At 39.2% G+C, this 134,303-nt stretch overlaps 2 protein-coding genes across 6 annotated transcripts in view; one reads left to right on the forward strand and one right to left on the reverse strand.

Moving 5' to 3' along the window:
* The first annotated feature begins 62,362 nt into the window (after window positions 1-62,362).
* LOC122555318 (zinc finger protein 654-like) lies at window positions 62,363-118,948 on the forward strand. Its single transcript, XM_043701188.1, has 9 exons — window positions 62,363-62,531; window positions 81,212-81,357; window positions 89,482-89,563; window positions 89,741-89,876; window positions 97,332-97,534; window positions 100,404-100,540; window positions 106,074-106,215; window positions 109,116-111,570; window positions 114,598-118,948. The coding sequence occupies exons 1-8, from the start codon at window positions 62,406-62,408 to the stop codon at window positions 111,567-111,569; spliced, it is 3,426 nt and encodes a 1,141-aa protein (XP_043557123.1). The 5' UTR covers window positions 62,363-62,405; the 3' UTR covers window position 111,570; window positions 114,598-118,948.
* A 9,491-nt stretch (window positions 118,949-128,439) lies between these two features.
* Window positions 128,440-134,303, reverse strand: part of zgc:152951 (uncharacterized protein LOC569013 homolog) — a 74,896-nt gene continuing 69,032 nt past the window's right edge. For all 5 annotated transcript variants that reach the window (XM_043701190.1, XM_043701193.1, XM_043701189.1 and 2 more), the window contains 2 exons: window positions 132,946-133,089; window positions 128,440-129,053 (listed from right to left, as the gene is read on the reverse strand). In XM_043701190.1, coding sequence (XP_043557125.1) covers window positions 128,925-129,053; window positions 132,946-133,089 — 273 coding nt within the window. In that variant the 3' untranslated portion in view covers window positions 128,440-128,924. The remainder of the gene's footprint in view (window positions 129,054-132,945; window positions 133,090-134,303) is intronic.

Consider the following 134,303-nt stretch of genomic DNA (forward strand, 5'->3'; position numbering starts at 1 on the left):
AGTGTAATATGGACATCCCTTCAACACATCCTGCAGTTGACTAAATAAAACTATTGTTATTTTTAGGGATTGACCATTTTATCTCAGGTGATTCATGAGTGGATAGTTTGGATTTGGATTTAAATATTAAAGTACAAGTGTGAAATTTCATACAAAGAAATTAATCTTTGAAAACTTCCCATTTACCTGATTCTCTGTCCATTTGTCCAGCTTTAGCATAATGTTTTGTGTGTTGTCAATGACACAATATTTCTACCTGATAAACATATGCACTTTTTACAAGACAAGGAACGAAGGAAGAAGTTACTTATCTTTGGGAAATGTACATTTCATAATATCTGGAGTTTTTGACATGTCATTGCTTTGTGCTTTCCTGTAATAAACATTACCTCACATTTGTATCTGTTGACTCAATTTAATGCAAGTGACACACATCTGTATAATATAGATGTATCTAAATCTCCAAATCTCAGCACTTTCCAAATAAGTGATGCTGATTTTAGTGGATAAACTGCTTTCCTAATGTTGCTGTTTTGAAAAAAAGTGTACAATCATGCTATTTTAAATAATCCTTTTTTTATTCTTTTATGGAAGATGAGTATTTTTGGCTAAACCAGCATTTATTCCCAATTCCTAATTTGGTTCAGGAATGTGCTGGTGAGCCCAAACTCTGCCGAATGATAGCATCAGGTATACAAAGAGGAGCTGCAAATATTAAAGTTATGAAATTCGTTCTGAAATTACAGAAGTGTCCAGTCACAAAAAAGGCATAATTACATAGGTTGAAATTAATTATGTTTTACAAGGAAGCCAAATAACCAGTTGGTCAAAATGATAACATTGACGAAAGCAAAATAAATTGTACATGTTTACGAGTCTATTAATTATAGTTTCAGAACATAAGACAGGGCAATCCATTTGGTCCATGGAGGCCATTGTTATATTCTGTTAACATAACAGATTTCCCACAACCCCCAAGCTTTTTTTTGCCTTTTCTTAATATCACTAAACATATTTATTTCCCAAATAATTGTCTCTCTTCTTGTGAGCATGTGGCCTCAGCTTCTTAAAGCTCTTAGTTTGATTCTGATTTGTCCCAAAATATCTATTATTTTGAACGATTTTAGTTGCTGAAGTGCACGCTTTCAAATCATATTAAATAAACAGAATGTAGCTATATAGCTAGGTCCCTATGTAGCTATGTAGCTCGAAGGGCAGAATGGCCTACTCCTGCACCTATTGTCTATTGCATCACTCAGTAATTAACCAAAGCATGCATATTAAAATATGTTTAATTGCCATGTTCAACTCATGATGCCATTTTTTGAAATTGGATAAATCTATTTGTCGATTTTTTTTGACATTAAAAATGTTAGCACTGAATTTTAAATGTGATTCAATGAATGTTGCATAACAACTTGTGAGACTTCTCTTAGATCATCTCCAGAGTGACTTTAATCAACCTGTTCAGTAATACACACCTCTGGAGTAGGTAGGAATTGAACCGAGGGACACCACCACTGTGCTACAAGTCATCTCCTGATGACTGAAAACCTAACTTGGGTCAGAACTGTGGTTAAATCATGTTTCCTGCAGACTGTTCTTGCTGCACTATTGAAACAAGGAAAGTTTATCACATAAATTTAAAATAGACAAAACAACAGGACTATAAATTGTGAGTATAAAATTCATATTAAAATAGAATAAGGTGCAATTTGGAAGGTAACAAATATTTGGCAAGATAATTATGAGGGAAAATAGCTCTTTAGTCCATCTTAATTCATCAAAATAGTATTGGCAGTGGTTCCTTAAAAACTCACCTGCCTTGGTAAGCAGATTTATTTTACCATGGTCATGAAAGCCATACCATTAGTGGAAAACTCTCTAATTTCCTGCCCAGAACCTCTTAACCTGTCCTTCCTCCTTTAGACGTTCTGAAATCCTACTTCTTTGACCAGTCGCCACATGTGGCTTGGGCACAATTTAGCATGGCCAATCAACCTAACCTGCATATTTTTGGATTGTGGGAGGAAACTAGAGATTCTAGAGGAAACCCACACAGACACAGGGAAAAGGTGCAAACTCCATACAGGTAGTCACCCGAGGCTGGAATCAGGTTCCTAGGTCCCTAGTGCTAATCAGTGTTGCTTTTTATGATTGAGCACTGTATCACGCTGAACAAAATGATCATTATATTTCAATGAACATCTACCCCCCAGAGTAGGTTGGTTCACCCTTTTCCTCCATTAAAAACACAGAAATGGGCAAGTTGGTGCTGGCTTAGGGTCTGGTTTGATATTATTAAATTGTTGTATCCCATCTGATCCAAACAAAATATATTTAATATTAACTCTGTTTCTCTTCCCACGGATGCCTCACGCATGCGTGTCTAATTGATTATTTTGTCAACATGGCAATTTTAACTATTGGAAAACAGTTCTGCCCACATATGTACCTATATAAAAAAATACATAGCTCTCTCCAAGAAAGTTACAATTCCTGTTAAGTGATGTGAATCTGACATAACAGAAATTGTAGCACAGACAGTAAATGCATCACAAGGTTAATACTGTCTCTGGCACAAACATTATATGCAGCAGGATATAAAGATCTTCAATCACATAGAAAAAGATTAAAGGCTTCTGTTTGCATTGTGAAAGCATAGATAGCCAGCCGCAGAGTGAATGTACTGTTTCCAATCTTCACTGTCAACTCATTTGAATAATTATTCATAACTGCTCGTGCAGCTTTGGCCTTGTGGAGGTAGCGAGTCTAATGAGAGAAAAAGAAAAAACAGCTTGCCAGTCTAAATTACAGGAACACCTACATATAAAGGAAAGCAGCTGCAGAGTGGACAAATATTGTTTCAGTATTTGTATAAATTCAAAATTAATTTTACATTTTTGTGAAGGTGAGGGGTCGGGATGCAAGCAGCAAGAGGAGTTTCATCAATAAATGTAGTTAATGAAAATCAAAGGTAAACACACGAAAACAGACTCCATGGACAAGTGACAGAGCAGAATATTAATGACCAAATCGACATGAGGTAGATTTGCAGACATACCGCAGTCAATTACTTGGCAGTTTAGGTCTGCCACCTTCACAGGACAATATTCCTGTGAACCATGTCAGACCTGCATGTATGATCTGCTGGACCTGGAAACTGTGAACCTATTCATCATTGGCATGTACTTCACATACAATTAAAGGTCGTATGCCACAAGGTTTTGCATGTCAACCTGTACCAGTAGTTGTGTGGGTGTTGTTCCTTGCAGCTTGTAATGTCATAGAGAGGATAGATACCTTTCTGATCCAATTAGGAGAATGTTAGTGAATAAACAATATGATGTTTATTGCATTTCTGCAACTATTTTTATATTACATGAATATCACACACATTATTGTCAAGTTCCAAGAGTACCAGGCGGTTGAATCATTAAACAGCAGGAGCTTTATTATGGGGATATTTACTCTACAGATAGCAAGGTTACACTAAGCTGTATCTCATGCAAAATGGCCAATGACATTACCATTACATCATATGATCAGGCTCTTAAAGTGATAGTCCACCAAACTTACCAAATACAGTCAGTTCTGCTGTGACATGTGTTTCTTCAATGCAAATTGGTTTTAATGCAATAGAAGAATTTAGACCATTCTTTGTAGAATGTGAACTTTCACGCAGACACAGGGAGAATTCCTGGGTCTCTGGATGAACTCAGCTATGACTCAGCTGCTTATGCTACCAGCTTCCAGGTATCAGTGAAACTGTCGCTCCAATGTCCACCTCTATTCTTACCAGTTTGCTATTCATTAAAGGAGTGACCCAGTATTGGCTGGTGTCTCCACCAATGGCCACTATATTTAATACCAATCCTTCTTCAGACTGAGAGTCTGGGTGTTTCTCATGCCCTTTTTGTATCATGTAGATTTTTTTCCTTGCTCTTTGGTTTCTGTATTTGTGCTGTATGTTGTTCATGTTTCTTCATCAAACATGTCTGTTCAGTGTATCCTTTTTTTTGCTGCAGTTTCTGCATACAGTTTTACTTTGCCAGCAGTTTGTTGCTATGTGATCTATTTCTCCACACTAACAACAGTTTTGAGTCTGTGTTGGTGTTTGTCTCTCAGCTGCCATTTTGTGAACTCTCAAGCTCAAGCTTAGCTGTTGAGCTTAATTGGCTACTAGTTCCATCGAGACTGCTGTTTCCAGTGCTTTCTTTAAGTCTAGGTTCCTGTCCATCAGTAATCTCTTCTGAATTGCTTCACATCATAAAATAGAGTTTGTCTCTAAAAGCACAATTAACCCTGGTGGTGCCATATTCAAGAGTGGATTAGTGGTGCTGGAAGAGCACAGCAGTTCAGGCAGCATCCAAGGAGCAGTGAAATCGACGTATTGGGCAAAAGCCCTTCATCCTGATGTGCTCTTCCAGCACCACGAATCCAGAATCTGGTTTCCAGCATCTGCAGTCATTGTTTTTACCTCACATTCAAGAGTGGCAGACCTGTAATTTAACAGTACTGTGTAAGGTCACATTTGTTCTTCAAGAGTGACTTGACCATTTTGAATGAATGTTCAGCCTCCACAGTAGATAATGGATAATGCAAACTTCCATCAAAAGGAAACAAATGCATTCTGACACATTCCCGAAATTTGGTGAGGGATTTAGAGGGCATTGAAAGACTTCTTTGTTCTGGGACGTAGATGGCATGAGGCTGACCAGTGACAGTTATATTCTCAATGTTCCTGGAGATTCCAGGAGCTGACCAACCTGTGGTCCAGATCTTGGTGATTCCCAATTCTTGTTGCTGTTTCCCAAAGATGTTTTCTTGAAGTAAATCTGGGATGATCGATCATTCGTCATCCATGATGATAAAATGATTCCTGAGTTTGAAATATGTTTTCCATGGTCAAACCACTGGACACTTATTGGTGGGTGGTGGCACATTCTTGATGTTTCCTTATGTTTTTAATGAATCTGGCTAAGCCAATTGTGACTTGCTAGTCATTGTGCTGCTGTGGACCATGTGTGGTTTGATTTCTTGCACAAAGCCTACATCACGATTGGTAAGGTTGTGAAGTGACACTCAGGAGAGCACACATGCTATCACCTTCAGTTTCCCCCTCTGTTGACTTTTTTTAAATGAATCTCAAGAGGTGAAGTCAAAATCATTGTACCTGTGGAGACTTTCTCCAAGGTCCTTCAGAGAGATTAAAGATTTGTGATCTTTTTCAATGACTATTGAAAATCTCTCACCAGCTTAAGCAGCTAAGACAGCTGCCTCCCCACTCACAGAACACTGTATTTCTGTATCGAAAAATGCTCTTGAAGCATAACAGACTGCACTCCCACTCCATCTGTTTGCTACTGGAACCACACTGCTCCAAAACTGGTAGCTGCAATATCAGCTGTTCTTGTCAATAGTAAGGAAATATTTTCATGCACTAAGCCTGCTGTAGACGTGAGCATTTCTTTAATCTTCAGAAAGGCATTCTCTTGATAATGATATACCACCCCATACTTGTGATTCTTAAGGAGTTGCCTCCAGGGTTTTGTAATAGCTGCAAGATTATGGGGTTTTTTTTAAGTGAAATTAGCTCCACGGAGGCTGGTATCCCATCCACAAGTCACCCTTTATTTACACATAAAGAGTCCCCAACACTGATCCAGCTCCCTCAGAGCCAGGGCTCCCTGTTTGGACCAGATTAACAGCCACAATTAGGAAACTTATATTCTATATAGTCCACATGGCTGACCTCATTACAGTCACTGCAGAAGGCTTTTAGTTTGAGTTTTCTTAGTTTACAACAGTGATCTCTGGTCAGTAATCTCACTAATCTGCAGTTCAATGCAAACATCCCACTGCTACTCACCATACCACTGCTCACTACTGTGTGCATATGTGGGTCTCCTTGCGTGGTAATATGGATAAGGATAGCCACATTTCTGGTCTAACTAGAAGGTTTTTATTGAGTAAACAATATGGTGTTTGAGTATTGCTAAAAAGGCACATTTTGTTGAAGCTTTTTGTCTTGCGTGCAACAAGACAATTGACAACAAACACCAATGTAGGAGGCGCATAAAATTTTTAATGCATGAAAGGACAATGCTGATTGGTTGTTTGGCTCATGAACTCTGATTGGTAAAGGCATGGCCATTATGAATGAACCAGTTAGATGATGACTACCAGTTAACCGCCTAGATCCTTGATGGGATCTAATGGCAATATTGACTATATATCAGTTATTGTCACCTCTGTTGGTAGTTTGGTATCACTTTACTCATCCATTTCAGAAGGCAGTTAAGACTCACAATAAATTTTCTAACTGAAAATGATAACAGTAAACCCCCATGTATTTTTGTTCCCAACAATGTAATCGTTTTAAAGTTATTGTTGCTGATAATAGCTTTTTATTCCAGAATTATTTAATTAATCAAATTTAATTTCTCCATTGCTTTGGTGAGATTTGAACTCATGTCTCCAGACCAGGCCTCCGGAATAATGCAACCACTCTGCTACCATTACGGAGTGTCTAAATTTATTGATAAAATGCATTCTGTTGTTGGTACTGAGCCTTCAATCAGGGGTTGCCAATCTTTCAATATTATCTTGGAATGACCAGGGATTGAAGCAATTTCTCCAGGACACTGCTGGGTGAAACCCTGGAAAAGAATCAAAAGGATACCGAGAATGTTTGGTTTTGTCAGCGGAATATCATATATGCTTTGGTATCAAGTTAGTACCCAATGTTTCTTTTTATTCATTTCTGGGATAAGGGTATTGCTGTCTAGCCCAGCATTTGTTGCCCATTCCTAATTCCCAGAGGGCAGGTAAGAGGCTAAGAGTCAAGCACATTTCTGTCTTTCTGTAGAATGGGCCAAGTAAAGTTGGCTGATTTCCTTCCCTACAGTGGGATTAGTGAACCAGAGCTTTGTGTTAACAAAACTCAAACCTGCCTCACAGCGCCAGAGACCCAGGTTTGATTCAAGCATCGGGCGACTGTCTGTGTGGAGTTTGCACATTTTTCCCATGTCTGTGTGGGTTTCCTCCAGGTGCTCCGGTTTCCTCCCACAATACAAAGATGTGCAGGTCAGGTGAATTGGCCATGCTAAATTGCCCATAGTTTTAGATGCATTAGTCAGAGGGAAATGGGTCTGGGTGGGTTACTCTTTGGAGGATCGGTGTGGACTTGTTGGGCCGAAGGGCCTGTTTCCATACTGTAAGGAATCTAATCTAATCCAATTGTAGTTATGTGGATGCCATAAGACGAGTTTTTTTTTAAATTCCAGATTCTTTTATTGAGTTTAAATTTAACCATTTGTCATGGTGCGATTCAAACTCATGTTTCCAGAATATTAGTCTAGGATACTGGATTACTAGTGCAGTAACATCACCACTATACCATCACCTCCACTTTTGACCAAAGTGTTGCTGTGATAATTTTGAAGAGACAGTGGAAGGTGGAGAGTTGTGGATTAAAGGTGATCAGAAGATTTTTTTAAGGGAATCTGAGGCTGACAAAACACTGACAGAGTCTGTCCACGATGATTACTCCTGGATACCTCCACCAGTCCACGTCGTGAGGTTGGTACAAAGACCTGGTTGCTCGAACAATATTCTCATGATGGCCAGGTTGTGGAGAATGGAGCAAACTCCCACATGCCCAGTTGAGTGCTGGAGGTTTTGCCTTATTAGTTTTATCTTAAATGTCATTTAGTTCATGCAGATAGTGGATATTAACTATGGATTAATGCATGCCTATAATTAGTTATGATTGAAATTGTGATAATTGAGTTTGAATCTGTCAGCATATAAATAAATGTTTCCGGAATTTTGCAACTATTGGCTCCAGTTATATTCTTCACCAACTGGCATTTTGTACCCTAGCATATGGAAAGTCTCGGCAGTGAAATGTTTTCTTCTAGTGGCTTTCAATTCTCACACTTTGATAAGAGTTTCAGAGAAAGAAAGAGAACAAAGATGTTACTCCTCAGGCAAGTTATCTCAGACTCTCTGACTGTGTTCAATTTCAGTAGTTTTATTACATCCATAAACTGAGTCATTTGAACTCACTTTGAAAGTATTGTAGACTGGATGTCTCCATTAAGACATCCTATTCCTTGCAAATGCAATTTTGTTGCTGTTGTAGTCAACATTGTCCGCTTTGCAAAGTTTTCTTTCAAAAATGTTCACATATATAATTATGTCCAATCAATTATATTACAAACTAATCATTCAGATAACACATTCTCATAACAATGTTTAAGAGAAAGCAATAAAAATACTGGCAAAGTCCAAACTGGCTGGTTACGGGCCCAAATCAGTATTCGATACTGACTGTTCACTCCTTATTCTTCCAAGATTTTATCCATCCACAATATGACAAAGACATGGGAAGCAGCAGGAAGATATCGGAAACTGTGTCTCCACCTTTCCTGTTGTCTCCCAGATTCCATATCACCAAAACGATTGCTGCCACAGAAACAAGTATTGTAGCTGAGGCAAAAGCAATGAGTTGCTTCCAGTAACTATCTTCTGCCCCCGTTGATCCCAAATAATCAGGTCAGTGGTAGGTTGATGCCTTTAATGTTAATTGACCACTTAATGGCCTTGTTGGGTTGGGAATATGCTCCATAGGCTCAAACTTATTTGCCCCACTGTAGTGAAAAGGGAGCAGGTTTCTTAGCCATGTCAAGCTACCTGATTATCTGCTGATTCCACTGATTGGCCCATTACATCTAGGCAAAGGAACATCACTGGCCACCCGGGTGTTTTCCTGTCTTCCTGGTGGTGGAATTTGAATAAAGATTCGTGCACTTTGTGTCTTTCACTGTGACTCAGACCTGCACACACACACCAAAAAGAAAAAAAAAAGGAAAAGGAACATCCTATCCATTAGTTCAGTATTACCTTACATAAAAACCTCATGTGAAGATTTTGTAGATGGTGCACAAGAAACTTTCAAGAATGGTTCCTGAGATGAGGGATTACAGTTGCATTGATGGACAGAAGAGCTAAGATTATGTTTGGTAGTGTAGAAGATAATCTCACCTTGTAGCTAATCAGGCAACATACTGATAAACCTCTTCTGCATCCTCTCCAAAACCTTTGCATTACCAGAACTGTGGACAGTATTCAAAATGTGGCCTGACCAAAGTCTTATACAGTTGCATCAGAACTTCCCAATTTTTATACTCAATGCTGATGAAGGGAAGCATACCATTTATCTTTTTCAACACCTTATCCAATTGTGTTGCCAATTTCAGGGAGATATGGACTTATACCGCAAGATCCCAATCAATGCTCAACGCTCCTAATGTACTTCATATTTTTGTTTTGTATTTGACCTTCCAAAATGCATCACCTCACACTTGTCCAGATTAAATTTGATCTGTCATTTCTCTGTCTAACTTTCTAGCTGATCTATATCCTGCTGCATCCTTTGATATGCTTCCTTACTATCCACAAATCCATCAATTTTTTGTGTGGTCTGCTAACATACTAATCAGACCACCAACATTTTCATCCCAGCACTGATTCTTGTGGAACACCACTGGTTACAGACCTCCAGTCAGAAAAAAAACATCACTCCACAACTGCTCTCTGACTTCTAAAGCCAATTTTGTATCCAACTTGTCAACTTACCGTGAAGTCGATGAGACTTGATCTTCTGGATCAGCCTACCATGAGAAACCTTGTCAAATGGTTTAAGAAAGTCAAGGTAGCTAATGTCCACTGCCCTACCCTCATCTGTTACCATCATCACTTCCTCAAAATATTCAGTCAAGTTTGTCAGACAAAGTCAGGCTGTCTATTCCTAATAAATCCAATACTGTGACCAGTGGCGTGCCACAAGGATCGGTGCTGGGTCCTCTACTTTTTGCCATTTACATAAATGATTTGGATGCGAGCATAAGAGGCACAGTTAGTAAGTTTGCAGATGACACCAAAATTGGAGGTGCAGTGGACAGTGAAGAGGGTTACCACAGATTACAGCAGGATCTTGATCAGATGGGCCAATGGGCTAAGAAGTGGCAGATGGAGTTTAATTCAGATAAATGCAAGGTGCTGCACTTTGGGAAAGCAAATCTTAGTAGGACTTATACACTTAATGGAGCAGCCTACCATGAGAAACCTGAAGAAGGGCTTATGCCCGAAACGTCGATTCTCCTGTTCCCTGGATGCTGCCTGACCTGCTGCCCTTTTCCAGCAACACATTTTCAGCTCTGATCTCCAGCATCTGCAGACCTCACTTTCTCCTTATACACTTGATGGTAAGGTCCGAGGGAGTGTTGCTGAACAAAGAGAACTTGGAGTGCAGGTTCATAGCTCCTTGAAAGTGGAGTCACAGGTAGATAGGATAGTGAAGATGGCATTTGGTATGCTTTCTTTCATTGGTCACAGTATTGACTACAGGAATTGAGAGGTCATGTTGCAGCTGTACAGGACATTAGTTAGGCCACTGTTGGAATATTGTGTGCAATTCTGGTCTCCTTTCTATCGGAAAGATGTTGTGAAACTGCAAAGTGTTTTCCCTGGGGTTGGGGAGTCCAGAACTAGAGGACAAAGGTTTAGGGTGAGAGGGGAAAAATATAAAAGAGACCTAAGGGGCAACTTTTTCACACAGAGTGGTACGGGTATGGAATGAACTGCCAGAGGATGTGGTGGACGCTGGTATAATTGCAACATTTAAGAGGCATTTGGATGGATATATGAATAGGAAGGGTTTGGAGGTATATGGGCTGGGTGCTGGCAGGTGGGACTAGATTGGGTTGGGATATCTGGTTGGCATGGAGGGGTTGGACCAAAGGGTCTGTTTCCATGCTGTACATCTCTATGTCTCTGTGACTCTATGACAAGGGAATCGTGTCCCTAAGAATCATCTTAAATAATTTCCCTCCCACTGATGTAACACTCACCAGCCTGTAATTTCTTGGATAATCCCTGTTGCCTTTACTGAAGAAAAGAACCACACTGACTATTCTCCAGTCTCCTGGGAGCTCATCTGTGGCTAAAGGGGATACAAAGATTTCTGTCAAGACCTCAGCAATCTCCTCCCTTGCCTCCTTCAGTATTCTTCAGGACCTGGGGTCTTATCTACCCGAATGTTTTTTTAAAAAGACCCAACACTGCCTCCTTCTTAATGTTGACATGGCTTAGAGTATCAACAAACCCTCTCTAAACCATCATCCATGTCTTTCTCCTTGGTGAATATTGATATGAAGTACTCATTAAGGATATCATTCACATTCTTCACACATAAATTCCCTCCTTTGTTCTTGAGTGGACTTATCCTTTCCCTATTCCCCGCTCAGTTCTAATGTTCATATAGAATATCTTGAGATTTTTCTTAATCCTACTTGTGAAGAACAATTCATGGTCACTTCTAGCCCCCCAATTCCTTTTTTTTTTAAGTTCTTACCTGCTTTCTTTCCACTCCTCACAGACCTTGTTTGATTTCTGTTTTCTAAACCTTACATATGCTTCCTTTTTCTTTTTCACTAAACTTACAACATCTCTCATTATGCAAGGTTCCCAAATCTTGCCATCCTTAGCTTCCATCCTCACAGGAATATGCTGGTCCTGAACGCTGGTTAATTGGTTTTTAAAAGACCCTCACATTTCAGATGTAGATTTATCTTCAAACAGCAGCCCCCAATGCAATTTTTGCAGTTCCTGCCTGATACTCTTATAATTAGCCTTCCCCCAATTTAACATTTTCACTCTTATCCTTTTCCATTGCCATCTTAAAACTAGTGGAATTATGATCATTGTTCCCAAAATGTTCCTCTACTGAAAATTCGATCACCTCGCCAGCCGCATTCCCCAAAATAAGGTCATTCCCTAGTTGGACTATCTATATATTGTTTCAAGAATCCCTCCTCAATACACTTAACACATTCTACTCTGTCTAAGCCCCAGGCACTAAGTGAGTCCCAGTTAATATTGGGGAAATTAAAATTGCCCACTACCATAATCCTGTTATTTTTATATCGTTCCATGATCTGCTTACATATCTGTTCCTTTGGCTATTGGGAGGCCTATAGTATAACCCCATCATAGCGATGCAACTAAGTGGGCAGCACAGTGGTTAGCACAGCTGCCTCACAGCGCCAGAGACCCAGGTTCAATTCCTCCCTCAGGCAACTGTCTGTGTGGAATTTTCACATTTGCCCCTTGTCTACAAGGGTTTCCTCTGGGTGCTCCGGTTTCCTCCCACAGTCCAAAAATGTGCAGATTAGGTGAATTGGCCATGCTAAATTGCCTGTAGTGTTAGATGAAGGGGTAAATGTAGGGGAATGAGTCTGGGTGGGTTGCGCTTCGGCAGGTCAATGTGGACTTGTTGGGTCAAAGGGCCTGTATTCACTCTGTAAGGAATCTAATCTAAGTTCTACCCTTGTGACCTCAGTGGATGAGCCCTCCAAAATGTCCACTCTTAGTACAACTATGACATTCTCCTTAATTATTAATGCAACTCCCCACCCTTTTACACCTCTCTCTATCATACTTGAACTATCTAAATTCTGGAACATTGAGCTACAAGTCCTGTCTTTCTGTTAACCAGAACATAAGGCTGCTCTCTCATTATAGAAGGATGATTAGTAGTAGTTTAATCTGAGGGTCAATGTAGCTCAGAGGGAGGTCGAGAATTTCAGTCCTTCATGGGAACCTCAACTGGTCCATGAATTGAACCCAGGCTGTTGGCATTTTCTGTATTACCAACTAGCCATCCAGTCAACCTGAGCTTATGATCCGCTCTGAAGGAAGGAGATCTTTCATAAAGGCTGTGGAGGGAAATTGATTTTCAGTGGTTTATGGATCAATAATCAGAAAGCACAGATGTAAGGTGATTGGCAAAAAAATCAGAGAGGAGATAAGAGGAACCCTTTTCAAGCAATGAGCTGTAAAGTTCAGAATTTACTGGCAAACACAGTGGAGGGCATATATCAGTAGTAACCCTTAAAAGGGTAATGGTTAAATACAGGAAGAGAAAAAATTATAGAGATTTTGGAAGAGTAGCAGTATGTGAATGACTGAAATGCACTTCAAAGGACCCAGAGTCAGAGATGCTAAATGGCCTTCTGCTGAGCTGTGCTGTTTTATGCTTCAATGATTAGTTGGTTGGTAGAGCAGAACTTGAGTATTGCTGATAAGAAGACCATTTTTATTGAAGCTTTTTAGTTTGCACTCATCATGAAAATTCAGTTGTCTCCTTAAATTGATAGTTTTGCAAATTATCCTGATGAGTGCAAGACAAAAAGCTTTGACAATATGTGTCTTTTTACAGCAACACTCAAGCTTCTATGATTCAATAGTATTTCGCTGGAAAAGGTAACAAAAATGATTACTGTTCATTATAACCATTTTCTCATTTGTAAGGGAGTATAGGAATGTAACTGTGGGTCCATTTATGGTATGATGTTTTGAATTGCAATCAGTGTTGTGAATAATTTTCTCACTGACTCATATTAGCATATAATTTCAAGTCCTTTAATACCTCACCATAAAAACAGACAAGCCTTAGAAGAAGAGATTTATTTCTCTCTTGAAGAAAGGAGAAATGAATATGTCAAAAGAAATTTATAACCCATTAGCAAAGTCAGATCAAAAAAGGGATTTGAAATGTTCATGTTGAAGAGTGTTGTTGGATTACTAACTCTGTCTTTCATTTATGCAAATGATCATGAAATATTTTCTGAGCAATTACTAAGCAAGTTAAAATACAAGAAATTTTGCTGTTAGCTTCCTCTCAAATGATAGCACTTGCCTCTGCACCAGAAGGTTATATGTTAAATTCTTGTACAAATTATTTTATGAATGACTTTGGCTGGACTGAAGGATAGTTGCATTGTTGGAAATGCCAATGGCAGATGACAAGTTAAAGTGAAGCTTGATATTCCCTTTTCACTGGCCACAAAAGATCTCACAGCTCAAGCCAGCAGGAGACTCCTTCCAATGTTCTGGGGCAGTGTTTATCCTCCAAATATCATCATTAGAACATCTTATGATTTCATTTATTCCATCACTGTTTGTATGGCTTTGCAACATTGCTGTGTTTGCCTATTGTGTTAAAGTTATAACTCATTAAAAAAAACTAGCTGGAATGAAATTTGACACATACTTCTGAAGCCATAAAAACTGCTGTAAAGATACAAATTATCTTTTCTGTTTCTTTTTGGTTCTTAGTTCAATTACTCGACACACAAAATTTAGTCAACATGCTTCCACCGCTAATCAGAATGCTGCTTTTATTGTACAGAAACTAATTCTGCTACTTCACTGAGCAGGTTTATTGTAGGGAAGGACTATCTTCAACATTGCAAATGAAACAACATGCCATCAGAGGTGGCAGTGACACAATTCTTCCATGTATGTCAGATTTGTAGCAAATAGAATTCATTTGTGGTCAGGGAGTCTTAAAAGCTGCATTTTTACTGATGACTGTAGAGACAAATCTCTGAGAGGCATGTTCTGCTACAGCTGAAAAATGAAGTGGTTATCAGATTTAATTGTGGGTTGGTACTTTCAAAGTGTCAGTGCCAGTTGCTAAGCTACTGTAGTTACTGAGCGGCATGGTGGCATGCACTAGCCCACTTAATCCCCTCCTGTAATATTCTTCTTTGAACGGTGCCTGTTTTCCTGGTGGACCAGAAATTATACCCCCACAATGTTCAGTGAGAAAACTATTCACAACTGTGATTGCAAATGAACACAACAGACTGTATCATAAATGCACCCACAGTTACATTCCTAAACTCCATTGTGAATAGGAAGATATTAATAATATACATTTCCTTTTGTCATTCATCAATGTTTTCCAAATGCAAAAATGATGTTTAAAGCCATCCTACCAGGTATGAACGCATGCTTGAACTGGAGCTTTGAACATCACTCCAATTTTTTGGCTTTGGTATTTCACCACACGGAAACTTCTTGGATATCCAGTTGTCCTCTATCCTGTGAACATGCCCAAGTCAAAGGTGTCACTTCTCCCTCATAGGCGCAAACATGCTTTGGAGATTTGTTTTGGGAGGACTCCACTTTCATAATTCTGTCATTCCATGAAATTTCTAGAATGTATCACAAACAGTAAAGATGGAAGTTGTCAAGATCCCTTTCAAAAAAATCTGTAGGTCATCCACATTGACACAGCCATAGGACAAGGTGCTGCACAAACCTCAAACAAGTACCTTTGACCCAAGAGTTAGACTTGTGTTTTTCCGTGCATGCTTCATAAATCAAACATAGGAGGGCACTGCTTTGCCTATGCATATATGGAGTTGTGCAGATGGTCTGTCTGCAGGATCTGAAGTTGCAGAAATTACTAACCACTCCAGTGGGGTGTTATTCAGAGTTATAAAGTGCAGGGATATGATATCCTGTCCACCAACCATTTTGTTCTTGTTGATTATGTTAAGTTACTGGCATGGGACTGCATGGCCTAAAAGGCCCAGAGATAACAATGATGAAATTGAAGAAACTCTATAGTCAGAAGGTGCAGAATAAGTTGGATGACTTAAAAAAAGACACAAGTTTGTGCTAAAATAAATTCAAGATCAGCTGATTGTCTTTGTAGATGTCATAATCTAGTTGATATAATTCAATCATAGCATCATGAGGCAGCACGGTGGCTCAATGGTTAGCACTGCTGCTTCACAGCGCCAGGGACCCGGATTCAATTCCTGCCTTGGAAACTGTCTGTGTGGAGTTTGCACATTCTTCCCCCGGTCTGTGTGGGTTTCCCCTGGGTGTTCCTGTTTCGTCCCACAGGCGAATTGGCCATGCTAAGTTGCCCGTAGTGTTAGGTGGATTAGTCAGGGGTAAATATAGGGGGGGTGGATTTCTCTTCGGAGGGTCGGTGTAGACTTGTTGGGCCGAAAGGCCTGTTTCCACACTGTAGGTAATCTAATCACTGTTCAACCTATGTTTCCTGATTCATTGTCTTCCACTACGGCCAAATACTTGACTCTGGGGCATCTGCTCTCTTAGATAATATTCACTTTGAATCATGTTCATTCTTTGTTCTGTCTGCTTCCTGCCTGCTCCACTGTGATATGTATTTCAATACATGACCACTATTCCCTTGCTGTTGAGCAGAATACGCTCAGCTCCTTTCATTAATTGTGATGATAATTGTAAATTTTCCTCCTTGTAAGACTCAAGAATCCAGGGGCTATTGCTGAAGTAAGTTACTCACTAAATTTGATTATGCATCCTCATCCATCTCCATAACAAGCAAAACCTAGGTATTTACCTGTTAATGTCCAGAAATCCAATCTCAGAAAGATAAGAATGATCAGAGTAACACAAGTGTGAATACTTTATTAGGACTTTATATCATTTAATCGCTGAGATATATAAATATATTACTAGTTCAATAGATAACTAAAAGATAAGCAGATTTATTTCAAAACTAGACACAAATTTAAAGTTCCAATTGATAATTGTCCATCCATTTTCTTCTGATCATTGTACTAATGGAATGTGGAGAAGACAGTTTCTATTACATTAATTATCAGGTGATCTGCCTTAAATTAGCCAAAACTCATTCCTCCTATAGGAAACTACTTCCTTCAGACGGTCTCCTAGATACAATTTGTTCCTTCATCAGTTGCTTGTCCTTATTACATTTTCCAGACTTGCAGATTATTTAGCATTTTTCATTACATTTTATTCATCTTCACACTTACGAAAATAATGATCAAAGGAAGCAGTTTTGGTTGCTACTGATACTGTTTCATTACCAACTAACTCATTAAAAATGTATGACATTTAAAGAAAAATCTTTGAATTAATTTCAGGATCAGCAATAGTCATGTTACAGTAATCATTTAAAATGTGGGTGAGCTGAGCAGACCACATTGCAAGTTTCTCCACCTACAGCAATCTGACTATGCTGTACAAACTGTCCAATAGTAGGCATGATAAATTGATTGATTTACCTTCCTTAATCGGCAACTTTATAACTTGGAGTTTTCCAACATGTTGGCATTGAAAGCACAAATTTTGATCAGTTGTTTCATCAGCCAAGATTGACTGCCAACAATATGGTGGGTGGGCTGAGTTTAATCAGAGTCTCAGGCCAGTAGCAGACCAATTATATGAAGGGGAGTTTTGTGGGTGATTGCAGTGTTCAGAACAATTTGCAACACTTCAGTTATTGAAGCAGTCTGTGTGCACATGCCTCAATACCGGAACAACTTCTTACCAATAAGTGAGAAGTAGCATTTCTGTCACACCAAGTGTCCATCTCAAACAAAAGAGAAATCTAACCATTTTCCTTTACATAACACAGCATTACCATTACTGAATTCCCCCAACATTCTGGATATCACCTTGCACAGTCCAGACTTACTGTATCGTGTACCATGTACACAATGCACTGTAAGGACTTAGCAAGGTGTCTTTGACAACACCTTTGCAACCTGCCTACAAGAACAGATGGCTGAAGAACACCTTGGAGAACACCTTCTCCAAGTTCCTCTCTTAGTCATATATCATCCTCTCTTGGAAGTATATAACTTCTCCTTCACTGTAATTAGGTTGATTCCTGGACTATTCTCTGAAACAGTACTCTGGTGTATCCATGTAACATGGATTGCAGCGGTTCAAAAGGGAGTCCATTATGACCTTTAAAGGGCAATTGGGATGACCTTGACAGGGATACTCACATCTGCTGAACAAATCTTTAAAAATTACAGAGCTTGGTATTTATGACACAGTGTAAAGAAGTTGAAGACAGACAGAGAGATTGCTAACGCCAGAGATAGATTAAATTTGACAGAAACTCATAATAACCTTTTTGTTCCAATTCTCACTCGGCAGGCAGGCAAATTGATTATCTGGCCTCTGAGCAAGCAGTGTGAGGCCACGTAGAAAGAGTTTTGTGGGGAAAGATTTCAGGCAAAATGGAAGAATGAATGCTGGCAGTTGGGGCTAGGAGGGTGAGAGAAGAAAGAATAGCTTATCAAATAGGAGAAATTGAACACAAGAGGAGCGGTAAGTGTACAAAGGCGGAGAGTTTAGATTAGATTCCCTACAGTGTGGAAACAGGCCCTTCGGCCCAACAAGTCCACATCGACCCTTCGAAGAGTAACCCACCCAGACCCATTTCCCTCTGCCCCAAACACTATGGGCAATTTAGCAAGGCCAATTCACCTGGCCGGCACATCTTTGGACTATGGGAGGAAACCGAAGCACCCAGAGGAAACCCAGCAGACATGGGGAGAATGTGCAAACTCCAGACAGACAGTCGCCCAAGGCTGGAATCGAACCTGGATGCTGTGAGACAGCAGTGCTAACCACTGAGCCACTGTGCCGTCCAATTGGGAGATTGCTCATCCTGGTCAGGTAGAATGGGAAGTTGCATTTGGTGCAAAAGGACATGGGAGTGGCTATATGCTTCTGCATCATAAGGACTGTGCTGGAAAAAGCATTTGCCTTATGGCACCTAGAAACTCACTTCTATCTTTTAGTATCAGGTTTCCCAATACCTGGGAAACACACACAGCAAATTTTATGTCAGCCCAATTTGCACTTTCAGACCCTTAACTTTAGGCCATCTCCCCAATGGAACACTGATACCATAATAATTAACAAAAGCAGTGAATGCATACCTAGTGGATTGGGGGCTTTGTGTTATATACTTAATGTTAAATTCACTCCCTTCACCCCCCATTTTTTCCTGTTTGTTATAGGGAGATGGTATTGACAACACATTATTTGATATTATAGATGATCTTGAAGGAAGGGGGGTAAGGTAGAGGGGATGGTAATTTGGTTTTGTTTGGATAAAGATAGCTCAAAATGAAGTTAGCTGAGACAAAATAGCTGAAAGATTGTGCTCAAGATTGACAATGTGAAGCAGATAGTGATTGCTTACGATGATTTCTTTATTACCCGGCTTCTAAAATTCTTGTCATGAAAGTTTAATAACGTTGGGAAGTTATTTAGTTCAAAGATCACAAAACAGAGAATGAACAATCAGGCAAAGTGCAGTTATCAGCCCATTCAATCGATGTAGAATGGAGTATATAGGTCCTGAAATAGGAACAAAGTGAAACCATGGCATTGAGAGATAGAGAGTGTTTCAATGTGAAGTAATATCCTTTACAGTTTATAAAATAAACAGCTTGTTAATTTATTCCCATCACTGTTTCCTGAAATCACAACTCTGATAGGTCATTGGCAGTTTGCAGAAGGGCAAATGTGTTTACTTTTTCAGTTTGAAGAAAGATTTATTCCATTTACATATGTGGCAGATTGCCAGTGCCTGTAAGTGTAAAGAATGACTTCTCTTCAGTCCTCGACAATGAACACAAAGCTACAAAATCATTTTTAAATGATTACCATTACTATAACATTCCAATTAGAGCCAAATTAAGGACAATTTTTATGCAGCTAATTTGTGAAAACTAGGAACTAAATCAAGAGCATCCAATTTCATCTTATTTGCAAACCTAATAGAGGAATCATTTCAGTCGACTCTTAACTCAGTCCGAAGTTCTGGAAATAAAACTTGAAAATGTGCTACAAAGAAATTAATATAAATTTAAATTTTAAAGTCTGACCTTTGATGGCAAAGCTTTTTTACATGAAGATGTTGTCTTCATATCATTATTGAATAGAATTATTAATTTAATATTAATATCATCTTAGGAAAACCCCAAATAACAGGACTGTGGTTCTGGATGTTATCCAGCCAAGGATGAGGACGCCTCTGTCAGCCTTTTTCCTGTATATTTAGCAAGTTGAGAGTCAGGAATCTATCCCTTAAACTTCAAGTTAGCTTCAAGTTGGCTATTTTTAATAAAAACTGACAAATCAGAGTCAAGGAACTACAAGTCTATTGACCTAATGTCTGTTAGTCAGGGAGATACTAGAAGAATCACAAGAGATGCAATTTATGATCACGTGATCATTTGAAACACCACATTAGGAATTGTCTTCAATCTCACAGCCAAAGATCTGAATTTTCACTTTCAAATTGGGTACACAGTCTTCAGAAATTTCGGCAACTCTCCAAACTCACCTGACTTGACCTGACCCAGGAAAACCGTCACAAAGCTAATTTTCATTCTGTTGATTGGTCGGGGGGGGGGGGGGGGGGGGGTGGTTTGGGTTGTGAGGTGAGGTGAGGTGAGGTGAGGTGAGGTGAGGTGAGGTGAGGGGCTGGTCAGTGCAAACCAGAGCGGATCCTTCTTCCACTGGACACAGAGTAGATGCAGCCGCAGGGGCTGCCTGATGTCAAGCCAGGCTGTTTAAAATGCTCACCGCAGCACTTTGGGACTATGTCCAATTTATAGTAGAAACAATAAGGCATTCTAGACCTCACCCATCATAGATCTTCTCCACATAAGCACTCTATATGCCCATCCATGCCAACCCATCCCACCTCACGCCCTTTAATATGGCCACATATTCCATTCTGCATAAATGCCAATCTATGCTAACCCATGACTCTAATTCATCCCCATTGCTTTTTATAGCCCCAGTGCCAACTTGGTGCTAACTCATGCCAATCCATGACTTCCCAACAATTATCTTTTGCCCTTACACACTCCATGCAAATCCACTCAGCATCCTCCATAGACAGACTTCACGAGATGTAGAGATGAAATCAAATAAAGTTCTAAGTATCTATTGCAGACTTCACTCTATTCAGAAAACACATAATTGATAAAGTATAATACAAAATTGAGAGCAAAGTCGATATTAGATGCTGCTTCTTGGCATATTGGGTGGCATAGTTGCTTAGTGGTTAGCATTGCTGCCTCACAGCCACTAGGCATCTGGATTTGATTCCACCCTCGGGTGACTGTCTGTGTGGAATTTGCATGTTCTCTCTGTGTCTATGTGGGTTTCCTCCGGGTGCTCCAGTTTCCTCCCAAAGTCCAAAGATGTGCAAGTTAGGTGGATTGATCATGTTAAATTTGGGGGTTGATCTTGGTGGAATGCTCTTCAGAGGGTTGGTGTGGACTGGATGGGCTGAATGGCCTGCTTCTACAGAAGGTAGGTCACTGAAAGTGAAATGTTAATTCTGATTTCTCTCCACAGCTGCTGTCAGATCTGCTAGGTTTTTCCAGCAATTTCTGTTTTTGCCAATGACGCTTTTCCTTGCTGAAAATTTTGTCTGTTTATAAATTCAACTGAGTGCTCGCTAGTTAGCATTGTTGTGAATTATACACATGATGAAAGCGATGATTCTAACTTGCAGCTTCATTGCTGATGTGAGTGAGATTAATCAGGGCTTTGGACTTTGCTTCAAATTTAAGTTGATTAGTTTCATTATTCTTTCCGAGCACAGTTGGAGATGGATTAAAAATAATCACAGGGAAGAATTTAAAAAACTGCAGATTGTCTGTGGAAGACATTTTCACAAGAATAAAATTCATGGGATGAAAAATGGCATTTGCCAAATTAAATCCATTTCATCTTTTGTTGTATTTGTTCCATATTGGATTCTACTGGAGCAGAATCTGACCATTACTGGTAAGGTGGAGAGTGGTAAGATGGAGGGTAAAAATGATATGTTTGGTTAGCCCGTGGCAAGAGAGCACCAGCATTGGCTATCTCTCTGGCAGTCACAAAAAGCCAATTAATGTCAATTATTCTCTGCTTGAAGTCAGATGTTGGTTGATGGGTCCCATGCTATGTGTGTAATATCAGTAGGCCATAGGCTTGCAAAGGTTTTTTTATTTAAACCTCCATTCCCAACCCACTACTCCCATATCATCAACCGGGACCACAGCAAAAAAACCCAGTACTAAGGGAAGTAGTTATGATTGTTGCAAGCTCATCATCTGACACCAAGGACATTGCTACAGGAATTCCTCAGTGTCATGTTCTCTACTCAAGCTGCCTCATCAATGAGCTTTGTACGGTGGGTCAGTGGTTAGCATTGCTGACTCACTGCACCTCACATGATAACTCAACAAGGTGGATTAGCACCACATCCTATAGAAACTGAGCAAGGGTCACTTGGCCCAAAAAATTAACTGTGCTTTCTCTCCACAAAACTGCCAGACGTCCTGAGATTTTGCCAGCAATTTCTGCTTTTGAATTAATAGCATAGATGGAAATAAATTGGTTTAATCAAAAGACATTATAGATATGTGTTTGTAGCATGAGCAAGCTTAGGAACTATATTAATACTAAATGTTGGAAAGGGAACATTTAAAGAGGTGTGAGGATTGGGGAGTGGTGGTGGGGTTAGTAGGTATTAGGTAGCCTGACAATGAATGATCTGATAAAGGCAATGACCAAAACAATCATAGCTTAGAAAACCACGAAGTGAATTAATTTGGGTGGAGCTCATAAACAACAAGGACCCACCAGCAAACAATAATGTGTGTATTTTATAGGTCCACTAACAATGGAATAAATATCAAAAAGTTGGGCTTGCATGCAATAAGGGCAATGTATAAATAATGGGAATTTTAATTTGTGCAAAGTTTGGGCAAACCAAATTTTCATTCTTACTGTGCAGGCAGTGTTCATGAAATATGATTTCCTGGATCAGTAAATCAATGAACTAATTAGGAAGTAGTCTATTATAGATCGAGTCTTGTGCAGAGAGAAATGGCAAATTAATAATGTCTGAGGAGGAGTGATTGCAAAATATGTATTCAGCTTGAGAGCGATTTCGATTAAGTCCAAAATTTGGCTTTAAAACCTGAAACAATCATGAAACGGTTTTGAATACAGATGAGAGGTATCGTTCCACTAAGCAGTTCAGTAAGATCCAAACCCACACCATCATGGTCAAATCAGCTATTTATTGGGGTATTGCATGGGTTAGGGAAGAAGTTAAAAAGAAAGTAAGATGCAAAGAGAAAATATGAGATGAAACTGATAGCTGACAAAAGATCTTTCAATAAGTCATCTGTAGTATAGATACATATTAGGGAGACAATGGAAAGAGAATTTGAGGCTAATGAATCAAAAAGGGGATTTACACATGGACGCAGAAGTACTTGAGGTACCAAGTGGTTAATTTACATCTATCTTTATTAAATGTGAATGTCATTGTGAAAGAGAAAGTAGTTGAGGCATTGATAAATTAATAGTTGATAAAAGAGAGCATTATAAAGGGCTGAAATGTTAACTTTATATCATCTCTCCACAGATGCTGCTTGATGTGTTGAATGTTTTAAGTATTTTCTCTACTTATCTCAGATTACCAGCAACCACAAGGTCTTATAAAGGATGGGTGTATTTTAAGTTGGCAAGTTCATCAGGACCAAATCAGAACTAAGAAAGTTAAGAGAAATAAGGATGGAAACTGCAGAGCTACTGGCCAGCAACCTTGAATCCTCCTCTGTCACAGGATGGTGTCAGAGGACTAAACATTTGTGAATGCTCATGTAGCAACTGGAGTGAGGGCCAGGTGGATCTCACTGACTATGAGATCTTTGATCGGGGTTGTTAATCTGGGCCGATCACAGAGTCCTGGCTGACAGATATAAACAGGAAGTTCAAAGATTCTCCTCAATCTAGGGACTGGCTCTGAGTTGGCTGATCAGAGTCCATGTATGATGCACATGTGAATAAAGGGTTTCTTGGTGATGGGATACTGGCCTTTGTGCAGTTATTTCAGTTATGATCATGTTCAAAATAGGGTGTAAAGATAAACTCAGCAACTGCAGATCAGTTATTTTTCTTTCAGTGGTGAGAGAGTTTTTAGCAAAAATAAAGCATAACAAAATGAACAGTCTTTTAGTCAAATGCAAATTAATTAACCAGCAGGCATTTGTTAAGAGCAAATTGGGTTAAACTAAATTGTTTGAAACGTTTGATACTTTAACTGAAAGGGTTGTTGAAGACAATGCACTTCATTTGGTCCACATGAGCCTCAAAACACGTCTGATAAAATGTCACATAACAGGTTCGTCAACAACATTGAAGTCCTTGGAATGAAGGGTATAGTAGCAGCTTAGATATGAAGTTGGCAGAGTGACAGGTTGAAACTTTATTGCTGGAACAGCACAGCAGGTCAGGCAACATCCAGGGAACAGGAGATTCGACGTTTCGGGCACAGGCCCTTCTTCAGGAATGAGCAGAGAGTGTTCAGCAGGAGAAGATAAAAGGTAGGGAGGAGGGACATGGAGGAGGGGCGTTGGAAATGTGATAGGTGGAAAGAGGTCAAGGTGAGGGTGATAGGTCGAAGTAGGATGGAATGAGTCCAATGACCTGCATATCCTCGGTGGAGTGGGAGGGGGAGTTGAAATGCTGTGCTACAGGGTGGTTGTGGACAGGAAAGAGCAAGCAGTGGAAAACAGTTATTCTGCAGCCTGAAGGAAGATTAATTGTGGTGGACACCAGAGATAAGTATGAGCTTCCGTGCTTTCCTTGATTTATATTAATGACTTAGACTTGAGTTGACAGGACATGATTTCAAACATGCTGACGACACAACTTAGGAAATATTATGAATTGTGAACAGGACAATGATATGCATAGGCTGATGGACATGACATGAAATTTAATGCAGTGTGAAGTATTACATTTTGATAGGAACTATAAAGGAAGACAATGCATAATAAAGGATACAATTCCAAAATGGTTGTGGGATCTGAGAGATGCAGGATAATATTTGCACAAATCAGGTTAAAGACATGTCAAGTAAGGCATATAGAATCCTAAGTTGTATAAACAGAGGCATACATACAAAAGCAATGAGGTTATGATGATTCTTTACAATACAGTGATTGGACTTAACTTGATTATAACATCCAATTCTGGGCACCAATAACTTGCTGCAAAATTTCACTCCTAAACAAGTTAAAGGTTATTTTGATACAAAGCAAAAGTTCTAATTATAACGCATGTACAAAGATTAAAAGTAGGGAAGGGTAAATTATATTTAGAAATTGGAAAAAAATAGATTGTTGCAGATCTGTTGCATCATGAAGTTTGTCTTTTTTGAAATGAAGAGGTTCAAACTTTAAAATCATATTCAGCAGCCGCGATGGCTTATATAGTTTATTAGTCAGTATTTATCTTTATAGGTGGACTCAGCAGGCCACAAGGTTTTGGGGGTCAGAGAGAGAGAGAGAGAGAGAGACACAATTTCCAGTTGTGGTACTTGCAAATTACATAAACACTTTCAACAGAACAATGTTGTTTTCTAAGTACTTTTCTGTTTGTGTTCCCTTGGCCAAAATCTCTCTCTAATGATTTCTGTCAGAGTATTTTCTGGAGTTACTGCACTTAAATAACAGTTCTCAGCCAAATTCATACAGTTCAAAACCTAAAATGGCTGATTGTTTCAAATAATACAGAGATGTTAATCATGCTGGAACCCTTACTTGTTGCCATTATCAAAAAAAACTATGCATTTCTGCCCATTTTAAAGATTAAATTGAAATCCCTGCATATAGTGGTTCTTCGATCAGTTCTAGAGATAATGGAGGCTGAACAAACACAGAAAGATACCTAGCTGTCTGTCCATATGCCACCATTTTGAAAAAATGACATTTCACATCAATTTAAAAGTTTAGGTCTAAGAAGAGTTGTTCTTGAAAGATATAATGTCACCATTGTCCTTGATAACAGAAAAGTTTGAGAAGAGATTTGATAGAGGTCTTCAAAATCATGCGAGTTTGGATAGAGTCAAGAGGGAGAAACTGTTCCCATTGACAGGACAGTCAGAACTAGGGGACAAAGATTTCAGGTGATTGGGAAAAAGAGACAGCAGTGATATCAGGGAAAACTTCATATAGCAAGTGAAGAGGATCCGGAATGCACTTGCTGAGAGTAAAGGGGAAGAGATTCGATCACAGCTTTCAAAAGGAAACTGGCTAATAATCTGAGGAAAAATAACCAGGATTACGCAGTAGAGATAGGGGAATGGGAAAACTGAACAGCTCTTATAGAAAATCATGACTGACCTCTTTCTGTGCTGTAACTGTTCTATAACTTGCTGATTCTATCAGCAAGTACTTGGGATTTAGAACACAGAAATGAGTGTGAGCTGGAATGTGCATGGTGTTTTTTGCTGACAAATCAATACCATTTGGCAGCATTGTTGGAAAAAGATTGCAGAAACTAAAATGCAAATGATGTACATTCCTACCACTTGTGTTTGAGCTTCTTGAATCCTGAGGAACATCAAACATCTTCTAGTCTCAAGAAGTCAGTCCTCAACCACAAACCAATGGTGACATGAGGGTGACAAAGAAGCTTTTCCTCATTGTGTCCAATCAAAGAGGATCAACGTATTGTGTTCAGAATTGGATTTGCACAGGCAACAGTGATTGAATTAATCCATCATGACTAACCTTCAGCTTCAGCTAAACAAACCTTGTCAAGGTCTGCCTCACAGACTGATGCTACAAGTACTTTAAATTCAGTTTAAATGAGTTCAAATTCAGTCAATTGGCCTGCTCTTGGTACATGAGACCTGTGACCTGCAGACGATTGAATCCACTGAGAGGCCTGTTTGCCAGCTGCAGCTGTTATTGGCAGAGATTTGCAGTTTAATTTATTTCAATGTAGTAATGTAGAAACGACATTGGCCATGTCCCAGTCAATAATTAATTCCAGTTAATGATGTTTACTAATTGGAGATTTTCATTTGCATAGATGATAAGGAAATTTGGGCACAACGTGGCCTTGGCAAACTTGAGAAAATATCCAGCGCATTCTGGTTTAATTTTACTGTTACATCTCTGGCAGAAGATCCAGACCTTCTTTACGTTGGCAGGTCAAATATATTTAGTTATTCACTGAAAACAAATAAAATTATTTCACTGTTTTATTGTAGCTATACCAAATGTCAAGAGTTGATAAAAGAAGTCTTTGTTACCAGCAGTAACATTAATAATGTAACAGCTCAATTCTGTCCCAACAAGATAGGTTACATGGGTCTTGTTCTCCAGAGCAGAGTTGTCAGCAACAGAACAACCTAAACGTGGAAGAGAATATTTGCTTAAGAGGAAAGCATCCTCCTGTACAGCTATTGCTCCAACTCAATTAACCCCTTCAGTTTTCTCCCCTCTCTAGAGTGGAGTGCAGAAAGAGGGCCATCAGGTTTGCACAGATCCTCCGAAAAGCATCCCAACCAGATCCAGCTCCCCCAGACAATCCTCACAATCCCGCCTAATCTGCACATCCCAGGATTAGTGTCCTGGGATTGTGCTCGACAATTTAGCACAACCAATTCACCTAACCAGCACATCTTTGGACTGTGGGAGTAAACCCTCGCAGACACAGAGGGAATGTGCAAACTCCACACAGACAGTCGCCCGAGGCTGGAATCAAATCTGGGTCCCTGGCGCTCTGAGGCAGCAGTGCTAACCAGCAAGCCACTGCATCATCCTTGTTGTTTCCCTCTCCCCTTCACTTACATGAAGGTGATTGGATAATTTCAAGAATATACTTCTATATATACATATGCAGTCACTAAAGCATTTTGGTTCTGTACAGTCTAAGCATATCAAGAACAAACAAATGTTGGAGTTGACTCTCTCAACAGTTCAAAAAGCTCCAAGCTATTTCTTATTTGATACTATTTATACATGCTTAAAGCACCAGGAGGGTCTGATAACTGAATGGACCTCACATTATATTTTGGCCAAAAGACCTTAGACTGTCATCTTTCCCCACTGTGCCTTGGCAGCAACTGCCTCAAGCTTTAGTGCATCCCTCAGCTCATGGTCCTGGATTTTGGAATGTGCCAGTCTGCAACACTTGATCGAGGTCAACTCCTTTTTTTCTGGCAGACCAACATGTTTCAGGCAGACCAAAGAACGATTTTTATTCTTTGCTCCTGATGGTGCTCCACGCGCAATCAAAGTTTGTCTCTGTGTGCATCCCGAGGAACAGACCGTAGAGCACAGAGTCCCACGTCATATAACTGCTCGGGACAAACCTTGACAAAAACCACTGCATCTCTCTCGAGAAGGCACATTTCAGAAGGAGATGTATGACAGTCTCTACTTTGCCGGGACAGGGAGTAAAGACATTTACATTATTATTGCACTAACCTAATATCCACTAATCAGGACTGTTACATTTTTCTCACTACCAAACACCTTGTAGATATTTAAACTAACAACATTCTGGAAGGTAACAGAGCCATCTACTGGTTCACAGGAGATCTCAATAAGAAACTAAGACACTTAAAATTGATTAAAATGTAGCACTCACTATCAAGTGGAATAGTTCAGGTGAAAAGCATCACTGAGTACAGGAGAAAGCTGGATAAGTACAGTAAAGACATCAATTTTTTTTTAAATACCATGAAGATGGAGTTAAATGAAGTAGGATGGGAGGAAGGTCAACTAGGAGAAAGTGAGGACTGCAGATGCTAGAGTACCAGAGTTGAAAAATGTGGTGCTGGAATAACACAGCAGGCCAGGCAGCATCCGAGGAGCAGGAGAATCAACGTTTTGGGCATAAGCCCTTCTTCCGTCGAACCTCCTGTTCCTCGGATGCTGCCTGGCCTGCTGCGTTTTTCTAGTACCACATTTTTCAACTCTAGGGTGGGAGGAAGCCTGTCTGGAGCATTAATGGGATGGTGTTGTTAACATGTCTGGAGTTATTTAGATGAAAAAACATGCACATACATTGCCTCATAAAAGTCCAGATCCTATTACTCGTATCACGCTCCTCAGCCATTCTATAGAGTCACCCTTAGGACAACTGGGACTCTGAATAAGCAGCACTATCAAAGCTGGGTGTATGTCATGTTGATAGAGGTAGTCTACACTGTACATCAAACAATCACATAAACTGCATTTGCAAAGGAAAATGTCATTATTTTTCCTGTGGCAAATGCAATTCAACTGGAGAGAATGAATGCCTTTTATTGAGTGCTATGTGATCTGCCGTATATGGTGTGACCTTTGTCTCCACCAAGTATTTACACCTGATAAGAAAACACTTACATTAGCTCATGTAACATTAAAATGAAACATGACAACAAGATACGGAAGGATTTAACAAATGTTTATTACTGCTGATATCTACATACATTACAGTTTGGGTTAGTTGGGTGTCTGGCCAAGTGCAAAGTTATTCAATTACAAACTGAAGAACACTTGTCCCAGTGAGTCGTTCTTCATGTGGCCCTGGTTAAGATGGGAAATGAAACCTTTATGCCCTCAGTTCACAGGCTACAATAAAGTGATGATAACATGAGCATGTCCCTTAAAGCTGTACTATACTGTACCATACTGCATTACACTAGCTGTGAGATATATAACAACAAGCTCCCTTCGAGAGTAAGGTGTCATTTTTGATAACCACGTGGTGGTAGTTCTTTGCAGCATCTAAATGGCTCATGTGCAAAGTAATGCTTTGCATTAGATCAAGGTTTATGTGATACATGGTGGCTGAAACATTAATATGAAGGTCAGTGCTTATCACTGTCATTGAATGATGTTGTTTTGTAGCCCATTTTCTGGAAAAAGGTGGACAATTGGGTCTTAGGAGATCAGGATTAACTTCTTTATCCATGACACCTGACTACCCCAAGCAACTGCCTTGAGTTACAAATTTGAAGAACAGTTTACATTACTGATGATAATTTTCAAAGAACCTTCCAGAAAGGCCTTGGGAATCATAAAGGAGTAACTGGTTAGAAGACAGAAGGGACAGTGGGGATGTAATAAACAAATAATGGCTATAGTAAACAATACCAAGTTAGGATAATGTGGAGGAGCCGGTGTTGGACTTGGGTGGACAAAGTTCAAAATCACACAACACCAGGTTATAGCTTTCGGAGTGCTGCTCCTTCATCAGGTAGCTGCGGAGTGGGATCATAAGACACAGAATTTATACCAAAAGATTACAGTGTCATGCAACTGGTTAGGATAAGATTAAGTGATCCCTGTCTGGCTGAATGAAGTTAAGTACTTAGGATTCAACACATTTGTTTATTGTATCATTATTCACTGACAAGGTTGGAGCTTGCAAATGTGACTAAAGACGTAACCTTAATAATTCTTCAATCAATGTCTACAACAGCTTAATATAAAAATAAAATATTATGCTCGCCAGAAATCTGAAATAAAAATATATACCAGTTCTGAAGAAGTCGTACTGGGCTGGAAATGTTAACTCTGTTACTAACTCCACAGATACTACCAGACACACTGAGTTTCTCCAGCATCTCCCCTTTTCATTTCCTAAAACCGATTATCTGGGCATGATCCCACAGCTGTTTGAGATTTGCTGTGAGCACGCTGGCTGCTGTATTTCTTATACCACAACTGTGACCACACTCAACTGTACTTTATTGTTTATATGGTGCTTTGGGGTGTTCTGAAGTTGTGAAAGGTATTATAAATATACCTTCATTCCTTATACTTTTCTTCCTCCATTCCTTTCCCTTCATTCCCGTCTTCATTTCTCCCTTCCACAAAGACTAACTCCACCTACAAAAGAATTCTGCTATTTAGTTTTGACACAATGCAAAAGGAGCATTCAATAGGTTAATAGGTGAGTACAGCGCCTACAAGAGAAAGAAAGTGAACCTCATGCCTGGCCCTTGCAACACTAACATTTTTATTCAGTTCTGTGAATGTCTTGTAGATGAGCGCCCTCAAATGGCAGAAGATTCAAATGCATCGAAGTTACTGATAAAATATAAAAATTCTAACTTGTTGAAAGAGTTAGTTTCGTTATAAATCTGGTCATGCTTTTGCATCTAATGGTTACAGGAACATTGGGAGTTCTGTTCTAGGAAAAAGGTGCATCTTACCATTTCATTGTTTGGTACCTCTTATTTCTTGATCGTCTCTCTTTCTCTCGCTCATACCGAACAACCCAGATTATTGCTACCTTTGCTTCTGGAGTATGATTCACCTTCTCTCAGCCTAGTATAAATATGTCCCTATTTCTCCCTTTTTTTTAGCTTTGACAAAGGGTCAGTTACACTCGAAACATCAGCTCTTTTCTCTCCTTACAGATGATGCCAGACCTGCTGAAATTTTCCAGCATTTTCTCTTTTGGTTTCAGATTCCAGCATCTGCAGTAATTTGCTTTTACAGTACTCTCAATACTGGGTTGCACTGAATGACGGAGCAAGACTGTGGACTTAAATGGTTTACACTTGTTGCTACATTCCTGACCACCTGTTAATTAACTGATTAACTTTACAGTAAATGCTAGATAGCAACTCACCATACTTAGTATGGAGGCATCAAACATTTAAGTGAATTCAGGGTTGGGAGTTCAGTCAGAGTTTCTTCCAGTTTGCCAGTTATTCATCATCTGAATGTGAGGAGATATTTGAAATGACTAGCTTCCTGCACTAACATTTCCCTGAACATATTTTGACATATGGAGTTTCTTGTCTTGACTTAATTCCTCCGCAAAATCTGTAGTCTGCTGGCTCAACTCACACCTGACACTGCTGCGATCCGCTTGACTCAAAAACCAATTTTTGGCCAAACTGTCCTACTTGGCAGTTAAGGTCTGAACAAAACATATCATCTAAGTTAAAGAATTATAAGCAAGTAGTAAAGTTTTGAGAATTGCAGCTGTTACATAGGCTATACAGTGACCATCTTGAAATTATAATGTTGGTTTGATATATGAAGTGAAAATTTCAAAATAGTTATTCTGAACCTTAGTATATCTAGAAGAAAAAAAATCAGAGGGAATAAGCAGTTTCAGATAATTTTGTAATTTTGAGAACATTAACTGTTCAATAAAGAATTAATTCTTTTCTCTCTGTTAGCTTTACTACATTCAGTAAGCTTAATGTGTTTGTGAATAAAATTTCTAGCAAGTGTAATTTTATGCATAAATACTTAACAAGCTCACATTACATTCCTGGGTCCAATGTTTAGCTCATAACCAGAACTTGTCAGCAGTTGATAAACACACTTATCTCAGCAGCACACTCTGTCTGGCTCACTACGTTGATGAGAATACAAGACAAAAAGGAGAATTACCAAAGCATGTGTATTCTTCAGCAGACAGTCTGCTCTCTCTGCTCTGTGCATGTGAGACTTAGTCTGTGTACCAATGCCAAGAAGCTCAATTACTTTCACTTGAACTGTCTTCAGAAACTTCTAAAAATCAGATGGCAGGATAAAATATCAGACTCTGAGGCGTGTGCCCAAGAAGGCTTGCCAAGCCTTCACACTATATTGGAGCAGTCACAACTGTGTTAGACTGGTTATGTAGCCAGGATGCCGACAAGTCTTTTACTGAAGCAAATCTTTGATGGACAGCTTGAATCTGGAGTGTGCACTCATCTTGGTCAAATGAAATACCACAAGGGCAATATGAAGGTTAAACTAAAGTGTTTCGATATTGATCTTGAAATCTGGGAGAAATCATTCAGGGTCTCTCTGCTGGAACAACCAAATCATAAAATGTCACAATTTCCTTCAAAAACAAACACATATGAGAAGCATAGAGAAAGTATGAGGGGAATAAATCTGGATACACCATCTCTTCTGAAACTGAATCATGTGTACTACCTTGTCCTATTTCCAGCAGAACCTTTTAGATGTACACTGGGTCTTTGCAGTACACATTAGAACCTCACCGAATATCTTGGATTTTATTTTCTTATTCATTTGTAAGATTTGTACATTGCTGGAAAAGGCAGCAATTGTTGCCCTTCCAAACTAGCCTTGAACTAAGTGGTTTGCCAAACCATTTCAGAGGACAGCTAAGAATCAACCACATTGCTGTGCTCTGGAGTCATGTGGAGGCCAGGCCAGCTGAGAATAGCAGAATTCAATCCTTAAAGAATGCAATCATCTTCATGTTGAAGGATGAACAAGAATAAATATAAATCCATTTATTTCAAGCACACTTGAGAGCTAAATAAATCAATCCATGGGAATATATCAGCAACTTTAGTTAGAAATCTCTGATAGGAGCAAGTCGATGCTGATACTTCTTTTGGGGTTCGGAGTGTGAAGTGGCCCTGATAGCTGGGGAGAGGACTGAGGAAGACTGAGCATTGATGAGGGCAGAATGGTCGATGTGATCTATGTGGACTTCAGTAAGGCGCTTGACAAGGTTCCCCATGGGAGACTGGTGAGCAAGGTTAGATCTCATTGAATACAGAGAGAACTAGCCATTTGGATACAGACCTGGCTCAAAGGTAGAAGACAGAGGATGGTAATGGAGGGTTGTTTTATAGAGTGGAGGCCTGTGACCAGTGGAGTGCCACAACAATCAGTGCTGGGTCCACTACTTTTCATCATTTATATAAATGATTTTGGATGTGAACAAAGGAGGTATAGTTAATAAGTTTGCAGATGACACCAAGATTAGAGGTATAGTGGACAGCGAAGAAGGTTACCTCAGATTACAACGGGATCTTGATCAGATGGATCAATGGGCTGAGAAGCGGCAGATGGAGTTTAATTTATATAAATGTGAGGTGCTGCATTTTGGGAAAGCAAATCTTAGCAGGACTTATTCACTTAATGGTAAGGTCCTTGGGATTGTTGCTGAACAAATAGACTTTGGAGAGCAGGTTCATAGCTCCTTGAAAGTAGAGTGGCAAGTAGATAGGATAGTGAAGAAGTCCTTTGGTATGCTTTCCTTTATTGGTCAGAGTATTGAGTACAGGAGTTGAGAGAAATAAGGTCATGTTGCAGCTGTACAGGACATTGGTAAGCCACTTTTGGAATATTGCATGCAATTCTGGTCTCCTTCCTATTGAAAGGATGTTGCGAAACTTGAAAGGGTCAGAAAAGATTTAGAAAGATGTTGCCAGGGTTGGAGGATTTGAGCTACAGGGAGAGGCTGAACTGGCTGGGGCTGTTGTCCCTGGAGCGTCAGAGGCTGAGGGGTGACCTTATTGAGGTTTATAAAATCACGAGACGCGTGGATAGGGCAAAGAGACAAAGTCTTTTCCCCAGGGTATGGGAGTCTAGAACTAGAGGGCATGAGTTTTGGGTGAGAGGGGAAAGATTTAAAAGGCACCTAGGGGGCAACTTTTAATGCAAAGGATGGTGCGTGTATGGAACGAGCTGCCAGAGGAAGTGGTGGAGGCTAGTACAATTGAAAGGCATCTGGATGCGTAATATAAATAGGAAGGGCTTAGAGGGACAAGGGACAAGTACTGGCAGATGGGATTAGATTAAGTTAGGATATCTGGTTGGCATGGATGAGTTAGACCGAAGGATCTGTTTCCATGCTGTACAGCTCTATGACTCTAATCACAGCTATCAACATGTTAATGTACTGGTAAAAACTCTAACTCCCTTCTAAATACACAAACAGACTATTGGTTTTATGATTGGAGGGAGAAAGCTGAGAACATCAGTTCCATAGAATTAATCCATAGGGTTCGCTGAGATGATTCACTTGCATGCCAGGACCTCCTTTCCTTCAATCTATTTCCTCCTTGTTCATGTCACTTCTTTACAAAAGGCAATTGGTACACTAACTGCAAAATCTATTAGTTACTGGTTAAAGGCAACAGCTTATCGCAACAAATGGGAGAAAATAACTGGCTTTCTTTAAAATGCAGGGAACTTTAACGTAGAGAGAGAAACTTCCAGTGGTCTGAAGGCTTCACACTGTATCGTTCAGACACACAAGCTGTTCAGCCAACCAGGAACCAATTGAGAGAGTTGTCATCAGGCTGGCAAACTTTCATATCCATGACTGGTCATAACTGCACAAACCAACAGCTACTTCTTTCCAGTCAAATTTCACTCTGTATACACCATTCCACTGCCATGCCACATTTTAAACCCTTCTCCCTTGATTGTAAAGTAACACTGGAAACACAACTTGCAATGAGCTTCAATAACTTATTTTTACTCGTGCAGCAGTTTCTTCCATGATTCTTGACATTAAAACAATCTTGTTATCATTTCAATCCACAATCAAAAATACAGAAAATATATACATATTATGGCTTTGATGCAGGACATCAGGTCAGAAGGTTTAGGGTACCTTGGATCCAGAAGAATAGTATTTGGTACAGTTAGGCTAGGACATTGGTAACTGATAAGAGTAACAAAAAGAGAGAATAAGTACAATCTGTTGTGGCCACTTGTATGTATTTATATACCAGAATAAGTTGGTTTTAGTTTGATGTTGACTTCCCAGGTGCTGCACCTTGTTTTTGTCTATCCTACAAAGATATTACATTTGGTGATGAGGTGAAATTGTGGATATCCTCAGCTGAACAACTTTGAGCTGGTAAACCTCCAGGAAGGCAGTGGAGGATTTGGGAAGTTTTCTTTTTACTGAGTTTCTAATTTGGACTTCATAGAAGTGCTGATTACACAAGGACAGTCACAGGTAGATAGGATAGTGAAGAAGGCGTTTGGTATACTTTCCTTTATTGGCTAGAGTATTGAGTACAGGAGTTGGGCGGTCATGTTGCAGCTGTACAGGACATTGATTAGGCCACTGTTGGAATATTGCATGCAATTCTGGTCTCCTTCCTATTGGAAAGATGTTGTGAAACTTGGAAGGGTTCAGAAAAGATTTACAAGGATGTTGCCAGGATTGGAGGATTTGAGCTATAGGGAGAGGCTGAATAGGCTGGGGCTGTTTTCACCGGAGCATCGAAGGCTGAGTGGTGTCCTCATTGATGTTTATATAATCATGAGGGGCATGGATAGGATAAATAGACAAAGTCTTATCCCTGGGGTCGGGGAATCCAGAATTAGAGGGCATAGATTTAGGGTGAAAGGGGAAAGATATAAAAGAGACCTCATAGAGGTTTATAAAATCACAAGGGGCATGGATAGGATAAATAGACAAAGTCTTTTCCTGGAGTGGGAGAGTCCAGAACTAGTGGGCACAGGTTTAAGGTGAGAGGGGAAAGATACAAAAGGGACGTAAGGGACAGCTTTTTCATGCAGAGGGTGATGCATGTATGGAATGAGCTGCCAGAGGAAGTGGTGGACTCTGGTATAATTGCAGCATTCAAAAGGTGTCTGAATGGGTATATGAATAGGAAGGGTTTAGAGGGATAAGGGCCGGGTGTTGGCAGGTGGGACTAGATTAGGTTGGGATATCTGGTTGGCATGGACGAGTTGGACCAAAGGGTCTGTTTCCATGCTGTACATCTTTATAGCTCTATGACTCTAAGTGAGTCGACTAACCTTAAAAGATGTTTGCTTTGACATATATTATTGTGAAACTGGGAGAATACAATTTTGATCAAAATTCAGCATGTGGGAGTGGTTCAATATTATTGACTCCAAATGAAATCCGGGATGTTCCTGATAACATGGCCGTCAATAACACAGTGATGGAAGTGAAAACAGCAATATTTCTGATCAAAGCAGACCCAGAAGTGTATGAAACACAGAAGAATTTGCTTTCTCCTGCTAAGCGAAAAGACACGTCACTGTCAGGTATTTAAGTGTGAGCGACATTGCAGTCTCAAACCATGGGAGATTGTGGAATACTATCAGTTGGTGACAATAGATCTATTGCCCAGTCAGAATATTGGAAAGTTTCTCATGGTTTTGAAAAAGGATGTCCATCCAATTTTATTTTGTAGTATTTGAAGAGAGATCATTAAAAGATAGATTTGTGTGTGATTTGATTCACAGTAAGTTGCTAGCATTGCTAAAGTTCATCGTCAGCTGAGCCTGGCAAGCAACAATAATCATGAATATGGTGGCATATGTCTTGGAGTATTCAGAATTAATAACCGCTGCTTAGGTCAACCATTAATGAATAAATTTAATTCTGAATTAAATTCTGTATATTCTGTGTTAAGCAGGCATAGGCATATTTAGAGGTTTATCAAAGAGCAGGGAGCAGTTATGTCAACAAAGTTAGAAGTCTGTTTTGTTTACTCGTGTTTTGTCATGACAACATACCATAACACCAGATTATCTGCAGACAAATTGAATTTTTAATTTCAACATGAGCTTTAATTTTAAATAGAACACATAGAGCCAAATAAAAACTGGTAATACAAATTCTGAGCAATACAATTTAGTCTTACAGTCATAGAGTCATATAGTGTCCGGAAAATTTGTGTGGATTAACCGCAGCCGCAAAGGAGACCCTAGAATGCCAGTAGATGTCTTGGAAGCTTCAAAGAGAGAGATTCTTTGAAGACAGACAGGGAATCTAATTACCACCTTTCAGCAGGAAACTATCTCCTGTGTGTTGTATACTCTAAATAGGGGATATAAGTTGAAAGATATGTTTGTGTTTTTTCCCTTTCAGGAATATATGAAAACTGAAAAAATCAACTGTGGGCTGTGTATGTTAGTACTCTAGTATGTTTTGAAGATCACAGCTTGAGGACGCCCATTAAATACACCTGCACTGCAGGTAGATGGGAGAAGACATTCTCTCATTCTGAATGCTGCAAGCTAGCCACCACCAAAAGGAAACTAGGCATAAGAAATCCAGCTAACCTGAAAATCCAAAATCTTAACATTGGTCCTCAACTACCAATACCAGTGTGGTAGCATTATTCAATTCAGTGGCTGCAATATCCCATTATCTATTCTTCATGGATCTCAGAGATTGATCCGTATATATTTTTACATTATTTTAAGACTCACCTCTCACTTCTAATCTATGAGAATGTGAATTGTATTATCATTTCTGCCCATGTTTCATAATGAACAGACTCACCCTTTTAACTCGAGAAAGCTTCATTAAATTTGTTCCTTTTAAAGTGCAAGTTTATTTGGTTTGGGAGAAAGCCATCAACAAGAAAACATATCCTTTTTTAGTCTGACATTTTTATGACTAATCCGGGGGGAATGCAGATGAATAAAAAATGGGTGCCAGTTCACGCAGCCTCGCCCAGGAGCTTGACAATTTAGAGTATCTTATCTGGAAGGGGTATCATGTCTGAAGCTGAAATAACGTGAGGGACCTTGTCTCGGGATAGGGCATCATATGAAGGTTTTGATGAAGGTTTACAATCTGCACTTGAATAATTTGGGAGAAGGGGTTTTTTTTGCCATGTTAGTGCATTATCAAAAAGCTGGAGAGGTTAAAAAAAGCAGGTAACAGAGAGTTAGGTTTTCAGTTCGTTTCAGCGAAATACACTGAATTAGGGAGAAAATATTTAGTGACTGCGTAGAAACATGCTGATAGGAAATTAATTACAGCTGGCACAGCCTGAGTCAGAGCAAAGGGACCTAATATGAAGATAGTGGTAAATCTTGAGTAAGAACCTTATTGAGGTAAAAGGATAATGTGCTTCAAATCCTTTTCTGATGTCTTTAGCAAAATCTTTTCAAGCTTTCATTTTATATAGTTCATGATTTTTTTTCTTATTTAATAATTCTTTGTGTTAAAAATACGCTCTTCAGTTACTCCATTGTCTTTTCAAGTTAAGATATAAGGAGCCTGTTTTTTCTCTGGAACTAAACCTGCCCAGTATGAACACCAGCTGGAATCTTATCAAAGTAGCGGCTCTTGCAGTATCAAAACTCCTTGAATTTAAGAAGAATCTGTGAATTCTTAAAGAGGTGAGAATTTTGGAACTACTGGGTATAGAAACAGATATTTCTGTGAAATATATTACATGGGTTGGAATTTCAAAATGGCTTTGACTGTTGCTAAGATTGTTCTAGGAATAGAAGGTATAATAGTGGAAAAGTAAAATTATTTTACTAAGAGGAACTTAAGAGAGTGAGCAGATAAATTGAGGGTAGGCATCGAAGCAAAATGGTCCTGAAGGTGATGTGACTAAAGTGGTCACCCATCATTTGGAATTTAAAGGAGAGAAACGTGGAAGTGATGCGTCACTGCCTGAATTAGTTAAAATTACCATAGAATTTTTGTTTTTAAACATTGAGTTGGAGTAAAAGAGAAGAAAGGAGAAAAGGAGGCAAATTAGACAAAAAAAAATGGAATGAGAAGAGAATAAAAAAGGGAAATTGAAATACGAAGACTTGAATGGCAAATGAGAAGAATGAAGAAAAGAAAAAGCTATGTGATAGGAAATGGAATTGTAAAATGTTTGGACTCCAGAGCAAGAGAAAAATAAAACCCAGGCAACATAACTTGGCTAGACAAAAGCTTAGAATAAAGCAAGAAAGAAGAAATAACAGTTTAGTGGATGATTCCGATTCCAATGAGAAATGTGGTCTGAACACAAATTTTGTTTAGACTCTAAATTTACAGAGGATGGAGTTGAAAAATATTTCACATCATTTGGAAAGATAATTAAAACGTTGGCATGGCCATTTGGATCTGAATGCTACAGAGTTCCTGATAAGTACAGCTATGAAATTGTACACCAGTTTATCAGAAGGCCATTCAGATAGACTGTGTGGAGTTTGCACATTCTCCCCGTGTATGTGTGGGTTTCTTCCGGGTGCTCCGGTTTCCTCCCACAGTCCAAAGATGTGCAGGTTAGGTGAATTGACCACGCTAAATTGCCCGTAGTGTTAGGTGAAGGGGTAATTGTAGGGGAATGGATCTGGGTGGGTTGCGCTTTGGCAGGTTGGTGTGGACTTGTTGGGCTGAAGGGCCTGTTTCCACACTGTAAATAATCTAATCTAATATTAGAACAAATCCTAATTAGGTATTTGTAGAATTTGCAAGAAGAAAACAAATGCTGTTGGATCAGTGTTTTGATCATTGGAGGTAAAGAAACAAAATTGAGAATATGATACAATTCAAAATTATGGAAGAATTCTGATATAGTATTCTGGCACCTATTAAGACTAGTCTAGATGAGTATCAAGTATAAAGATCTTAGAAGCAGCAGCTTTGGCTGATGTTTATGATAACGCATGATGTGAAGCTGCTGGTGTTGGATTGGGGTGGCCCAAAGTTAAAATTCACACAATACCAGGTTATAGACCAATAGGTTTATTTGGAAGCATTAGCTTTGGGAGCACTGCTCCTTTATCAGGTAGCTTTGATAACTTCGACATACAGTATTTGTACGGAGATGTTTACATGGAATAAACAAAGAAATTGGAGGAATAGAAAATACGGTGTTGTTAGTTTAAGGGAACAAATGGTAGGATACCAAAAAGGAAATATGCGGGAATCTAAATGTAAAGGAAATAATATGTTGTCATGATAATAAGACTGGACAATCAAAAGTCAATTCTGGAAGTTAAATAAAGGCCTGATTCCAGTATTAAGAGTGTCTAAGGAATCCTCCAAAAAGGTTGCACCAGGAAAGGAATTTGGTATTAAACCAAACTAGGAAGAGGGAAGTGGCTCAGGATAGTCAAGTGAGTTCTTTCCTGATTATTGCTGAAGTAAATCAGACTTCTGGAAGTTCTGGATATTGATCTGAAAGGGATAGGGATTAGTATACTTCTCCAAAAAAATAAATACTCATTCTTGGAAGGTTTGAAGATTCTGTATATAAAGAAGTATTCCTTTACATTTCTAATCAAGGAGGTAAATCAATAATGATACAAAGAGACACTCGAGCAAGTCATTCGCTAATGCTGGCTTGGGATAAAATTTAGTTTCCAGCAGGATTTGTGAAGGGTATACACAAAGCGTTAGAAACTAGTTCTGTTATTTAGGTTCAGGACTGATTGACTCTCTTCAAGCTTTATTTCCTTTTTTTTCCATATTCTTAACTTATTTAACATGGTGTTGTTTCATGGCATCAAATGAAAGCTTTTCACTGTATTTTATTGGATTTTTATTGTAAAATACGCATGACAATAAAATCAAAATCAAAGCAAAGAGTTAGGGAGACAATGACTTAGCAAGTGGGAAAGTTGTTAGTTGGAGTAGTGCAACAATTCCTACATAAGGATTTGGTTTTACCTTGGGGAATGACCAGTCTGGTTTCAAAATATTAGCCTCACTTAAAGTGTTGAAAACACTGAGTAGAACACAAGGACATTCTGGATTGTTTCCTGTATTACGACTAGGTCTCAAGACCTTTGAATTGGATGGGAAAATCTACACAAAAGGAAGCTGATGTGAAAATTCAGTTATCTGAAACTATTCTGGATAACTTAAATAAAAAGGATAATGAGGATGACAGTTTAGCTCATCTTCTTTAATAGAGAATTAACAGGTGGATGCTGAGTTGAGAAAACTGTATCATCAGCCTGTGCAGAAATTGATTTAGAATCATGCCTGAGTGTATTTATTTATGAGGCAAAGTATGAATGAGGACATAGATTACCTCAGTTGCCAGATGAAGATGATTAGACAGCAGTCCATTAGGTAATAGTTTCACCTGGTTATGAGTGGCTGACGAGAGTTCACTTAGACATTAGGAAAACGCTGGCTAAAATAACAAAACATTTTTACTGACTGGCGTTGCATAAAAACATGATTAAATTTTGCTTGACATAAAATTTGAGTTAGTTAGTAGGGAAAAACTCAATGGTGAAATAAACCTGTAACCTAAATTCTAATACTAGCTTTTGAAAAATCATTTAACTGAATCTTAAACAATTGTGTAGGACCATGATCTGAAAACAGAAATGGGAATCAGTATCTCTTAACAATTAAAGAAAATCCCAAAGGATTTCTTGAGGCAGAACCTTTGTGTAAATTTATGGCAAAATTGGTACTGGAAAGGTTAGTCCAGTTACACATTTAAATTAATGTTGGCTGTACAATATTTTGAAGTCGATATACAGTATATAACAACTCTGCAGATTGTTACTTGTATGTACCATAATCCATTAACTCTCCTACAAAGTTTCACACCAAGAGTTTGAAACTGTTTTGTTGAATGACTGTTGTTATGAACCAGATCAAACTGCCTCAAAATCTATTAAGAAAGTAACCTAGACCCCAACTTTTCCTTATTTTTAAAGGCATGTGGAAGGCATTGTGCTTTGGATACAATTTGCTTGGTCAAAAGAAAGAATTGGAATAACTTAACTCTATTGGAAAATTTAAAGATTATTTAACTATTAAACAGCAACTGTTCAAATATAGTAACATCCCATAAATGCACCCTTGCAAAGGCAAGTTCAGTGAAATAAATTGTCTCACATGCAATTCTCTAGCCCAGGGAGAAAGAACATCAAGAGAAAAGAGAAAACTTACTCTTCAGAGTGTTGGTGTGGACTTGTTGGGCCAAAGGGCTTGTTTCTACACTGTAGTGAATCTAATCAGAAAACTTTGTGAGAGAGAGAGAGAGAGAGAGAGATAACATGCATTTTACTATAACAGGAAGAGATATTTAGGAGTTTCCAGACCCCCATAGTTACTCAAAGTTATGGGCGGCACAGTGGCTCAGTGATTAACACTGCTGCCTCACAGCAACAGGGACCCAGGTTCAATTCCAGCCTCGGGTGACTGTCTGTGTGGAGTTTGCACATTCTCCCCGTGTCTGCGTGGGTTTCCTCCGGGTGCTCCGGTTTCCTTCCAAAGTCCAAAGATGTGCAGGTCAGGTGAATTGACCATGCTAAATTGCCCATAGTGTTAGGTGCATTAGTCAGAGGGAAATGGGTCTGGGTGGGTTACTCTTCAGAGGGTCGGTGTCGGCCTTGGGCCTGTTTCCACACTGTAGGGAATCTAATCGAATCTAAAACCCTGATTCTGTGGGAGCTTGACCCCATCCAGTCATGTGGCTTCTATTGTTCCAACTTTAAAAAAGAAAAGGCTACACAGGCTATTTACTTCATTGGCTTAGACCAGTCGGTCTCAACTGTTCTTCATTTTAAAAAAAGGTCAAAATACATCTCTTAAAGCTATAGCAGCATCCTAATGATAAAATGAGAGGTTCACTGGAGTTTAATGTAACAACTATACAATTTTAAAATCATTCACGCAGTACTAAGAAACAATGTTATAGTAGATACTTTATCAAGAGCAAATGTGGAGGAACACAAATGCTACAATTAAAACAAACTTGTACAGAATGTGTTTTTATGACAAGTTCTTGTGTAAATATATTCTTATTGCTAGAATAAAATCTACATTGGTAAGATAGAAATAGTTTGGAGGGGATTGTCTTGGAAAAATAAAAATACCTCTTAAAGATACTTTTCATTTTTTTTGCAGGAGAATATTAAGAACAGTGTATAATTTTAAGTTTCAATTATCTATTGTATGTGATGCACCCTGTATGTTGAGGAAGAGAAGATATGATGAGTAACTTTTAGCATTTAATTTAGGAATTTGGGGTTGTGGTGGTTAGAAGTCTGTTTTGTTCACGTGTATTTTTATTAGGGTTTACAACCATATCTTGAAGAGTGAAAGTGTATTTTAGCAGTTTAACTGTTAAAAAACAACTTTAACAATATTTTAAAAAGGGTAGAGAGGTATAATAAAAAGTGCTGTTGGCTGGACAGAGTGGACCAATGACACAATAAAATAGAATGATCCATAAAGTTAGTCAGACTGTGTGAACGTAGGCAAAGTAGATGGGCAGCTAAGTTTCAGAACCTCTTGTGAGTTTCATCTGAAGTTAAGAGTAATTATAGAACATAGAACAGTACAGTACAGTACGGACCCTTCGGCTCTTGATGTTGTGCCAACCTTTTATCTTAGATCAAATTAACCTACATACCCTTCAATTTACAATCATCCATGTGCCTATTCAAGAGTTGCTTGAATATCCCTAATGTATGTGACTCTACTACCACCACTGGCAGTGCATTACACACACCCATCACTCTCTGTGTAATGAACGAACCTCTGACATTTCCCCTAAATCTTCCTCTAATCTCCTTAAAATTATGTCCCCTTGTAATAGCCATTTCTGCCCTGGGAAAAAGTCTTTGACTATTCACTCTATCTTTATCATTATCTCTATCATTATCTTGTACACCTCTATCAAGCCAGCTCTCACCCTTCTTCGCTCCAATGGGAAAAGCCCTAGCTCCCTCAACCTTCCTTGATAAGACATACCCTCCAATCCAGGCAGCATCCTGGTAAATTATGGAATTATTTGCAGTTTGTTGTCAGGGTCTTAAGGCATGACACTGGTTGGAGAAAAATCATATGGTAACTGCACATAGATTAACTGTAAAGAACAAATTGCAGCTGTCCCAAACTAAATCTAAACGAGAAACCTTAATATAGAGCTAGTGGCAATTCTTCACTGACGGCTTAGGTGTTTGCAACGATCTTGTAGGAGTCAATGGATGATAGTTTGAATTTTTTTCTGATGCTTGTGATGAAATCGTTCCAATCTCCCTTTTGGGCTTGTATATTGTTGTTAATTTCATTTCTTGTTTAATTAATGTTTTGTTCTTTTTGCAGTAAGTGCATTAGTAGCCTCGGGTGAATGTATTCAGTAGCTGACCTCCAGGATTAAACAATCAAAGGTTGGGTTAAACAGGCCTGATTTCATTTTGGTATATATCTTGACTGATATTAACATCAACTGGAATCATAATACACATGACATTGTCTATTTGTGAACACAAAGTACCAAATCTACAAGGACAATCGAGTTGACAAGGCATTTGGAGAAAGATATATGGAGAAAACACTGGCATGGTTACTGCAGCTAGTTTCAAAGACAGCAGCAGGTCGATGAGAGTTCAGTTGGGGTCCACACAATAAAAAGCACAAAAGTGTCCAAGTTTTTGACATTGGGTCACTAGTCAATATGGTTCTTAAACGTTTTACTGTCAAATATTGAGTGAGCACTCATTGGAAAAATCATGCGTAGAACATAGGATCAAAAAACATAGAAGATGGGAGCATCAGTAGGCATTTAACCCCTCAAGCCTGCTTCACAACTCATCGTGATCAAGGCTGATCATCAAGCTCCATAACCTTATTTCACGGGAATAAACTGGGTAAAACACACTAACAGTGCTCAGTGGCTCAGTGGTTAGCACTGGTGCCTCACAGCGCCAGAGACATGGGTTCAATTTCAGCCTTGGATGACTGTCTGTGGAGTTTGCACATTCTTCCAATGTCTGCACAGGTTTCATCCAGATGATCCGGTTTCCTCCCACATTCTAAAGATGTGCAGGTTGGGTGAATTGGCCATACTAAATTGCTCATAGTGTTCAGGGATGTATGGTTTAGGTACATTAGTCAGGGGTACGTGTAGAGTAATTAGAGTAGGGGAATGGGTCTGGGTAGGTTATTACTTAGCGGGTCAGTGTGGACTTATTGGGCCCAATGGCCTGTTTCCACATTGTAGGGATCCTAAATTTTAAAAAAAGTATCATCCTGTTCTGGATGGAGCAGCAGAATGCATAGCACAATTTTGTTATGAAGGTGTAGAGGTGTATTGTATCTTTAAGAGAGTTGAAAAGCTCAAGTTGACACAGCACAAAGTGTTCTGAACAAAGTAACAATGCAACATTAGGTCAAACAGCTAGCAGTATCTTGGTTGCTATTAGACAAAAACAAATTTCAAATTCGGCAAATCAATTTAAATTATGCCCTAAGATACCAAACTCCAAACTAGTTTGAATTTAGTATTTTGATAATATTAAAACCAATGAAACAATCCAATGTTTTGGGGAATAAATATCAGACATTTTGAACAGTAAGCCAAAGCAGCAAAAAGAACTATCAAAAGACCAACAGATGTAGGCTGCTAGTAAGACCTCTCTGAGAGGTACCTGATTGGTGAAAGAGTTTGCACAGAAAAAACACCATATTAACCAGGAAAGAGAATCTACAAAGGAAAACTTACAGAGGACACTCGGCAAAGCTGACTGGCTTTGAAAAGTGATTTTTTTTTTGTAAATCGTAATCGGGATTTTTATCAGGTCAGTATTGTAGAGGGTGAAGCAAAAGATAGGTTTAAGGGAAAGGAGTTGTAAATAATTGTTAGTTAATATTCTCTGTTAGACTTTTAAAAAAAAGGTTGTTAACATTTACTTTAATGAGTGGCTTTTGGGATAGTTCTTCGCCTCTTGAATTTTAACAGATTACAGCACAAAGGTGAATCTTTTCTGTGTTGCTGGCTTAAATTAGCAGAGGGGTTTACCCCATGTTGTAACAGTTTGGGGGCTCGTTCGGGATTTGAACAGTTTGGGTCTCGTGTGGTTTGAACAGGTTTGGACTGATCCAGTCTGAGATTTGGATAGATTTTAATAGAGCTGGGGTACGAGAAAGCCCAGTAAATTTAAACACTTGCAGGTTAGTCTCATAGATTTTTAAATAAAACGTAGATGAGACCATTTGTTTAATTTCGATGACTTGTGGTTGATTAAATTGAAAATGAGAGAAATGGCTCTTAAAATTGCTAACGAGGTTCTGGGATTTGAAGATGATTCTCAAATTTGCCAAGAAAGCTTAGAAGGAAAGAATAAGGCCATACGCCTGGAATTAGCAAAGAAGTTAGATTTAGGTTTAACCAAGGACTAATGTAAAGCTGAAATTGTAAGAGAATTACTCAAACACTTAAGTTGTGTTAGAGAAACAGACAAGTGCAGTAGAGGTAGAAAAATTTAATTACAATTGATGAAAATAGTGTTAGAAGACAAACAAAGGGAGAGAGAAAGAGAAAGAGAGAGAGGAGAAAGAGAGAGAGAGAGAGAAGAGGGAAATAGAAAGAGAGAGAAAATGGAGAGAGGAAAAAGAGAGAGAGAGAAAGAGAGAAAAGGTTCTTAGCTGAGCAGAGAAAAGAAAGAGAGAGAGAGTAAGAAAGAAAGGAAGAGAGGTTGAGAAGTTGTGATTTAGTCAGCAAAGTCAAGGTAACAGGATGGAAATCAAAAGAGAATGTAGTGATATATATATAAATGTGTCAAGACTCTGCCACATTTTGAAGAGAAAGATATTGAAGCCTTCTTTATTTCATTTGGAAAATTTGCTTGGCAGATGGAATAGTCCAAGGATTTATGGCTAATGCTCGTTCAGACTAAACTGGTAGACAGAACTAGTGAGGTATTTGCTGTGCTGTCAGATGAGGGGTCAAGAGATTATGAAGAGGTCAAATAGGGTATGTTAAGTGCTTATGAATTGGTACCAGAGGCATATAGACAGGGGTTGAGAAACACAAAGAAGGAACCAGGTCAGATTTATGTTGAGTTGGAAAGAATTAAACTTGGTCATTTTGATCGTTGGGTGCATGCTTTAAAGATAGATAGGACCTTTGAGGCTCTAAGAGAGATTATTCTCCTGGAGGAGTTTAAAAACTCACTTCCAGAGATGGTAAGAAATCATGTGGAGAAACAGAAAGTTCAGAAAGTGAGAAGGGCAGCAGAATTAGCAGATGATAGTGCAAAAGAAAGCTTCTAGCCAGAATTTCATCTTGTGAGGAATAGAAGTTGGGAGAAAGGGAGATCCTTCACTACGAAACCAAGAGAATAGAACACTGGTAAGGTTTTGCCACAGGTTAAAGAAGTTCAAGAGGGTGGATAGGAGGTGAAAGGCCTCAGGTGTTTTCACTGTAATGGACTGGGACACAAAAAATTATAATGCTGGTGGTTTCAGAAGGGCACTGGGAAAATGTGTTTTCACTACCGAGAAGTAGGTTAAGGAAAGGTGCTGTGGGCAAAGATGTGGTAAAAGAAGCTAAGCCAGTGGCAATAGTGAAGGTAGTAAAGGAAACCCCAAGAAGAGCTGAGGAGCTGAAGGAATGTGCACAGCCTAAACAGGGGCTGGGTATGGAGTTAGTACCTGATCTCTGTAAAGAATTTGCCTCTGTGGGTAAAGTTTACTCAGAAAGAACAGAGGGAGAAGGACAAGAAGTTATAATTTTGAAAGATACAGGACGTAACTAGTCGCTGATAGTGAGAGATGAGTGAATTTGCACTCTTTCTGATCTGTTACCTGAGAGTGTAGCAATTTGTGGGATAGATGGATAGAAATTTAGCGTTCCCCAATATAAGATCAAGTCAGAGTGCCAACTCAAGACTGGGGACATAATAGTGGGAGTGATTGACAGAGTGTCAGTTCCAGGAATCCAATTTGCTCTTGGGAATGATTTAGCAGGACCCAAGGTGGGAGTGATACCTCTTGTTATGGAGAAGCCCAAGGAAGACCAAGAAACTGAAGAGTTAAAAAAGAAATATCCTGGTATTTTGTCAACTATGTGGTAACCAGATCCTGCTATCATAAGTTATAGCATGAAGCAAAAACTAAAAGAAAGATGAAGGAGTTGAGGTTCAGTTAGTGAATAAGCTGTTTGACATAATGATGCAGGAAAAACCTGAACAGGCAGAGGGTCAGACAGAAGTGTTTACTCCTGAAAGGCTAAGGGACTTGCAACAGCAAGATAAGGTGATTAAAGATATGTATGTGGATGCATACCCTGAAAAGGAGGCAGAGAATATTCCAGAAGGTTATTACCTGAAAGATGGAATCCAAAGATGGAAATGGAGACCACGGCAGGTTAGTGCAGGGGAGAAATGGGCTGAAGTGCACCAGACTGTGTTGCCGGTAGCATACAGACATGAACTACCTGTAGGAGGTACAAAAGATGCAGGCTAAGGTACAAAAACATTTTTATTGGCCTGTAACGTACAAGGATGTGGTTAACTTTTGCCGTAAGTGTCTACATGTCAAATGGTAGGTAAGCCACATGCAGTAATAAAACCAGCACCTTTGTTGCCAATTCCCACATTTGAAGAACCTTTCACACAGGTTATAATTGATTGTATAGGTCCCCTCCCGTGAGCTAAAAGTGGGAACCAGTATTTGTTAACCATAATGGAAGTATCTACCAGATTTCCAGAGGCAATTCCATTATGGAGTATCAAGGCAAAAAGGTGGTAGAGGAGTTAGTAGCTTTCTTCACACAGTATGGACTACCCAGAGAGATTCAATTGGAGCAAGGGTCAAAGTTTACTGCTAGGTTGTTTAAGGAGGTTGTGGATAGCTTAGGTATACTGCACTTTAAATCCAATGTGTATCATCCTGAATTCCAGGGAGCTTTCAAAAGGTGGCATCAGACCTTGAAGACCATGTTGAGAGCATACTGTCAGGATTGCTCAAATGATTGGGATAAAGACATCCCATTCGTATTGTTTACCATTAGAGGTGCCCCAAACAAACCTATTCACTTCACTCCCTTCGAGTTAGTATTCGGGCATGAACTGAGAGGCCCTTTGAAATCAATTAAAGAAAAATTGACAGGACCAAAGTCAAAGATCTCACACTTCGATTATATATTGGAGAAGCTGAGGGAGAGACTAAATCGAGTAGGTGACTTAGCTAAACAGCACCTAAAGAGGACACAGTGTAGAATGAATCCAGTGGCAGATAAAAGCTCTGAGATTTGGACATTTTCCCAGGGGAATAACGTGTTAGTACAGTTACCAGTGATAGGAGATCATTCAAAGCCAGGTTAAGTGGTCCCTATCAAATTGAGAAAAAGTTGAGTCAGGTGAACCGTCTAGTAAAGATGCCAGATAGAAAAAAACAATATCGGATATGTCATGTGAGCATGTTGAATCCGTATTATACTAGAGAGAAAGAGCTGGAGAAACTGGTGTTAGTTACTGCCCTGCAGGGTGAGGAATCAAATCCAGATGATGTGGATTTTGATGTGTCTCAAAATAGATTAGAAAATGAAGACGTTCTTGAGGAGGGGATACATTAGTAAGCTGTCTTATGCCCGAAACGTCGATTCTCCTGTTCGCTGGATGCTGCCTGACCTGCTGCGCTTTTCCAGCAACACATTTTCAGCTCTGATCTCCAGCATCTGCAGACCTCACTTTCTCCTCCTAGTAAGCTGTCTGCCTTATGAGCATTGAATGCAGTTGAAAAGTTTATTACTGCAGTATAAAGACATACGTAGGGATCAGATGAGGAGGACTAATGCTATTATATATGAAGTAGACATAGGGAATGCTGCTCTGATAAAACAACACCTCTATCGGCTTCATCCTTTCAAAACCAGACAGGTCCAGATGGAGGTGGAGGCCATGCTCGATAAGGACATCATCGAACTGAGCCAGAGCGAGTGGAGTTCGCTGATCATCTTAGTTCCCAAACCAGATGGGACTCAACGATTCTGCGTGGATTATCAGTAGGTCAACGTCGTTACAAATCAGACTTATATCTAATTCCTAGTTTGAAGGACTGTATCGAGAGAATCAGACAAGCCAATTAAATCACCACATTGGACTTACTGCGTGGTTACTGGCAAGTACCTTTATCAGAGATGGTGAAAGAAATTTCTGCGTTTCTAACCCCAAATGGGCTATATCAGTTTAAAGTGATGCCCTTTGGAATGAAGAGTGCACCCCCGCATTCCAAAGACTCATGAACAGAGTTGTGGCTGGGTTAACAAACTGTGCAGTCTATTTGGACGATGTAGTGATTTTTAGTAAGTCCTGGAAAGATCACATGGTACAGTTGGCAGAGCTCTTTGAATGACTATGAGAAGCCAAATTGGTAATAAACTTAAACAAAACTGAATTTGTGAAACCAAGGGTGACGTTCTTGGGACATAACATTGGTCATGGAAGGTTGACCCCACGGAACACAAAGATGATGGCCATCGAGGAATTTCCACGACCAACCTCAAAGAACGAGGTGCTTCGATTCTTAGGACTCAGCGGATTCTATCGGAAGTTTGTTCCAAACTTCAGTAGTGTAGTGACACCGTAAACTGATCTATTGAAGAAGAACACAAAGTTTCGGTGGACAGAACAATCCCAGGAGGCATTCGACCATTTGAAAGCAATATTAACCACCAAACTAGCTTTATCTACACCAAACTTTTCAAAACCTTTTAAAGTTGCCATCAATGCTAGTGGTGTAGGAATTGGAGCTGTACTGCTACAGGAAGATGAGGATGGGATTGAACTGTCAGTTGGTTACTTTTCGAAGAAACTCCACATCCACCAGAGGAAATACTCCACGATTGAAAAAGAACTATTGGGTTTGGTACAGGCCTTACAACATTTTAATGTGTATGTCATGAACAATGTGTCGGAGATGGTTGTGTACACGGATCACAATCCTCTTACATTCTTAGAACACTTTAAAGACAAGAATATGAGACTATTTCATTATGTTACATTTTTCTAATTTACATATCGTACATGTTATGGATGGTAAGGATGTAATCACGGATGCGTTATCGCAGATTTAACTGATAAAGTATCGATAAAATACATCTATTCAATGTTATAGATAGGTGGGAGGAAGTTAATATGAACTTAGATTAAAGTTATCAGTATGTTTTGGTAATGTATTTCAAGAAGAGAAAAAAATGAAGCCTTTTTTTCATTATGATGGTTCATGTTTTCTTAAGGGGGGAGGTGTTATGAAGCTGTAGAGGTGTACTGTAACTTTAAGAGAGTTGAAAAGTTAGCAGGACAACCTGACACAGGACAAAGTGTTCTGAACAAAGTAACAATGTAACATTTGTTCGAACAGCTAGCAGTAACTGGATTGCTATGTGTTACGACACAGGGTAAAATCTCCTGCTTAATTTGAAACCAACAACACAGAAAAGATTTATCCCATGCAGTAATCAGTAAAAGTTCAAGTGGCCAAGAACTATGTAAAGTAAAAATTAACAACTTTTTTTCTTAAGGTATAACAGAGAATAATTAACTAACCACTATTTACAATTTCTTTCTCGAAACTATCAGTTACCTTCCCTTCTATAAATACTAGTCTGATAAAACTGTCAATTAAGATTTACAAAACAACACTTCTTATCTCAAAACCAGGTAGCTGTAGGTTCTTGTCTTCGGATCTTCCTATGTCTTCTTTTGTCCTTGTTAGGAATTTCTGTGTCACAAGTTACTGATCGAAAAGGTACTTTTAAGAGAGATATTTTTTCAATCAGTCTGATACATGCTAGGACTTAGCAGTTCTCCTCTCAACTGTCCAATTTTCTTTGGTCTTATACTCCCCTCACTCCCCAAAACATTGGATTGTCATTGGCTTTTAAGATTGTCAATATACTCAATTCAAACTGGATTGGAGTTTGATATTTTTGGGGTATAATTTAAACTGATTGGCTGAATTCAAATTTGTTTTTGTCTCCAGGCAACGAACTAATCAAGTTATTCTACCCAGTGTTACATTGTTGCCTTAGTGAGAATACTTGGTGCTGTGTCTGGAGTTCTGCTGCTTTTAACTTTCTTAAAGGTACACCCACATCTTCATAACACTATGAGACAAAAATAGACTTCAAATTCGGCCAATCAGTTTAAATTATGCCCCAAGATACAAAACTCCAATCAAGTTTGAATTTAGTACTTTGATAGCATTAAAACCAATGAAACAATCAGATGTTTTTGTGTATAAATATCACTTATTTTGAACAGTTAGCCTGATTGGCAAAGAGAACTGCCAAAAGACTAAAAGATGTAGGCTGCTAGTAAGAGGTCTCTGAGAGGTACCTGCCTGGAGAAGGAGTTTGCACAGAAAAAAACATCTAAACCAACCTGGAGAGAGAATCTACAGAGGAAAACCTACAGAGGACACTCGGCAAAGCCGACTGGTATTCAAACGTGATTTTGTTTTTGTAAATTGTAATCAGGATTTTTATCAGACCAGTATTTACAGGGTGAGGTAAAAGATAGGTTTAAGAGAAATGAGTTGTAAATAGTTGTTAGTTAATATTCTCTGTTGGACATTAAAAATTTTTTAATTTTTACTTTAATTAGTGACTTTTGGGATAGCTCTTTGCCTCTTGAATTTTAACAGATTACAGCACGGGGTGAATCTTTTCTGAGTTGCTGGTTTAAATTAGCAGAAGGGTTTACCTGTGTTGTAACAATTTATTTAACATGTTTTTATTAAGTAAATGCAAGATGCAAACTGGAAGAAATGTCAGTCTCATTGAATCACAGCCTGGCAATTTTTTTGTTTATCAGCTACCTCATAGTTCTATCGGAAGAATGCGAGCAGAATTGTTGCTTAGAATTCAGCCTAGAATAAAGCTTTCATTGCCCCTTTTAACACAGTCAGCCGAAGAAAAGCAGCTCATACAGGAAGAGAGTCATGACAAGGATACTGTGAGAGAAAGAAGTCTCAAGTTGAACCAGAAGGTTAAGGGGAATGAAGGTTATCATTGTGGTTGAAACACATAACGGGGAGAGTGGTAAAAATATGTGAACCCATGCACATATTTATTGAAGCTGTTTTGTACTGGAAAAATTACATTTGTACTTCGAGGTCATTGTTTTAACTTCAGAGGTTCATGAAGAAGAGATTTAGAAAAAAAATCAAATAATTTTGATTAATTGGATTATTGGGATATTGGTAAAGTATCAATGATTATATGATCATAGGATCATATAATCATGTGGAAGAGCAGTGCCACTTTCCCACACTTGGCTCATAGCCTTGAATATTATGACCCTTCAAATACTCATCCAAGTGCTTTTTAAAAGTTGTGAGGTTTCCTGCCTTAACTATCACCCCAACTGTGCATTCCAGACCCCCACCACATTCTGCCTGAAATTACCTTTGCTCAAAGCCCCTCTAAACCTCCTAATCTTTCATTTTTAAATTATACCTCCTTGTAATTAATCCTTTGACTAAACGATATCTAGTTTCTATTCATCCTGCCCTTCATTATCTTGTACACTTCTGTCACTTCCTCTGCTTCCAAAGAAAACATGATGTGGAGGTGCCAGTGTTGGACTGAGGTGGGCAAGATCAGAAGTCACATGACAGCAGATTATAGTCCAACAGGTTTATTTGAAATCACAAACTTTTGAGGAGCTGTTCCTTCATTAAGTGACCGGACATTCAACTGATGAAGGGGGAGTGCTCCAAAGGCTTGTGTTTTCAAATAAACCTATTGGACTATAACCTGCTGTCGTGTGACTTATGGCCAAAGAAATCAATCTGAGCTTATCTAGCCTCTCTTCATGTCTGAAATGCTCTTTCCCAGGCAATATCATGGTGAATCTCCTTTACACTTGCTCAAATGCAATCACATCCTTCCGATAGTGTAATAGCCAGAACCGAACATCGTACTCCAGCAGTGGCTTAACCAAGTCCAACATAACTTCCCTGTACTTATTATCTATGCCATGACTGAGTTCATACAAATTGTGCCTGAAACCAGGTCGGATCCGAGTATAGTCAGACAGAAATGTCTGATTAAGGGGAAAATTCAATTGAAAAACAGGGGAAAATTTAGTACTTGTTGGAGAAAACATTTTACTTTCAGACTAAAATGTGTCAATGTTCTTCCTAAGTTCTGAAATCCTGAGTCAGGAAAATTGGTGTGATCTTAGAAATAGGAAATCAGTGCTTCAGTTAGATATGATAATAAATGGAAAATGAGACATGTATATAACTTGTGTGGAATTTTTAACATTGCATCACATATTTGTTAAAAAGGGAGGAGAGCAATAGTACCAATTGTTGTACATATTAGAATAAACTGTTTTTAGTTAATTATTGTATTCACATGTGCTGCACTTTGTTTTAGGTTTTTTTTCTGCAGAGCAAGGTCAGGACAGAGGTGGCCAAAAGACTCCTTGTGTGGGCGAAGAAAGCACTTTTACTCCTTCTGGAACACACTAGGTTTTCACAAACATATCTCTGGGAATATTTACCTTGGCATCTTCTGATCATTTGCCTCCTCCCACTACAATTTGTTAGTCTTGTTTCCACCATGTAAGCCCTGGCTCAATTATATTGGCATCAGGATCACACCATTTTACTAATGCCTTCATCCGGTTGCAACTTCTGACTTTAAGATAAGTCTCTCACATTTGCAGTATGTGGATCAGCCAGTTTGAAGGTCTAAGAAAGTGAATGGAGCTGGGCAGAAACAATGTGACATCAGGTCGGTAAAATGATTAGATTTAATCTGAGTAAGTGGGGATTAAAACGAAGACCAAAAGACCACTGGGTAAACACAGAAAAAAGGTTATTTACCAGATGAAGAGACGTGAAGAGTGTGTGAGTGCGGCAAAATTATTTTAAAGAAGATTTCAATCAATCCGATAGAAATTGGGAACAGTCAAGTGGCTTAGAACCAGAATAAATAAATATAATGCATGACTCCATGATGACTCACTGACTAAGTAAAGCAGCAGTGCTAATCTTGATGTGGTATTCATGTGATGCAGTTGACGTGCATGAATATAAGAGAGCTCCACAGTAAGTGATCGTAGACATTTGACGTACACTGAGACCTACATTTGCTGGAAACCAAATTCGTAAAAAAAGTAAGTTCAAAAGTTTGGAATCATTTATTGGATGGGGATGTTTGAATACAGTGCTGGACATGTGTATCCTGAGTATCAGTCCCCTCAACTGAAACAATTACAACCCCAAATAACCAAAGTTGATACTTTAATTTCTTATTCCACATACTTTTCTTTAAAGAAAAGAGAGGCAAATGAAGCTTACACTTCCACCACCTTTTCTGCACTGTCCCCCACTTACCTCCATCCGCCACCTCTGTTTCTGGTTTCTCCTTTATCTTCTCGTGGCCTTCAGTTTTACAGATGGGTCCTGAGTTCCACACAAACACAGAGGGTGGAATCTCCGAAGGCCTGGGGGCTATGGCAAGAACTGTGGCAGAATCAGGCAAGAGGTCTGGTGAGAGTTATCTCATTGTTCGGAGCATTTTGCTGCATCTGTTATGCACTTGCCATGCAGGAAAGATGTGTTTCTTGCTTGGCAGCAGCCACTTGCTGTTAAGGTGGATGATTGCTTGTTAAATACCTCACGAACACTGCAACTCATTTCTTTAATATTTCACTTCCTAACTTACCAAACATGCTGAGCAAGCTAGGCATCAGGAATTCTCAACATGAAAGTCAGAATGGGCACTTGGCAACTTCAGCTTGCTACTTTTCCAAAGGACTTCCATGTTGGAAAATGGGCAAAAACAATCTCAGGACAAACTCATGGGAACCAGAACCTCACACCCCACATCCTTGGACATTGGCAGTTCACATGTGCTAGCCTCTAAGAACCTTCATGGACATCTCTGATCTACTTATAGTACACTTCTGGTCTTCAATGCTGTACCTCAGGGTGCACTGGTAACTATAATTGTAATGCACTATATGCTCAGGGACACACAGTCAGCTCATGAAGAGGCTAAACTGCCTCTCTGTGATCTTTGTTTGCTGTCTTGGCTTCACTTACTTTAAGTTTACCTAGATGCTCGCCACATCCATGCCTTGCGCTGCCTTTTCATGTCTTGTCCCTCAGCCGAAGATACCAGGCTCATATTACTTTTATCTTTCTGTTTAGCACAGACACAAAGCAAGGAGGTTGGTCGTGGTTGGCAGCAATACTCAGTGCAGACAAAGAGGGCAGCTTTGAGTAAGACGGTCCAGGCATCGTAAGTCAAGGGTAGCCTTCAATTCCAGAGACTAGATACTCAAACACAGTCAGCCACTTGGGGCATTTAGAATCAGGGTGCACTCCATATAAAGAGTGAGGTACTGAATGTCAGGCAACTCACCACACATTTTAACTTTTTAAGCTTTTTTTGTAGACTGTTTTCTTCCTGGAATAAGCAGAAACATGTATTAAATGCAATGCTGTTTCAGCCAATATTGATCGTGGTAGTGAGCGAGCATGATTAGGAAGTGGGTACAGTCACAATGATAGGATCAATGTGAAAGAAGATTGTGGCTTATATTGGCAGTGTTGTGCATTCCTCCAGATGGCTAAGACTGCATGACTTGGATGGAAACTTAGACAGGCTGGAATGGTCTGGGGTCGTATCCCCCATTGTTAAACCTGAGGTTAGTAGATGTTTTGCACCCAGCTGCATCTACAGAATCATGCCCATTAAGAGGAGAACAAATTTCTTTTTTGTGCCATTTCACGGCAATTGTCAGGGGGTGTGGAGGGTACCTCTGGACCTCTGTACATCTAGGTGCACAAGAGGCTTTTAAAGATGGTATGGAGTCAAGGGATACCAGTGTTTTGGATAGATTTCTACCAAATAATGAATGGCATATAGTAAGCGGAATCAGACATGAGAAAGCTCAACGGGGAGGTGAAGGGGGTATGGCAGGTAGTTAATGAGGTGGGTTTGTAAGATATGGCACAAAATCTTGCTAGGCTTTGTGGCATGATTTTCTTCAAAAAATGCAATGAAACTCAGACTTAACCAGAAAAATGTAAGATTCAGCCCTGAATATGATGATCATTTCTTTTCCATTTGTTTCAGGTGATCTCACTTTAAAAAATTGCTTTCAAGTAAAAGAAAGAACATATTGTCTAAATTTCAGACCAAATTCAAAATGAACAGTACACCTCCCTGTTGATTCTCTGTGATTAGGAGAGTACTGCTTTCAGTGGAGATACTGTTCAGATCTGTTATGACACACCTCTGGAGCAGGTGGGACTTAAACTTGGGTCTCTGGTTCAGAGGTGGGGCACTACCAATGCATCACAAGAAACCCCTGCTTTCTGTGGACCCTTTCTCCCATCACCAAGAGATGTTTGTGTGGGCTGTGAGAGCCCAGTTTGAACAGTTTTGCTCTTCCAGATACACATCTGACAAACGTAACTTTATCTAGGATTTCTGTCTCTTCATGCAGGTTTGGGCTTCATAGTGAATTTCACAAGCCCTGACAGATGTTGGAGGAGGGTGCATGTGAATGCAGGCTGATTAACAAGCCTATCTTGGTACTCCATCATAACAGCACACCTCTCAATAATGCTTTTAAATAACGCAAAACTTCATCCATCAGCTTCTCACACTGATTCTTATGTATCCCCATCTGCCCCCCACGTCACCCATGACACCTCATAACCCTCAAATCATCCATCTCATCGATACTCACACCATTCAGCTTCAATGTCACTCAGTCTAACCCATGCTCCCCTCAGATCTTCCATACCACCCATGCCCTTCTGCCATGCCATGCTGCATCCACGCTTTCCAATCATCTTCAATTACTACTCGGCCAGTACACAGTATGTGCAGAGACGTCAAAAAGCAGGCAGTATCAAAGGAGATATTTTAAAGTCATTGGGAAAATGTTAAACCTTTAACAATCTAATACAATTCTTATTTCATCATTAATACTGGAAAGAACAACATCTCTGTAAAAAAAATCAATCCATTCAGCATGTGTTAGATTTGTAAGTAAATGAGAAATCATATCAAATGCATGTTCCATTATTACAGCCCCTTGACAATGTCAGTTATACTTGGATCAATAGAATCATATGCTAACCTGAAGCCTTGCAACTTTTTAAATCCATCCAAGCATTCAAAGTGGCTGCAACTATCACAATAAAAGCTTTTAACTTCATTGAAGAAACTGACAGCTTAGACTGATGTCTCAATTCCACTTCACAGCAGAGTGCCTGTCAATATGTCAGCAGAAACTGACCCGACTTTTGAAAAAGATTTACTGCGGTATGGCATTTTTGACAATTTCAGTAAAAACTGTAATGTATGACAATTATTACAAAGCATTGGTCAATTAAGTGTCAACTTTTTTATAGGATAAAGCTTTGCAATGATGAGTTATTGCAATGAAAGCACAGCTATATCATATTACAGTTTCTAATTGTAGCATCTGAAATATTAAGCTAAAAATCACACAACACCAGGTTAAAATCCAATAGGTTTAATTGGAAGTACTAGCTTTTGGAGCACTGCTCCTTCACTAAAGCAGTGCACACTTGTGTCTCAGAATATTCCTGATCCCTCAGCAGGCTTCACCCAGTGATCAGATACTCTTCAAGGTGATGCATTGTTTTACTGTCTCCAAAACCCCCAACATACAGTGTATCAGAGAAAGTAACATTTTCTTGTGATTTTCACATGGGGTTTCCGATCGCATAACAGTTCTGTATGGAGATTACACCAAATGCCCTCTGTACCAAAAAGCCACTAGTAAAGGGTGTAGCATCTGAAAAGAAGAGGAATTTTTCTACCAGCAAAATAATCTGACTTCAGTACTTTGCGACCCAATGTACACTTCAATTGGGATAATCTGGTCCCATGTTGTTATGGATATGTCAGTATGTTAACATTTTAATATCGTGTTTCTCAGGAAACGCTGTTGACATCTGCCTCGATGATACGTTAGACCCCTAAAGTACTGTGGGTATTTTTGACTTGTAATTCCAATTTGTTTTTCTTAGTAGAGGATTGATGCATCCAAAATGTTTGCAGATGTATATTAAGTGGCTGGCTAGAGACGGACAGAGAGAGATAGAATAATGGGATGTAACATCTAAAGTATCTTGTAGTCCAATTTTGTAAATACCGTGCAAGAACTGTAACAAACACAACATTGGACAAACAGGCAGAAAACTAGCCACCAGGATACATGAACATCAACTAGCCACAAAACGACATGACCCTCTCTCACTAGTATCCTTACATACAGATAAAGAAGGACACCACTTCGACTGGGACAAAACATCCATCATCGGACAAGCCAAACAGACACACGCACAAGAATTCCTAGAAGCATGGCATTCCAACCGGAACTCTATCAACAAACACATCGAGTTAGACCCCATCTACCACCCCCTGAGAAAAAGAACAGGAAAAGACATCACCACGGGAAATGACATCACCAACCCAAAGAAACCCAAACATATAAATAGAAAGCAGGAATCATCAACAGTGCTTCACCTGGAGGCCCACTGAAGATGTTACCTAGCAGGGTGACGAAACATCTGGAAATGATCCTTCCAGCTCAGCGAGCAAACCTACATCTAGAACCTCAACCTGAGCTACAAATCTTCTCAAAACTCGCTAAAAATGACAGTTCAACTACCAATATCAGCACTATGACATCATCCACTGCAACAGCCACAAAGTTCAACTATCTACTTTTCGCAAATGATTCAGATTATTTCTGTATTTTTTTACTTTTATGCTTTGGACTCATCTCTTATGTGTAATCTGTGTGTATTGATGTTGCATGGCTAATTCTTCTTGCATTTAGTAATTGATAAATTTTGTTAACTCAAGAAAACCTGGTTAATTTGGCTATTTTAAAACTTGAGCCTTTTTGAGTCTGGAAGGAAGATATCCAGCAGGAAAGTGATTACTTTTGAATTAACCTATTGAAACTAACTGAGGGAGTGGATAAATATTTAAGAAGAGCCTGTTCAGCCTCCCTCTCCTGCGAGTTAAAAGTTTATGGCATCCGAACCACAACTGTAATAATTTGGAGAACCTCATCCAGGATCTGGTCATAACACATCAATTCCCGGTTTCAACCCTTACTTTTGTTGTGTACCTGCTTGACTGAATTACTGCTTGACAGCAGCTGATAGCTGAAAAATGTGTTGCTGGAAAAGCGCAGCAGGTCAGGCAGCATCCAAGGAGTAGGAGAATCGACGTTTTGGGCATAAGCCCTTCTCTACTGTATCAGGAGGGAGAAAGTGAGGGCTGCAGATGCTGGAGATTAGGGTCAAGAGTGTGGTGCTGGAAAAGCACAGCAGGTTAGGAAGCATCCAAGGAACAGGAGAATCAATGTTTTGGGCTTTAGCCCTTCATCAGGAGGATTAATGGCTTATGCCTGAAACATCAATTTTCCAGTTCCTCAGATGCTGCCTGACCTGCTGTGCTTTTCCAGCACCACACTCTTGATCCCGATCTACTGTACCATTCATGTATAAAAGACTTGACTTCAAGGATGAAAAGAACTTTAGAAAAAGAAGGAAAACTTTCACTGGTAGATAAACAAACAGATAGATATAGAACTAGAAAGAACCAATAAGCTCAGCTGGTCTGTCACTGTGGAGTGAGAAATAGAGTTGTCTCTTCAGGTGCAACTGATTCTGAAAAGAGTCATTTTGGATTTGAAACATTAATCTGCGGGGCTTTTCTGTTTTTGCTAACTTTGCTTCTGTCTCCACAGATGCTGCCAAACTTGTTGAGTTTCCCCAACGCTTGCTACTACTTCAGATTTCCAACAATTGCAGTATTTCGCTTTTATTCAAGAAGTAAAATGACAAGAGTGAGTGTTGGAACTCCATTCTTTACAAATATCCAAGGTATGATTTTGTTGTAAAATTTTACAAAGGTCTTAGGATAAGGGGTAGCGAACATAAAATAGAGTTAAGGAGAAACTACTTCTCCCAAAAGTATGTGAATCCATGGGATTCCCTCACCCAAGGTGTGGTGGATGCTGGGAGAATGAGTAAATTTAAGGAGGAGTTAGATAGATTTTTAATTGATAACGCATTGAAGGGTTATGGGGAGAAGGCAGGGAAATAGGGGTAAGGAGTATATCAGCATGATCAAATGACAGAGCAGACTCGATTAGCCAAATGGTCTGATTCTGCCCTGATATCTTCTGAACTTATATAAGACAGTGGAGGAGGCTGGCCAAATTACAACATTTAAAAGGCATCTGGATGGTTATATAAATAGGAAGGGTTTAGAATAATATGGGCCAACTGATGGCAAATGCAACTAGATTTAGCTTTTATTAATAGAGGGATCGAGTTCCAGAACCATGAGGTTATGCTGCAGCCGTACAAAACCCTGGTGCGGCCACACTTAGAGTATTGTGTACAGTTCTGGTCACCGCATTATAAGAAGGATATGGAAGCTTTGGAAAGGGTGCAGAGGAGATTTACTATGATGTTGCCTGGTATGGAGGGAAGGTCTTATGAGGAAAGGCTGAGGGGCTTGAGGTTGTTTTCGTTAGAGAGAAGGTTGAGAGGTGACTTAATAGAGACATATAAGATAATCAGAGGGTTAGATAGGGTGGACAGGGAGAGCCTTTTTCCAAGTATGGTGACGGCGAGCACGAGGGGGCATAGCTTTAAATTGAAGGGTGATAGATATAGGACAGATGTCAGAGGAAGTTTCTTTACTCAGAGAGTAGTAACAGTATGGAATGCTTTGCCTGCAACAGTAGTAGATTTGCCAACTTTAAGTACATTTAAGTCGTCATTGGAAAAGCATATGAACGTACATGGAATAGTGTAGGTTAGATGGACTTCAGATTGGTATGACAGGTCAACGCAACATCGAGGGCCTAAGGGCCTATGTTCTATGTTCTACTAATTTAGGATATCTGGTCAGCATGGATGAGTTGTACCAAAGGATCTGTTTCCATTCTGTACATCTCTTTGACTCTATAAGACACAATTTCAAAAATATACTTTATTCATACATTTGCTACAAGTAAATACAAACAAGTACAACGCAGGTTGGTATAGACACTGCAGAAAATACAGTGGAATTTCGACATTCTTCAATTCAGCTCCAACCCAGTTGCAAGAAAAGCGCACTTCCTAATCTGAAAAGGAAACTATGTGCGTTTGCATTATGTGTCTACAGGGGACACCGTGAGTACAGTACAAACCCGGTCACAGGAGCATGGCCACGTGCAGCCTTTCGGGGGCGGGTTCTGGGTGATTGGCAGTTACCGCCCCGCCCCTCCCCTCCCCACCCATCCCCGTTGTCAATCAACGACTTCGCCCCGCTCTCCCCGCGGCGTCACGTGATCTCCGCGGTGTCTCTCCACCTTCACGCCCCCCACCACTCCGCATCCACCACATCACCGAGAGTGCGCGAGCGTGGGAGCGCGATGACGCAGGTGAGTGCGGACGCCTGTACGCGCGCTCGTTCCTGCGCGTGCACGGACACCGCAACGCGATGACGCATTGGCGTGTGGACGCCGGTACGCGCGCTCGTTCCTGTGCGTGCACGGACACTGCAACGCGATGACGCACTGGCGTGTGGACGCTGGTACGCGCAGGTAGGGGTTAGAAGCATGGCGGAAGAAGAGGAGTTTGATGTAGGGAGTCTGAGGAAAGAGCTGGAATGGATAGAAAATGAGCTGCGAATGTCCCTGGGCCAAGTCAGCGCGTCTAACGAGTACTGCCTGAAGTTCTGTCGAGTGAGTGGGCTGTTGCTTTTTATTTCGTTGTTGCTGCTTGTGAAGGCGGGGGGAGGGGGAGGGTGTGTGTTTGTTGGGGCGGAATGCAACAGTCTTGGAGTGAGAGCTTCTTGACAGCCCCTGCCACCCTCCCAATTACACCGTCAAAGTTACAGCTTAAAATAAACCTCACTGGTTACCTTTGTAGTCTATTCCCTTCCTTCTCTCTTCCCCCCCTTCCCCCCCGAAACCAAATTGTGGGAGTTGGGATATAATTTCTTGGGGGAGAAAAGTTGTCTTGTCACTCTCACACACATTTTCTTTTCCCCCTCTCTCCCACCCCAACCTCCCCTCCCATCCTGTTTGTGTATATGTTGTTTCGAGCTGTTTCCCGAAGCTCGTTTCGTGGCTGTGGGGCTGTGACAGTTTTATCTCGGTTTAATGAAAGGTTCACTTTTTTTTCTCCCCCAGGCCTGTATTTAACTGTCAAAATGCATCAGCGTTGCTGTTCAATCTCTATGGCGTCAACTTAAGTTTTTTTTGGTAAAGACGTGACTTGGGTGTGCAGTGTCAATGAATAATTTTCGATGTTGTGGTTAATTTAAAATCTGGTAATTACAAAGGGCTTTGTCAATGGTGTGAAGAAACTGGCTGTTTTTTCTTTAATTAAACTGATTGACCTGGAGGGAAAAAATACATATTTGAGAATAATTGACTATTTGTTAAGAATTTAACTTTAACTTTTGTTGTTTATGTCCTGATCTAAACCTGTTGAGACTCCTCCTTGGATTCAGCCTGACCGGCTATGCTTTTCCAGCACAACACTTTTGACAGCATTTGATAGATACCTTTCTCCCTCAAGTTTTACAGTACTTTCTAAACAGTTTACAGACATTAAGCTGATTAGTCTTATACTCAAACAGTACCCCTTCCCATCAATGTGTATACATATGTGTGAAAATGATACTGTAATGTGGTGTAGATTGGATGGTAGACAAACTCTAAGCTGGAGAAAAGGATGAATTGGGGGTAAAAATTAAGGGGTGCTCTTCAGACTTTGGAGGACTGATGGGAGATTGTAAGATAAACCTGTTCAGATTGTGTTCCAGGAAGCAATTTGTCAGTATGTAATATGCAGCTGCACAAGACTTTTTGCATGATTCCAGTTGTCTTAAATACATTTTTTGAGTAGCTGCATTTTTTTATGCTGAAGAAAGGTGTTATATTTCAAAAGTTCAGGAAGATTTATTGATTGAAATGGTCATTATAACCACTGAACATTATATATGGATCTTGTTTTTAAGCAGTGCCTTTGTATTGTAGATATCTTGTATATGCAGTATTTGTATTGTAGATATCTTGTATATGCCTCAACAATGAAACTACAATCTCAGATTTTGCTTATATTGCTGATGACACCCAGATCTATCTATCTCATCACCTCTCTTCATCTTTCCACAGCTGGAATTGTCAGATTGTTTTTCTGACTTCCAGTACTGGAAGAAATGATGTTTGCTCTTAAACATTTGAAGGACTGAAGCCATTGTCATTGGGCCCTGTATGCAAACTCTATTCTCCATAAGTGGAATGCGTTCCCATCTTGGGCAGCTGTTTGAGGCGGAAACTGACTGGCACCATATCAAATTAAGAATCCGAACAATGTAGCTGTGCCACTACATAGACTGTCTATTTCTGCTTGTATCTGCCTCATCTTCTGTGCTGCTGGAGCCCTCATTCATGTCCCTTTTACCTTTAGAAATGACTCTTACAGTATATTCCTGGCAGCCTCCTAGATTTCTATCACTGTAAACTTAAGATCATCTGAAACACACTTGTCCTTGACTTAACACGTGGCAAGTCCTGTTGACCCATTGCCCAAGCCCAATTACTTACATTTTCTTTAATTTAATCAACTTGATTTTAAAATTCTCTTCCTTGCTTTCAAATCCCTTCATGACCTCTCCTTTCCCTCTCTGTAAACTTGTCCAGCACGCAGTCTTCTGAGATGGCACTCCTCAAATTCTGAACTCTTGAGCAAGTCCTGTTTTTAATTGCTCCATTACTGGTGACATTGCCTTCAGTTGCCAGTTGTCATAAATGTCTGTCTCTTTTACCTTCTACTCCAGCCTAAATCTTTGACACAGTTTTTGGTAACTTAGCGTGATATTTCTTTAATTGCTCTGTTAATTTTTGCAGCTTACAACATTTCATAGTGTATTAACTCATTTCAACTTTCTTGGATTTCTTATGAAATTATATCAAGTGAAAGATTTGCTATCACGCTGCTTTAATTAAGCTCGCAAATTTGAATTTTGCGTGGCAAAATCAATGTCATTTTCAAAGCTGCTTGGATATTGAGTTTCTGAGCTTGTACAAATTATTTTTCTGGAAAGGTCACTTAAATTGCACATAAGTTTTGTATGCTCAATGCCACGAGTCAGAATTAAATCATGTCGCTACCTGTACAGTGCTGGTGTTGCAGTAGGTCTTGTTTCTGAAACAAATTGATCTGTTGATTGTAGTGGAGAGCTGTATCGCTGAACTATCGATTGGAGAACTGCCTAAAGGTGTGTGATAGTCCAGGGGCTACACTTACTGCATGCATCATCAAAGTCTGTAAAACCCATCTGTTGCAATTGGAGTAGAAAGTTGCTTTATTATAGCATTGCCATAAATGAGATTCTCTGTCCCTGCTGGTTTCTGTGGAATGTGTTCATGGTCTCTTACTGCTTCAGTTGTAAATTAAAATTGACTTGCAATCTTAAGATGCATTCATCTATTATTTGTTATCATTCCAAGTCTCTCTCTACTGAGGAATACTTGAAATAAATAAAGTAGCAAATGGTAAAGTTGCCATGGCTGTTCTGTCAGGAAGGGAAGACTGGTGCTTTGCCCTGAGGGTCACCATGCCTGAGAGTCACATTGAGAAGTTGGGACGTTTATGATAGTATATAACAGAAAAATGTAGAAACAAACCCGTTAAAACCAACAAAGTCAATAGCAGAACAGTGTAGAAATCTAGCAAGCTGCTTTGTATAATCAAATTAAGTAAATACGATTCTCAGAAATATTCAAAAACAAATATAAATCAACTTACATCCATTCACTATACAATGAATAAGTGTAGAATGGATAATGCAAACGTTAGCACAAATGTGGAAAGTTATGGAAAGTATGTATGTTATAAACACATAAGAGAAAGTATCTATTTCTTGAGTCACTTTTGTTTGAAGTTGTTTGAGATCGGAAATAAATTAAAAGCACTTTGAAAGAGGGAGAAATATTTGTTTTCTCTAGGATGCAGTCACATAAGATACAGAAAGTCAGATGTGTACTGACAGCAGGGTAGGAGGAGAAGCTTGATGGTAAGGAATCACAAACCACGGAGCTTAGTTTATCCAATAAGTATGGAGGAAAACTTGGTAGAAACAAGGATGACCGGGAGAGCCTAATAAACGAAAAAATTATACAAATAGGAAACAAAAGCAGCACAAAGAAAACTTATGGTCCAAATTTAGCTAAATATGTTGAGAGTGAGTAGTAATGCAGGACTGTTAATGATAGGAGCAGTTGAGGCTTTCATGGGCCATAAGGAAATGACAGATTTGTTAAATTAATAATTTATCTTTTTTGTTTGGTCAGAAAACAAGAGGCACAGAGAAGCCTAAAAAATGTCAAGTGAAGCAAATTATTTGATTGTAATTTTTTAAAAAAGTATCAAAATAATTGGACTTAAGATAATTTAGTTTCTGTAACCTGATTGTTTTCGCACCAATCTTGAAAGGAATGGTAACTTTGGTTATACTTTTCCAAAGCACTCTAGATTATTTTTATTTAAATTGCAAATGCAATTTCATTAATTACAAGGAGGTTGAGAAACAAATTGAGCAAATTGCAGATCTATTTAATCATACTTGAGGAAGCATTATCAACTGAATAACTGGGTAATAAAAACAGAAACATAAGGAATTGGTGAACAGCCACAGGATTTATACCTACAAGGTTGCTCTGCCATTCAACAAGATCATGACTGATCTTATTGTGGCCTTAACTCCACTTTCCTGATGCCTCCCATAACCTTTTGACAATGTTGTAGTTTAAATTCTGCTTTTGAATATAGTCAATGATATAATCTCCATTGCTGTCTGGGGAGACAGTTCCAAAACTAATGACTCTTGTAATTTCCATCTCAACTTAGACACTTTTGGAGCTCCATGTCGCCTAGTTCAAGATTCCCTTATGATAGAAAACATCCTCACACCTACCTTGTCAAAACTCCCAAATCTTTTGCATTTCAATATGGTCATATCTCATTCTTCTAAACTCTCATGAGTATAGACTAAATAATTCTTTATATGTTAACCCCTTCATGGCAGGAATCAACAGAGTCAGCTTTCTCTGAACTGCTTCTGATACAAGTATATCCTTCCTAAGTAAGGAGACTAAAACTGTACAGAGTACTCTGGGTGCCATCTCATCAATACGAAGGTAACAAATTATTTGTATTTTTATGTTTCCCCCTTTGCAATAAAGTCCAGCAATCCACTTGTATTCCAAAATATTTGCTGTGTACCTGTTTGCAAACTTTGTGATTCATATACTAGAATATCCAGATTCCTCTGTACTGAAGCATTCTCAAATGTTTGTCAGTTTGAACAGTAGTCTGCTTTTCTATTCTTGAAGTGGAAATTCAAATTTACTATTTTTATTTGTTCAGGGAAGGTAGGTGTTGCTGGTTTAGTCAGCATGTATTACTAAATATCCATGCTTAAGTGCCTCTTGAACTGATTGGCTTGTAAGGTCATTTTGAGGGCAGTTAAAAGTCAACCATATTGTTAGGCCTGGACTCGAATCTCCCGCAACAACGGGTAAAGTTTTATTCACTTTGCTAGCTGAACTCTCAAAGAGTGCTAATAAATGTTTTGAACGCAATTTCCCTTTGCGCTGTTATTTCCTAACTGTCAGTAGCTACTTAAAGAAACAAACTGTGGATGCCGGAACTCAGAAATAGAAACAGAAATTGCTGAAAAACCTCAGCAGGTCTGGCAACATGTGCGGAAAGAAAGCAGAATTAATATTTCAAGTCCAGTGATGCTCCTTCAGAATTGAGCAGTGGAAATAAAATAAGTATCATTAATGGAAAAAGTGCGAGAGAAACAAATGGTGCAAAAGACTGAAATCCATTGAAGCTGATTAAATGCTTTCTTGTGTATTAGTGGAAGTAGCTAAAGAGATGGTGAGTACACTGGTAGTAATCTTCCAAGAATCCGTAGATTCTGGAAAAAATCTCAGCAGATTGGTATACTACCATTAATAGCATTTTGGTAAAAAATAGAAGGAGACAAAAAAGGTAGCTGTGGGCCACTTATCTTCACATCTGTTATTTTAAAATGTTAGAGTCTACTATAAAGTCTGTAATAGAACATTTTAAGTTTCACATGATCAAGCGGAGTCAGCATGGCTTCATGAAGGAGAAATCATGCCGAACAAACTTATGAGAATTCTTTGAGAAAGTAACAAGCAGACTAGATAAGGGTAAAACACTTGATGTCTCATATTTGGACTTTCAGAAGGAGTTTGGCAACATCAAACTATTTGATTAAAGCCTGTGGGATTGGAGGTTGTCCATTAGCATGGGGCGAGGTTGGCTCACTCGTGGAAGACAGAATTGGGACAATCAGGATGGCAACTTGTTACTAGTGGGGTGCCACAGGGTTTAGTACTGGGGCCACAATTACTTATAATTTATATTAATGATTTAGATGAGGAAAGTGAATGCACTATAGCCAGGATTTTGGATGAGACAAAATTCAGTGATACATGAAGTGGTGATGATGATAACGAAATGTGGGTTAAGTGATCAGGCAAAATGCTTGGTGGATGGAGTATAATGTGGGGAAATGTGAGATTACACACTTTGTAGGATGAATAGAAGATCTGATTATTACTTAAGTAGCCAATGACAGTAGAAGACTACAGGCAGAGAGATAATGATGTCTTTGTCCATGAATCTCAAAAAGCTATCATCCAAATTCAGTGGGTAATTGGAAAAGCAAAAGGAATGTTTGTCTTTTATTTGAAAATAAATTGCTCAGTTGGCTGGATAACTGGTTTGTGACGCAGAGTAGTGTCAACAACTTTGGTTCAATTCTTGCACTTCCTGAGGTTACCATGAAGAACTCTCCTCCTCAGCCTTTCCTCTCACCTGAGGTATGGTGCTCCTCAGCTCAAACCAACAGCAGTAATCTCTCTCTCTCTCATAGTCTGTTAAGACTAGCCTTGGACAAGGCGCAATGTTTTTGGTTCATCTCTGCATTGAATAGACTAAACTGTTGCAATCTCCTTCATTTCTGACTTTACAATGCTGTCAAATCCATTTAGACATGCATATTATGTAAGGTGCTTTCTATTATGAGAATCAAGACGATAAAGCGAGCTGCAAAGGTGAAGTGAGAAGATAACATCATATAATACCTCCAGCAGATACTACAGCTTTTGTATGCCTATTGCTAGTCTAAAAAAATACAGCAACAAGATTATCTTAAATCAAAATAAAAATGTTAAAATTTTTTCGGCTTAGAAATATTCCTCCGCGTAGATCTTTTCTTTTAGATACTGTGAAGTACATTTGATGATAGAATTGCAGTTCAACCTTTTTCCAACTTAGTTGCTCTCCTGTAGAATTCCCATTTGAATTATGAGTAGATTGTGTAAACTGTGGGTATACACAGTCACTGTAATCCTCAAAATGTTTGGCCCAATTTCATGTTTGATGCACATGGCCATGTTATTCAACATTGGGATAGGGGTAAATTGGGATTGTTTGAATTGGAGCAGGTATGGAGGTGGGTTTAGGATCGTTTGCATCCCAATCATTTGACATTGTTAAAATTATTTCTTATAATAATTATAAAGTTAGTGGTTTTTAGAGGGAGATTGTTACTTGTCTGCAATCATATAGTAAAAACATGTTGCAAATGTGAGATATTGTATTATAGGTCTCTACGAATTCACTCAGCGAGCTGTATTTACTAATACCTCATTCCCATTCATTCATTCATAACTCTTTACTAGCTTGCTATGTTTACTATAATGTGTTTTCATTCATTTGTTCATAAACCATGTTTTTGTATTAAGTTTTACTATTACAAGATTAACTAAATTAAAACATTCCTTTCAAAGCATTACTGCTTCTTCACACCTTCAATCCTTGTTAGCCCCATGCTGCAAGCAGTGTTTAGGCCTTTTTCTATAACAAAGCTATCTCTGAATAAATATAAATATCATAATCTGTTCAGAAACAATACTCTTCCGAGATCGTGTCTCCACGACTCCGTCGAAGATTTGGAAACGTAATATTAATCAGCTCTTATCAACTGTCTCTCAGGACCTGGGTAGGTTACAGAACACCAAACGGTTTCCCCAACTAGTATGTACCTTAAGTCATCTTGAGAAGGTGACTTAAAAGAGGTTCTGGGATTTACATATTAATGGACCAAAACTTGTAACCCATTCTAAAAGCTGAAAGACTTGACAATCCAGGTTTGTTCAATATATCATTTCAGTTTCATGACACTGCAATCTTTTGCTATAAATTCTGTCTATGATCTTAACCACCTGATGAAGGAGCAGTGCTCCAAAAGCTAGTGCTTCCAAATAAATCTGTTGGACTAGAGCCTGATGTGTGATTTTTAACTTTGTACCTGTTAAATAAATATCAAAGAGGGCTGCTAACCCTTTAAGAAACTTACTTCCAAAACAGTGCTGTTGTGAAAGTGCTTTCATGAATGAGTAAAGAACTGTCAAACCAACAATAGTAAATAAAGTCTCATGACCTAGCTGTGATAATCAGTTTAATATCCTTTATAATTTAGTGTATGTATAATTTCTAATTTATTTAGATCATATACAGGACTAGTACTTTCACTAATATGTACTAACTTAAAGGATAAAAGGGCGAACACCTTTTTAATTAAGCAAGCAGACCAGACAGGCACTCTAATCCTAGTAGCAGCCAGCATTTAGCAAATGTTTAAGCAATCTCCTGTTTCCCCAGGACAGATGTTACACAAACTTTTGTGTGTAATAGATAAAACAATGTAAACCATAGTGATAGGTTTTAATATATGTAAGAACGGTATATAAAGAGGCTACTGTAAGAACTGTACTTTATGATTTAATTGTAGCCTCAAACTGTGTCACTGCAGTTGCTGAATGAAGAGGCTATTTTTACCATTAACCGATTTCATTCGTTATTTGAACACTATCACACAATTTGGCATAGTCGGCAGGATTGCTGGGGGCACTATCTAAACTGACCGGTCACTGACAGTCCTTTTGAGGGCAAGAAGCTTCCTTCTTAGAGTCGTGATCTAGCACCTGAACGTGATCCCGAACCTTTTGTGAGTTGGCCATTTTTCGAATGCCTCCATGTCTAAACCTTGCTCCAAATTGGCAGGAAATTGCCCGTGACGCGTATATTCGGATGACCATAAGTGACCCTATAAGCTGCCTGTAACCCCCAAAAGCAGACTGGCCCGTCCTGACACAACGCGGAAGAAATGCTGCGGCAGTTATAAAACTGCCTTGAGGTACAGTTCTTGTGAGGGAAGATTCTAACCAAAGTTGGGCAGCAATATAATTTACCCAAGGACAGTGCACTCTGGATGATATGAAATGGGTCTAGGGAAAATATCACCGACAGTAAGATGAACAAAGAATTAAATGGTCCCTTGCATTGCTGGAACAAATTTGCCAGAGAAATGAAAGCATATCCCAATTCGCCCATGATTGTGAAGTGACCTTGCTTAAAGAGAGCAATTAAAAGTGGTACATGAGTAGCTGCAAAAAGAAAGATCAAAACAGGAAAAAATTCACCTTAAAAAGCAGGAGGTTGAAACAGAACAGGAAATTGAAGGATGAGATAACAGTCCCTGTAAGTTTCTTTCTTTGTTTCCAAATCCTGATAGAATTTATATTCGACTAACCATGATGTCCAGGAAGTGGTTCAGCAAAACCAAGCAATTGCCCTTGGGAAACAGAAGGACAAAAGTGATGGTCCTTTAGCAGTGAAAGCGAGGAGGACTGTATATCCCCAGCACCACGTTTATGACCCTTTAAAACCAGCATAGTAAAGATCGAGAAAGTGGTCAGGCAAAAGTTAGAGGACAACACTGAGGTGGATGTTTTGGTAAACTGGATTGAAAAACACACTGCATGAATCTGCAACCCCCGAAAACATGGACAGGTGGTCTTAAGAAATGCCTCATCCAAACAACGAGGATGGGAAAACATGGGAAAGCCTAGACTGGTTAAGGGGAATATGTATGCTCAATCCCTAGAACAGGGTACAGATTCTGAGCATGATTGTAACTAAAAGAGAAGGGCGCCGCCTTCATGAGGCAGTCAAAGGTGCCCATGAGAGTCTGAGCATGAGCTGCAAGCTGGCTGGACAGCAATTAAACATTGGCTACACAGCTAGAGTCCACCTAACACCGATTGGACAAAAGTCACAGCTTGTTGTCAAAAAGCTACAGAAGAGGTCCCCGAATATAAGGGAAGGCTTAGGACGACCTGGAAAGAATATGCTGGAGTCCCAAACGTGCAGGAAGACAGAGATTTTCAAGGTGCCAATTATGGTCTCTGGAAATCTGCTTTTGCCGCTGGACTTAAACCTGAGATCCCTAAAATGTTAAAGCTGACCAAACCAGATTGGGGCCAGAGGGGGACTAATTATTATGAACTAGTTGACCAAGCCCACTGGCTGGAATGAGATACTAGTGCTGAATTGCAAGCCCGACAGGCAGGACAAATAGAACAGACCCTCAGTAACTCCGGGAAGACCCAAGAGAAATAAACAGCCCAACAATGAATCCAATCCGCTCCCAAGCTGCAGATCTTGAGAAAAGCTTTAAACCCAAGAGAAACACACAGGGAAGTGTCAAGAATGTAGGAAGGAAGGCTGTTAGGGCAGGGGGTGCTGGAAAAGGGAGAACTCGCCCAATAAACAATAAGGAAGAAGAGACCCCAGAACATGGGAGTAGGATTGATCTAGAACAGTTTAAAAAGCAAACCACCCAGCAGGAGCTGCTGAAGTTGACAAAAAAAAAATGAGAGTCTACCTCATGCTGCTTTACACTCTTACTGGCTTTATGCCACCAGAAGGAAGATCTGTGACCATGAGGGCGGCCGACCTGGAGTGTCTTTTCGACACAACCAGAATTTCTGTGCCTTCTGCAGAGGTACAAGACCAAACTCCCACTAAGGGGCAGTGAAGATAGCTGATGGAGCAGGAGCTGATAGAATCAAAAGGACCAAACCCCCACACGTTGAATTTGTGTTAGTAACCTTTATATGGATAGGACCTTTCGCCCGGCTGCTCCTCTGGATGGATATCCTCACCCAACTGAATTCATTTTTACATTTCAAGATGGTCAGATAATGTGGTCCATCAGAACCCTACGGAGGGAAGAATTAAAAGATCATCCTGTCTGGGAAAAGACAAGGATGGCTGTGGGTTACTAAAAATGGATCAGTTTGCCCACATTTACACAGACTCGCATTATGCTTTTGGAGTTACCCATGATGTTAGAAGGACTGACTGGAACTTTCACTGTCCTTATCATCCACAGTCATCAGGGCAAGTGAAAAGAATGGATCAGACCCTGAACCAGCGACTGTCTAAATACCACCAGGACAGAATGCCCTGTTCCCAGGTTTTACCAATAGTTCTGTGCTGTGTCGGGCTACCCCAAACAACATGACAGGTCTGAGTCCATTTAAATAGTGACATCTGGGCCAGCGTCCCTACCTGGGACAATAGACCTCCAGAAGGCTGACTATCATCTTATGAGTGACACCCTGTTATCCTCATGTCAGGTACTAACCGATGCTGCAGGTTCTGCCACCTCGGGTATCAGCTGCATGGAAGAACCTGCCTGAGGAAGTGCTGAGTGGGTTCATGTGAATAAGATTGACCAGGAACCTTCAGGCATAAAGTGGGAAGGACCATACCAGATGCTGCTGATCACCCAGTTGGCTGTCACGATCCAAGGGAAGGAGGCCTGGATTCACATTTCACACATCAAACGAATGTCCTACAATCAAGGCCTGGAACCAGAGACTGACTGACCATCATGATGTTTATTATTATTCTAATTGTGTATGTTGTCTCTTTTTTTAAAAAGTGCAGTTGCCAACAAACTGTTAAAATTTGAACTGTACCAAACTATGAGCCATGTCCCCGCAAGCCCCATCAACATCTAAAAGACCCTGGTGGTACATTTGAGTTTGGATGAGAATTGTTATTCTCTTTGAAAGGTATCAAGTAGAGTCAAAAGTGGGGGGGGGGGATTGAGAGAGATTATGTTATAGGTCTGTTTACTAACTCACTCGCCAGTTTACTATATTCGCATACTGCATTCCCATACATTCCTTCATAACTCTTTACTAACTCGCTATGTTTATTATAACACGTTTTCATTCATTCATTCACAACCGTGTTTTTGTAGTACATTTTACTATTACAAGATAAACTAAATTAAAACATTCCTTCCAAAGCATTACTACTTCTTCACATCTTCAAATCCTTATTAGCCCCATGCTGGAAGCAGTGTTTAGGCTTATTTCTACATCAAAGCTACCTCTAAATAAATGTCAATATCGTAACCTGTTCAGAAACAATACTCTTCTGACACCGTATCTCCATCACTCAACCAAAACATGATAATATTGATCAGACCTTACCAACCCCCAGGACCTGAATAGATTACAACACATCAAACAATTTCCCCAACTAGAATGTCCCTGTTATATACATATTAAACTCCTCTTTAAGAAACTTACTACCAAAAAAGTGCTGTTGTGAAATTGCATGAATGAATGGATTCTGGGTAATCCAAGATGGAGGATGGGAAAAAGTTCTGGCTGTAACAGCTGCTCCTTTGAGGTATTTTAGGTGTTGGAGGTGATTTCCTCAAATTCCAGGAGCAGCAATTACTGTTTTACATGCTGTTGCATTGCTTTGGAACTTTGGGGGAAAAAAAAAGTCAAAACAACAGCAGTTTTAAAAGGGAGACGAACAGACAAAGGAAGCACATGATAAGGTCAGTGCAGGAGAGAGAGAAAGAAAGGAACTGACACTGCCTACGGTGTTTGAATTCATGGATCGCTGGACATTGGAGTGCATCTGGGAAAATTAACAAACCGTGAAATTCACAACTGATCTTGGTGGAACTGTTTGGTGAAATTCACAGCACAGAAGTAGATAAGTGCATTGTTGTTTTAAGTGTGACCTACAGAAAGGCTGCAATAGTGAGTAGAGTGGGTTCTTGATTATATGTTTTTGGAGATATGTCTCTTGATTAAACTTAAAATATAAGGCATAACTATTAATTTAACCTGGGTCAGTGTTTGTAGAGTAATAAGACTGTGTTAATTTTTAGGTCTGTAGATTGTGAAGAAGCAAAAAGGGCCTTTAGTAGAGTGAAATGTGCTTCCTGTCAGATGTGGGAGTTTAAGGATTACAGTGGATTATACCTGCTATAAATGCTGTTGGTTGCGAATCTTATCAGATCGAATGGATTGGTTGGAGAGACAGAAGCAATGAGGAATTTGCAACAGCAACAGTATGTGATGGATGGCAGTTATAGGAAAGGGGGAAAAGTCTCAGATACAGTCACATAGATGGGTTAACTCCAGGAAAGGTAAGAGGTAGGCAGGTAGTGCAGAAGTCTTTTGTGGCTAAACCCATTTCAAATAAGTATGCTGTTTTGGAAAATGTTGGAGGGGATGGATTCTCAGGGGAACGTAGCACGAACAGCCAAGTTTCTGGTGTTGAGACTGGCTCTAATGCAACGAGGGGTACGTCGGGTTCAAAGGGATCAATTGTGTTAGGGGACTTTCTAGTTCGAGGTATAGACAGACGTTTCTGTGGCCAGCAGTGAAGAAGCAGAATGGTGTGATGCTTTCCTGGTGCCAGGATTAAGGATGTCTCGGAGAGGGTGCAGAATGTTCTCATGGGGAGAGGGGCCAGCAAGAGGTCATTGTCCACATTGGAACCAATGACATAGAAAGGGAAAAGTTTGAGATTCTGAAGGGAGATTACAGAGAGTTGGACAGGAATTTAAAAAAGAGGTCCTCGAGAGTAGTAATATCTGGATTACTTCCAGTGCTACGAGCTAGTGAGGGCAGGAATAGGAGGATAGAGCAGATGAATACATGGCTGAGGAGCTGGTGTATGGGAGAAGGATTCACGTTTTTGGATCATTGGAATCTCTTTTGGGGTAGAAGTGACCTGTTCAAGAAGGACGGATTGCACTTAAATTGAAAGGGGACTAATATACTGGCAGGGAAATTTAGTAGAGCTGCTCGGAAGGATTTAAACTAGTAAGGTTGGGGGGGTGGTTTTGAGGGGTGGGACCCAGGGAGATAATGAGGAAAGAGATCGCTCTGAGACTGGAACAATTTAGAACCGAAGCGAGTCAACAGCCAGGGCAGGCAGGGACAAGGTAGGACTAATAAATTAAACTGCATTTATTTCAATGTAAGGGGCCTAACAGGGAAGCCAGATGAACTCAGGGCATGGTTAGAAACATGGGACTGGGGTATCATAGCAACTACAGAGACATGGTTCAGAGATGGGCAGGACTGCCAGCTTAATGTTCCAGTATACAAATGCTACAGGAAGGATAGAAAAGGAGGAGGGGGAGTGGTGTTTTTGATAAGGGATAGCATTACAGCTGTACTGAGGGAGGATATTCCTGGAAATACATCCAGGAAAGTTATTTGAGTGGAACTGAGAAATAAGAAAGGGATGATCATCTTATTGGGATTGTATTATAGACCTCCTAATAGTCAGCGGGAAATTGAGAATTTATAAGGAAATCTCAGGTAAGAATAATAGGGTGATTATGGTCAGGGATTTTAACTTTTCAAATATAGACTGGGACTGCCATAGTGTTAAGGGTTTAGATGGAGAGGAATTTAAGTGTGTACAAGAAAGTTTTCTGATTCAGTATGTGGATGTACCTACTAGAGAAGGTGCAAAACGTGACCTACTCTTGGGAAATAAGGCAGGGCAAGTGATTGAGGTGTCAGTGGGAGAGCACTTTGGGGCCAGCGACCATAATTCTATTCGATTTAAAATAGTGATGGAAAAGGATAGACCAGATCTAAAAGTTGAAGTTCTAAATTGGAGAAAGGCCAATTTTGACTATATCAGGCAAGAACTTTCGAAAGCTGATTGGGGGCAGATGTTCGCAGGAAAAGGGACAGCTGGAAAATGGGAAACCTTCAGAAATGAGATAACGAGAATCCAGAGGAAGTATATTCCTGTTGGGGTGAAAGGGAAGGCTGGTAAGTATAAGGAATGCTGGATGACTTAAGAAATTGAGGAAGTGAGGACTGCAGATGCTGGAGTACCAGAGTCAAAAAATGTGGTGCTGGAAAAACAAGCAGGCCAGGCAGCATCCGAGGAGCAGGAGAATCGACGTTTCGGGCATAAACCCTTCTTCAGGAATGAGGCTGGTGTGCCAAGCGGGCTGAGATAAAAGGTAGGGGGGAGGGGCGCTGGGAATACGATAGGTGGACCGAGGTGAGGGTGATAGGCCGGAGAGGGGGTGCCTCCAGCCTATTACCCTCACCTCGTTCCACCTATCGTATTCCCAACGCCCCTCCCCCCACTTTTATCTCAGCCCGCTTGGCACACCAGCCTCATTCCTGAAGAAGGGCTTATGTCCGAAATGTCGATTCTCCTGCTTCTCGGATGCTGCCTGGTCTGCTGTGTTTTTCCAGAAACACATTTTTCAACTTAAGAAATTGAGGGTTTGGTTAAGAAAAAGAAAGAAGCATACGTCAGGTATACACAGGATAGATCGAGTGAATCCATTGAAGACTATAAAGGAAGTAGGAGTATACTTAAGAGGGAAGTCAGAAGGGCAAAAAGGAGACATGAGATAGCTTTGGCAAATAGAATTAAGGCGAATTCAAAAGGTTTTTTACAAATATGTTAAGGACAAAAGGGTAATGAGGGAGAAAATGGGGCCTCTCAAAGATCAGCAAGGCTCCTTTGTGTGGTGCTGCAGAAAATGGGGAGATACTAAACGAGAATTTTGCATCAGTATTTACTGTGGAAAAGGATAGGGAAGATATAGACTGTAGGGAAATAGATGGTGACACCTTGCAAAATGCCCAAATTATAGAGGAGGTAGTGCTGGAAGTCTTGAAACGCATAAAGGTGGATACGTCCCCAGGACCTAATCAGGTGTACCCAAGAACTCTGTGGGATGGTAGAGAAGTGATTGCTGGGCCTCTTGCTAAGCTATTTGTATCATCGATAGTCACAGGTGAGGTGCCTGAAGACTGGAGGTTGGCTAACGTGGTGCCACTGTTTAAGAAGGGCAGTAAAGACAAGTCAGGGAACTATAGACCGGTGAGCATGACGTCAGTGGTGGGCAAGTTGTTGGAGGGAATCCTGAGAGACAGGATGTACATGTATTTGGAAAAGCAAAGACTGATTCGGGATGGTCAGCATGGCTTTGTGCATGGGAAATCATGTCTCACAAACTTGATTGAGTTTTTTGAAGAAATAAAAAGAGGAATGATGAGGGCAGAGCAGTAGATGTGATCTATATGGATTTCAGTAAGGCGTTCGACAAGGTTCCCCATGGGAGATTGATGAGCAAGGTTAGATCTCAGATTACAGGGAGAACTAGCCATTTGGATACAGAACTGGCTCAAAGGTAGAACACAGAAGGTGGTGGTGGAGGGTAGTTTTTCAGACTGGAGGCCTGTGACCAGTGGAGTGACACAAGGATCGGTGCTGCATTCTCTACTTTTTGTCATTTACATAAATGATTTGGTTGCGAGCATTAGAGGTACAGTTAGTAAATTGCAGATGATACCAAAATTGGAGGCGTAGTGGACAGCGAAGAGGGTTACCTCAGATAGGTCAATGGGCAGAGAAGTGGCAGATGGAGTTCAGTTCAGATAAATGCGAGGTGCTGCATTTTGGGAAAGCAAATATTAGCAGGACTTATACACTTAATGGTAAGGTCCTAGAAAGTGTTTCTGAACAAAGAGACCTTGGAGTGCAGGTTCATAGCTCCTTGAAAGTGGAGTCGCAGGTAGACAGAATAGTGAAGAAGGCATTTGGTATGCTTTCGTTTATTGGTCAGAGTATTGAGTACACGAGCTTGGAGGTCCTGTTGTGGCTGTACAGGACATTATCGGAAAGATGTTGTGAAACTTGAAAGGGTTCAGAAAAGATTTACTAGGATGTTGCCAGGGTTGGAGGATTTGAGCTATAGGGAGAGGCTGAACAGGCTGAGGCTGTTTTCCCTGGAGCTTTGGAGGCTGAGGGGTGACCTTATAGATGTTTACAAAATTGAGGGGCATGGATAGGGTAAATAGGCAAAGTCTTTTTCCTGGGGTTGGGGAGTCCAGAAGTAGAGGGCATAGGATTAGGGTGAGAGGGGAAAGATATAAAAGAGACCTAAGGGGCAACCTTTTTCATGCAGAGGGTGGTACGTGTATGGAATGAGCTGCCAAAGGAAGTGGTGGAGGCTGGTACAATTGCAACATTTAAGAGGTATTTTGATGGGTATATGAATAGGAAGGGTTTGGAGAGGTATCGGCCGGGTGCTGGCAGGTGGGACTAGATTGGGTTAGGATATCTAGTCGGCATGGACGGGTTGGACCAAAGGGTCTGTTTCCATGCTGTACATCTCTAAGACTCTGACTGTAATAAAGAACCATCAAACCATGGATGGTAAATAAATTTCACGATGCAACTGCGATAATCAGTTTAATATTCTTAATATACTTTTATTTAGTGTATGCATAATTTCTAATTTATTTAGATTGTATATAGGCCTGGAACTTTTACTAATATGTACGAACTTAAGATAACTGGACTAACACCTCTTAATTCTGCCAGCAGATCAGACAGACATGCTAATCCGAGTAGCAGCCAGCACTTAGCAAATATTTAAACACTCTCCTGCTTCCATGGGACAGATGTTACACAAACTTTTGTGTGCAATAGGTAAAACTATGTAAAACCATAGTGATAGAATTTTAATATATATAAAAGAACTGTGTATAGAGGCTACTGTAAGAACTGTACTTCGAGATTTCATTGCTGCCTTGAACTGCACTGCAGTTGCTGAATAGAGAAGCTATTTACTGATTTCACTCGTTGTTCGAACACGATCCTGCACAAGGTACATTATTATCAGTACGTTTTCGACAGTTTTGGGGACCTGTTCTCATTTAAATAACCAAAGTCTTGCTTACATGCTGCTGATTTGGGGGAAAGAAAATCAACTGGTTATCTGTTTCTGCCCTCCTAAGCTTTTGTTTTAGATTGATATACTTCTGCTCAATTGACAGTTGACAAATCAAAATCATTAGTAGTCAGACTCATAAAAACAGAATATGATTTACTTAAATAATATATTTTAAGGATTCTAAGTGGTCTCACCCTAATAATTCACATTTTTGCTGCAATTCACACGAGTGGACAACATATTAAATAGCAAAGTGTCATCTTGTTGTAAGTGCTGGTTTCTCAAAACCATTTGGGTTAATGGCACTTGTTGGCACGGTCACTAGTTAAGTAACGTTTTACTGACTTTGTAAAAATCTGCCAACAAAGAATAGAATAGCAACTTATTGTCACTTTATGAAAATACAGTGAGATGTGTATAAGTTGCCACAATTCGGTATCGTCTTAATTACAGAAATTGTAAAAGGAAATAATTGAGACAAAGTTAGGACAAAGTTCATTCTATGCTCCATCCATGACAGTCTGGGTTTCTGGATTGGCTACAAGACCATGCTGTTGAAGCCACTTCTAAGGCCATCAAAGCAAGGATGTTTGGACTGGACCCATCACGCTGCTCAAGCCGACACCAAAGCCACTGCATCAGGGATGGATCAGATCCATCAAGTTGCTGACACTGAAGCTGTCACCGCTTCAGTCGCTGCCTGAAACCACCATGTTTCCATAGCTACAAGGAATGATCCAGAACCACTGCACCACCACTAAAGTCACCGCTGAAACTGCTGCCAGGAGGAACAGACCAGACCCATCAGAGATGAGGCCTTTGGTAAAGCCATGGTCACTATGCCCACGAGGAATGGACGTCTGGATTCACCACGCTGCTGCCTTCCACCACTAGAGCTGCAGTAAAGAAAGAACGGTGAACTTTGATACAAAACTGAAATTAAGAAAAACAAAAAGAATACAGCCGGCCAGATGAGCAGGAGCTTCCGGCACAGCATTTCAATGTTTCCTATCCTGCAGCTGTTCCTTCATTGATATAGTGATCTCTATGCTCTGTTTCTCCTATCCTGATGGCAGTTTAATTCTGATACCAGTCAAGGGAATTGTTGGGATGCAGCACCAAGTTCTTCATGATATTCTTATGAAATTACCCTTAAATTGTTTTTCCCTCCTAGAGTTTAATCTGCACTCGAGTGTAATTTGCCAAAGCTTTGTTTCCTCCTGATAAGTAGAACTGAATGGTATCATATGAATGGTTAACTTCAGATTTTATATATCAGACAATAATTAAAGTGTAAATTTTGATGCAAAAACATCAGGGAACTTATATTTAGTGAAATCATAGAAGTGTTGAAACTAATAGTTGAGGATCTTGCAACAATATTTAACCTTCAGCCTTCTCTTCCTTGAACAGGTAACTGAATGGCATGCTGGAAGATGGCAGGTACCTTTGCCACTAGTTCATGTGCTTAAAAGTGCTATTTGCTGTTTTACCAAAGCTAGACCCTTCCTTGCTCCAGAATGTGAACACATCCAATACGTCTTGAGCCGTCTGGCATTGTAAGTAATTTAAAAAAAAAATCTATTTATTACCTTGTTCTTTTAAAGATAGAAGGACCATTAATTGTTTCACACTTGTATATAAAACCAGTATTTAGCAAGGCAAATACAATATTCGTCTTTGTTACAAGGGTGATGGAGTATAAAATAAGAAAGTCTTGTAACCAACTTTACATTGGTGAAGTTGCACCTAGAATACTGTTTTGTTTTATCCTTAATCAAAAAGAATATACTTGCTTTGGAAGCACTTCATGGGAGGTTCACTGAACAGCTTCCTGGGATGAAGCAGATTGCCTTATGAGGAAAGGTACAGCAAAATGGTCCTTACTCTATGCTTTCAGACATATATTTTCAACTGCCTTCTAATGCACATGTGTATTATTCCGTGTACTTTGTAGTTCTTAGCATTAGGTCAGGCATGGGTAAGTAAAATAAACCATTCGTGATTTCATGTTTGAGGCCATCCTGTCCCTCTGTATTGTGGCATTCTGGAGTCTCTCCATTTGAATAAGATTTTTCTTTTCCCTCCTTGCCAATATGATAATTTCACAATGGTTTTCTTGTATTCTCAGCTGTCAGATTTCTGGCCACTATCTGTATCCTTTCCACCTCCACCCCCCCTTGCCCTCACGATTCCAAGATCATTTTTGTTGTGTGGGTACTTTTTTATGGCACACTATCAAATGCCTTTTGAGAATCTAAAAGTGCTGCATTCTTGGTTTCCCTTTTTGCTTTCTGTTCACTATGTTCTCAGAGCATTGGAATCGCCTCATCAAACCATTCACGTGAACCATGCCACCTCTGATTATATTGCACTTTTTAAAATGTTTTGCTGCTAGTTCCTTAATAATGGATTCCAGCATTTTTCTGATGACAGATGTTAGGCTAACCAGACTGTTGTTTCCTGCTATCTATTTCCTTTCTCTCGAGAAAAGGAGTTTACATTTGTAGTTTACCTTTGGCTGTAATCATCCCAAATAGATTCTTCAATGTGTCTACTATCTCTGTAGCAACCTTTTTTTAAGAATTAGTATGCAATCCGTCAGGTTCAGGATTGTCAATTTTACATCCTAAGTTTTCTTCCAACAAGAATTAACACTTTAAAGTTCCTCCTCTCTTTTCTCCCCTTGATTGTCTATTATTATTATTATTATTATTATTTCTCTTCTAGTGATGGTTGGTAAAATTATTTCTTTAGTCTCTGCATTGTCCTTGGCTCCGTTATTAATTTCCCAACCTAAGGGGCCAACTTAGCTACTATTATATACTTGTACAAGCTGTTACTGTCTTTTTTGACATTTCTTGTTAGTTTTCTCCTTTAGTTATCCAAACCTGGTTTATAGTATTTCTCCAATTTTCTGGTGCATTGCTAATCTTCACATTATATACTTTACCAATTTGATGTCATTCATAATTGTCTCAATTTATCATGGATGGTTCACGCTTCCCAGAGTTTTTATTTCTCAGTAAAATGGATCTTTATTTAGAGCTATGAAATATCGTCATAAATGTCTGCCATAGCTAATCTATCATCATTTCCTTTAACTTATTTTCTCGTCCATTTCAGATGGTTCAGGACTCAAAATCTTACAATGGCATAAAAATGGAGAACTGTCACTACCAACTCCTGAGGGTTACCTTCCAAACCCATGACCACGTCCATCTATAAGGGCAAACGCAGCATATGTATGAGAATACCACCACCTGTGTCAAATGAACAGCTCCAATGCCATAACAATTGTGATAATGTTGCAGTAAGAATCAAGCATTCAGTTGACCATTTGAATGCTTATTGTCCCAACTTTCCCACTATTTTGTAATTCATAAGTAAGGATGCAAGAATCCTATTTCAGTGTTCTGCAGTATCTTGCCATTTAAACAGCAACAGCCTTGCAGTTCGCCGTATTGTACTCCATCTGCAAAATTCTTGCCCAAGTTATTGTAGGTTGTAATAATTTGAGCCTTGGCACTGTTTGTTGTGGTACTCTCAGTGGACTTTAACCAGCCATCTACAAACTGGCCCTTTGTAATAACTCTGTTTCCTATTAGTCAATCCTTTATAAATGCTAAGCTATCACCTCCAACACCACAAGCTCTTCCTTGTACGGTAACCTTTTGTTTGGCAGTTAAAGACCATAAGACATAGGAGTGGAAGTAAGGCTATTCGGCCCATTGAGTCCACTCTGCCATTAAATCATGGCTGATGGGCATTTCAACTCCACTTACTTGCACTCTCCCCATAGCCCTTAATTCCTTGCGAGATTAAGAATTTATCAATCTCTGCCTTGAAGACATTTAACGTCCCAGCTTCTGCTGTGGTCCGTGGCAATGAATTCCACACGCCCAGCGTTCTCTGGCTGAATAAATATCTCCTCATTTTAAATTGACCCCCTCTAATTCTAAGGCTGTGTCCACAGGTCCTAGTCTTCCCGCTTAACAGAAGCAAATTCCCAGCGTCCACCCTTTCTAAGCCATGCATAATCTTGTAAGTTTCTATTAGATCTCCCCTCAACCTTCTAAACTCTAATGAATACAATCCCAGGATTCTCAGCCGTTTATCGTATGTTAGGCCTACCATTCGAAGGATCATCTGTGTGAATCTCTGCGGGACATACTTCAGTGCCAGTATGTCCTTCCTGAGGTGTGGGGCCCAAAATTGGACATAGTATTCTAAATGGGGCTTAACTAGATCTTCATAAAGTCTCAGTAGCACATCGCTGCGTTTATATTCCAACCCTCTTGAGATAAATGACAACATTATATTTGCTTTCTTAACCATGGGCTCAACCTGCAACTCAATCTTTAGAGAATCCTGGACTAGCAGTCCCACATCCCTTTGTACTTTGGCTTTAGGAATTTTCTCACCATTTAGAAAATAGTCCATGCCAGTATTCTTTTTTCCAAAGTGCAAGATCTTGCATTTGCTCACATTGAATTTCATCAGCCATTTCCGGGACCACTCTACTAAACTGTCTAAATCTTTCTGCAGCCTCCCCACCACCTCAGAACTACCTGCCTGACCACCTAACTTTGTATCATCAGCGAACTTCACCAGAAAGCCCTCAATCACTTCACCCAGATCATTAATATATAAAGTGAACAGCTGCGGCCCCAACACTGAATCCGTGGGCCCCCGCTTGTCTTTAGTTGCTATTCCGATAAAGAAGCTTTTATCCCAACTGTCTGCCTTCTGTCAGACAGCCAATCCTCAATTCATGCTAGTACCTCACCTCAAACACCATGGGCCCTCATCTCACTCAACAGCCTCTCATGAGGCACCTTATCAAAGGCCTTTTGGAAGTCTAGATAAATAATATCCACTGGATTTCCCTGGTCTAACCTACCGGTTACCTCTTCAAAGAATTCTAATAGGTTTTTCAGGCACAACCTCCCCATGCTGACTTGTTTTAATCCGACCCTGCACTTCCGAGACTTTAGAAATCTCATCCTTAACGATGGATTCTAGAATTTTACCTACAACCGTGGTTATGCTAATCGGCCTATAATTTTCCATCTTTTGTCTTGATCCTTTCTTGAAGAAAGGGGTTACAATAGCAATTTTCCAATCATCTGGGACTTCCCCTCATTCCAGTGATTTTTGAAAGATCACAGCCAATGCCTCCGCTATTTCCTTGGCCAACTCCCTGAGAACTCTAGGATGTAGTTCGGCCACAGTTGGAATACTTGTACAGTCCTGGGTGCCACACTACCAAACGGATGAGGACACTTTGGAGAGGGCGCAGAGAAGGTTTACGAGGCTGTTGCCTGGTATGGAAGGTGCTAGCTATGAAGAGAGGTTGAGTAGGTTAGGTTTATTTTCACTAGAAAAAAGAAGATTGAGGGGGACCTGATTGAGGTTTACAAAATCATGAAGGGTATCGACAGGGTGGATAGAGACAAGCTTTTTCCCAGGGTAAACGATTGAATAACAGAGGTCATGCTTTCAAGATGAGAGGTAGAAAGTTTAAGGGGGATATACACAGCAAGTACTTCACACAGAGGGTGGTGGCGTTTGGAACGCGTTGCCATCAGAGGTGATAGAGGCAGGCATGGTAGATTCATTTAAGATGCGTCTGGACAGATGCATGAGTAGGTGGGGAGCAGAGGGATACAAATGCTTAGGAATTGACTGACAGGTTTAGACATTTGGATTGGCTCAGGCTTGGAGGGCTGAAGGGACTGTTCCTGGGTTGTAAATTTTCTTTTTTCTTTGTTTTTTAGCCCATCGGGGCCAGGAGATTTATCAATTTTTAGACCTTTTAGCTTTTCCAGCACTTTCTCTTTTATACTGGCTGCCACACTTAACTCTGCCCCCTGACTCTCCTTAATTGTTGGGATATAACTCTTGTCTTCCACTGTGAAGACTGACACAAAGTACTTATTAAGTTCTTCAGTATTTCCTTATCTCCCATCACTAGCATTCCTGCATCAATTTGGAGCGGCTCAATTTCTACTTTTGCCTCTTGTTTGTTTCTGTACTGAAAGAAACTTTTACTATCATTTCTAATATTACTGGCTTGCTTACCTTCATATTTGATCCTCTCCTTATTTCTCTCTTTGTTATCCTCTGTTTTTGTAGTCTTCCCAATCTTCTGAATTCCCAGTGCTCTTGGCCACTTTATAGACTTTCTCTTCTTTGATACATTTCCTGATTCATTTGTTAGCCATGGCTTTCTAATCGGGATGAATCTCTGTACTGTGTCCTCAATTACACCCAGAAACTCCTGCCATTGTTGCTCTGCTGCCTTCCCCATTAGGTTCTGCTTCTAGTCGACTTTCGTCAGTTCCTCTCTCATGCTACTGTAATTACCTTTATTTAACTGTAACACCGTTACATCCAATTTTGCCTTCTCTCTTTGAAACTGCAGACTGGCTCATTACAGAGAACTAAATCCAGAATTTTATTGAATACCCTTTGGAAATCTTAATAAACAAACGTACTGGTATCTCATTATCCATCCTACTTATTACGTCCTCAAAGGAATTTTAAGTTTTTGAAATACAACTTACCTTTCTCAAAATTATTTTGTCTGATTTTCTAGCAATCCAGCTACTGCCTCCTCATTTCTCGATGTTTTTATTTCCCCAGTGAGAGATTAGACTAACTACCATATAGTTTCTTGCTTTGTTTGTCGTCTCCTTGAATTTAGATATTACATTTGCACATTTCCAGCTTAAAACAATTTTCCTAAATGTAGTGAGTATTGGAAGATGGCAGCTAATTTATCCACTGTTGAGCACCCTATTAAGATTCCTAGGTTACAGGATCGTTACAGGTCCAGGGCACTTGCTAGCTTTTTGTTCCATTAATTTTCCTAATACTCTTTCTCCATCATTTATTTGACATTCCTTCACCCCTTTTGTTTCTTCTATTTTTGATGTATTTTCTACTTTAAAAGATAAATACACAATGCTTACCCCAAAAGTCTGTTACTTAGACTGATTTCTGTGTAGCCAATATTCATCTTAACTGCTCCTTTTTTCTTGTATATTTTATAAGTTTTGAGACAGGTTTTCTCTCCTGTTCACACTGATTTAATTTCTCCCTTTTGTTTTCTTAGTCATCCTTTGGTTTCTGAAGTTTTATCAATCTCTGGCTGTACTGTACCTTTCTACTAACAGCGTTAAGTTTTGCAATTAACCTCAAATGGTACATTGTTCCCATAAGATCTTTCTTTTCCAATAGAATCCAGAGGACCCTAGATTACCTGACATTTGATTAACCCGAATTTCAGATGATCCGAACGAGATTGCAAGGACTCGATGCATGGCTAGCTATGTTATCCGACAATCGATTGAACAGAATAGTCCCTGCCAGTGTCCTTAGGATAATTGAGGTTTCTTTCTATATCTTTGCTGAAAGTTTTAAAATATTTCCATAAATGTCTGCCACTGCTTTTCTACCATCTTACCTTTAAACGTGCTTTCCCAGTTCACATTAGCCAGCTTTTTCTTCAAGATCTTGCATTACTTATTTTTAGGTTTAAATCTCTTAGCTCCGTCAACATTCTTGCCCTTAAACGGAATGTGAATTTCAGACACGTCACAGTCATGCTTGCCTCGATCAGGCAACAATGGAGCACCAATCTCATCCTTTATTAGGAGATAATGTGGAGGTACTGGGGTGGACAAAGTTAAAAATCAAACGACATCAGGTTATAGTCCAACAGGTTTATTTGGAAGGACAAGCTTTCGGAGCACTGCTCCTTTATCAGGTAGCTAGTGGAGTAGCATCGTAGGACACAGAATTTATAGCAAAAGATCATGGTGTCATACACTAATGCGATATATTGAACAAACCTAGATTGCTGTTTAGTCTTTCATCATTTAGAATGGGTTGCCAGTTTTGATTCATTAATATGTAAATCCCAGAACTTCTTTCAAGTCACATTCCCTAGATAACTTAAGGTTTTATATAAAAAAAATGACATCTTAGCTCAGACAAGGCTTTAAAGTTGTGAGGTTAAAGTCTGTATGTATTCCAACCTTGAATCAGACTGGTTCTATTTCCAAAGTAGGAATTTATAAAATGTCACATGGATTATAAAATATTGACTGTCTACAAATTGTGGTTTTTTGAACAAAATAGAACGTATCTGTATATTCAGATACTGGCTGTTATCAATTTGCAATCTTATCTCTGAAATGGTTATCACAACTGTTTGTGTATTCTACTGTCAATTCATCCATCTTCACAGAATTGCAATTATTAGGCAGAAGGAATGCCATTTGACCCACCTTATTATAATTGCTGTGTCAACTCTGGAGTAGCAATCTGTATGAAATCCTACCCTGTTTCGATAAACATAGATTTTCCATTAAATTCAGATTTTTTGTATTGATATTATCAACCATTAGTAGGGAAATCTTTTCTGAGCAGTCATATTGAAGTTAATGCTAATTCATTTTCTTTCTCCACATGGTGTCAGATTTACTGAGCGTCTGCAGCACTTTATATTTCAGATCTCCAGTATCCATAGTACTTTTATTAGTAGCCAAAATCGTTTTGTCAAACCTGTGGAGGTCTCAACATTCAGAAATGGGTGCGGGCCCAATCAAACCTTTGCTCATTATGCAGTATATATTTTATTACTTAGTTGGTAACTTGGCTCAACTGGAAGTATACTTAATTTTGGGTAAACGGTTGAGAGCTCCAGACCCCCTCTAGGATGAATCACAATTCAGGCTAATATCCTGGTATGATAAAGTGAGGTCCTGTCTGCTATTTTTATTTAATGTTAAATGTCACTGCATTAACCAATGATGAATTGGCACTGCTAAGAAAGCTGACCTAACATTATTTCTTAAACCAAAAACAGCTTCACTGATCATTCATTAAATTACTCTTTGTGGAAACCTGCTTTGCAGGAAAGAGCTGCTGCAGTTACCCAAAATAAGACATTTCAAACCATTGGAGATGTGATTTGATACTCTTTATTTTCAGTTTTTATGAGATGCAAGTGTCTCTGCCAATGCCAACATTCCCAAGTATTTGGGATGTCTCTTGAATTTTATGGAAATCAGATCAATTTTCACTTATCTGTTTTCTCTTTTGAACTTTTAGGAGAATATTTGAACCAAAAGATGAGATATTTTCGGTACCTTGTCACGCATGATTCATTTGGGGCCTATGAAATATCTTCTATTTATCATCATTCTATAAACTGTGAAGAGTGTAGTGTCCTGATAAAAAGATGGGATATGTTCATGAAAACTTTCCTTTGTCAAGCTAATAAATTTCAATTGATGGGAATGTAAATGTTGGATCAGTATGTAACTCCCAATATGAACTAATGAGCTTGGCAGTATTGCCATAGAAAATTGTCATTATGTACTGCTGGAAATTTACAAAAGATATATGTAATTTGGCAGCTGACGAAAGGTCATTAAAATGAAGCATTTAACTCTGTTTCCTTCTTCACAGCTACTGCCTGACCACCTGAGTATTTCCAGCATTATCTTTTATCAAACGTTTACTGATATTGTGTTGCTTAGCTTCTGGCTGGTAATTTTTCTACTTAAGTTTTTTGAAAGCATTTGTTGCAACACCATGAACTGAAATAGTTATATTGTTTCCAAAGATCTAGAATATTTGTACTTTCAACTTTCCTGCTTTGTTAATAGGAGCTGCTTTGAAGTATTGCTGTATTGCATTGAGGATGATTCATCTAAAGGGTTCTGGGACGAATTTTTAAAAACCATTCAGGTAATATTTTCTGTTTTTACATGTCAGGAGTTAATTACAGAAATTAGTTTCAACATAGCAAGTTATGTCACAAGATGCTTGCTTTGTCTCTTGTTATTATCACATCTTTTAATTTAAAACAATGTATTTATGACCCTGTCTACTAATTTCTATTTACATTCTACATTTTCTCTACAGGAATGTCACATTGTTTTACAAAATGACTTAAACGCAGAATTTGATATACTAATCAGGTTGAGTAGAAATGGAGGCCCGTGGCAAAATCCAGTACTGATGTCCATCCTTAACCAAGAGTTAGTAACTCAGGAATTAGGTATGTGTTCAGTAGATTAATAACATTTTATTTCCCTAAAATCTCATTTGAAATGTTTAAACTAGCGCTCTTGGCATTGCTAAAACTTAATTTTTAGGCTTGATCTTCTCCAAGGATGGAATTTGGAAGAATGTTGAGCTACAATTGTATTATTTCATATAGCATTTTCCCCGTCTGCTGTTCCTGTAATTTAATGACTTGGATGCACTCACTAATGCACACTGATAATGCTTTAACAGCCATTCCTTTCATGTCCTGCTCTGCTAGTTTTGGGTTTGAGCTTTGAACTTAGAGTGAAGAATTTCTGGAAGCTTAGGTAAAGGTGAAGTTGCCATATTCCTACCAGACTTTTGAGAGAGACAACTGGTTTTGCTTTAAGCTGAGGGTCACTATGCCTTAAGACAAAGGGAGAGGTTGAAATGGAGAGTCTTTCATGGTAATCTCAGCTGGTGCAGGAATTGAACCTGTGCTGTTGGCATTGCAAACCAGCCATTCAGTGAACTGAGCTAACTGTGATCCCCTTTTGAAACTCAGTCCAGAGTAAGGACTTGACTGCATGCATCATTATTTAAAGGTAAAAGTTCCAAGAAAAAATAAAGGGAGCAAGTTGTACCTGATACGTACCAGCAAAGTATGACACCATACGAATGCTGCTCTGCCAGTTGGTTAATCTGAGCTAGAAAAGTTTCTTATTGCTGAACCCAGCAATCCAGTTGGGTTGATTTAATAAAAGTAAAGTACTGCAAATACTGGAAATCAGCAAATAAAATGAAAGTGTTTGAAATAGAGGTCTAGCATTGTTTTTAGAGAGAGAAATCCAATGTTTCCTGACCTTCTAAATATTTCTAGTACTACTTTTGAAAGCTTGAAATATTTCCTGATGACTCAATCATTTGGATATGGAAATATTTTTTCTATAGTAATCTAGTACCAGAGAGCCATTTTAAAAATAAGGGACCAGCCATTTAAGATAGGATTTTTTTTTCCTTCCTTGGAACTTTTTCCTCAACAGGCAGTGCAAGCAGAGCCTTTGAATCATTTGAAGGCAGAGATAGATTCTTGATAGGGGTATGAAAGATTATTTTGGGTGGGCAATATGGAGCAATCAGGTCAGACATGATCTTGTTGAATGAGCACAGGAGCTGAGTGTCAGAGTTAGAAATTCAGGTGCCTCTGAAAAGTAAACCAGAATTACTCTAGGGTTGATTGACAGCTATTGATGCTTTTTTTTCTTAATGGTTCAAGTGCAATCTGCTGCAGAGATGTCATAATATTCATGAACAAGCTGATTTAAAAGCTAAGAACTGGGTTCTTGGGGCTTTTGTGGTACAGTGGAAGTGTTCCTTCCTCTGGGCCAGAAAGTTTCGGGTTCAAGTCCTACCTGTCTCAATGGTGTGTAATAACCTATCCAAACAGATTGATTAAAAATATTTCTTCAAAAACTAGGACTATTTGGCATGGTAGTAATGTCACTACTCTGAGCCAGAAGGTTGGATTTGAAGCAGGAAGGATTTGAACCCATACTTCTGATGTGTCATAATATCTCAACAGGTGCTTATGAAAATCTGTTGTGACAGAAACTATTTTCTTTGTTGTAAGTATCCAGAATAAGAAAGTTAGGCTTAAAATTACCTGCTCGAGTGGAATTGCTCATCGGCCTCCGATTGCAGAATTTTTCTAAGGAGCCTGTGCCCATAATGTGCTTTTTGTGTCTTTTCTACGGTATGGAGGAGTATCCCGTATAGGCTTCTGCTACACGCCATCCACTTAGCTTCCTTTATCTACAGCCTGGGCAACATCTATTCTACCAGTGGTTGGGGGTTCCATATTGGAGGAATGTCTACATGGGAGTCATCCAGTTTTCTATAAGGGACATTGTATGGATAATGTTGATCGCTGCAGCCATGTAGAATTATAAGTTAAAGTAGTTCATGGTTTCCCAGCTCAAATATTTATTCTGCATGTTATGCAGACTGTGGACAATGTATATTGGTTGAAGAGAGGTACATCGCTGTTTAGTTTTTTTTAAAAACCTTTGTTCATTGGGTACCTGGTGCAGAGTGGTGGATAAATCAGAGGTGAAAAATGTGTTGCTGGAAAAGCGCAGCAGATCAGACAGCATCCAAGGAGCAGGCGAATTGATGTTTCGGGCGTAAGCTCTTCAGGTCCTTCCTGAAGAAGGGCTTATGCCTGAAACGTCGATTCTCCTGCTCCTTGGATGCTGCCTGACCTGCTGCGCTTTTCCAGCAACACATTTTTCAGCTCTGATCTCCAGCATCTGCAGTCCTCACTTTCTCCTGGATAAATCAGAGGATCTTCTTGTGCATTTGCTCCTGGGCCTGGCCAAATTAGCAGGTCCAAGCAGCTGATCGGAGTGGGGACCATAATTTCCAACTGCCCTATTTCTTTGTCATGGATGTAATCGTACCTGGGTTTCTTTAGAGAGGATTCAGGCTTCTGAATATAAGGTGAAAACTACTGTTGTCGCTAAACTACAGATTTATGCAATCATCTTTGTAAATTTCAGTCATATTTGCTACCTAATTAAACATATGGATATCAGTTTGTAAACAATATTTTTGCTCCTAATTTTAATGTCTGTATGTTTTTTTATTTTTGCTGAATTTAGTGTGACATCATGTGATTTTAAAAAAAAAATACTGATCAAAATGGTTTTGCTGTTCAAACAAGCTAACATGCTAACTGATCACGACACTTGGGTGACATTTCTCAATATGAGAACTAATCTTGTTTCATCTTGCAAAACCAGTAGACTAAATTTAAATTGTTTTGAAAAATATTGCAATTATTGTCAAATGTTCACATTTCTTAAATAATTATTTCATCCATATTATAAGGCCACAGGTAGGCTATTGAGCCTATCGAGTCTGCCATTCAATGAGATCACAATTCTCAACATACTTTCCTGTCTTTTCCTCATAACTGTTGATTTCCTCACTGATTGAAAATCTTTATCTCAGCCTTGAAAATACTTTTTGACCCATTCTCCACAGTGTTTGTAGTAAAGAAATTTTAAGATTCACAACCCTCAGAAGAAATTCCTCCTCATGCCTGATTTAAATGTGCGACCCCTTAATCTGAGTTTATGCCCACTGATTCTGGATCCTTCCATAAGGGAGAACAACCTCTCTGCATCAACTTTGTCAAATCCTCGAAGGATCTTGTATCTTTCAATAGGGTCACCTCTGATTCTTCAATAGTCCAATGAGTACTGGCCCAGTGGATAATCCCTCCATCCCTGGTATCAGTTTAGCGAACCTTCTCTGCACTGCCTCTCAGTACATCTTTCCTTAGATAAGGTATTCAGTATTCCAGCTGTGGTCTGACTAATATCTTGTATAAATTTAGCAAACCCTCCCGAATTTCATAATTCACTCCTTTTGCCAACATTCCATTTGTCTTCCCTATTACCCACTGAACTTTGATGCTAGCTTTCTATGCTTATCCAGTCCCTCTGTTCTATAGCTTTCTGCAGTCTTTGTACAGTTAAATAATGGTCAGCTCCTCTATTCTTCCTGCCAAAGTGCATATGCTTTCATTCCCTACACACTGCATCTGCTAAGTTTTTGCCCATTCATTTAACCCCTGTCTATATCCCACTGCAGATGCTGAGCCATCCTTACCTCTTGCCTTCCCGCCTATGGTCATAGTTCACAAACTATGTTCACTTTCCTTATCTAAGTTATTAATATACATTGTCAATAATTGTGGTGTTAACACTGATCCCTGTGCCACTCCACCAGTTACAAATTGTCATCCTGAAAATATCCCTCTTATCCCAACTCTGGTGGCTGTTAGTTAGCCAATCCTCGACCCATGTTAATGCACCATCTCCAACACCATGGGCTGTTATCAAGTTACCTGATGAGTGTTAATTTATCAAATGCTGTCTGAAAATCCAAATGTACTACATTTAATGCTTGCTCTTCTATCCTGTTTGTTACCTTTAGAATTTTGCTAAATTTGTCAGGCATGAGTGAAGGCATACTTGCTCTGCTTGATCATATTCTACATTCTAAATGTTCTGCTATTAGAATCTTTTATTATAGACTCTAAACTCTTTCCTGATGACCTATAATTATCTATTTTTTATCTCTCACTTTCTAAAATAAAACTACTACATGGGCAGTTTTCAAATTGTTATTGTTCAAATTGTGCGTACTGTACCTTTAAGAGTGGCAGCTGGCACAGATCTAGAGAGGCAGAGAGTGTGCTGAACAATTAAATGTTAAATTTGGTTGAAACAAATAACTGGAGTTGCATTGCCATGTAAAAAAAAACAAATTCAAATTTGGCCTATCAGTTTAAATTATGCCATAGATACCAAAATCCCATTGAATTTGAATTTTACTGTTTGGGGTGACATCAAACCAATGAAATAATACGATATTTTGGGGTATAAAATCGGACATTTTGAACAGTTCGGGCGAGAACTGCCAAGAACACCAACAAGTCCTGACTACTAGGCGAATACCTGTCTGAAAGGTACTTGTCCAAAAGAAAAGTTGAGCAGCAGAAGACCAAAGAGATGGTCCAGGAAAATACAGGGAAAAACCTACAAAGGAGAATCGATAAAGTTGGCTGGTTTTGAAATGATTTTTTTTTTAAAACTTCGGCCCAGTATTGTAGATTGGGAGGTAAAAGATAGGTTTAAGAGAAAGGAATTGCAGATAGGTATTGTCTAATGTTATCTTTTGGACTTAAAGTAAAAATTAACAGTTTTATTCTTTAAATAGTGAGATCTGGGATGGTTCTTTACCTCTCAATTTAACAGATTATGGCACGAGGTGAGCTTCTGTGTCAGTTTAAATTAGCAGAGGGGTTTATCCCATGTAACAAAATCCTCCTGGAATTTTCCAGAATCTAAGGATTCCTGGGACATGGCTACTGCGAATCCACTATTTCTAACTGCTTCCTTTTATATCCTAGGATATAATTTTGGATTTTGTTTTATTAGTTTGTGATAATCTGTTGGCTCAAGTTGAAAGATGTTGAACGAAAATGTTACTTTATCTTAAAATTAAAGCATACTGACTGTTGGTGCTTGTTGCCATCCATAAATTGTCATTGCATTGAATTGGAATCTCAAAATCAACAACCAGAGATGGTAATGGAGAGGCAATACAATCTAAATTTGCACTTATTGTTGAGTAACAATTGAATATTCAATATAGCAAAACAATCTAAAACTGATTTCTTAGTGGGAGTTTGATCTGTTCAATGTGGGTTGCTGAAATCTACAATGGAAAGGAAAATGATATGTCAAATCTGTTGCTATTTGCTCTTATTTCATTGTTTGGACAGCTTGAAACCCTGGGGAAACAAATTTCAGGCAAGTTAAAAGTTCTAGCTGTGCAAGGAAAATATGAGTTCAGAAACTTAGCAGGGGATCCATTCAAAGAAACCTTAAATCACTATTTTGGTGGGCAACTCTGTTCAGAATCTGGGGCAGATTGATTATCGTGCATTAAGATCAGGCATGGTAGTTGTAATAAGCTGATGGCCAGAGTATGATGGCCTCAAACTAAGTACATTAACTATTTAGTCTATTGTCTGGACATCCCTGCGTAATTACTCCCAATTACTCCCCACGTGAGTCATAACAATACACACTGGAAAACCCAAAATATTTCATTAAAGCAAAATTAGAATTTAAACATCAAGGTCCAAATTAATGGATGGTACAGCATGTTGTGAGATTCTTCAGATATGCAGCAAAAAAAAAAGTGGCTATTCAAGGACTGGAGTTCTCAAAAGGCTAATTATAGTTAGGTGAGCAGATTGTTTTCCATCCAGTCTTAATCATTTCAAAATGCAAGGTTGGGCAATTGAATAAAATATCATTTTTTTTAAAACAAACTGGTTGAGAATAGATTGTATTTATAAGAACACACTAAGAAATGGAGTAGTGACTGGATAAGTATTTGTGAACATGGAATAGATGGGTTGAATAGTGGTAAAATCTTAAAATTCCAACAGTTTCACCTTTATTCTGGAGTACAGTCTGGATATGTATACTCTTTCCAGCACCTACCTTTAGTCTTCATGTGTGAGATTAGATGAGGAGATTCAATAGGCCTATGAACAATATAAGTAGTTACAATAAGGCAAATTCTGCTTTCATTTGATCGCCACACACTTGCATTTGCCTGCAGAAGTTTTTGAATTGAAGCAAAAATCCTGGCTGATTATTTTCTGCCCTTCATCCTCAAAGCATGGACTAGATTGTGGCCGATATACCATAGCCTCATGTTAGCTTAACTAACATAACAGAAATGAAACCTGAGACCTTTTTTAAGGTACTTTTATATGCACTGGGCTGTCAGTGGACCATTATATTTATTCAAAGTCATGTTTTAAAAATTAATAAAATACAAAGCTCTGCCAGACATTTGGTTGCCTGTGATGTTTCATCTTGACATCAACATGCAAACTGAACTTGAAAAGCAACCAGTCCAAGGAGATTGGAATTCCCTTGATTATCTCAGCAGTTGTGGTGAAAGCAGCGAAGGGAATTACCTAATCAACAACATGGTTTTAACTGCAAGCCTGTTTAGTACCTGGGCATAGCCTGTGCAAATCACTTATTGATTCAAATGCTTATTTGCATCAATTAATCAGTTTGACATGTTTGTACTTGAGTTTAATTGCACAGCTCATTTAATTAAGCAATAGCTCTTGGTATAATAGTTTGTGTACATCCAAATTAAAGGTTTTATTGTTGCTCAAATATTCTTGTTAAAATGTTCAGCTTGTTTACTTGCACGTATGCTAGTATTTAAACACTGCCTGACATTGCAATATAAGCTAAACGCAGCGCAGTAAATTTTGGAATCTGTTTTACTTCAGTATGGTTAATGCTGAATGCATGGCATTACTGAAAGAATTATTGGAAACTTAAGTGTCAATTATTAATTGAACTGAAACAAAAATTGAAGTTACAAGCCTGCACATGCATAGTTTTACCAAACAGGCAAAGATGACTGCAGTTCAGCATTTTTGCTCTTCTGCAGGTTTGTTCTGTATAGAGTAGTAGTTAATTGTGCTTCACCTAATTTTAACAGGTGAGGATAAAGTAGATGGAGGTGGGTTTGCTAAGAAAGCGTACTGTACTTCATTGTGAGCTTGTTTTTAAAAGATACAGTAGAAAATAAATTAGATATATAATCTGAAGGAGTGTCTGTCTAAGAAAGGTTGACCATCTCAATTTACAATGAAAATAAAAAAGATAAATTTGCAAGTAGTCATCTGTATTGTTCGTGTACCAGCAGTTCTAATGTCTGTTAATTAGCCTGCTTAATAGTTTTAGACTCATTATATGATTACCTGATTTTGCTATTCACAGAAATTGATTAAGTTAAGATTCTAAAAATGTACTTCAGTTGGGCAAACTTTATTTCAGTGTCCTCCTGTCAATTTTCTGTTTTTAACCAGTAAATGAATACTTGGGATCAGAATCTCCAATGTTCTTTGAATATCGAGTGAAATACTTGATGAAATACAAGCATATTGGAGAAGCAATCACGTTGACCAAATACTGTGTAAACCATCCTCAAACTGGCACAAACAAGTATTTTCTCCATTTATTTTTAACATGGCTATGCCGCTCATCACCAGAAGAAATTCTGTTGCAGGAGGTAAGGTTGCATGATATGTTTCATTTGTTAAGAAAAATTAAAATCTTTTTGTCAGGTTTTGAAAGTACGCTAATAGACTTAGAATTATAGAATCTCTATTGTGCGGAAAGAGGCCATTTGGATCATTGAGTCTGCATCGACTCACATTGACCTAACCCCTACTCTATCCCCATAACACCTACACATCCCTGGACACTGCAGACAATTTATCACAGCCAGTCCACCCAACCTGCACATCTTATGTAGTGATGAGCAAGTAGATAAAATAACTTATTTTGAAAGTACTCCAACATACTTTATGTAGCAATGAGCAAATTGAAAAATAATTTGTTTCTTCAATGCCATCTATCAATTAAAGTTTCCTCTTCAGCACGGGCATCCACCATCTCCATGTCTGCATCCCACATAGGCATGTGAATGTTTTCTGCTTCTTTCTCAAATGATGGCCAGATAAGACTCCATCAACCACCAATCTTCTCTGTTTGAATGTGTTCTCCTGTTGAATTCTCTTTTAACCTCACTGACTTGCTTGTTGTTATGTGTACCCTATGGTCTTGACTAAGCCTACTATTTTATGGAATATATGGAACATTCATTGTTAACAGCCCTACAGTCCCCTCTGTCATCTCTTTTCTTTTTCCCCTGTTATATTAATGGTGTATTGTTGTAGTTTCTTTCTCATTCCCTGAATTGCATATTTAAAGCCATTTTGTTTACTTATGTCACCTTTCTCTAAACTCGCTGTGGCTTCTCCCTGACTCTTAACTTCTCTACTTCTTGGGTATCCCCTAGAAATAAAGACAATGAACCAGTGTTCACTTTAATCCCATGTGCTCCCACAGCTACCTTGTCTTTCACCTGGATTTCAGTTCAATTCTGTCAATTTCTGTTTCTGTTGCATCTACTTCATGCGTGTCTGATCTCGCATCTTTCCCTTTCAAACAGAACCACATTAGGGTGCCCTATGTTCTCACTTTTCAGCCCATGAGCCTCTATTCAATAGCTGTTTTATGCCATTTCTGTCAATAACTTTGTGATGCTACAAAGAAATTCATGTTTCTCTTTCCTCCTGCCCTTTCATCATTGCAAAGGGACAGTTGCCTAGACAACCCAAGACTCCTCTCCTCTCTATACAAGCAGAGCAGAAAATGCAATACCTTTCATGATCTTTTCCCTTCTCACTGTCCCAAGCCCTCAAGAACTCCTTTCAGGTGAACCAATAATTTACCTGCATAACTAATGTAAATTGGGCAGCCATGCTCTGAACTGCTTCCATTCACTTCAAAATATGGTCCAAATATTCAGTTGACTGTCATTTTAATTCTCTACTTATCTTCCACTCTGATCTTTCTGACCTATCTTCAGCAGTGTTCTAATGAAATTCACGAAATAACACTCCTCTTTCAGCTGGGCATTTCGCAACTTTACAAAGGATTACCTGATCAGCCATCATCTCATTGAATGGTGGAGCAGACTCGATGGGCTGAATGGTCTGCTTCTACTACTACATCTTATTAAGACATTGAGATTGTAGCATCAGATTCCCTTTTCTTTGCTATTGTGATTTAAATTTTATTTTTTTCGGTTTTACAATTCTCACTGCCTCCAAGCACAACATTTCTGTTTCATTTAATGCGTTACTGCTTCTGCAACCTCTTAACATGAGCCCTTTTTAATTTTAATCTCACCTCGTTTTGGCCCCATTGAAAACCTTCCGTTGTGTTGTTTCTTCCACATTTCCCTTTCAGTAGTTAATAGTTATTGCATCATCTCTAACTTTTCCCAGTGCTAATGAAAGGTAATTGACTTGAAACAATAACTCTGCCTCTGATTCCACAGATGCTGCCTGAACTGTTGAATATTTCCAGTATTCTTTTATTATTTCAGTTAGCAAATTTGCTGCCTATCTAACATACAGTAGTTTTTCACAGTTAATTTTTGTCTACAAAATTTGGGTTAGCATTCATCTATATTTTGAATGCATGAAATATTTTTGCAACCTGTCTTATTTTGTAAACTTTACGCTGCATTTACTACCTATTCAGTAAAAGTTTATTTGCCTTTGTTTAAAATTTAATCTCCATTAGTATTTTCCTGATAGGACTGGCTGATCCAAATTTGTGCCTCCTCCCAAATCTTTTGGACCTAAGAGCATCAAATTTAATGTTTTCTTTTTAAGTTACCTAATGGACATTTTAGCCCTTTTTAACACCTGTTCCCTTGTATGAATTTTTTTTTATGTTAAGCACATTTTACATGCATGGTTCCAAATGTTGTATCAGACCATAAGAAATAGGAACAGGAATAGGTTGTTTGGGCTCTCAGATCTGCTCTGCTTCACAGTAGGATCGTGGCTGGTCTGACACTGCTCACTTCGGCTTTCCTGTCCTTTCCCATAACCCTTGATTCCCTGACTGATTAAGAATCTATCTATCTCAGCCTTAAATATACACAAAGACTCTGCCACCACAGCTCTCTGTGGCAGGGTGTTCCAAAGGCACTCCATCTTCTGAGAGAAGAAATTTCTGCTCAACTCAGTCTCCATCTGATGACCAAAGCATTCTAAAATAGCATGCTATCCATCTGTGGAGATGGTAGTGACATGATTATGTTGTGGGACTAGTAATCCAGAGAATCCTAGCTCGTATTCTGCAGTGAATGTAAATCTAATTTAATAATCAGGAAATAATAAACTGGCATCAATAAAAGTGATCCTGAAAAGAGCTAGAACAGAAACACAAACTGTTTATCATGTTCAAAGGAAAGACAAACTGCTCACTGACAAGGATATATTTCTGTTCGATCACAATGCTGTTAACAGATCAAAAGCATTTTTTGATTATTTTTCTCCTATTTTTGAATACATCAGATTGCCCAAATTGACTGCCAGGAAGCTCTTGATGTTATTTGCAGATTGGATTCAGAAGGGCAGGTGGAATTAGCTTGGATTTTGTGTGTGGCATTCCTTACTCAGCAGCTGCGGAATGGAGACATGTATTGTACGAGGTAAATATTGTTATTGCTTGTGAGGCTTTCATTTAGGAGATGAAATTATTGGTGCTGTGTGAGCAATAGATTGAAATACCTTACCAGGTAGTAAGCAGATTTTACATGGACATTCTAATTAAATTCCATATTGAGAGGATGCACAACCTACATTTGCTCTTGCAATACAAATCTAAATAAGTTAAACAGTCCAAAAAGTGCATTTTCCTGAAATTATTTGATGCTCATTCAGTACTGGGTTCTATTTTAAGAATTCCAATGTTCAACTGCTCTTAAAAATTTAAAGCGCTGAGGTGATTTTCTTTAGTGGCAAAATATATTTTATGTTGAGAAGTTTTATAGATTTGGCCCTTTTATTCTGTAGTCTTACTTTAATGGTTTATAAGTATTGATCTTTTATAACAAAAAGGCAAAAAATTCCTGCACCAGTAATTCAGTCAGTAAATTTTGAAATATATTGGAGTTTCAATTAACTTGTGCTGTGAATAAAGGATGACCAGTAGATATGCTGTACTTCAATTTACTGAAGAAGCCAAAATGTGGTGCTGGAAAAGCATAGCAGGTCAGGCAGCATCCGAGGAGCGGGAGATTCAACACTTTGGGCCCAAAACATCGACTTTCCTGCTCCTCAGATGCTGCCTGACCTACTTTGCATTTCAACTCTGATCTGTAGTCCTCACTTTCTGCCAATTTGCTAAAGAAATTTGATAAGCTTCAAATCTATGTTTACTGTGGAAAATAAAGGCTTATGATGTAGGGCAATATATTGTAATTGATAGATGATTACCTCGTTATCCAGAACTAATAGGTGTAAATGGCACTATTTCTGGTTAGTAAGATGTAATGAGTGACATGCCACAGGAATTGGTGCTGTGACTTTAACTTCTTACAATTTACGTAAATGCCTTTGAAGCCACGGTGTTTAAAGCTGCTGATGACACAATTTTCAATCTAAGAAGGCTATAAAGTGATAGGTTAAATAAATGGTTCAGGATCTGGCAAATGAAACAAAATGTGAAATTGTCCATTGCAATAAGAAAAACCAGAGCTTGCATATTTTCTAAATATGGGTGATGGTATCCTGGATACATGATTCACAAAAAGCTAATATGCACGTAGAGCAATTAATTAGAAAAGCTAATAGAATATTTTTGTTTATTGCTAGTGGAATTGAATATGAGGAGGGAATTCTCTAGTTATATTGGGCACTGTGTGACCACATGTGGAGTACTGTTTATTTGGTCTTGTTATTTAAGTTAGGATGTAAATCCATAGGAAGAACTTCAGAGAAGATTTGTTGTAGTAATGCCAGGATGTGTGTGTTGTAATCTGCAGAAAAATAAGACAGGCTAGGCTTTGATAAGCTTGAGTTGGGAAGAGTAAGATCAAAATACATCCTGAGTGGTCTTGACAAAGTGGACGTAGAAGGTTTGGTGGTTCTTTTGGAATAATCTAGAACTAAGTTCATTGCTTTTCTGAAAAAAAAAGAGGATTGTCCATTTAAAGCAAACAAGTGAATTTTTTGTAAGTTTAATGTTGAGGGGTATTGCTCCTCAGGGGAAAGCAACAATAGCCAAATTTGTTGCACCATGTTTCGGTCTGCACAGCGGAGAAATAACAAGTGTGGGAATGTAGTAGTTATCTCCAAATCAGTTGTGAAGGTATTTCTGTGGCTGCAAGCGAGGCTCCAGAATGATATGTTGCCTCACTGGTACACGGGTGATGAGGGTAGTCTTGAAGCAAGTGGGGACTTCAGATTGTCGCAAGGAGAGGTTAAAAATGTCTGAATACTCCTGCCAGTTGGTCCACACAGGGTCTGAGTGCATGGCTGGGGACTCCCATTTGGGCCAGTCTCTTTCCATGGGATCACTTGTAAGAAGGCTGATCTAACTTATTGTGGCAGTGACCGTGGGTATGTGTGCATCCAAGGCTGTTGAGATAGATGATGTAATTTCACAAACCTTCAGTTCAAAGTGAGCAGAGAATGCGATGGGCTGTTACCTGCGATTCAGCCCCTTGCATTGACTGAGGACACAGTGATCCATTTAATAAAGTGAGAAACAACTAAGTTGTAAAGCTTGAATGACTTGCTCCTCTGGTTTTCTGTGTTAAATATTGTACTTTAACAGCAGAAGGTAGACTGGGACAGCATTTTCAAACTAAAGATGGAGAGGGGAAAAGGTTCCTGATTCCTCATGAAGGGTTTTTGCCTGAAACATCTTCTCTCCTGCTCCTTGGATGCTCCCTGACCTGCTGTGTTTTTTCAGCACCACATTCTTCGACTCTGATCTCCAGCATCTGCAGTCCTCACTTTCAACAAGAAAAGGTTACCTGGTTCTTAGTCCACTCCATTTCCAGGTTTCAGTATGAGGATATTTAGGCAGCAATCATTGTATCCTAAGGTTTGGATTGATAGAAAAGGAAAATAAGCATTATAGACTAAGAATAATTAACTAGGGGACAGAATACTTTGGGGTAGGATCAGAGCTGGGTCAGATAGACTGGAACAAAAGGTTGGAGTTGACAGTGTGGTCCTGGAGAAGTAGATCAGGCAGCATTGGAGGAGCAGTAAGTGCTTTTGCCTGAAACATCGACACTCCTCGGATGCTGCCTGACCTCCTGTGCTTTTCCAGCATCACACTCTCGACTCCAATCTCCAGCATCTGCAGTCTTCACTTTCGCCTGGAACAAAAGGTTGGCAGGAGAAGCCATGGCTGAACAATGAACTACTTTCAAAGAGATAGTTTGGGTCTAGTCCTCAAAAGACAGATGACTAACCAACCCAGAGGCCTCGAGAAACTCAAATATAGAAAAGTGTGCTTGTGGCAGACTTAAGAGAAAACACAATTGAGTACCAAGAGGAAGACAGAAGGTTTAGAGGAAGGTGTGAAAGCAAATTAGAGATGCAAAGGGGGACTGTGAAGAGACTGGTGGTCAACATAAATCAGTATCACAAAAATATTAAGGTACATCAACAGTGAGCGTGTGGTAATAGGAAGAAAATGATTTGCACGTGGGAGCAAGAGGTATGACTGAGGTGTAAACTGAAGAGGTAATTGGCTTTGCCAAGAAGGTGGATTCTACCCAAGTCACTGTGACAGAGGAAGAAACTTATCACAAGATGAGGAGGGGGTGTTGTTGAGGCTGTCAATACTTGAAGTTGACCAGAACTGAGTGAGATACATCAAAGGTTGTTGAGGGAAGAGTAAGTAGAATTTGCAGGGGCACCGAAATAAAATTCGACTTCCCTAAACCAGTGTAGGGGAAATGTTGAGAAAGTTAGAGATTTACACTCATTCCTCCTTTGTTCAAGAACAGTTGTAGGATGAGCCCTGCAAATACTGACTGATCAGTTTGATGTCAGTGATGAAGAAGCTTCTAGAACTTTTTTTATATATTAATCACATGTGAAAAGGTAGTTATGATTAGAAATCCATGCTGGCTTTTCGTAAAGGGAAAATGGTGGCTAACTAATTTGGTGGAGTTTTCTTTTCAAGAGTAGCAGGAAAGTTTAATGAGGATAATACTGTTCATGTAGTATACATGACTTCCAGAAAGGGGTTTGATACAATGTCACACCACAAACTTGAGACAAATGCAATAAAAAGGGCAGACGCAATATCGATATGGAAATAGCTGAGAAATAGGAAATGAAGAGACGTCAATAAATATTTTTCAGATTGGAGGCAGTCTTGTAGTAGAGTGCTACAGATGTCTGAATTGGGATCCTTTCTTTCCCCTTATGCATAAACGAACCAGGTTTTTGTGTGCAGGGCACAGTTTGCCGATGGTAGAAAAATTGGAATAATTTCACCCTGTGAGGATAGTGTAGACCTTGAAAATGATATAAACATAGGTTGATGGAGAGGCAGGTTGATAGCAGCTTAACAAGCAGATGTTAGGTGATGCATTTTGGTATGAAAAACATTGGTAGACAATACAGAATAGGGCGTACATGAGTAGAGGGACCTGTAAGTGCATGTGTGTAGATCATTGAAGTCAAATGGACATATAGGGAGAACAGTTAATAAAGTATACAGTATGGTGGGCTTTATTGGAGTACAAGACCATGCCGAAGACGCTGCTGAACTCGTACAAAACACATGTTCAATGTTGTGGTTCTGTTCGCCGAGCTGGAAATTTTTGTTGCAAACGTTTCGTCCCCTGTCTAGGTGACATCCTCAGTGCTTGGGAGCCTCCTGTGAAGTGCTTCTGTGGTGTTTCCTCTGGCATTTATAGTGGCCTGACCCTGCCGCTTCCGGTTGTCAGTTTCAGCTTCACAATGCCAGAGGAAACACCACAGAAGCACTTCACAGGAGGCTCCCAAGCACTGAGGATGTCACCTAGACAGGGGACGAAACGTTTGCAACAAAAATTTCCAGCTCGGCGAACAGAACCACAACAATGAGCACCCGAGCTACAAATCTTCACCCAAACTTTGAACACATGTTCAGTCTCAGCTGGAGTAATGTGTATAGTTCTAGATTACACACATTGTGAAGATACACATGTAGTGGAGAGAGTACAGAAGAGATTTAGTAAAATATTCCAGGGGTGAGAAACCTCAACTAACTATGAGGCTACTTTACGGAGATTGGAACTGTTCTCCTTGGAGAGAAGGCTAAGAGGGCAACTTTAAAATGATTCGAATGTAACAAATCTGATGCAAGAAAAGCTTTTTCACACAAGTAGTTTGGGTCTGGAATGCACTGCTTGAAAGTGTAGTGAAAGCAGATTTCATTGAGGTATTCAGGAGGACATCAGATGAATATTTAAATGGAAATAATGTGCAAGGGTACAGGATAAGGCTAGAGAATGGCGCAAGTCATAATACTCATGTAGCAGATCTGATGGAATGAAGGTTGTTTCCTACACTGTAATGATTTGTGATTCTGGGCCAAATGACCTACTTCTCATACATTTTTCCTTAACTTTAAAAAATATGGGAGTAATTAATTCCACAAGTTTGTGTTTATCATTCTTATGCAAAGGTTGTTACCAAAAATTGTGGCACTTTATTGACAAAGTGAAGACACTTAATGGATCTAATTTCCTTCAATGCCCTGAATTTTAATTCACCTTTTTTCCTCACCTTGACTGCTCAAAATATACTTAGTTATTCCATTGATACGCTGTCATGATTGGAACAATTTGTAAAGGCTTGTAGTTTAGTGTTTCCAAGTTGCATTACTTTGAAAAATGTTAGCAACATTCACTTGAAATGTTTGTGATGCTAGCTGAAGGGCTAAGAGTAATGAATTTTGAAAAAAAGTGTTATAAGATTTAATCTGCTTTCTTGCCAGATTACATTGAATTGGGCTGGAGTCATTGTTTTTGTTTTGGATGGGTTGGACAATGGATTGGAGAGGAGAACTTTCTAAACTGTTTAGTGCAAAACCTACTTGGGTGAGCCAAACTAGAAACCAGTACATGGCACATTAGTTAATTGGGCAGTAGCCTCGAACTATCCTCCAGTGGTTGTAAGGATAACTTCAATTTTAGCCTGTTACTGTAAGCTTTTAATTTTATACAGGGAATTGATACTGGTGTGGAGCAAACTGCAGCTGAAACTTGATTCATCCAAGCAACACTTTCTAGAGAAATGTCGTCATCTTTTATTAACATCCAGAAATGTGAATCATATCTTCCTCTTTATTAGGGTCATTCAGAATGAGGTAAGCAACTTACTGCTGTGCATTGATCATTAAAATACTGTGGGCAATTATAGAAAATAGTAAGAAAAGCAAATTATCGGGCTTTCTATTGAGAGGACTATAATGAAAAGGATGTAGAGATTGAGCAGTAGTTATAAAAAAACCCTAGACTAACCACAGCTGAGGAAGAATATATTAGCCTTGGCAGACTGGTAACTACAGTGCAGGGGTTAAATTAACAGGAAATGTTACGCAACTCTGTAGATATTTTTAATTAACCTGTTTAGTGTGATGCACGCCTAGAGCATGTGGGACTTGAACCTGGGCCTCTTGGTCTGAAGGAGGGGAAACTACCATTGTGCTATAAGAGCACTCAACTAAGATTGTTCCCAGGGGTTTAGCATTGTGTTATTTATCAAAGCTTTCAAGACATTAAGGACAGTTGGAAGTGAATGATTTTCATTTGATTAGGGAATCTGGGATTAGGCGAATAATTTAAGAAGTTAGATTTCAGCCTGTAACACATAATTAGGAAGTGCAAATGATGTTAAAAGTTTAGAACTGCTTCCGCGACTGCCAGGTGTTGCTTCAATTGTTAATTGTAAATCAGGTTAATGAGCTTTGCTTAATCAAGGGTATTATGGATTTAAGATGAACATCAACGGTGATCTCATTGGTGAAACAGATGGGAGAAATTATCTGTTTACTCCTACAAATCTATCATATAGTGGTTTATAAATCTTAGTTTGGTTTATTAATTAGAGAGGTATCAAAGTTTTTTTTAATATTCTCTTGTGGGATGTAGGCATCTAGCTTACCAGCCTTTATTGTCTATCCTTAGTTGTCCTTGAGAATGTGATGGTGAGGAGGAGCTGTTTCTGCTATTGTCTTTACTGGTGCCTAGGTCACTGCCAGGTGATTTGTAGTTTCTTGTTTTTCTTTGTTGAGATTGATAAAATTGAGTGACTTGCTATGCCATTTCAGAGAGCAGTTGAGAGTGGATCACATTGCTGTGGCTCTAGTGTCAAATGTAGGCCAGGCCAGGTAAGGATTTCCTTCTGTGAGCCAGGTGGGTTTTTCCAGCAATCGGCAATTGTTTTAAGGTCATCAGTAGATTCTTAGTTCCAGACAATTTCTATAAATCACATTCTGCCATCTGCCATAGTGGGATTCAAACCTGGATCTCAGAACATTAGCTGAGCTTCTGGATTAATAGTCTTGCAATAAGGCTTTGCCATTGCCTTCTCATCATCATAGTTGATTTTGTGCATAGCAGTGATAATTTATCATTTTATGTGCTGAAATATTGAAACTTCAGCTCCTTTTAACCTTAATTACTATTTAATTGCAGGCCAGTACTCTACAAATGTTTTACTCAATCATAATTTATTGCCTTCTATGGAAAATTTGATCATTCATGCTTCAGACTTTTGGTGTTTTTCATTGGATGACCAGCTAGTTTTAAAGTTGTAGAGTCGTAGAGCATGGAAACAGATCCTTCAGTCCAACTAGTCCCCGCCAATCCCAAACTAAACTAGTCCCACTTTCCTGCACTTGGCTCATATACCTCCAAACCTTTCCTGTTCATGTACATATGCAAATGTGTTTAAAACATTGTAAATGTACGTGCATTCACCACTTTCTCTGGCAGTTCATTCCAAATACAAACCATAATGTTCAAAAACATTTCCCATCATGTTCTTTTTGAATCTTTCTCCTCTCACCTTAAAAATATGCTCCCTAGTTTTGCCCCCCCCCCCCCCCAAGAACTTATCTGAAACCAGAAAAAAGCCTTCTCCTCTAGTCCTCTATCAGTCAGCTTTCAAATCTCTGGACAAACACAAAAACACTCCAGAGCTGTCGAGCAAACATGTAGACAAGCCTCTCCCAAGCAATCGTGTGTAAAACAATCTCTCTTCCTTCATTTTTTTTTGCATATTTCTTTTAAACTATAAAAGTTTTAAACAGAGAAAAAAAAACTCCCTCTCCAGATCGACACTTGACAAACATGTGGAGGCGGGCGGAATGCACTTGAGCATTTTCCTTTTTCTTAATTTTGGACTAAAAAATCTAAAAAAAATCTACAACTGAAAATTTTCTTCTCCTCTCTATCATGACAATAAACCCATAAGACAAGTCTGCAACTCAGGAGCAGTTGCAAGCTCCACACTTCTCTGGTTCCACCATTTTCCTTTATTATAAAGATTCTGCATATTTGAACTTTTGATTTAAAAGAAATATTTTAGAGAATCTTATTTGTTTGTACAAATGTATATCTTCCTGGTGACTATATATTAAGAAGTAGGGAGGCAACAGCACAGGGGTAATGTTACTGCACGAATAGTCTAGAACTCCATTTTAATGTTCTGAGGACATGGTTTGAATCCCACTTTGACAGAAGGTGAAATTTGACGTCAACAAAAAAAATCTGGAATTTTTTTAAAAACCGGCTAATTCTATAATAACCATACAACCATTGTCGATTGTAATGAAAACCCATCAGTTTCACTAATGTCCTTTAGGGAAGGAATGTGGCCATCCTTATCTGGTTTTGCCTACATGGGACTTAACCCAGGTTGAGTCTTAATTGCCAACTGGATATTTTAAAGATGGGCACTAAGTGCTGGCCTGGTTAGTGACATCTTCTGTATGAACTTTTAAAAAGCTACATTACTGGGTGCAGTAAAGGAAGATTTCAGTTCTACATATTTTTGGTGCAGCTTCTCCAAAATCTTTATTTACTGTAATCTATATAGCACTGGACTTATTCTGTTTATTGTACAGAGGTGCAAATTATGAATCACCTTGCTATTGCTGACACTTCTCTCTAAAGCCGCAATGTATTTTGTGACAGTGCATTTTTGTTCTTTGGTTTTAAATGCAAAATCAAATAATTTTGCATATGCATTATTTAAACATAGGTTGGAGCTGAAGGCTTGCAGTTCTGTGTGGAGCTTTGTGCACGTGCTCTGCGGATTGATTACCAAGATGAACCAAATACTAAAACTTTGGTGTGTAAAACACTCTCCTATCTGCTGCCAAATGATTTGGATTTCTGTAGAGCTTGCACCATTACAGTCTTTTTCTCTGAGTGCACATTGGAATCTTTCCATGCTGTTGAAAGTCTGTACAGTCAGCCAGATCAGCTGTACACAGAAGATACTAGTTTGGTTCCAAGTTTCCTTCGCTGTGAGCTGCTGCTTGTTTTAAAAACCACCTGGCCTTTTGATCCAGAATTTTGGGACTGGCGGATTTTGAAGAAAAACTGTCTCGCTTTAATGCGTGACAAAGTAGCCTTAACTCATGGATGTAAACTAGTTTCAAAGAATGGAAATACCATGTCTCATAATGGAAATTCAAAAATCAAGACTAAGGAAAAACCTACTAAAATGCCACAGTTAATCCCAGGTGCATCCAGAGCAGATGGCCACCTTGCTTCAATGCATCGCTGTGTGTTATGTAAAAAGGAATTTCTTGGTGGGCACATTGTACGCCATGCACAGGTTCATCCGCAAAAAGGTGCCTTCTCTTGCCTAATTTGTGCAAGAAAATTCAGATTGAGGGGACAAATGCTTAAACATTTAAAGACTCATGTGCGAAAGCTTCAAAAGCAAAAACTTGCTGCTCGGACAAATACTCACGAATCTTCCAGTGTTAATGATGGTTTGAAGGAAACCTGTATGCTCATAAATGGAGTTCTTGGTAGTGAAAACAGGTCAGCTACTTCAGAAACTGCTAGTGTAGATAAGCAGACTAAACTCAGAAAGTTAACAGAGGACGAGGATAATAAAATTAGTATTGCTGATGCTCCAGATGAGCCACAGTGTTCGACTGATCTACATGGACCACTGAATGAATGTTTGAAAATTCAGGAAGATCCTAATAAAGATGTTGCTCCTCAACCGGATGATGATGTGGTTGATCAAGTGACAAAGGAAATATTTGATTCGGATACAGCAGCTGTTCAAACTGAAAAGAACGTGAAGAACTGTGTTCTTACTAAACAAAATTTGACCTCTCACAAAAATAATGGAGCTCTGTGCCGACAAGAACAGACAGAAGATAGTTCTGCTTCAAAAGAAGAGTTGGAAAATGAGAGTGAACGTGAAAGTTTCCTCTCTTGTCCAGGCCATGGTTGTTCAAAGATCTTCAGTAAGATTCAATTTCTGACTAAGCATGCACGGAAATGTCACTCCTCTGATGAAAATGTGCAAGATTACCTAATGAAGTGGTATAAGGGCAAGTGCCGTTATTGCCAAAGAAAATTCACACATTCCCAGCATTTGATTGACCACCTTAAAAGGCATCAGTATCCAAAATTGTATTTCTGTTTACAGTGTGGCTGTGGCCAGACATTTAAATCTGCTTCAGAACTTGCAACTCATACCAAGGGTCACGAAGCTTTTCGGGCACAGTGCAGCTTTCATGACTGTGATAAATTGTTTGATGAACTTGATATGCTTTATGAGCATGAGGCACAACATTACTTAAGTGGCAAACCTATCCGACTCACTGAATGTGATCAAAGAAACTTTCAGACAAGCAAAGTCCAGAGCCACCAGGAAAAGGCAAGTGAAGACAAATGTTTGAAAGGTGAACAGAATCCTATGGAATTGCTCGTTCCATTGTGGAAGTCACGAAAAGAGTTATCGGAACCAAAGACTTACCTTCACAATATGGTTAGCAAGCAAAGTGGAAATCAAAATGGAGATGGTAAATTAACTGATACTCTGCATATTTCAGTTGAATCAGATGAGAAGACCTTGCCTGTTGAATCAGGCAGTGAAAGCTGTTGTATTAATAATAAACAAATAGTAAATGGGCATAGTAACTTGAAAGACATTTCGAGTGAGTCAAACCCTACAAATCCATTTTACTCAGGTGATATGTCAAGTGATGGTGTTGCTGATTTAGATCAGACTCGTCTTACAACAGATGCTTCAAGCTCGGAGTCTACACCAGCAGTGTTGAATAACAGTGTTTCAAAAGGTGCTGTAATTGAAGTGTCACAGAATGCCAGCGATCTGTCACAACAGAGTAATGTTCCTCCAGTTTTGCATGCATCCTCTAGCCAAGAGCAGAAGAGTAATAGTGGTAGGGACGAACATAAGGGCTATGGCAGATTACAAAAGTACTACAGACCACAGCCTCCAAGCTACCTAGATGAACGATATATCAGTATGCCAAAACGAAGGAAGTTAGCCACAGATTCAAATCAGCCCCCCCATTCACATACAAATGCAGTTAATGTGAAAAATGAACGACACATATGTCGAAAGTGCTTCATGATCTTCAACAGCGTTGAAGCGTTAGACGGGCACAGCACCGGGGACAATTGTAGACCGCTCTTTGTTATGGAATCGGATAGTGATTAAGGTAAGTGGAATGGTTGAAGTTCTCAAAGTATGAATAATTAACTTGGTTATTGAGTATATCCATAATTTTGTTTCAAAGGGGGCTCTGAATGACTGACCTGATGGGAAATTTATGTATTTTATGAAATGTCTAATTTGAAGCAACTCTTGTAAAGGGCTTAAAAGAGATTATATATAAAAAGAAAAGGTAGGTTACAGAGCTAAAAGTGATGTGATGTTTCTTGATGATGGGAAGTTGTGAAGTTTCCTGCAGATGATATTTTCCTATATTGAAACATAAAACTGGCTTAAAGCACTAACAGTGGGAGTAATAGCAAGCAGACTGCTTACTCCCAGTGTGTCTTGCGTCTCCTGTTCGTCCTTTCGTTACACAGATATAAGTCCAGCAGAAGCCATTCGTCATACTTAGTTCTGCTGAGTCAGTCAGATGGGATTTTTTGTTGGTAAGTAGAAGTCTGATTAAGTATAGTACAAATCTGAATCAGGAAGTTTTTTTTTTGACACAATAAATGTCATTGAGCATGGTATCATACTTCCAAAAATCAATTACACTGATGTCAAGTGACTTTTAATCATACTGCACATAGATTTTTACATGTAAGTGCAGAAAAGCTGCATAATATTTTGTACCAACCCTGGTAGCCCATAATTGCATTGGCTAGCCTAAAGTTTAATAATTTGATAATGTAATTCTTGCTATAAACTATAGAGTCATAGAGATGTACATCACGGAAACAGACCCTTTGGTCCAACCCGTCCATGCCGACCAGATATCCCAACCCAATCTAGTCCCACCTGCCAGCACCCGGCCCATATCCCTCCAAACCCTTCCTATTCATATACCTATCCAAAAGCCCTTAAAATGTTGCAATTGTACCAGCCTCCACCATTTCCTCTGGCAGCTCATTTCATGCATGTACCACTCTGCGTGAAAACGTTGCTCCTTAGGTCTCTTTTATATCTTTCCCCTCTCATCCTAAACCTATGCCGTCTAGTTCTGGACTCCCCCACTCCAGGGAAAAGACTTTGCCTATTTATCCTATCCATGCCCCTCATAATTTTGTAAACCTCTGTAAGGTCACCCCTCAGCCTCCGATGCTCCAAAGAAAACAGCCCCAGCCTGTTCAGCCTCTCCCTATAGCTCAAATCCTCCAATCCTGGCAACATCCTTGTAAATCTTTTCTGAACCCTTTCAAGTTTCACAACATCTTTCCGATAGGAAGGAGACCAGAATTGCATGTAATATTCCAGCAGTGGCCTAACCAATGTCCTGTAAAGCCGCAACATGACCTCCCATCTCCCGAACTCAATACTCTGACCGATAAAGGAAAGCATACCAAATGTTACCTTTACTATCCTATCTACCTGCGACTCCACTTTCAAGGAGCTATGAACCTGCACTCCAAGGTCTCTTTGTTCAGCAACATTCCCTAGGACCTTACCATAAAGTGTATACGTCCTGCTAAGATTTGCTTGCCCAAAATGCAGCACCTCGCATTTATCTGAATTAAACTCCATCTGCCACTTCTCAGCCCATTGGCCCATCTGGTCAAGATCCTGTTGTAATTTGAGGTAACTTTCTTTGCTCTCCACTAGTAGGTATAGGAAATGCTGGATGATTAAAGAAATTGAGGGTTTGGTTAAGAAAAAGAAGTAAGTATATGTCAGGTATAGAAGGGATAGATAGAGTGAATCCTTAGAGTATGAGTATACTTAAGAGGGAAATCAGGAGGGCAAAAAGGGGACATGAGATAGCTTTGGCAAATTGAATTAAGGAGAATCCAAAGGGATTTTACAAATACATTAAGGAAATAGGGTAAGTAGGGAGAGAATAAGGCCCCTCAAGAGTCAGCAAGGCGGCCTTTGTGTGGAGCTGCAGAAAATGGGGGAGATACTAAACGAATATTTTGCATCAGTTTTATTGTGGAAAAGGACATTGAAGATATAGAATGTGGATTCTCGATATCTCATTTCTGAAGGCTTCCCATTTTCCAGCCGTCCCTTTGCCTGCAAACATTTGCCCCCAATCAGCTTTTGAAAGATCTTGCCTAATACCATCAAAATTGCCTTTTCTCCAATTTAGAACTACAACTCTTAGATCTGGTCTATCCTTTTCCATCACTATTTTTAATCTCGTAGAATTATGGTCGCTGGCCCCAAAGTGCTTCCCCACTGACACCTCAGTCACCTGCCCTGCCTTATTTCCCAAGAGTGGGTCAAGGTTTGCACCTTCTCTAGTAGGTACATCCACATACTGAATCAGAAAATTGTCTTGTACGCACTTGACAAATTCCTCTCCATCTAAACCCTTAACACTATGGCAGTCCCAGTCTATGTTTGGAAAATTAAAATCTCCCACCATAACCACCCTATTATTCTTACAGATAACTGAAATCTCCTTACAAATTTGTTTCTCAATTTCCCTCTGACTATTAGGGGGTCTATAATGCAATCAGAATAAGGTGATCATCCCTTTTTTATTTCTCAGTTCCATCCAAATAATTTCCCTAGATGTATTTCTGGGAATATCCTCCCTCAGTACAGCTGTAATGCTATCCCTTATCAAAAATGCCACTCCCCCTCCTCTCTCGCCTCCGTTTTTCTCCTTCCTGTAGCATTTGTATCCTGGAAAATTAAGCTGCCAGTCCTGCCCATCCCTGAGCAGTTGACAAATGTAATCAAATTGACTGTAGGAAACAAAATGAATGCCTTTCTCTGGACAAATATTTTGAGATCTCTTTCGAAACTGGATCTGATGTACAAATGAGACTTGCTTTGGTTCATAGAGCTATCTCCCATGTTAGTTTAGTGTCTGTCATTGATTTTCACTTTAATTACTTGGGATATTCATTCTGCATTTGTTGAACCATTATCTTAGCAAAATTAGACTTCTAATTGGAAAATCAAGTTATCCAGTCTATGGGCTCTTAATTTGAATTATAGATTATACTGTATATGTCCATCTTTATGATTCAATTTAAGTAAAATGAGTATGAATGAATGATTATAGTTCATTTCTGCCTTCCAGGTTACTACGAGTTCCTTGCAAAAGAATGGACATTCTGACATATCAATTGATAAGTCAAACTAGGATATCAATTTTACTGTACAGAGTTCATCTCAACTTAATCCAAGTGCCATGTAAGGTCTATAAGTTCAGCACAGTGAAAAGGTTAAAGAAGACAAAATATCAAGCATATGTGTTTGAGATGGACACCAAATTTAAAAGCAGTAGCACTTATTCACGAAGTGCTCCTACACTGAAGAGTCATGAAAAGTGTGGATAAATCTGTGATACATTGTAGAAATGGATATGAAGTGCAGACCTACATAAATGCATGAACATTTGTCCTGCCACATCAAATTGGAAATTTAGTGCACTACAAAAAGGGCAGTAGTCTAACAGCACAATAGGAGAGAACCAGAAAACATGTGTGGGCTAAATCTTGTTGGAGTATGGCATCTCACAGCCTGCACTGTTCGACTTTTTTCAGCCCCCTTCAGTTTGAATATAATTTGTGTAGTATCTTGCTGGAAATATGAACTCTTAACAGGGCACCAGTGAGGGACTTAGTCAAAAGCAGAACGAGAGTATATCTAACTCAGTAAAGTTTATGTATCAGTAAGTGAAGTGGCAATGTAGAAAATGTTTATGTGAATTGACTCTAATCAGGTGAAGAAAGTGATACGTGAGGAAATAAAGATTGCATTAAGAGGGCAAAATAAATAATTTAAATTTAAAATTTGTCTAAATCTCTAAGAAGCTACTGCATGCAGGATTGAAGCTCAATGGTTTAAATTGAGAGCAGAAATTTTGAGTGAAGTTGAATTAATCATTGGGTTGTTAATTATGAGCACGAATGAAATAGAGGTTTTAATCTGGCAATTGTTGTGCAAAACCAGCAAGTTAAGGGGAGATGTAGTTGAACGTGAGGCAAATGGTAGAATGACAAAAGTTGACCAGAATGTTCTGGAGGTTCATAACTTAATGGTGTTTCTCTTTTGAAACATGCTGGCCAATTTGCATATTAATAATACCCTGCATCCCAAGCAAACGATTATCTTTTCTGGAACATGTCAGCCATTGTAAATGCTGTTAAGGATAGGTGTGGTAAACCCAAGTTAGTTAAGCACAGTGAAGAGTATAAATCTATTCATTGTAACAGTTTGAGGAATTCCTGATGTATATGCCCAATTGTCTTCCAAAACAAGCACAATGTTGAAGAGTTTTTGCTCTTTAATGTGTGCTGAAGAAATGAGAGGTGAACAAGAAGTTCAAAGTTGACTAGCATAATAAAGATTTTTTTTCTTTCTGGGTGCATTTATCTTCTGTTGTGATACAATGAGGATATTGACTGTACATATTACAATTATTAAGGCTGTTATTGTTAAACACTGGACTCTGACTCCCAGTTTTTCTACTTTTATAAGGCATTCAGAATAGCATGCACTTTGGTATAACATGCAAAATGCTTAGCTACTTAAAAGACTGCTGCATTAATGATGTAGTGTTTTTTGTTCAGAATGTTTGTTTACCTCAAGCAGTGTGTGAAAGTTTAGTCCTAATGCACTAAAATAGCTCTTGACAGAGCTTTTCAAATCTGAACATTTTGTTCATCTTAACTCAAAAAAAAAATCCTATGTGAAATTGGACTGATTTATAGAGGAAAATGCAAGCATTCTGCTCCTAATTGGTGTTTGTTTCCAATATGAAAATGAAAGAGTAACAATCCGACAGTAGTCACCTGTGAAATTTAAAATTGCCTTGATCTGAATGGAAAGCAGTGATGGATGGCCTTCACTTTACATCTCTGAAAATGCTACAGAAGTCAAGAAAAATGAGTTTACTGCCACAAAACTCAAATGCTAAATGTGTTCCTATCCATGCATTACAAGAAATGGGAGAGGGGGAAAAGCAATAATGATACATCTGAAGGTGATATGCAAAAACCAAGTTTCTTCAATTTACACTGAGAACTTACTTGGCCAAACAGGCCCTCAGCTCAAATGCCTTATGTTGAATGCAGGGAGATTACTAACTGCAAAAGAGTGCTGATTTTCTTTTAAATTGTCCATTAGAAATTTAATAATTTTGCTTTAAATTCTGATCAATGATGTTTGCTCTGCAAATAATAATGAAGTATCCATGATAACAATTCATCGCCTACTGTTGCATCTATGGTATTGCTGTGTGGTGGTTAGTCTTGGAACTTGTATTTGTGATTGGAAAATGAGGCAACAATGCAAGCAGCTGGCTAAATATTCCTTGATCTGGTAATTGTTGAAGAAAGTCAACCTTTTCAGAAAGTTAGGTGAGATAATTTTAAGGAGTTTGCTTTTTCAGTTTTAAAGTTGTATAAATAAACCATAAATCACAAGCAAGAAGAGCAAGAAATATAAATGTTAGCATTCTACTTGTTGAGGAAAGTTCTTTGCCTCAGCAAAGTTCAAAGTCAGGACCAAGGTCACTGTTTGTTGGTTAGTCTGTTAATGAATAGTATTACATGCACATAGTTGCTGCTTTGTGTGAGTGTAGAGGAATTATCACTCCCGTAGGCTTAGTTCTGGACAAAATATGTGACCACAAGTATTGAAGCAATGTAAAATTAGAAAGATGATCACCATGACAAGTTAAACTGAGAGCACACCTCTTAATTTATTCTCTGGTACATGAACATACAATTGTACGTAATAAATTTCAGTACAGCACAATTTTATTTTCTAATAGCTTCTTGTTATGAAGCTTACATCAGTCATTTATAGTTTGTTTTCCATTCATCTTGAACAGGCCTAATGGTCTGACAAACTACATGCAATCCAATAATTTTTGAAGACCAGGCTTTTTACATTTGAACATTTTAGAGTGGTAGAACCCATCAGTACTAGGTTTTTGCGTCATCAATATTGCTTGCAATTTGATAAAGTATTTTTCTAACAACACTAAATTGATCACTTGCATTAAAAAAAATCAGGTATGGATAAAGGTCAATTTGGCCTGTTGAGCTCTGCTTTTTAGCAGCATTTTTGCCTTGTTTTTAAAGAGATCTTTACGCATGTAAGACAAAAGGATCAAGGTTGGAAGAATGAGGGAACTAATTTCTGATTACTGATTTTTAGATAGGAGTACCAATTTAATAGCTGGACTTTGCAATGTAGGAATGAAACCTTAATAGGAAATATCAAGTCAGATGAATGAATGAAATTGGAAGCATGGTTGAGCCCAGGTGAAAGCTTGTAATAACTTGTAGTAAGGCAGCAGATGCCATTTCAATCTGTCATAAATCTTGACAGAATTAAATAATTGGATTAGATATCCATGCATCTAATTTTATATTTGGGCCTTTTCCTGTTATCACATTGCATAAGTTTTCAGTGTTGTCCAGTTTTAACATCTGTGCATTAAAACAACCTAGAAAATGTTCCTGTTGAATTAATTGCCAGTCCTGAATAAAGTAGCTATATCTTAGGTAAGATAGTAAATGACCGGTGGATAAAGGCACAATGAAACAAATTACAAATTCCTAAGTAGTGCATTACACTATTTAAGGATATGATGTATCTGTTGACAGTTACTGTTGTGTCCTGTAACAAAATAATATAAAACTACTGTTTTAAGTAGGAAAATGTACATTGGAAAATATTTTTAATTTTTGCAATCTGATTTATTAACTAAGGTTTCCTACAAACCTAGTCCTTAAGAGGAAGTAAAAACTATGAACAACATGTCTACTAAAATTTACGAGTAATATGCAGATACCTTGTACATGCAATGCTGCTTGGAAGAATGCAAACAATTAACGATTGTAAATTGCCCACCTGTGCATTAAACAAGCAGCAGTTCAGTTCTTCATTTAAAGCACTTTAAAGTGCAATTGTCATTCTCAGGTCATTTTTCTGGGATTTTCCATCACAGCATTAATTTTCCTCTTAGTTTTGCGATAATTCAAAAAAGCTCCTTTTAAAGAACTATTTATTTCTTTTCCTTATTGAAAAAGGCACTGATAACTAAGGGAGGAAAGCCTTATGTGGTATCAATTTTTTCTTGTATTTTTAAACTGAGATTGGAAGAAAATTCCATGGAAGATTAAATACACTTTGAAATGTTAACTTTTGCACTTTTCACTATTGATTATTTGTAATGGAACTATTTAAAATTTGGTTTGGCAAGTTCTACATTTTGTGCTTCTTGTTGAACATTGTACATTATTCTACCTTTATGCTTGTTAATATAAAGCTCAAGCTGAGCCATAAAGGAACAGCAGTCATTTTGATGAATATGGTCTAGAGTTTAATTTTGATGCAGTTCTGAAAACATGATTCAAAAAATTTAGGTTTTTGTACATTGCCTGAATTTACTGATTAAAAATCACTGTTGTCTCCATTTGTATGTATTACATTTCCCAAAATCCAACTGCACAGTGAGTGGGTAAGTACATTGCATTGTGGTCTGTGATCAATAGTGGGTTAGCAGCTGGCTTAATATAAAAGTGCTCTCTTTCCCACTCTCCTTCTGAAAAATAATTATTTACTGAGCAAAGCAACTGGGATTGATGACCTGCTTTTATACTTCTCCCCTCATTGTCTAAATGAACAATTCTTGTGAAACCAGGCTGAAATTAAGATTTTTACTTTTATTCCCATGTTGCATAGCAATTAAGATCAAGACACTGGGGAAACTGATGGCATAAATTCAATAATCATGTCCTTCATTTTGATCAAAGTGACATTTCAGTCCTGCAAAATAAGGTGATTAGAATTGGGGCCAAGGGTGTTCCAATCATGAACATTTAGAAAATTGCTACAAGGGAAGGTAAATCTGTGGTGAAACTTGCCCATAAAATGTTATCGGAATAGAACATGCAATTCTTTTCATAATTTTGAATGTGACTGAAAAGGTTCTTTTCCAAATGGTCTATTACAAAAAGATACAAAACCAATTATTTTGGAAGCAAAAGGAATTCAAGAATTTATTTTCATAAAAGATTATTAGGATTTATGCACTAAAATATAGCATACATGAGTAACCCTTTGTTATGTATGTACTTGTATGTTGTGTTTGCAAAACAGAACTTTTCACTGTACTTTGGTACATGTGATAACAATAAATCAAATCAAATCAAATGAGCCAGAATACACTAATGCTGCTGGTTACTCCAGCGCAGTGCTAATATTTCTATATATTAGAAATATTTTCACCTGGAATTTTATTTGTCTACTTCGAAACTTGATACTAATAGGAAAGAAATTTTATGGTCAGGGTTCACGAAGATAGCATTGAATACAGGAAAAGTTATATGAACCCCATTAGCATCCTGGCTGTTGTGCTAGGGCTTGTTCTCCAATAGGTTGTTTCATTACAGCTGCTACATTAGCATACACCACAAAGAAAAGGAGCAAATTAAATCCTACTAATGATCTGTCACTGGACTTGATCATTGCCTGAATGATGGAATGTATCATTGATAGCGCTTTCAAGTGACACTAACATAGCAGTCATCCACTCATTGACCCTTAGTTTGTCTTCCACTAGGTTTCCTGACACCAATACAGTCTTGGTTCAAATATGGAAGGAAGAGGTCAGGTGCGTGACCACCCCTAACAGAAAGGCAGCGTTTGGTGCAGCAGCATTGGACTTGGCTGCCAGAATAGGCCATTTGGCCCTTTGATCATATTGTGCCATTCACTAAGACGATGACTGAACTGTTTATGGTTTTAATTCCACAGTTCCTACCTCCCCCCAATAACTTGATTCTCTTGTCTATCATTAAACACTGATAAAAGGCAGTGTTACATTGAAAGACAGACTATAAGCATCAAGCAGACATGGCAAAATTTAAGGCATTGGGAATAAAGGGTGCATCTGGTCATGAAGTCATTCAAGCCCAAGGGCTAATGCTTGTTAAATACAATAATTTTAGTTCCAGCACACTGGCAAGAATTCCCCAGCATAGAGTCCTAGGTTCAACACCTTCATTAATGACCTTCCTCTATTATAAGGTCAGAAGTGGGGATAGTCACTGAATTATTGGTTTAGTATTATTTCCAACTTGGGTGTGGATCACTTCAAAATGCATGTGCAACAAGAGCTGGGATAATATTGTGGGTTGGGCTTATAAGTGGCAAGTGATTGAGGCACACAAATAGTACATAATGAATATCTCCAACGATATTCCCTGATCCAAACACCATTGCAATCATTGAATTTCCCCACATGAACATCTTGGGTTTACTGTTGTCTATCAATATAAATTGAATGGCTCCAAGATTAGGTCAGCATTCGGGTATTGTGGTGAGTAACTTGATTGACTTTTTAAAGTCTAACAACCATCTATGAGGCGTCAGTCAGGAATGAAATAGTATGTTCTCCATTTGTCCAGCAACATTCAAGAAGCTCAATATAATCTAGAACAAAATAATTTGCTTGTTTAGCACCCTATTTGCTAATTTAAACATTTACCTCTCCATAACCTATGTATCTTATCTGTAATGTGTATACATTTGATTTACTGCAAGAACTCAGCAGGCTGCTGTGGCAATAACTTACAAAGACACAAACTCCTCCATCTAAAGAAAAGTCCTTAGATGCAAATTCCCCTCCAATCATGCAAAACTCCAAGTTAGAATACTTTGCCTTTCCTCTACAGTCACCAGATCAAAACCCCAGAGCTCCCCAACAACACTACAGGTTACCTACTGATGTTGTGCAGTTCAAAGAAGCTCTTTACCACCAACTCTGAGATAATTAGAGATGAGCAACAAATGATGGCCGAACCAGTGATGCTTGCATCCGATGAAATGATCTTTTAAAACCTCAAAATTATTGTGACTGATCATTTCCTAAATATTGCTCATAATCGTGTGCCCCTCAAAAGGGAACACGTTTACTTTTGAAATGTTCCATTTTATGATTTCCATGGAGGTCTAAAAGAACCAAACTTACTAAATGACACCAATGGATAAGACTTTAATTTTAGGACCTGCTGCTTGTGATGTCAAAAGAAAGCAGGAGTGATTACCAATTTCCACTGCGTACGTCAGTCCAGGATCTGAACCCGACCCTTCACAGTCCCCTACTATGTTTTATAACATCTCTGCAGAATGCATTAGCCATGGATTTGACAAATCTAATGGCCAAAACTTCATTAATGACAATTTAGACACTGTCCACACAGGATGCTACAAAATAAACTGCGAACAATTCAAGACCTCCTGTGAAGCACTCAGTAACCTAGACAGCAACTTGTGCCAAGACTTGCTGAGAACTAAAAGTAAGTTTGAGAGTAAGTGTAACTTATTCTGACCAGGATCTGGTGGTGAGAGCTGCTCAGCCTTAATTGAAGTCTGTGCTGGCTATGACTGTATGTGTAGGAGTGTTAATTAAGTTAGCTTTATTCTGCCTATGCTCCCCTCCTCCCTCTCTCTCTCTCTCTCTCTTCCCCCCACCCCCACACACACAAAAAAAGAAAATAGGAACTGCTCAATATTTCACTTTAAACAAGCTTTAAACAAGTCAAATTCTTTTTTCCTCTTTATTTTGGTTATAATCTCTCATCGGAATTTCTTAAGAGTTTTCTCTTGTCATCGACTGAGGATTTCTCTCCAATGTGCTGGACAGGACCTTTGTCATAAGTTTGTCCCAATTCCCATTCTTCTGTTTCGACCTTGCTACATGGATACTTCATTAATACGATTTGAACTGAAGGATCTATTTCCATGCTGTACATCTCTATGATTCTATCTACATTTACTAAATTAACATCATTCTTGAGAAGATTTGTAGCTTGGGTTGTGGAATGAAGTCAAGGATTCATTCGCTGAGCTGGCGTGTTTTTCTGCAAATGTTGCATCATCTCGCTAGGTGATATCATCGTACAATTTTGATAAGGTGTTCAGAGGTATCTCTGTTGTTTCTTCTGCTTCTGTATCTGAATGGTTTGTATATGGGGTCCAGTTCAATGTATCTATTGATTGAGTTCCAGTTGGAGTGCCAGGCTTAAAGGAATTCTCTGGTATGTCTGTTTTGCCTATAATTCAATCATTGCAGTTTAATTTGTGTCCTACTTTGTCCGAGCATGTGCTGATCGTGTCTGGCAGTGGCAAGCTGATGTTCGTGCACTCATATGGTCAGTTTTCTACTTGTTTGTCCTGTGTAGTGTTTTTCACAGTCTTTGCAGGGTATCTTGTAGGTAACGTTTGTCCTGTTGGATGTAGGTGTTGGGTCTTTAAACTTTGTGAGGAGCTGGGGTGGAATGTGTTTACTGGTTTGTGGGCTAGTAAAATTCCCAGGGGTCTGAATAGTCAAGTAGTTATTTCTGATATGTCTTTGATGTATGGTATGGTCGTTATTGTGTGGTTGTGTAGTGTTTTCATCTTTGGGTTTGTCTCATAGGTTCCAGAGGACAGTGCTCTTAGGACACCTGTTTCATTTAAATCCTTTGAATTAGTGTTCCTGTTCTGTCTTCTGGAGTTCCTAGTTGCTGCAGTGTGTCCTTGCCCATTTAAATAATGTCCTCATGCAGCTCCGTTTGTGCGTCTAGGTAGTTGCTGTTATAGTTCAGTATCTGGTTGGTATAGGTGTTCTTCCGGTATACACAGTGAAAAACACTACACAGGGCAAACGGAAAGAAAACTGACCATATGAGTGCACGAACATCAGCTTGCCACTGCCCGATACGACCAGCACACTCTCATTAAACACAGACAATGAAGGACACAAATTCAACTGGGACTATGTAACCATCATAGCACAGGCAAAACAGAGAATGCCAGAGAGTTTCTTTATGCCTGGCACTATAAATGGAACTCAATTAATTTACATGTTGAACTGGACCCTGTATATAAACCACTCAGATACAGAATTGTAAGAACTAACAAAAAACACCAGGTGAAAGTGAGGATTGCAGATGCTGGCAATTGGAGTTGAGTCTGTGGTGCTGGAAAAGCACAGCAGGTCAGGCAGCATCCGAGGAGCATGACAGTCGATGTTTCGGGCAAAAGCCCTTCGTCAGATTGTGCTTTTGCCTGAAACATCGACTCTCCTGCTCTTCTGATGCTGTCTGACCTGCTGTGCTTTTCCAGCACCCCACACTAGACATATGCACACTAGGCAGGAAATACCACCAACACCTTGTCAAAGATGCACTGATGATATCACCTAGCGAGACGACAAAACATTTGCAGAAAAGCACACCAGCTCGATAAACTAATCCATGACTTTCACAACACCATTTCTACCACCAGGGGGTACAATGGCAAAGTGCTTATGTTATTGGACTAGTAAGGCCTGGATGAATGATCCAAATTCACATTCCACCATGACGGCCAGGGAATTTAAATGCAGTTAGTTAAATCAAAAATTTTTTTTTTTAAAAAAAGCTACAATGGTGACCATGAGATTATCAATGTTGTATGAAACCAGACAGATACTTGAATGTCCTTTTCAAGACTGGATTTACAACAAGGAGTTTGAGAAGTTTAAGGGCCCACAAAATTTTTACATTGTGATTGTGAACTGTCACTGCATTATCCTCCATTTCTGGTGCAGTCGTTAATAAAATCTTATTCTTCACCTGATTTTTTTTTTCCTTTTGCTTCTTTCTAACTGTTCCAACCTTGCCCTGACCACACATGCACATTGGTAAATGTAACAACAGTGGCTATACTGATACTAGTCCATTTTTGTCACCTGCACAGTCCGTATATTGACACTGGAGCCTGTCAGCAGCCCTTGAAGGAACAGGAAATGCATGTGGGACATGCCTCAGCAGGGTTTGGCTGATAATGTTGAACACTATGCTCAGTTTCAGGATGACAGAAAATCCTACTCTTTAGTGCCTGTTATCTAGCACCTCAATCTGTAAAGCACTGGGTCATGCTTCTAACAAGCAATGAACTGCTAAAAAGATTCAAAGTAATGATGGCTATCTTATGTTTATATCTTCTGAATACACAAAGTGTGTATCAGCGACATCCTGAGTAAGTAATGTTTAAACTGATACAAGGATCTCTTTAATAATGCCTGAGACACACACATTTTAGATCTGTCTTTTTAAACTCTATTTGCCATTCACAATGTTAATGTTACTTATTTTTATTTCTGTAATGCTTCCAAGGCTGGAGTACAAGTGTAAAGATGAACTGCTGGTCAGACTGCATTTGGAATATTTTGAGAAGTTGTGCACGATGTATCTAAGGACGGATGAGCTGGCATTGGAGGAAGTTAGTAAGAAGAATCCCAGGGTTAAAGGGCTTGTCATATAAGGAGCAGAAAATGCTGGATCTGCTCTTGGAATTCATAAGGAATTGTGAGGGGGTTGGGGGAAGCCTGATTTAAACTTAAAATACTGAGAGGCCTGGATAGAATGGATGTGGAAAAGATGTCCCCAAACGTAGGGCAGACTAGGACCCAAAGATGACCCTTTGAAGGGATGAATTAAGATGAGAAATTTGTTCAGTCACAAGGTGGTTAATCTGTGGAACTCATTGATGCAGAAGGCTGTGGAGGTCAAGAGTATTTAAGACAGAGATAGGTAGGTTCTTGATTAATAAGGGGATCAATGGTTACAGGGAGAAAGCAGGAGAATGAGTTTGAGAAACATATCAACCATGATGGAATTAAGGAGTAACTTGATGGGCCAAATGGCCTCATTCTGCTCCTGTATTTTATGGTCTTACCTATAACCTTATTTGGGGAGGGGAAGACATTATTGGGAATTTTAAGGTCCAACATACAAACATAGATATACTAAAACCATGAGCACAAACACTGAAAATATTTAGGAAGTATTTGGAAAGTGGAGACAGGACCAAAGGTAATGTTCTGGGTAGCTGTCCAAAATGTGAAGAAAGGTCATGCATGACTTGAAATCTTAACTCATTCTTTTCCCACAGATGCTATCTTACCTGGGGTGTGTTTAGAATTAGAATTGAGAATTCTTGCTTGGTCATAGCAAAGTGATTTACCTTAAACAAACCAAATAATAAAGTTTAATTGGATAACTACTGCTAATTATTCATATCACAACTTTAATATATGAAACATTTCAGAGCATCTCACATCAACATTATCATATAAAATATGACACTGAGCAACAAAAGGAAGTATTATCTCAGGTGACCAAAAGCTTGGTCAAAAGAGAGTTAAAGGAATGTCTTAACAGGAAAATAAAATTGAGAGATTTAAGAGCGAATCCCAGAGTTTGGGATCTATGAAACTGAAGGTGGAAATACTAGTGTTTTTTAAAAATTATTCATTCACAAGAATTCGGTGTCATGGGTTGGGCCATCATTTTGTTATCCATTCCTACTTGCCTTCAAGGTGATGTTGAGTCACCTTGTTCTATCACTGGGGTCTGACATGGACACACGCAGTGTCTTACTGACAATTCAATGAATGGTGATATAGTTTTGAGAAGTAGCTCAGGTTGAGATTCTGGATGTAAGTTTGCTCGCTGAGTTGAAAGGTTCATTTTCAGACGTTTCCTCACCATTCTAGGTAACATCTTCACAATGAGCTTCCAGACGAAGCACTGCTGATGATTCCTGCTTTCTATTTATATGTTTGGGTTTCTTTGGGTTGGTGATGTCATTTCCTGTTCTTTTTCTCAGGGAGTGGTAAATGGGGTCCAAGACTTTTGTTGATCGAGTTCCGTTTAGAATGCCATGCTTCTAGGAATTCTCGTGTGTCTCTCTCTGTTTGGCTTGTCCTAGGATGGATGTGTTGTCCCAGTCGAAGTGGTGTCCTTCCTCATCTGTATGTAAGAATACTAGTGGGAGAGGGTCATGTTTTGTGGCTGGAACACAGAAGAGACACGCACGGGAATTCCTAGAAGCATGGCATTCCAACCGGAACTCAATGTGTTTGTTGTTAGACTTGGACCCCATTTACAACCACCTGAGAAAAAGAACAGGAAATGATCACCACAGGAAGTGACATCACAACCCAAATATATAAATAGAAAGCAGGAATCATCAGCAGTGCTTCGTCCAGAGGCTCACTGAAGATGTTACCTAATATGGTGACGAAATGTCTGAAAATGAACCTTCCAGCTCAGCGAGCAAACCTACATCCAGGTGATATAGTTCTAAGTCAGGATGGTGTGTGTCTTAGAGATGAACTTGCAGGTAGTATGTGGTGGCCTTGTCTTTTTGAATAGTGGACATCACAGGTTTGGAAGGAGATGTTGGTGACTTGAAGTGCATCTTGTGGACCATATGCACTGCTCCCACTGTACCGGTGACAAAGGGAGTGAAGTTGTAGATGATAGATGGAGATCCGAGCTAGTGACCTACTTTGTTCTGGATTTTATTAAGCTTCTTGTATTGTTGGAGCTGCACTCATCCAGGCAAGAGTGTATTCTGTTCTAGTTGCACCTTGGGCCAGGCTTTAGAGGGTTGGGATTGGCCAGAACCATTATCTCTGTACAATCCATCACAAAACAACCTATTTCTCTGACACCTTTCTGTGTAGATACAAGAAATATAATACATACATGTTTGCTTTCTTCCTACACTACGATCCAGGACCCTGAAAAATTCCATGTTTGCCAAACATTACAGCACTTTCTCCAACAATATTTGCTGAACGTACTACACAATTTACAAGTGAGGCCCTGAGATCACTGTTGCTTTCACTTCCAAATTCCCAACTTATTTTAATTTACACCATTTCAATAAAGAATCCCAATATCTTGAGCAATCATACTTACGTTTTTTGTTGGATCCGTGTTATGTACTTTGTGCTTTTGGCATTGATTTTATCATCCCCTTTGGTCACAATCTCTGGTTAAAGCTGACTGCTCTAACCTTGGCATTCTAAGTAACTCATGAACAAATGGATTAGGTGCAGAAGTAGACCACTTAGCCCTGCAACCTCATTCTGTCAATCATGAATGGTTGGTTTGCATTTGCATCCAAATTCTGCAATCTTATTTATTCACAAAGAAATGTGATTGAGTTAACTTCCCAGTTAATGTAATTTCCATCACAAAAGACCAGTTACTAAACCGGTGCAATTTCTTCCTCTATACTGCTGACATACAGATCCATACTTTATCTCCATAAATTACAACATTACATTTGTGTCTCAGTCTTGAATCTTCATTTCTGCTAAACATTAACATTTTGTGCAAAAGGTTCATCATTTCTAGTGATCACACTAAAAATACCTAGTCCTTGAAAATACAAATTTAAACCTATCTATGATTTTGTCTCCCTACATGTAAAACCTCTCCTGCTCACCTGTACTGCAATTCCCTGCCCTAGCTCCCACCTGTTCTTTAAAACTAACTGACCAAATTCTTGGTCACCCACACAAATGTTGCTTTCTCTGACAGAGTGCACATTTCAAATCATTTTGCAAAGCCATGAAGAACAATGTTATGTTGAAGGAACTAAAAACAAAACCAAGGTGCTGTATCAGCATCTTTGAGCAACACATCCAACCTTTTGCTGAGGTTTCTTTAGATTACTTGGTATGGAAATAGGCCCTTTGGCCCAACAAGTCCACAGCGACCCTCTGAAGAGGAACCCACTCAGACCCATTCCCCTACATTTACCCCTTCATCTAACACTACGAGCAATTTAGCATAGCCATGGCACATTTTTTGGACTGTGGGAGGAAACCGGAACACCCGGAGGAAACCCACAGACACTGGGAGAATGTGCAAACTCCACACAGATAGTCGCCTGAGGTGGGAATTGAACCCGGGTCTCTGGCGGTGTGAGGCAGCAGTGCTAACCACCGTGCCACCTATAAGGCGAATATACTAAGTACACACTTCCATGGGTATGTATAAGAACTTGGACAGGAAATCCAATCAGGCTTAGAAGGCTTTTTAATCAGTTTAAAAAAATGGTCAGGAACTAGATATTGCTTTGCAATGACTTTATTTTGATTCCGAAAACAAGCTTGTAGAAAAACAATACTTAAATTATAATTCATCCCTTACAACCTTTGATAGTTGAAAAACAATTATTAAAGGGCAATTAACAGTGTCTATGTTCCCATTCACATTCTTTGGAGAGAATAGTAATAATGCAAATGGAACAGACTATCTTTTTGAATAAAAGATGCAATTTCAGATCAGACCCCACTAAGAGAAAATAAAGTGAAAAGATTCCCTTTCAGAAAAGAAAATACAAACCTTGCAAAAAAATCATAAAATTGTTAGTGACCATGCTTGAATCTGGGAGCAAAGTTGTCACGCAATCAATTCCACGTTATTCATAGAAATTTATATTAAAATTTCTATTCAAAAGAGCTTTGGTTACTATTTTGGAAGGCGTACAGAGAATATGCAATGGGTTGCTTGGGCTGCATTGCAGGCAGTCAGTAACTTCCACTTCTACCTGTCATCAGTCTTTAGCATTTGAAGACCAGTCATATGGAAGATATGTAACTCTGATGTCCCCTTGAGCCTGGAGTTCTTTTAGTACTTTCTTCTTTGGTGATTCCCCTAGATACTCCAATACCCAATTCAATAGCTGTACAAAGGGACAAAGTGCAAATATGTTAAACTAAATATTTACCTTCAAATTGAATAAAATTATTTATTATACTGAAGAATGCAAAGTATGATTTAGCCTTCTAAGAAAGGTGATGATCATTCACCATCAGTGTATTATATAGTACCTTATCACCACAGGTCATCCCAAAGTACTACTTATCCAATCGATTGCCTTAATAGTGTATGACATAGCTGTTAATTTACACAGCTGATTTTACAGACAGATGAATAACCTGCAATTTTATTTCTTTGCAAGTTCTGAAATTGAGGGTGAAGACTGGGAAAATTCTCTATCTAATTGTGCTAAAGGTTTGTTCATTTTATATTTGACAACGCAGCAGCTCAAAAATTGGCATTTCTACAATGACTTTATTATAGTTAAACAGTCCCTGCTTTACAGGCACTTTATCAGACAAAATTTGGCCCTGACTCTCAAAATAAGGCTTTGTCAAGAGAAGTTCATGTTCTAATAGTCCCTGCAGATGAAAATACTGAACAATTTAGATCTCAATATTACTTGATAAATAATAAGTTTTAGGGTTTAGTTAGCTTCAATGGCCACTGAATATATTCACTTTTTTTTAAACAAAAGAATACAGGTTTGTAAAATAAACAAACCAATATTTTTTCAGAGAATTTAGAAACATCTTAATTTCAAGAACAAATATTAAGATTTGAATCTTCTTCCAACAACATCCATTAATTACTCAAGTTCAGTGAAGTATCACTCCTATTTTAACTCTTTAATTTCTCACTCAAATCACTCCTCCCAGTTTTTCCTCACTGACTCGTGCATCAGCTTAAGACGTTTTTTCCTAGGTTTGATGGCCTGAAAACTGCTACAAACTAACAAACCCTTGGAGTCTTGGGATTTCTATAAACTGGAAAACTAATCTTCTAGGCTGACACGTCTTCTGAGCTGACCATCTGTTTCTGTATGATAAAGCTCAACTTTGTGAACGTTCAGTAATGACCTCTACAGGCAGCTGATCAGGATATTTATGTTAAGTCACATGCATTCTTCACCGAGTTGTTAAGGTATAGAAGACGACCATTTCTGCCTACACCAGCTCTTCAAATAAAGCATCATTACCCAGTGCTAATCTCCTGCTTTTTTTTCCCATACCCTTGCACAAACTTTCTATCTGTATAATCATCCAATGCCCTCTTGAATGCCACATGTGAACCTCACACAACACCAGGTTATAGTCCAAAAAGGTTTACTTGGAAGCACTAGCTTCGAAGCGCTGCCTCTACGTCAGGTGGTTGTGGAACATCACCATACAACACAGAATGTATAGCAAAAGGGTGACAGTGTCATGGAGTTGTAATGATATATTAAACAACTTTAGTTAAATATCAAGCAACTTGATCTTAAACAAGTTTAGATTAAATGTTTCATCTTTTAGAATGGAATATGGTGGTTTAGGTTCTTTAATATGTAAATGCCGGAATTACATTCTCAAGGTGTCCTCGAGGAAGAAAGCCTCATCTTCTACATCGGAACACTTTAACCCCAAGGCATCAATGTGGACTTCATCAGTTTCCTCATTCCCTCGCCACCTAACCTTCCAGCTCAGCACCATCCTCATGTCCTGTCCTACCTGCCAATCTTCCTTCCCACCTATCCACTCCACCCACCTCTTTGACCTATCACCTTCACCCCCACCTCCATCCAGCTATTGTTCTCTTGGCTACCTTCTCCCCTCCCATTTATCTCTTCCCCCTCGAAGACTCCCTGCCTTCATCCCTGAACGAAACGTCAATTTTCCTGCTCCTCGGAAGCTGCCTGACCTGCTGTGCTTTTCCAGCACCACTCTAATCTAGACTCTGATCTCCAGCATCTGCAGTCCTCACTTTTGCCGAATTAGATTCGATTCCCTACTGTATGGATACAGGCCCTTTGGCCCCAGAAGTCCACACCGACCCTCTGAAGAGTAACCCAGACCCATTCCACTACCCTGTATTTACCCCTGACTAATGCAGCTAACACTATGGGCAATTTAGCATGACCAATTCACCTGATCTGCATATCTTTGGACTGTGGGATGAAACCGGAGCACCCGGAGGAAACCCACACGGAGAATGTGCAAACTCTACACAGACAATGTGGGAATTGAACCTGGGTCCTTGGTGCTGGGAGGCAGCAGTGCTAACCACTGAGCCACCATGCCGCCCCAAACTCAACTCCACTTTTCTGCCTTTTCCCCATAACCTTTAAATCCTTTACTGATTAATAATCTGTCTATCTCAACTTTAAATATACATAATGACCCAGTCTTCACAGGCCTCTGTCGTAAAGAATTCCACAAATATAGTATCCTCCTGGAGAAGATTCCTCGTCTCTATCTTCAACATATGACACCATATTCTGAGCTTAAATGCTTTTGTCCTAGACTCTCCCAGTGAAGGGAAACAACTTTCCTGTCAGGTCCTTTAAAAATCCTAAATGTTTCAATAAAGTCACCCCTCTATTCCAATGAGTACAGGCCCAATCTACTCAACTTCTACTCAGACCGCCCCTCCATATCTGATAACAATCTAGCGAATCTTCTCTGAACTGTCTCCAATGTCAGTATATCCTTTCAGAGACAAACAGCCAAAAACTGTTCACAACTGAGATCTGACTAGTGCTTGTACAGTTTTAGCAAAGTCTCCTGACTTTTATGCTCCACATAAAGGGCACCGTTCCACTTGCCTTCCCTATTACCCACTGAACTTGGATGCCAGCTTATCATAATTCATGAATGAAGACTCTCAAATCCCTCTGTTCTGTGGCTTTCTGAAGCGTTTCTCCATTTAAATATTTCGTTATGCATGAATGATGGGTGAATGTTGCAAGTAACAATGCAGACACAAGAGAGTTTGGACAAGTTTAAGTTTAGGCAAGGTGGAAAATGGGAGGCCACTATAATGGTATTGGAATATTTAACTCTAGAGCTAATAAGGGTGACTGTTTTTACATCAGATGAACCAAAGAATTAAATGATTTTCCAGAGGTGAAGGTAGGCAGTCTTACTGATGGTGCAAACGTGTGGTGGTAGTTCATTCAAAAACTGATGGAATGAAGTCCGCGGTAAGGACTAATGGCAATATCTTCAGTCTTCCAGAACTTCTATTGGAAGAAATTTCTACTCATTCCATACTTGATGTTATCAAGCGTTGTGATGAACTACAGGCAGAGCAGTTAAAAGGTGCTGGTGGAGTAGAAGAGCTGTAATTGTTAGTGTACATGTGGAATCTATCGTGTTTTCAGATTATGATAGGCAACGTGAGTGTGAAAAATTGGAGGCCAAGGGCAACCAACCTACTTCCAGGAAGTAATCTGAAATTTTTTAAAATATTATGAAGCAGGAAGAACCTCACATTAATGGATGATTTGAAATTTAATGTTCGCTGGTCTGGTTCCTGAGAGGAAACCTGACATCTAAAAGATAAGGGCTGCTGGGTGTAAATGCTGAGTTTTTTTCCTCTTACTTGGTGGATCCAATGTTCTTGTTTCACCCACCTATCAAGATTGAGGAACCAAGACCTCCATCCCTGCAGGAACCTCCCACATGAGGCTTCTGATCCCCACAACTCTCTCCATCCACTTCCCTCCCTGGCTGCCTACTTGCCTGACATCTAGCCAACCTCTCAGACTCACTGACTGGCTGGGGCTCGGAGACAACAAAAAAAAGTCAATCAGGATCTGCTGGAAACACAGAGTTGTCAATTCTTTTGAATTTCCCCGATTTCAATCCAGCCCCCTTTCTGCCTCAGAATAAAAATCCAGTACAGTGCCTTAAAACATAGTGTTATAAAAAGACTCATTAGTTTATTTTCACTTGTGTACAACAAGAGTGAAGTTCATGTGACTATTTCTTTACCTTTTCATCTGTTCCGCCAAAGTCAATCTTGTACCATTTGAAAATCTGGCTTAAGCGAACTTCCTTTTTGGACACATCAACCTGGCAGCCATCAGGACCATCAAGAAAAGCCGCAGCTGAAAGCTTCAGCTGCTTGTCAATATGCTGTAAGAAATGAAATAAAATACACCATTCATTGACCAGATTCTACATTATCTGCTTCCTCTCCCCAAATTTCATTTAAGTGGCTTGTGTCTGGATAAGGTTCCAAAAACGCTCCTGCTTCTTACCCATGGCCTCAGTATTTCGTGCATACATTCAATTGTGGAAGGTAAACAACCGAGCTTAATTTTATTCACAATCAGTGTCTGGATACATACACACACTGTACGAATCATTCAATAGGCTATAGACTTGCCCTACACTTGGGAAAACAGACCAACTGTTTTGTATGTTCCATTGCTTCCCAACTGAAATCAGCCAACTTATGGTAGACCAGCAATTAAAGCTCTGCCAATCAATAGGATCATTCCTCATGGTTCACTGACGTCTTTTGAGAAGAAAACTGCTATATTTACTTGGTCTGGCCTACATGTGACTGCAGGCCCACAACAATGTGGTTAACTCGTAAAGGCAGTTAGGGATGGGCAATTATTGCTGGCCTAGCCAGCAATGCCATCATCCTGTGAAGGAATAAAAAATAATTTCAAGCTTCCTGCTGTTGATTCTCAACTGATCAAGAATTTATCTTTCTTGGCCTGAAATATACACAATGACTCTGCCCCCACAGTTCTCAATAGCAAGGAATTCTGAAGACTCTCAATGCTTAGAGGAGAAATTGCTCCTCCTCTTAGCATTAAATTGACACAGCTTTATTCAGAGACTGCACCCTCTGGTCCTAGACTTTCCCATGAGGGCAAATATCCTCTCTGCATTTACTCTCTCAAGCCCCCTAAGAACCCTATATTCAGCTTTTTGTAACTGAATCTGTGCCAACACACACACAGGAAGCACTTTCTGGATTCTAATTACTTGCTGCACACATAAATTTCTTTTCTCATGACCCCTTGGGTTCTATTGCTAACTCTGTCCTCTGGTTGAGAACAGTTTTTTCTTGGTAAAAACAATGACTGTAGATGCTGGAAACCAGATTCTGGATCAGTGTTGCTGGAAGAGCACAGCAATTCAGGCAGCATTCGATGAGCAGAAAAATCGACGTTTCGGGCAAAAGCCCTTCATCAGGAATATAGGCAAAGAGCCTGAAGCGTGGAGCGATAGGTTAGAGGAGGGTGGGAGTGGGGAGAAAGTAGCATAGAGTACAATAGGTGAGTGGGGGAGGAGATGAAGGTGATAGGTCAGGGAGGAGAGGGTGGAGTGGA

This window comes from Chiloscyllium plagiosum, chromosome 12, assembly GCF_004010195.1.
Source record: "Chiloscyllium plagiosum isolate BGI_BamShark_2017 chromosome 12, ASM401019v2, whole genome shotgun sequence".
NCBI classification, from domain to species: Eukaryota; Metazoa; Chordata; class Chondrichthyes; order Orectolobiformes; family Hemiscylliidae; genus Chiloscyllium; species Chiloscyllium plagiosum.

What these genes read in the sequence shown, in the direction of transcription:
- LOC122555318 (XM_043701188.1), top strand. Translation starts at nt 62,406, where the DNA reads ATGGCGGAAGAAGAGGAGTTTGATGTAGGGAGTCTGAGGAAAGAGCTG. An exon ending in GTCTTGAGCCGTCTGGCATT is followed by an intron (nt 81,358 to 89,481) that starts GTAAGTAATTTA and finishes CTTTGTTAATAG; the next exon opens with GAGCTGCTTTGAAGTATTGC. An exon ending in AATTTTTAAAAACCATTCAG is followed by an intron (nt 89,564 to 89,740) that starts GTAATATTTTCT and finishes TTTTCTCTACAG; the next exon opens with GAATGTCACATTGTTTTACA.